The sequence below is a fragment of the Pangasianodon hypophthalmus genome, chromosome 30, assembly GCF_027358585.1.
Source record: "Pangasianodon hypophthalmus isolate fPanHyp1 chromosome 30, fPanHyp1.pri, whole genome shotgun sequence".
Classification (NCBI taxonomy): domain Eukaryota; kingdom Metazoa; phylum Chordata; class Actinopteri; order Siluriformes; family Pangasiidae; genus Pangasianodon; species Pangasianodon hypophthalmus.
This window is the reverse complement of record NC_069739.1, coordinates 9,235,430-9,347,263: the sequence shown is the minus strand read 5'-3', so window position 1 is coordinate 9,347,263 and position 111,834 is coordinate 9,235,430. Positions and strand designations below refer to the sequence as shown.

At 39.3% G+C, this 111,834-nt stretch overlaps 3 protein-coding genes across 6 annotated transcripts in view; 1 reads left to right on the top strand and 2 right to left on the bottom strand.

Annotated features, from left to right (window-relative positions):
* wasf1 (WASP family member 1) overlaps positions 1 to 36,219 on the top strand; it is a 78,956-nt gene extending 42,737 nt beyond the window's left edge. Inside the window, 7 exon segments of the mRNA XM_026917833.3 lie at positions 1,451 to 1,604; positions 11,112 to 11,229; positions 26,869 to 27,035; positions 27,217 to 27,387; positions 31,925 to 32,084; positions 32,086 to 32,473; positions 32,832 to 36,219. Of these exon segments, the coding sequence (XP_026773634.1) occupies positions 1,451 to 1,604; positions 11,112 to 11,229; positions 26,869 to 27,035; positions 27,217 to 27,387; positions 31,925 to 32,084; positions 32,086 to 32,473; positions 32,832 to 32,989 (1,316 nt within the window). The 3' untranslated portion in view covers positions 32,990 to 36,219.
* Positions 36,220 to 45,035: 8,816 nt separating this feature from the next.
* LOC113529322 (G-protein coupled receptor 6) lies at positions 45,036 to 46,933 on the bottom strand. Its single transcript, XM_026918442.3, has 2 exons — positions 46,758 to 46,933; positions 45,036 to 46,410 (listed from the first exon to the last, which is right to left on the bottom strand). The coding sequence occupies exon 2, from the start codon at positions 46,392 to 46,394 to the stop codon at positions 45,390 to 45,392; it is 1,005 nt and encodes a 334-aa protein (XP_026774243.1). The 5' UTR covers positions 46,395 to 46,410; positions 46,758 to 46,933; the 3' UTR covers positions 45,036 to 45,389.
* A 6,074-nt stretch (positions 46,934 to 53,007) lies between these two features.
* On the bottom strand, positions 53,008 to 110,994 carry fig4a (FIG4 phosphoinositide 5-phosphatase a). Of its 4 annotated transcripts, none has more exons than XM_034302043.2 (25): positions 110,870 to 110,994; positions 108,109 to 108,271; positions 103,931 to 104,043; positions 102,320 to 102,418; positions 99,920 to 100,043; positions 97,503 to 97,659; positions 95,215 to 95,265; positions 93,267 to 93,418; positions 92,294 to 92,422; positions 90,349 to 90,449; positions 89,228 to 89,390; positions 86,034 to 86,131; positions 82,108 to 82,241; positions 81,566 to 81,682; positions 80,501 to 80,546; positions 80,139 to 80,287; positions 79,020 to 79,186; positions 72,573 to 72,711; positions 70,661 to 70,719; positions 70,164 to 70,311; positions 69,977 to 70,060; positions 67,314 to 67,509; positions 60,679 to 60,764; positions 58,616 to 58,705; positions 53,008 to 53,792 (listed from the first exon to the last, which is right to left on the bottom strand). In XM_034302043.2, the coding sequence occupies exons 3-25, from the start codon at positions 103,991 to 103,993 to the stop codon at positions 53,615 to 53,617; spliced, it is 2,730 nt and encodes a 909-aa protein (XP_034157934.2). In that variant the 5' UTR covers positions 103,994 to 104,043; positions 108,109 to 108,271; positions 110,870 to 110,994; the 3' UTR covers positions 53,008 to 53,614. The 4 variants fall into 4 exon arrangements, with proteins under 4 accessions (XP_034157934.2, XP_034157935.2, XP_026773134.2 ...); XM_034302044.2 differs by having other exon boundaries at positions 103,931 to 104,040; XM_026917333.3 differs by lacking the exons at positions 108,109 to 108,271; positions 110,870 to 110,994 and adding an exon at positions 104,430 to 104,587.
* Between the last annotated feature and the right edge of the window lie 840 nt (positions 110,995 to 111,834).

Sequence of the window (111,834 nt, the reverse complement as noted above, 5' to 3'; positions counted from 1 at the left end):
TTATTTCATTTATTTTACATTCATCATATATTTCCTGAAATTCCAAGGCATGTTATCCACAGTTATAACTGACATAGTATACACTGTAAAAAAAAACTTCCCAGATTGAACAGTAACAATATTAAGAGAAGAACATTTTTAGATACTAATCATGAATATGACAAGTGTGATGATAATTAGGATAATAACAAGTACTAAGTTGATGTTGATTGGCTTGAATCCTTGTTTCTATTCTGTCCCAAGCCAAACAAGTGAATAATTGTAGCTCTCTGTTTCTATCCTGTCAAATCCATTGTCATTAGCTGTCCATCAAAGGGAGATAGAGGAAAAGAATGAGAGTGAGGGATTGTGTAAATGTCAAGGAACTCAGAATAAACGAGAGAGAAGTTAGTATGAAGTTTTTTTCTGGCAAAAGGATGAAATGGAAGAATTAAAGAAAAGATTTAGTTCAAGGGGGGCTCTATTGCCTTGCATCTCCAGGGTTGTGTGTGTGTGTGTAGTTTACATGTTCTCCCCGTGTTTTGGGGGTTTCTTCTGAGTACTCTGGTTTCCTCCCCCGTTCCAATGACATGTGTTGTAGGCTGGTTGGCATTTCCAAATTGTCCGTAGTGTGTGAATGTGTGTGTGATTGTGCACTGCGATGGGTTGGCAGCTTGTCCAGGGTGTCCCCTGCCTTTTGCCCCAAGTCTCCTGCGCTAGGCTCCAGGCTTCCCGTGACCCTGTGTAGGATAAGTGATATAGAGAAAGGATGGATGGATTTAGTTCAGCCGACCCTGGCTGGAGTCCTGTGTATGACATTGGAGTATATTTAGTTCTTACAAACTTCCCTGTCCCTTTTGTTTTGTCACAAATCCGCTCAGTGCATGGCATTCCCAGCACAGCGAGCACTGCTCTAATTTGTGTTGAATTCGTGACGCACTTTTATGTCTCCGCCCTTGTCCCTCATTGGTGTGCACCTGGTTCCTGTTTTTACTTTATTACTCAGTGTGCTTACTCAGTTCATTCACTCATGCTCATTGCCAGGGTTTGACTTTGTTTTCAATTGCAATTCTTAGCATTTTTTTCTGATTGTTTTTCTTGGATTTTGACCACTGTTTGTTTTTCTTTTCTGTATTTTGACTCTGCTTTGCATAGTTCTGTTTGCTCGTTTTTGACAAATATTGTGTCAGATTTAAAAATTTAATTTAAATTTATTAGATTTAATGATTTAATTTAATTTAAAAACTTAATAATTTGGATTATTAAGATTAATAAGATTTTACTCACACTTGCATCCTCCCTGCCTTGGAATTCGTGACATAAACAAATACACATAATTTATAGAAACAAGTTTATGGATGAATCACTATGGTTTAAAGCAGTCCAATAAATACACTCCGTAAATTCACAGCATGAAAGAGGCAGAAAAAGAATGACCCATTTTTTATTCTTTTGTTTTTCTGTATCTCAGTATCTCTGCAGGACATCACCATGAGGAAAGCATTTCGCAGCTCCACCATTCAAGACCAGCAGCTATTTGATCGTGAGTCTCTACCCATCCCGATGCAGGAGACGTTCGACCTCTGTGAACAGCCTCCACCACTCAACATTCTTACACCCTATAGGTCAGTATTTTTGGATCCTGGTCTCTAACTGGTTTTTCGCTAGGAAAAATTCTATAAAGCATCATTTCCTAAAAACCTAAATAGTTTACTAAAAACGGAAATGTAAATAAAGCAGAGAGCTGATAGATAAATTATTTTTCCATCTAAACGAAGGGCAGAGCTTGGAGGAGCTTTTGAGGTCTCCAGTGAGGGCAGGATACCTGTAAGACAGAGGCTGCAACCCCACGTTGGGTCACTTGACTTACAAATTGAGAGGGACTCACAATCTCCTCTTTCATTTTATTTTATTAATTACTATTATGAAAAGCACTTTGTCTGTGAAGTTTACATTTACGGCATTTGGCAGACACCCTTATCCAGAGTGACTTACAGTTATCTCATTTATACAACCGAGCAGTCAAGGGTTAAGGGCCTTGCTCAAGGGCCCAGCAGAGGTAGCTTGGTGGTGCTGGGATTTGAACTCTCAACCGTCCAATCAGAAGTCCAACATCTTAACCACTGAGCTACCACTTCCCTGGATTCTGGATTCTGGATTCTGGATTCTGGATTTTGGATTTTGTGTGCTACTATTTTGGGAGTCACATTTAAACAAGCATATAAATTAAGAGTGAGCACACTATTTTATTCTTTTTCACTATCCTGACATGCTGTACTACCATAAGAGTTCAGCAGTAAAAATTTGCCTGTCTGTCTACCTGTGCTTGCTCCTCCACATTCAATTAAATTTTATTTGTGTAGTGCCTTTAACAATGTCACAAAGCAGCTTTACAGAAATATATAAATTCAGGATAGAAATATTAAATTTAGAAATTTATCCCTAATGAGCAAGCCAGAGGCAACTGTGGCAAGGAAAAACTCCCCAAGACGATATGAGGAAGAAACCTTGAGAGGAACCAGACTCAAAACGGAACCCATCCTCATCTGGCTGACACCGGATAGTGCAATTACAAATAATTCCCTTCTATAATTGTGTTCATGGTCAAATAGTGCTTTTGTGTAACCAGGAAATTCATTGCAGTTTTCACATGAAGTCTATTGACTCTGACTCAGTGAAACAACAGAAGTCAAGAACAAACACGAAATTGTGCTGAAATGTGTAAATAACAAGGAGAAACCAAAATGTCTTGTGTGGAGAACTTTTGGTACACTGCAAAAAAGTTCCCCGATTTCTCTGCATAGACTGAAAATAATGGCCCCCTTTACAGTGCTGGATTCAGCACTATTGTCTGCATTAAAAAGTATAGTTTGAAGTTGGATGTGACAGTTGCACCATTTCGAAAACACTGCCTGACACTGCTTTACTCACTAACTGGTAAATCAGTGCAAGGAATATTCTTTTGTTTTTTAGTTATCACTTATTCACACATTATTTTACCAAGGCAGCACATTTACTCTTGGTCCTTAACGAGATTATGCCCACAACAGGACATGGACATGGATCCTTGCAGCACTCCAAGCTCTGTGGATCTCTCTGGGCCTGTTAATGCAAATGAGATGGTAAATTTGGTTGCCTTAAAAAAAAAATCACTGCCAGAGCGCGGAAAAAACACTCTGCACCACCTGCCACTAGACCCAGGAAGCGTGAGATGATCACCCACTTCTGAAATGCCAACTAAAGACTAAAGACAGCAGGATACCTTTAAGAGCCCTTGTCTGCTGTCACATTATTCTTGTGAATTTGGGCTTCAGAAAAACACAACGGCGGATGGAAGGAGTTACACAAGAGTATAACACGGGCCACATTTGTTCACAACGACAGCCCAGAAGACAAAGGTGGTTTTGTGCCAGAGCGGAGCATGACTAAACGTCGAAGGCATGATTTGCTGAAAGTCCTGGGGGATCAAGCAATTCTTAAAAAATGCAGTTGGTAATGGGCTGGTTTTCACCTCTTCAGCTGAAGCATTTGGGTCTGATAACATTAGATCAGTGACTATTGATTGCACTGTCCCCAGAATATTGTTTACAGTTTCATCATTGGCCACCCCCAAACACAAAGATCCACTCCACTGAGGTGAGAAACCCAAGTCAGTTGGCTGTCTTGATTGCAGAAGTGGAGTCATTGCTAAGAAAATATGGAAATAGTGATTAGTACATGGACCAGAGTTCCTGACTGGGTCCCTTTCAAGATATTTTCTGATTCCAAAAAAAGGAATATACCTAGTTTTGTATACAAGAGTCTTAAAATGACTGCTTTTTCATATACTTTATATACATGTGATGGAGGAGTAGACAAACATGATTGGCTTATGTCCATAGATCTGAAAGATGCATATTTTCCTTGTCCAGTGACCCCTACGCTCTCACGTAAGCTGGGTGATGTACCAGGTCAGATTGCTTCCATTTAGGTTAGCTCTAGTACTCAGAGTGTTCACAAAGTGTGTGCAAGCTGCCTTGCAATGCCATGCTCTGTGTGTACTCCCTTATCTGACTGATTGGCTGCTATGTGGACAGTCACAACAGCAGGTGCAGAGACAGACCAAGCTCCTGATCTCACATGTGGAAACTCTGCAACTAAAAGTCAATCCCAAGAATCTCATTTGATTCCTGCAGAGACTGTGCAGTTCATTGGCACGAAGCGTGACTCATGTATCAAACGAGCCTTCTTGATAGAAGACAGAGTCTGATGGACACAGTCAGGAAATTGCAAATGACCACACACTGCCTGGCTGCCTGGGATGTTGGTGGCAGAAACCCCAGTAGTAAAACTGGGAATGCTGCACCTATTTCAGCGTTGGCTGAATGCTTAATGCATGCCAGCTAAATTACAAAGGCTTATGTCAATAGTACTGATAGAGACTTGTGTACATGCTGTAAGGTGTTGGTCCAGGGCATGTTTTCTCCTTCGATGCTCTGTGTTATGATCCCGAGATGAGCCCAGGGGTGACTCAGGAACAGAAATGGGTGGTTTACAAATGTGAAAAGGAATTACCTAGCTAGGTTTGTAGGCTTGTAGGAGGTGATGGATGAACACACCATCCAATGAGTAGTCTTCACAATTTCTAAAAAGGTTTTTCAGAGAAAAATATGTGCCCTTGCATGTAACACCTGCCCTTAGAGGTGTTCTTCAGGAGAAAAGGAAGTAGTAATGACAGATGGATCACAGCAAGGCTGAGGGGCATGTGGAAAAACTTGACAGTGAAAAGAAGATGGAAAAACAAGGCTTGATCTCAACCTATCAACATCCTCGAAATGCGAGCTGTGTGGCTAGTGCTGCAACATTTGCAGGAACGCAATGGCATTGTTTGACATCAACCAACAAGGAAGCACAACATCTCAAACAATGTTAAGGGGACCAAACAATGGGCCACCGAACAATAGTAATGGGCCATTGAAATCAGACAGCTAATGTCTTGCAGCCTGTGAACTGTCTTGCAGCCTGTGCGATTGGTGGTACAGGTGATTTGGAACACTTGTGATAAATGATCTGTTTGTGACCAGCTGCCTGTGTGTATTGCCGAGCACCATAGAGAGGCTCTGCTGTGTAAAGAAAGGCTAGCCCATTGGCTAAATGAAGTGATTGTACAGGCATACTTGAACGCAGGTCAAGAGGCACGTTCTTCCTTTAAATGCCATTATACATACTCTATAGCAGGGATGATGAACCCGCAGCTGACGAGCCACATGTGGCTTTTCAATCTATCCATGTGTTCTCTATTTATAATCATGATTTACTTAATTAACCAATTAATTAATTAATTATTAAACATTATTATTTAACTAATTTTGAAATAAATAGAAATGCAATTAAATGCATTTGCCAAATTTGCCAAATCTAATTTTGATTATTTAAAATTTATTTTTTATTATTATCATTGTTATTTTTTATTTTTTATTTTTTTGTAAGCTAGCCTATTGGCTAACAAGAGCTAAGGCTACCTGGTTGACTTGTGAAGTTCGTTAGTGTGAATCATCATGGCAGAGTCAGGGAAAGCGTACACCTATGGGCAAATATGAAGATGAGCACAGAACATTTTTATCTGAATGAGAAGATTTCTATATTTTTGTTGAAAGGAATGGAAAACCATTCTGCTTGATATGCCAGACGTCAATGACGCATTTTAAGGCTTCAAATCTTGAGCGCCATTTCACCTCACTCCATCCTAACGTGGGCCGAGAATTTCCCAAAGGCACTGAACTTCGCAAGCACAAGGTAAACACATTGAAACGTCAGTCAGAGAAGCAAACTCAGCTTTTTGGAAAAATTTACCAAGCATTCAGAGACAGTAACATTAGTATCATATCAGCTGGCATGGAACATTGCTCATGCTAAAAAGCCATACAGTAAAGGGGAATTTGTTAAAAAGTGCTTCAGTGATGATATTGCTGTCCTGTCTGAAAAATGAAAATTTGAGACGTTCAGTAACAGACCTTCATCTGTCATGGTACACCGTTGAACAGAGAATATCAGACATTAGATCAGATCTTCAGATCTTGAGAAGTGCCGGTATTTCAGCATTGCTTTGGATGAGTATTGCGACGTTCAAGACAAGCCACAGTCAGCAATATTTGTACGGTCTGTGTCAGAAGAATGCACAATTAAGGAAGAGCTGCTTGACATTGTATCGTTTAAAGATAGGACCCGTGGCATCAAGCTGAACGAGGCACTGATGACTGTTGTTGAGAAAGCCAATCTGCAATTATCAAAGCTAACAGCAATAGCCACAGACAGAGCGCCAGCCATGTTGGGATCTGCGAATGAGCTTGTAGGGCTGTATAAAGCTGACGACCATTTTCCAGATTATTGCACATTTCACTGTATTATCCATCAAGAGCACTTGGTGTCTAAAAGGCTGAACTTGGACCACATCATGAAACCTGTGCTGGAAATTGTCAATTTTATATACACAAATGCTCTCAATCACAGACAGATCAAAATTCTCATAGCTGAACTTAATGAAGATCTTCCAACTGATCTGCCCTGTGAGATGGCTTTCAAGAGTTGATGTGCTGTGCTCTCCTGTTTTTTTTGAGCTTTTGAATCCTGTGAAACTGTTCCTCGCAGAGAAACATAAGGATTATCCTCAGCTACATGACCCCCAGTGGATTTTGGATTTGGCATTTTTGGTCAACATGTTGCATTATCTGAACGTGAAACGTGGATCTGTAAGGGAAGTTAAAGATGCTGCCTCACCTGGTTTGTCAACAAACTCAATCTGTTCAAGACACATCTACAAAAAAGAGAGCTCACCCATTTTCCCTACGTGTTGAAGGGAGGAGGAGGACAAGCAGCAGAGGTTGTAAAATGGAGAACTCCACGGTATGCAATACTGCTTGAAAATCTCCAGCAGAATCTTGAGGACAGATTCTGCAACCTACGGCAAAAAAGGCCACAGATTACATTTCTCATCAACCCTTTCACTGCTGAATCAGACTGTTTAAAAGCCCCTTTATTGGAAGATGAAGCAGCGTCTCAGCTGGAAATGATTGAACTTTTGGAGGATGACGGACTTGTATGTGCTCTGAGGGAAGGAACCGTGGCGTTTTGGAAGATTGTGCTGATGGAGAGATATCCCATGTCAAATGGGTTGCATTCAAACTATTGTCAATGTTTGGGTCAACCTACGTCTATGAAACATCAACTTATGTTCACTGAAACAAGTGAAATCAAAGCATCACTCTGTTCTTACTGACACACATGTGAAAGAGTTATTTCGAGTAGCCACAACTGAATACAAGCCTGACCTGAAAAGGATTGTGGAAACCAAGGACTGCCAGGTGTCCTTCTGAGTCTAGTAAAAGGAGATAGACTGATACAAAAGTTCAAATCCATGAAAACTATTGCATGCTATGTAATTAGGCCTATGAGCTATTGTAAGACACTGTTGGTTGCATATCTTTTGTGTGGCTCTTTGCAGTGATAAGGTTTTTTTTTTAGCTCATCATGCTGAACAGGTTCGCCACCCCTGCTCTGTAGCTACGTATTTCCTTGAGGGGACTAAAAGGAGTATTTGTGAAGTGGTGACTACCTGCCACTGGCTACATCCACCAGATTTTGGAGATTGATGTTGCAAAGCACAATATCAGGACTTCCAGTGATTCTTATTGAATATGTGAATTGTGAACAATTTTAATCCTCAGCAAAGAACAATGTTAGCATTATTTATGAGTGCTGCCTGCTCTTGTCTGACATGGTGTGCTATACCGTCTCCAGTTCTGAAGGAAACCGCTCTGGCTATCTGGATCATCAGGAAGTAGAATGGAAGGGTACATATTTAGCTGTGGTCCTAGCTGTGGTTCTAAACTGCGAGCGTAGCAGGTTTGGGGTTTTGTGATTACACTCAAATCATTGCTCTTGCGTAGAAAAGTTGAAAAAAATTAAATAGCCTCAAGAGCAATTAAATTTTTCTGTTTCTTTGGGTATTTTATCCTCATGTTAGTCATGTGTTTCTCTCTGCAGATGGCTTTCAGGGCCTGCAGATGTATGAATAGGGTCACATAAAAATATTAGCTCTGTTTGTGTATGTGTGTGTGTGTGTGTGTGTGTGTGTGTGTGTGCCTTACCCCATCTAATCTATTAAGGATTATTGAGCCAGCCTGACAGCTATGTGTCTCCATTTTTGGCAATTGGATGCTCTTTTCGGCATCTTGACCTTGAAGGAGAATGCAGACAAACAAATCCTATTCAGTGGCTGTAAATTTAAGAGGTATGTCTTAAGTTGTATGTCCCTGAGACAGCCACTGAATAGGATGTGCAGCATTGTATGGGTTACTCTGATGCAGTTTCATTGTAATTTTTATTAAATGTTTCTATATCACTGTGGCAGAAGTGTTTCTATACCTGTAATAATTGCAAATAGACCTTGTAAATAAAACCTGAACTTAAACAGAGGGGGGTAGGGTCAATTAGGGCAGTGGTTCTCGAAGTGGGGTTCGGGAGGCATAGTGACTGTGACTTTTTTCTTTTTTTTTTTTTGACTTTGTTACAGTAGTGGAAATCACAGCCCACATCAGCAATAATGCATGCATATACGCATACACACACACACACAAACACACACACACACACACACACACACACACACACATATAATATTTGTTGAATTTAGGGGCCCAAGCACCAAAATCAACTCAGACCTATGGCTCTATAACTCCAAAAAATATTATTTAAAAAAATTAATATTCATGAAATAAATCCATACTGAGGGGGTCTGTGGAATTTATTTTACAGTTGAAGGGATCACTGCATACAAAATCTTTGAGAAATCCCTCGGTTAGGGGGAAAAGGAAGGTTTGTCAGGATACAAACTGCTCCTTTAACACTGGTTATTAATGCGTCTCATATCCCATTCATCTAAATTTATACCCATAGATCTACACTGATTGTGGTTTTGAATTAAGCATGCTTCATAAACATGGAATGTATTAAAGTTTCATCATGCCTCAAAATGTTTTCTCACATTCCCTCACATTCTCACATTCTCTCACATTCCCTCATTACTTCGGGAGAACTTCAGCACCTGCGGCTGCTTCTAGATGTGACAGCTGCTCCATCCATCACTCCCTCTCACACTCGTCTTTCCTTCAGCAAATTCTCCTTCCTCTTCTCACTATTGTTTATTTTCTCCCATCTCACTCCCTGGCTGCTGTTATTTCCTCCGGCTCCTCTCTCATTTTTCCAATGTTGCACTGTTTCAGTTGTTTTTTCAGTCCTGTTCTTACAACAGTGCTTGAGTTAGATCCTAAATGGACCACAGTGCACTACAGCATTTTGGGATATCGTACTGTATTTGTCAGTAGTGTGATTAAAAAAATAACTGCCACTGGCCAGCCTTAAAATCTCATGTAATCCAAATTCATGAGGATTTCTATAAGGTTAATGCTGATCCTGTGGGCAAATAATATGCATGTAGAAAAAAATATACACAATAATGGCTGACTTTCCAATGGCTTAGTCGCCAGAATGTCTTCCTTTTAAATACGAATTTGCAGTTCTTATTTTGGGTAAATGTAATGCTGCTGGTCTCTCTCTTGTTTGAAAGTTCTCTTTAAACCTTAACAAACGAACTACTGCAAGTTACTTACCTACAAAGAAAGGGCAGAATGCACAAGCTGTTACTGCTGCTTTATCTCAGTCAAAAATGTAGTGATGATTCTATAATTCATTAGGTTTTTTCATTCGTTGAATGTTTAATATAACACTCAAGCTTGGTATCATACAGGTACTTAATATTTTACAGCATGTTCCCTGAGATTTCACATCTACATATTTCTCCATCTCTCTTTTCGCTCCATCTGTACGCTGCAAATGTTTGAGCTGTACTTCTGAGGATCAAAAAAGGTCTGATACTAAACTAGTAATAATGTGTAATTGTTTACGTCAGAGCTGCAGTGCTTCAGTGTGTCCCATTTCTGTTTCCTACATATAGGACACAAAGCTCACCATTCCGCTTAACTCTTAAATGCCGCCCAAATGTAACACTTTTTTTTCAGAAATGCATTTTAATGGACAACACATACAGACAGATACTATTTAGTCACAGAAAACCATGTTTCTTCAGCACTAATAGTAAGAACATTAACAATAGTGGAAAAGCAAGAACAAATGACTATAGCAGCGTAAAATCGAGAACCATTCAGATATGATGGGTTTTTTTCTCCATTTTTGAATTTTAAGAAATTTTCTTATTTTTAGTTATTTCTTATATTTTTTATATTTATATGCTTTACTTTATTTGCTTCTATTTTTCTGCTCCCAAATTTTAATGGTGTTCGGGGTACGAACTACTCCCTTAATCACATTATACGTGTACAACACACCCCAGTGTGCCGTCATTTACATCTAATTTACATGACACATACAGGTCATGCAGTTGCTTGCATAAATAAAAATGTTTCTTTTGGTATCCTTATAAATAGCATAAAGGGTGCATATAAAATTAAAAATTGAACTAAATTAAAAACCCCCAGTTTTAACAAAGAAAAGGATTGTTCAAGAGGTTTGTCTTTGCAATCCTTTCTTTTTACTGATATTAATGGTATGATATAGGCATACATAGCTAGACAGTTACGGAAGTGTGCTCTTTTATTTTATTATTATTATTTTTTTTTTTTTTTAGAAAAAGGTGTAAGCTCTCCTACTCAGTGTTGTGCCAAGCCTTGCAAAAGGCTTTCTTTGGAAATAAATGTAGTTAGCTGATGTTATATACTTATTTACTGATGATTAAATCAGATACACATCGATGGGCTCTATTTCACATTAATGAATTTAAAAATCTTCATTTCCCGTGACTTCAGAAAGCAAGAGCGCCACTTTCTGAATACAGTGTATAAAGGTGAAAACTTACTTGCAGCTCAAGTGAAGAGTTCCTTTGTGCTGTCTGTCATAACTGACAGAATAAATATATTCCTGCATAAAACAGTAGACGGAATGGCTTGTATAGATGACCAGAGCTGCACCCTTAGGAAAGAACACGTGCTAAACCGTGCCATGAATTGTAACAGGTTGCTACCTGTCCTACTATTCTGATAGAAAAAGAGTTATATATCAGCATGTGTTCTTTTCTGTAGGGATGACGGGAAGCAGGCTCTGAAGTTCTACACTAACCCGTCCTACTTCTTTGACCTGTGGAGGGAGAAGATGCTGCAGGACACAGAGGACAAGAGGAAGGAAAAAAGGAAGCAAAAGGTACTGAGAGGGAGGAAAAGGATGAAGTGTGGCAGTTAAAGAAAGCACTACTATCTACTGTGTATGTATAATGATCAGAGGGCAGAATGTGTGGTCTGCACAGTTAAGGATGATTTCATAAATTCATTCATTCACTCAGTTTACTTCAGTAACCCCTTTATCCTGGCAAGTGTCTTGGAGTCCCGGCATTGCAGGACACCGTGCACACTCGCATTCGCACACTTGTTTACTTATTTCATACATTGCTTGTTTTCCAGCCCACGTTTTGCAATGTTTATTGCTTATGATGTTTAAATCCCTTGGTATAGCACTGGCATTTCTTCCTAAACTCCTATAGTAATGTGGCAGAATCAGACACACGGATGGAGATCCATGTGCAGAAGATATAATAGTACAGAGAGAAAACACAGTCCAGAAATCAGAGTGAAAACTGGGCAGAGGTCATCAATATTTCATAAGTTTCAAGGCCAAAGTAAACAAAGAGTCAACAAGGGTCAAGGATCACATTGGCAAACACAAAGGACACGGCCGAGAACTTAGGATTTCAAGGCATAGTGATTGGCAAGGCTTCGCGCTGAATTAGTGTTTAAGAACGGCTAGACTTCAGGTTTTGATTAAGAAATGTCCTGGGTCCTTGTTATACTCCGCCAATGGAGATTTTTTTTGTGTCAATAACATTGCAACATTTCCAGAAAACATTGCGAATGCCAGCTCTATAGGTTGACGTGGCTATCTCGGGACTTTTATCATACTAAATATACTTTTCTTGATTAAAGTCACATCATGCAGCATTTTTGCAAAGCACAGAGACCCACAAGCTTTTTAGCTGATAATTTTGAGTGTGTAGCTATTAACATTGTATCCTTCTTGAACGACTGGTTTACGACAGGATTCCAAGAAGGAAATTTATTTTATTGACGGTTATGTAAATTACTTGAGCTGTTACCATGGCAACAGAATGATGATGACCAGCAGCATTTTCAGTGCTTAACCCAAGAACAGGCTCTTTTGAGGTGGAAATGGTTGGAACGATAGATCTATTAGACAATTAGACACCAGCACTGGCGGCTTGTTGATGGAAAAGCACTGTGAGGGCATGCTGTGAATCACTCTTCTCTACGGATCCGAGGAAACGTGTCTGGATGTATGACTGCAGGGTACATAAAAGATTGGGCCAGAGAGTGTGTGTGTGTGTGTGTGAGAGAGAGAGAGAGAGAGAGAGAGAGATGCAGTGTCGGTGGTGTGTATACATGGGTGGATGTTTTCCGTGATTAACAGTTTGGTCTGACCCGCCCCCACCATCCCCATCGTTAGAGACCACCCCAGCTAACACAGATTGGAAGCCCTCACGTTGACTGCTTCTAAATTACAGACTCTCTCTCTCACACAGACACACACACACACACAATGTAGACCTCCCTCACACCACCACCACCAGAGGCTAATCAGTAGCTAATCAGAAGCAGATTGTGTTTCTATGCATGAAGGCAGTTTCTTTCTCTCTTTCTCTCCTCCTCCTCATCCATCACCACCATTGTTTCCCTCCCTCTCTCTCATACTGGCCCCTGTAGCAGCATTTCAAAGAAAAGAGTGTGTGTGTTTGTTTGTGTGTGTGTGTGTGTGTGTGTATGTTTTATCATTTATGGGTATTATAATAAAAGGACAGGCAGGAGATCCCCTGGATAACGATGGGCTGCCATGACCCCACCACTCGATAATTGAAGGGAACAATGTGACACGGGTGAGAAGTGTGTGCGAAGCGTGTAATGCATCCTTTTGCAGTGGATGACATTCCTGCAGCACATAATAATACCCTAACATCAAGAGCTCCCATGATTGCCCGTAACAATAGAGGCTAAGCCCTTCATTCCGAATATAAATGGCTCCTGTCAATCAATGTTCTGGCATACAAATACAAATTCCACTAAACAAACAAGAGTCATAAAAAATGGAGGTGTTCAGTGATCTAAGAAAGCAATACAGTTAAGGAAATAGGTTGTTCAAAAATGAAAGCGTGGCCAACCTAAAGGAATAACAGAATTTGCTCAGATAGTCATCGATCATATAATAAAGAGTGTTTAATGATGTTTAATCAGCGGTCAATTGGTGTTTTAATGATTACCCACCAAAACTAACAGCAAAATTACTGCATAGAATATGCACAAAACTACGACGGCATTTTAGGGCTGCTGTTTAAAAAATAAAAATACAAGCTTTTGAGAATAAAGTCATAATATTTGAAAAAATGTGATATATTGAGAATAAAGTCATAAAATTACAAGAAAAAAATGATAAAATATGTTGTTTTGAGAAAAAAGTAATATATTGAGAATAAAGTCATAACATCTGATATTACGAGAATAAAGTCATGATATATTGAGAATAAAGTCATAATATATTGACTTGGTGGTTAGCATCTTTTCCTTCTACCTCTGGGGTTGGGGGTTCAATTCCCACCTCCGCACTGTGTGCGCCGAGTTTGTTCTCCCTGTGCTTCGGGGGTTTCCTCTTGGTACTCCAGTTTCCTCCCCCAGTCCAAAGACATGCATTGGTAGGCTGTATGCATTGTAGGACGCATCTCTCAATTGTCCTGTGTGAATGTGTGCGATTGTGCCCTGCGATGGGTTGGCACCCCGTCCCCGTCCACCCCGCCGAGTCCCATGGGATAGGCTCCAGGCTCCCCACGACCCTGTGTAGGATAAGCGGTACAGAAAATGGATGGATGGATATATAGAGAATAAAGTCGTAATATTTTGAGAATAAAGTCGTAGTCTACATTGAGAATAAATTCATAATCTCTATTGAGAATAAAGTAGTAATATTTCAAGAATAAAGTCATAATATATTGAGAAAAAAGTCATAATATATTGAGAATAAAGTTGTAATATATATTAAAAAAAATCACAATATTTTGAGAATAAAGTTATAATACTATGAGTGAATGGTGCACATGAGAGCAACAAAAATAAAGAAATACTTCACAAAGAAAGAAATTCTGGCACATCAGCACCAGATTATTAGTATGAACTCTTTTGTTGAAGGACAACTCGCTGTCGTACAAAACACACCAGTAATCTACTGCTTTTTTCACTGCGATGGTTAAAGAAGCACTTGTTCATTTGTAGATCCTGTGAGACAAATTGCTATTAACACAACTTTCATGTTCCCCAACTCCGCTGCTCCCTAGTGTCACGCTGGTTTAATAAAATAATATCCTAAATTTATACACTGATGTGCATTTTAAGAATTTTCCGTACCAGATGTCTGTAGAAACTTTTACATTAGCCAACTAGCCAGCTGCAATTTAGCCATCTAGCTAAGAATAAAACAAAGATAAACTTGTGTTTCCTGTTAAATTCATATTTAATTTTTTGTCTTTTCTACAATAATTTGCTCTGTGTAGTGTTACATTAGAATATGTTTAGCTAACATTTAGGCTAGCTAACTGATGGCAACCTAGCGAACCTACTTTAGCTTACTCACTTTGTAGCAGTACTGAAGGCAGGTGTGTTAGAATAGCACTGGTGCTCTCACCATACCCCTAATGCGCTAGTCATTTACACATAAACTAGCCTACATCTTTCATAGAGCGTGACATGATGGCAGCCAGCAACATTCAGTCAATCTCTGTGCAGAGAGAGAAGCAGGGGAAAGCTATTCGTTCTCATTAGATTAGCTGTGTGTGTGGGAGAAGCAGGCCTTGTATTAGACAGCATTACATTAGAGTGGAGTAGATTAGGTTAGCACATGAGTAATGGGACGCAGTGCTGGTGAAAGTGCTGGAGCAGCGGTCACATCCACTCTGTCCTCACTCCTCATCCTCGCATATATTAATGCTGACACACTGTCTGGGGGTTTCTATTCTTCTCTCTCACACACAAATACACACAGTTACACTTTTGAGTAAAATGGCTATGAGTATAAATCTGAATAATTCAATTTTGCATCTGTGCTATTATCAAAGAAGATAACCTACTAAGGGATATACACTAACCTGTACACCTGTTTTTCAATTATCTAATTATTGCACAATGTACAAAATCATGCAGATACAGATCAAGAGCTAAAGTTGTGTGCATCAAATTATAATCTCTGTGATTTTGAATGGTATGAATGTTGGTGCCGGATGAGCTGGTTTGAGTATTTCAGAAACTGCTGATCTCCTGGGATTTTCACACACAACAGTCTCTAGAGTTCTTACAGAATGGTGCAAAAAGCATTTACATTTATGGCATTTGGCAGACGCCCTTATCCAGAGCGACTTACAGAAGTGCTTTGAAGTCTCTATCAATAAATACATTTTTGGCTCAATTAACCACTCTTTACAAACATGGTGAGCAGAAAAGCATCTCAGGATGCACATAATGTCAAATCTTGATGCAGGTGAGCTAAGAGCAGAAGACCACATCAGGTTCCACTCCTGTCAGCCAAGAACAAGAATCTGAGGATACAGTGGGCACAGGCTCACCAAAACTGGACAGTCAAAGACTGGAAAAACACTGATTTATTTATTTTTTCTCTTATTTCCAGCTGCAGAGTAATGGTGAGCCTCTGCATCATTACTTGGATGATTTGATAATTGCATGATCGTTTAGGTGTACAGGAGTTTCTATTAGTTGTCAGTGAGTGTATTTCGAACATTTTTATTTTGGCATTTGATTGCCGGTGATTGATGATGAATTTGTTTTTAATTAACCAGCGAAATTTTAAATTGTGGAGCATATTAGGCAAACTTTAATAGCTTGTTAAACATTTCCAATTGTGTTAACATATTGTGCACACTTTTTTTTCCTTCTTAAAAGGAAAATGGCTAAACAGGCTGAGTTAAAACAGATTGTGTTTAAAAGGAGATTTTATAAACACATTTGTGTTCAGTGAAGGATAAAACACTTTGCAAATATACAGTATCTCGAGCTGTTTGGAAGGGTTGCTGAAAGAAGCCTTTGCTGAGACTTCACCATTGGCACTAGAAATGTTGTTATAGTAAGCGAATTTTTTTTTCATGAACACCACCAAGTTTGGTAGGAAATGGAATGAATACAAGGAAGCTCCATATCTACTATTATACTGATGCATTTGCCGCTAGTGGCTCTTTGTAATTATTTTAAAGATTAATAGTGTCATGCATTGGATGTTTTAGCCCAAAGCTTTCAACATCATGATTCCAAAAAAACAGGCCTTTTAGTGAAGTTGTGTAAATGTTTGGGTAAGCTAAACTGAAATAAATTTCCTACCGGATTTACAAAAGTTTTGGAAAGATTTTCTTCATACTCTCGTCTATATGTTGATCATGCGTAAAGTGCAAAGCACGTTCCCGACACGGCTCATTTGCATTTAGTGACGCCCTCAAAACTCCAAAAAAGGTCAAATGTAAGACAGCTGGGAGCACGAAATGAACGATCAGGGTGAAGGCTGAATTCTCAATTTTGACTCACTTCTGTGCCAGTAAAAATATTTATTATTATTAATAATAATAATAATAATAATAATAATGATAATAATAATAATAATAATAATGATAATAATATGCAAGTGCTAAATCTTTCGTCAGCTGAGGTGTTTGTTTATAGCTTACGGCTCTGCGCAGTAAGCTATAAACAAACCGGACCAGCCTTAGTTTATATGGCACCATATCTTTTAACTGATTGATTTGTTTAATTTCTCTTAATTTATGAATTTGTGTTGGCTCGCTTTATTTTTTAATATTCTTTAATTAATGCCAATAATATAAAATGACTAGTTTTCACAAAATGACCTCGATGATGTTCTTAGTCCCTGGCCTAGTGAACTAGCATGAGGATGTGTTTTTGATTGAGACTCCAAAGCACTTCAATAAGTCGCTCTAGATAAGGGCATCTGCTAAATGTTGTAAACGTAATAAAAATAAGCAATTTAACCTCGACAGTATATTACACATATAAAGGTGCAAATGATATGATTTAAACACAAGCATTTACACGAGGAATTCAGCTTGATATCCAGCTTGATCAGTCAGGCCCATTGTAGAATGTAGAAACACAAAATCATTTTTATCAAAGGCCATTACGTGTCTCCACATGTGCAAAACCGAAGAATAAAAAAGGATTTTAAAATGCTCCTCATGAAGAAGTGGACCAAGATCTCACTAGAAGTGTCTCCAACTGTTATTCTTTCCAGGGCATGCATCACCAAATATTAATTATGGGGTACCAATAATTTTGAGAGAAAAGATTGCACAACCTTTTATATGGACCATCTTTAATTTGACTATGTTTCAAACTACCCACTTATATTTTTCTAAAGTCTGTATTCTGTGTGTTTGTGTGCATGTGCATGGCAGTAGGAGCCCTAAAGCTTAATTGCCTTTGTATTTCCTGGTGTAAACCCTGAATGATAGATCACGCTGATTTTACTTATTTTTCGCTAGAATGAGTATCTACTGACTGTTACATTGATGAAACTGACAACAGGGCATTTTGTGTGTGTGTGTGTCTATGTTTTATTGTCCCTGTTACTCTTGAATTGCTAGAATTGCTCATACACACACACACACACACACACCAGTCTATTCTTTCACCTCAATTATGTATTGTTTAGGGCATCATCAAGGTGGGAACAAAAGCAATTCTTTTTCCTCAAGAATTGTTCAACCCTTATCCGTCCTCACACACACCCCAAGTGTGTCACACATACATATATTCCAAGAATCACATGATCAACTCGCCCCCAGCCTGAAATCAGCCATTAACACTTAGCAAGTCTGTGCCCCTGCCATCGTGCACCAGTTACACTGCATGACTAACAGCCCCGGCCCACTCCCCACCCACAGTTACCATGGCGATTTCACCTCTAATTCAGTTGGATTACATTTAAGGGTCGTATCAACATCTGAGCCTATTACAGTCTAATCGAAACTCTATATCTACATTTCAGTGTGGATTCATGATCAGACTCACGAACCATATTCTTGCCTAGAATCACCAAATATAGTTACATTATTTTAATACAAACCAGTAATTTTTGCACAAAGTCTTTCATAAAGAAAACAAAAGCAGGCAGATTTTCTATTTTATTTTCTATTTTTTAATTTTGAAATGTTTGCAGATGGCAATGGAGATGATCAGCAATATTTTACAAATATTCAGATAAGGATTTGTATAACTTCATATAATTAGATGATATTACATGATTCTGGTAATGTTTTACATTAATGTTCCCTTTAGTACCATTATTTACTGCATTAGTGAAAAAAAAAACAGCCATCCATCCATCCATCCATTCTCTGTACCGCTTATCCTACACAGGGTCGCAGGGAAACCTGGAGCCTATCCCAGGGGACTCGGGGCACAAGGCAGGGGTCACTCTGGACGGGGTGCCAACCCATTGCAGGGCACAATCACACACACTCACACACCCATTCACACACAAAAAACAACCTTCAACATTAATTTATGATGAGTAATGCTAGTCACAGTAAAGTGTCATGTACTAACTGATGCTTGTTTAAATGTTGACTAAATGCACCTGTTTTGACTAATGTTTATTCAATCCATGACTGAAAAATACAGTCCAAATAAATTTGCAAAAAATGAAACTACAGGAAGTTGATAGAAAGAAATGTTGATAATGTACTGAAATCGGGTCTTAGGTTGTAAAATATTTAGATTAAATATTTGGATTGAACGTAAAAATACAATTAATACAACCTTTAGCTACTTTGTTAACGTGTTGTTTTCTTATTTTAACTAATGCAGTTAGTAATGTCTGTTAGACATTTGAGCACATTAGAAGAGCAGTTTCTTGTAGTTTCACATGGCTGTAGTTGTATTTGGCTGTTGCTAACTGTGGAGATTAGCTTAGATATGTGATTAGAAATTGTCCAGTAGTAATCAGTTGTTTGGATATTCTGTTTGTTCACTGAAAACATTCAAAACATTGCATTATTCTCACACTAGCAAGTGGCCAGGCGCTCTTTATGTGTAGAGACTATTATTGCTGTTGCTTGTTGGCTCTGTCTAGCATTATTTTATTTAGCTCCATGAGAAACGGTAGCAACGAAAATGCATAGCCTACGCCCCACTTCATGAGTTACATACACCCCTTTTGTTTAAAGTGTATTTAAGTTTGATTTACATGTTGCATGCTAGGCTTTGTACTAGCTCTGTTTATTGCATCTGTACTGCAGATTAGCAAACAGAGACACCCGTGATGCCTGCTACTTCCTTCCAAGCTTTATTTTTCTTCAAAATGTCTCTATACACATTTAATAAGAGATTGTGTATGACAGGATAAGATGAAATCACGGGTTGTAAGTTTCTTCATTTCCACACGCACCATAGGATTGATCTGAGGAATCTTTTGGATTTGTCGCTTTACAGCCTCATACCTAATTTGCATAGAATTGAGGAAATCTCAGTTCAGACAGCGCTGTCGCTTTAATGTTTGCTGGTGGTGCTGTAGTCGTGGCTCTGTGTCAGACACGTACATAGAAAATAAATGGTAGAGTGAAGTTTGGATTTTTTTTTTGTTTGTGTGTGTGTGTGTGTGTGTGTGTGTGCATGAGAGAATCAACACAAGTGAGTTTTTCCCACTGATTTTTTTCCCCCTAATTTAGTCTTGGCCATTTCCCACGCACCAGCCAGCTCTCCCCTATAATACAACAGCTACCAATTCAGGAGGGAGAAGGCTAGCATGTGCTTCCTCTGAGACACATGAAGCCATCTAACTGCATCTTTTTCGGACTGCTGCTCATGTTGAGGCATAACACACTCGGAGGAGAGCACTATCTCTGGACAATAGGGCGAACGTTTTTCTGTTGGCGTCACTTGATCAACACTATTGCTGATTCAGTACAGTCCCAGTATAGATGTTTTAGGTGTGTGTGTGTGTGTGTGTGTGTGTGTGTGTGTGTGGTGCTGAGAGCCTGGAAACAGCCACCTGTAGAGGAGAATCATTTTCATTTTATTTTCATTTCATTTTTATTTAACTCCAATGTGACTACACTCCTGTATTGAAGCTGTCTCTGTTATTGTAGCATAGGGTTGGTATGAAAAGATCTCTACAGCACAAATGAACTACCCTAATATTCTTTTTCCTCTCTACTGTCTGGCTCTCTTGCGATTCCATGTAGCGCTGTGTTCTCTTCTGCTTCTGTACATCTGATCTCTCCCTGTGTCTTCTTCTCTGTGTTCTCTCTCTGAGTCTGAACAGCTTGAGGTGCCTTATCTAACTTTTCTGCAGGGTTTTATGGGTAGCCCCCATGAGCCCCTTCCTTTCATGCCTGAGGTAAGACCGTAAACAAACAGCTTGGACACAAGGAACAACAGATTCTGCAAGCCTGCTGCCCAACTCCCACTAAAATCCTAATCCCTGAACCCATTAACCTGCACTATAGCAACCACCCACTGCAACATGCGCTTCTTCACTCATTCTGTCCAGTTAGGAATATCTCAGGCATATCTTATTTGTAGGGGTGTAACGATACACAAAATTCGAATATGGTGATGTCATGACACGATACATTTTTGATACAGTTCTCTTTTCAATTGATTAAAACATTCAACATTATAAATGGGCAATAATTAAAATGAAATAATGGCACAGTGTTTGCGTGATCTATTGAAACTCCGAGTAGTAAATAACGAAACAAAAGCTGTGCATTCAAATGTAAGAAAATTAAACATGGCTAGCTTTCATTGGTGCGACTCGGGTTGTCTTGCCTTAGCTAGCTGTGCTGTCAGAGTCACGTAGCTCTCTGTAGCCCTAGACATGTTTTTGAATCCTGCGTTCTTCACTACTAACTTCCCAATCGCTGCGCCGATCATTTTATAGCCCGGAATGAATCAGTGAGGAAAGACATCCTGAATGTAGTGTGTTTGTGTGTATTCGCACTGGTGTATACATGTATTTGATGGATTTGGCACACGGCAACATTTCAGCCCACCACTCACTGGCCTTCAGCGCCATAACTTACCAGGAAGCTGAAGTCCTCCCATACACCAGACCTTAAAGATTTGAAGGAGTCTTCCAGTTCCTGCTTGCTGAAGAATGTAACCATTGCTAGCTAATATGCTAGTACATTGTTATGCTAGTGTATTGGCTTGGGAAAACCGCTTGTTTAAGAGAAATGTGTTTTTTGTATAAACCTCTGTAGCCTCTTTTGATTCAAGACAAAGAGGCAGTTACCTATTTCAAAGGCAGGAGCTGTATTATAAGACAAATAACCTACTCTGTTACGCAGCGTGTCAAATGTATTGAATCAAGAGTCTCGTATCGCATGAAACGATACACTGTATTGTAACACCCCTACAAATTTGTTATCTATCCAGATGTAGCAAAGGCTATGCAACTAAGTGCTATTTCATGTTAGTGCTGTTGTGTAGTGTATTGTAACTCAAAACCCAGAGAAGTATAATAGTCAAAATGTTATGCTCTTTTCTTCTGAATTTTGCAGACGTGATGTGAGCCAGTAAATTTGGCAAGGACTGCATTAGCCCGGGCCAAATGGGAATGGCTGGTTAAAAAAAAAAAAAAAAAAAAAGTGAGCATGGGTTTATTTGGAAGAAGACGTGCCTGTGAAGTGAAGTGATTCTAAATGGGTTGGCTCATAATACTGGTATAATGGTGTCACAACCCAATATTTAATGAGGTGTTTGCATGTGCTTACTGTAACTGTTTTGATTTTAAAGAGACTCCTAAAAGAGGAAGCTGAAATATGTTTCACATGCATAATTATGTGTCAAGTGTAATGCTGATTTAAGGCAGTGAGTCATATAGCAAAACTGTTTTTGCTCTATGAGGTATTTGCATTGATAACATCCTGCAGTTTGTTCTTTTAGATAAAAAATTTGCATATTCATTAAGGCAAAGAAGCAAAACAGGCAAGACTTCCTATTTTGCTCATCTTAGAGGTTATTAAACATCTTGCAGGTTTAGGTGTATTTCCACACACGCAAGTGTGACCTTTCACACTTTCTGTTAATGAAAATCTCAGACTTTGTAACAAACATCAAATGTATATAGTGTGTCTGTCGTAGCCATGTAGTGCACTTCAGTGGAAAGCATTTGGGATTCAGTCAAAGGAACATTATTGTTGTATGACAATAAACACAAAATAACTTAGTCTTACTACATTCCTATTGCATATGATCCCGAAACACTGTATTCCACTTTATCAGTGTACTGTAGATGTAAAGAAAAAAATGCACTTGTTGTAACTGTGAATTTGGCTAGGTTCATACAGCAGGCAAAAGTGGCCCAAATCCGATTTCCTGACCAAATCTGATTTTTTTTTAGGCTGTTCACACTGTTTTCAGTGTGGCCTATATCTGACATAAGTCTGAACAGATCACGCTCCTAAACCGACCTGCATATGCAAAGGAACAGTCATGTGATGCGTTCAAGCTCGCTGTAAAAAGGGCATGTTATTCGGCCACTTCTTTGGTTCGCGTTTTTGGTGTACTTAAATTTTGCTTTTAAACTTTAAACTTTTCTTTGGCACTGCAGCCAGGTTCTCCTATGGCCACGTTCGGCCACTTCTTTTGAGATTTCTCCTTAAACACGGAGCGGTTGCGATATATGCCTTCTAATTTTGCTTGTAGACCAGCATGACCCCAAATGTTTATGAGGTCTGTTACCTAACTATCACAACACTGAAATCCTCCTTCACTGTTATCCCCCATCTTTCCTTCCTGGTAGTGCAAAATTATGACAAATCCCAATTTGGATTGACATAAAAGTCGCATGAATTCTGATCTGGCTGTTCAGACAGAGGTCACACTGCCACGTACTGGGCCACATATGAAAGTGGCCCAAATAGGAATTCAGTGTGTTTTTTGCTGTTCACACAGCCATTGAAGTAACAAATCTGGGTCACATTTGAAGAAAAAGATCAGATTTGGGCCACTTTTGCTGCTGTATGAATGTAGCCTTTGTGATTGAAGACAACTACCATATAGTCATAACGCAAGTCAATTCTGCACGTATTTGACTGTTTTCATGGCTTTGATATCAATCTATATTAACTTTCTAGTGCTTTTAATGCTAAATAGTCTTTTAAGCTAGATAAGCTAAATATACTAATGTTAATACACAGTAGAATAAATAATCAACTAAAAAATAAACATAATTTGTGAAGCTTTGATATTTTACATAATTCATCTCAGACATGGACTGAGGTGTTACCGTGACAGTGGAGATGATGGAGAACTTAAACACATCTGTGGTAGCTGTAGCAGCAGACATAGGGTTCTGAAGTTAGATTCGTGTCATTAGAAATCTTAACTGGAATGAAAGTGTTAATGCTACTTACATGTCAGTCAGCATTATTGATGTTACATAACAGAACACAGCAGAGAACAGGTTACACGATAAGAAGGAGTGAAAACATTGATCTACTGTAGGCTACTGTCTAAAGTTTAATGACTGGGAGTTATATCACATAACAACAGCATCTCGGCCACACAGCTAGATCAATAAACAATTCAGTACTAGCGAGTAATTCCTGGGTATCTTAATCTTTTAAATTTTATCGCAGGACAAGATAAATATTCTTCACTAATGTTCCTGCATGCTGTCTATTCCCTATTAGTTACCCTAAAGTTACTGAATGTTTCAAAGTAGCTAATGAATAGTATGCTTTAAAATAAATAACTGAAAAAATAAGACCTCCACATCTTCCAAAGAAAAATATGGAAGTATGTGTATGAATGTGTGGATCCATCAAAATGCGGATCTGTGTGTGTGTGTGTGTGTGTGTGTGTTTAAACAATCTGCTTAACTTTTGTTTCATTTATATTCCCTTGATAACATACGTGCGATGGACAGAAAGTGCATCAACAGACACACCAAACATATTACATCATTTGTGATCCTTCATACAAATAGAAGAAATGAGGAACACGGTGCATTAGCACTTAACAACGAGCACAAGTGTGTTCGAGAGTGTCACTATAATTCATCACTCATCTCTGGCGCAGTGCTCTTCCCTCCAAACTGTTATGTGCATGCCACATTACTAATGTACTAAAATACCAGCTAATATACACTTAAACACATTTTGTAAATGTGCAGAAATATTGCAGCATGTGGCCTTTCAACTACTCCAAATCAATATAATTACATGAATGAGCCCTTATTAAAATAATCAACCAAAAAAATTCTGCTAGATGGTGGATTAGTCAAATGCCTGTTCACAGTTGTTTTAATTTTATTCCATGCATGCAACATACTCTCACCAAGCAGTTTATTAGGAACCTGTCCGCCTGTGTCTCATGCGGTTATCCAATCAGCCAATCATGTGGCAGCAGTGCAATTAAGAAAATCAACACACAATGCAGATACAGGTCATGAGCTTCAGTTAATGTTCACATCAAACATCAGCATGGAGAGAAAATGTGATCTCGGTGACATTAACCATGGCATGATCGTTGGTTGTTGGTGCCAGATGGGCTGGTTTGAGTATTTCCAAAAATAATGATGTCTTTGGATTTACACACACAGGGTTTACACAGAATGGTGTGAAAAAGAAAAAACCTATAGTGAGCAGCAGTTCTGCAGTGATGAGAGAGGTCAGAGGAGAATGGCCAGACTGGTTCAAGCTGAGAGTAAGACTACGGTAACTCAAATAGCCACTCTTTACAGCCATGGTAAGCAGAAAAGCAATTCAGAGCACAAATCATGCCGAATCTTGAGGCACAAGTGGAACCTGGTGTGGCATCCATCTGAAGGTTTGACTTGTTGTGATCTGAGATGCTTATCTGCTCACCGTAGCAGTATAGTGGCTATTTTAATTACTGTAGACTTCCTGTCAGCTCAAAACAGTCTGCCCATTCTCCTCCGACCTTTCTCATCAACGAAGCATTTTCCACCCACAGAACTGCTGCTTACTGGATGTTTTTTTTTGGTTTTTCTAACAGTTTTGTGTAAACTATAGAGACTGTTGTGTGTGAAACTCTCAAGAGATCAGCAGTTTCTGAAATATTCAAACCACCTGGCACCAGCAACCATGCCACAGTCGGAGTCACTGCGACACACACACACACACCCACCCCCCCACCATTCTGATGTTTGATTTGAACATTAACTGAAACTCTTGACCTGTATCAGCATGATTAGATGCAGATGCTGCCACATGAATGAGCAGCTATACATTTGTGCATTCGTGTCATCTGTATCATAATCACATACACGCATGCATTCACTTTTCATTATTACTGTATTCTGTAAACTACTTTGCATTTGTGTTGTGTTAAACATTTCTGCTATTCTTTCTTACTTTATGTTCAATCTCTGGAGTTGCAAATTATTTTTTGTTTCACCCAAAAATGTAAAATTTTAAATCTATCCATTTTTTTCATTGTTTATGTTGTGGAGTACTATCACTCATCTTTTATCTGTTTTTTCTTTTTCTATAATGTTCACGCTAGACATTTTGTACACATGTTTAAGCATGATGCTTTTATAAACAGTGTTTTAGTGTTTATTTTGTGCTTGGTCCCATGGCACACTGTTAAACATTACAATTATGCATGTGGTTCTTTTCTTTTTAATTTGTTCTTGTAGTTACAGGATCCTCGCTTGTATGATCAGGTCTATAAGTATTTAGACCTCCCAGGGCAGGTATGTGAATTAGAGAACGTACAATAAATGTGTAGACTTTTATAACTAGCCAGTAAGGCATTTCATTACAGGGAACAAAGGAATCTATGGCTGTTTTCTCCACTTTACATAGGATTCAATCCATATTTTCAGGTAAATTAATTACCAGATTAGGGTGATATATTTGAAGTCTTTTTTCTGCACGAGAAACTGAGACTGCTGCTATGCATAAAGCATTGTGTCAGGCATTACATCAGTGATTTTAATAGGTCTTTATAATGGATTGTAAGTGCCAAAAATCATCCCGAGTGAATTATAATAATTTAAGCAGTCAGGATATGACCATTTAACAGTGAAGAGAGGGGAAAAAAACTGTTTTCTTCCTGAATGTCCTAAACAGACTCATAGAAGCCATATAGATTTATTTGTTTCCTGTGTGTTCCTCTGTGTGTCATTATTAAGCTGTGGCATATTCTGCAGTGTGTGAGTGTGTGTTTTTCTGCGGTGATGGCTGCACAACTGACATTGCTTTATCTCCTAATGTATGAGGGACTTTGCTCTTACTTTGCATGTGTGTGCATCAATCTTTCAGTATTCTGAATTTGAGCTGAAAGGACAGTATCAGAACACTGAGTAACAAATGTGTGTGTATGTGTGTGTGTGTATGCATATATACGTACAAATGCACGAGAAGAAATGTAATTTTAGTTATACACAATTTGATGTGTGTGTGTGTTTGCATAAATTTTACACATCCACTAGAGGAAGTGTATTTTAATTATACACAAATTGGCGTGAAAGGTTAGGAGTGCAGAAGTGTAGATTTACTTTGACATTGCACATGCAGATAAACTGTGGATATGAATGTCCCATTCTTTCTTCTTTCTTTAGCTAGATGCGCTTTTTTTGTTCCCTTTGAATTCTCCTTTTTTTGCTCTCTACATTTAAGACTAAGACTAAATGCCCAACCCCACCCCACCCCAACCCCCTCATTTGCAGGATTATATGTCTTTTTGTCCATTTTGTGATAATAAAATTCACACTCTGTGTCTCTTCACCCAGCTAAAGAACATCGATCGTCCTGCAGAACCAGAGAAGGTACCACGAGCTCCTCATGATCGCAAAAAGGAGTGGCAGAAACTGGCTTTGGGGGCAGAGCTGGCAGAAGATGACACTGACGATAAACACAAAGACACTAGCAATGGCTTGGCACCCTACCATGACCCCAGGTGTGTGTGTGAGTGTGTGTGTGTGTGTGTGTGTGTGTGTGTGTGTGTGTGTGAGAGAGAGAGAGAGAGAGACAGAGAGTATTTGTGTATTCGTATATGATACAAGTGTTTTGTGTGTGTGAACTTGAATACTTTAATAAAATGAGCAACTGGTAACCCTGCTTTTTTTCACCAATTTCAGGCAAATGTATATGGATCATTTGGATGGTTCGTTCTCTCTGGCTGCTTTGCCATATTCTCAGATGAGCGAGCTGCTCAACCGCACAGGAGAGCGCATGTATGGCCGACCTCACGAGCCTCCACCCCCTCCACCTTCACACCCTGCAGACATCAAGCCTGCCTCCGCCATCAGGTACACACACACATCAGACACACACATCACGAAATAAACAAGTCTTATCTCAGCTATATATAAGAGCAAACACACACACACACACACACACACACTCACTCCCTCACACCTTAGACTTTTCTGTCACATTTCCAGCTGATACCTTCCACAAGTATTTATATATACAATATTCAATGACACTGTCTTTTCTTCCCAAACAATTTCCCCACCTATTGGAAATCACCTATCTTAGCATTTCAGTCATGTGATATTTCTGTTTTGGGACCGAATTTCTGGCTTCACTGCACAACAAGAATGTAACTAGAGGTGAAAGGTGGCTAAAATTACTCACCTTACTTCGGAACAGAAGAAACAGTGCTTTGTCAAAACCAATAAAATAGATTGTGATTCTTATGTACTTTCCCCCAAACTGCTGATTCCACTTAAACTAGCAGAAAACTTACCAAATTAGACTTTTACTTATACTGTCTCCTGGTTTTAACTCTTTTCGCTTTTTTCATTTAACCCAAATGTCCTGTTTCTCTGTGTACAAAAGGAGCCTTTCATGGCCACCATGTTGAGATTTACAAATGTTTCTGTTGACAGAAATCTTTTCGAAGGACTGGAAGGCTAGGGTTCTTCTCCAGTAATTACACAGTACTAATGTATACTAGCTGCACTGTAGAGACGGATCAACTAGCTAGCATAGGTGTGCAAAATATTAAACTTGCTGACATGCTAACATGGCATCATAGGTATATGCAGTGGTCGATGCATATACACTATATAGCCAAAAGTTTACAGACACCTGACCATCACACCCATATGTCTTTCTTCCCCAAACTGGTGCCACAAATTCGGAAGCACACAATTGTATAGATGGAAGTACATGATTGTATAGAATGCCTTTGTAGGCTATAACATTACAATTTCCCTTCACTGGAACTAAGGGGCACAAACCTGTTCCAGCATGACAGTGTCCCTGTGCACATTGTCATTATCACAAGAAGACATGTTTTGCCAAGGTTGGAGTGGTAGAACTCGAGTGGCCTGTAAAGAGCCCTGACCTCTGAACACATTTGGGATGAACTGGAATGGTGACTGCCCCACAGGCCTCCTCCCAACATCAGTACCTGGCCTCACTAATGTTCTTGTGGCTCAATGGGCAAATCCCCACAGCCACGCTCCAAAATGTAGTGGAAAGCCTTCCCAGAGGAGTGGAGGATAACAGCAAATTGGTACTAAATCTCGAATGGGATGTTCAACAACCACATGCTGTATGAATATTATGGTCAGGTGTCTGCAAACTTTTGGCCATATGGTGTAAGTAAAAATATCCTGGGTTCAAAATGAGTGCAATGTAAATGGTTTGGTTGTGCAAAAAAAAAAAAAAAAGAGAGAGAGAGCCACTTGAACGTTTTTGAAGATGGGACAAATGTTGGCAGTGTTGGAGTGATTTGGAGAAGAAGAAGCTGTTAGAGAGTCCGTAGTAATGGCTTAGATGCTATGGTTTTTAGACAGCAGGGGGGTGAAAAGTGTCCATGAGAATACTGGTGGCTTTGCAGATGCAGCATTTATTGTAAATGCCCTCAATGGAGGGAAGAGAGACCATGGTGATGTTCTCAGCTATTTTCACTACCCACAGCAGGATCTTGTGGGCTGAGACTCTGCAATTGCCAAACCAAACAGCAATCCTGCTGCTTAGAATGCTCTCTGAGGTCTCTTGGGAAAAAAAGGAGGAGTGGGAGGCTTGCTCTTCTCAGTCCCCGCAGGAAACAGAGATTTTTACCTAGAGAGGAGATTCAGCTGAGGTCATCTCACTGTGCACAGCACGAACATCTTGACTCTTGACTTTCTCCGTGGTGGATTACTGCATGGTGTGCACAGCTTTCTCAAATATCTCAGTATCCTCTGATGTCAGGCATACACACCTGGGGGTTTTATGGGGGTTAAACACAATACAATACAAAGTCTTGATTGTTTAAATACAGAAGTTGTTTGAATGCAATTTTTCTTTGCTCAAGAATGTACAGTATGAACAGATGTTATATAGATAGATAAATATAGCTTTTACTGTAACTAAAGTGCATACGTGACATAGGGACAGAAGCCTGAGTCAACAACATGCTGATTTTATACAAAATAGAAGTTTTGTGTGAACTAAAACAACCAAGTTAATAATTAGTTATTAGGTTTGAGCTTAAGCTTAGTTGTATGTTTGGGTTTAGGTGTAGACATGGTAGTGTTTGGCTATTGTAATGTACATGTAAGGCACACAACACAATTACAGGAAAATAATCAAGGACAGGGTGGTGTGATGCGAAGTGCAAGAACTGTTACCACCTCGAAGTTGATTATTTTCCTATAACAGCATGTCTTAGAGTGTTTTATTCCTTGTATACCATAGCAAAATGCCAACATTTACAATTTTTTTTTAATTTATTGATGAATCACACGTCGTACTTTTTATCTGTTTATAGTTACATTTACTGTTGTGGAATGTCCGCAAGACAAGTTAGTTCCTGTTATCACTTGCATTATAACAGCTATAAGTTAATTTCTGTAACTTGAAGTCAATAAGACAAAAAACATTTGTGTTTTTCTTCTATCCTGAAGAACCGTGGCAAAAAAATAACTGTTACAAAGTACTGACACTAGACACTCCTTCCATAAATGTTAAATGAACATTTCCTTACACAAAGTTTCACCACTGGCTTGTGTGAGAAAATGATTTTATTGTCTGTAAAAACACTCAAAAATACATCAAAAGCTCAGTTTTATTCTCCACAATGAAACAGGAGATTAAGCAGTCAGTATATATGGAATGAGCTGCACAGGTGTGTTTCGATCTCTCTGATATTAACAGACATCACCTGGAAGCTCCGCCCCTCCCCACCCTCCCCCATCTTACATGCTCAAGACTGAACTTGCGCAGACTCCCTCGCTTTCTATTAAGATAAATGGAGAGCGAGTTCATTAATGTGAAATAAAATCTATCACTATATGTGCAGTATGAGCTAACATTAGACAAATATATAATTTATCATCAGTTAACTGTTATATTACACTTATATTTATGTTGTATTGATTAGGGAGGTCACCAGAAAAATTTAGCCCAAAATGGTTAAAAAAAAAAAAAAAGCATTAAATAGATTAAACAGGCCTACAACGAAGTGTCAGATCTAAATCTGATTAAATACGCTGTTTTGTGTAAAGCTCCAAAGAGCACCGGTCAAAAAAAAAAAAAAAGACTGCAGACTCATTTAGACAGCAGTTGAATATGAGAAAATGTCAGCCATGAGGACATTAGACAACCGATTTGTAACCAGTTATTTGCTATTTACTGTGCATTACTGCCAAAACATTTAAAAATCCACCATCCAGCTGAGTTTTTGCGATTGGTGCCCTGCTAGCAAGCAGTTCCCCACTGCACAGTTGATGATTTTACACCCTCCCCTTTTCTCCTTAAACCTGAAGTGGTGGAAATTGCTTGTTTTCCTGTCTCTTTTAAGGCTACCTGTTCTGGATGATTGAAATTGTTTATCACGATTTTGTTTAAAATAGGAAGTTGCAAAAAGGGAAAAATCAGTATCGCACAAGCCTACATCGCCATATCAACAATTATATATTTTTCTTGTTAAATACCAAATTTTTAAAACGTTTATTTTTAGACATAGATGGTGTGGAACGTCTGGCATACAAGTACCTGTGAATTAGTTGTTACTATAGTAAAGATAATGTATTAGAACAAGCGCTTTAAAAAAGTGCTTTTAAATATAGCCAGAACTACTGTCAGAGCTGCTGTTATGGAAGATGAATCAATAAATTTTGAACAAACAGATTTGAGAATTGAACCGTGCTGTAGTAGAAAAACCCTAATAATGATCAAAACACAGAAGTATTTATTTTTAAAGATGGCAGTTTGTCTATGCACTGTAACTCAGCTGCACCTTTCTCTTCACACATTTTTCTATCTTGGCTTTGTAGCAAGGTGTGACCCAGTTTAAAACATGATTTATACCTTCAACTCTCCTCCCTCTTGCAGTCTTGCTCTCTTTCTCGTTGTCTCACTGGGTGTGTTTTTCTTTTATTTAAGACAATAAAATGAGAACAAAACTCTCAGAGCAATACAAGCTGAGACATTGGGTTTCCTTCATCTCTCACACTGTTTCACCGCTCTCATGGTGATCTGTTTTGCTTTAACACATGGAAACTTCAAGAACACTAAATGTTGTGAAAAAGGAACCACAGCTTGGTGAAAATTCAGTGTTAATCTTCAGATCCTAGCCAGTATGATCATTCTGGATAATATTTCCATGCTCTGACAGATTATCTGATAAATGTCAGTAATGTTGTTTTACAGTTAGTGACTTGTTATTTCATTAGTTGTATTAGTTGTTTGAAATGCTATCAATTGAATATTTTTGGTATTTATGTAAAAAATAATCCAACTGAACATAAAGTAATCAATTGGTTAATCAATCATCAGAATTGTAGTTGTAGCCCTACTTCTCTCTCAAAAGAGCATGACCTTTATTGTTTTTTATTTCTCTTTCAGCTCCAGTTCAGGTTTCTCCGACAGTCGTCCTCAGTCTCCGGCCCGCACTCCTGTCTTCTTGAACCCCAATGCTCCACCCCCTCCTCCTCCCCCACTTCCCCCACCCCCTCCTCCTCTCCCATCCGCCCTATCAGGTTCAAGCATGCGCAGCACACCGCCACCCCCCAATCCCACCATTACCTTCCCAGCAACCCCTTGCTATCCCCCCTCCTCCTGCACCCCTTCAGATTGCCCCTGGTGTATTACACCCCGCCCCTCCTCCTGTGGCTCCACCTCTTCATTCTTCTCCAGCCCGACTACAGCAGGACAAAGTCTTGCTCCCTGGCATGGGAGACGGCTCTGTCTTACCTCCTCCTCCCCCGCCTCCTCCTCTGCCCCACCCAGGGGCCCGAAGCTCCCCCCCTTGTCAGCCTCCAGGTCCGCCCCCTGTGCCTTCATTCCCGGTTTCGTCCCCGCCCACTCACTTGGGTCACGAAGTCAAGAGACATCCATCAAACCTGCCGCCAATCAGCGACGCGCGCAGTGTCCTATTAGAAGCCATTCGTAAAGGTAATAGGAAATTTGGAGCATATTCGTTTAATCTTTTTTTTTTTTTTTTTTTTTTTTGCAAACTCAGTAGATTATTTAGTCTGCTTTTGTAATATTCAAACTGTTCAGGCTTTTTTTCAGGCATATTTAGTGCATTTTAAGCATATTAAGTAGGCTGTTTAGTCTTTTTGGGCATATTTAGTAGATTGTTTATTATTTTTGCATATTCTCAGTAGCTTGATTAGTCTGTTTAGGGAATATGCAAGAGACCATTTAGTCTGTTATGGGCATATTTATAAATTGTGTAGAACTTGTAAGAATGCTTAATAAATAGATTAGTCCCTTTGAGCAAATCTAGAGTGATTTGTTTTTCTCTCAGGTATCCAGCTGAGGAAGGTTGAGGAGCAAAGGGAACAGGAGGCTAAGCATGAGCGTGTGGGCAATGACGTAGCCACTATCTTGTCCCGACGCATTGCTGTGGAGTACAGCGACTCAGAAGATGACTCTGAGTTTGATGAGGTTGACTGGATGGAGTGAGAGAAAAGAAGAAGGGAGAGACAAGCTGAATATTTAGGAGGGAATGATTAAGAAATTACCATTTTAAGAAAAAAAATTGTGTCTGTTTTCTCTCTGTCCTGCTTCCACGGTTCTCCATGTGGTATGTTTCAGGAAACTTTGTGTCTCCAGTTGTCTTTTTCAGGATGTTTGCTCTCATGTTTTTTATACAACATAATTCAACTTATGTTGATGTTCTCAAGGTTTTTTAACACTTCTATTTTACAATTAATAGAAGTAACTCAGATGTTGTAGCTCATTTCAAGGAGGGACCACAAAGATCCGCTGTTTAGTGTTATGTAAAGGGGCGATGCGTCTTTAGCATCTTATTAAATTCTAAGGCAATGCTGCCATCATCTGGTTTATTATTTTTTTAACTTCATTTTATTTTACATGTATAAGGAAGACATTTCACATTTTAAATAGGCCAGTAAATGCCTATGTGAAATGAGGGCATGGTCCATTAAAAAAAATGATCTCATTACAATAATTTTACATATCTCTGAGCAATATGTACTGTCATTGTATGATTTTAATAAGAAAGAAAAAATGTGGTTACGATGCTCGTTTTCTGTAAAGATGTGAAAATTCGTAAAAAAAAAAACCAAACAAAAAAAACAATATAAGGGGTTTAAATGGTGCCGAGAGATTAAGGCAAGATGTTATGTTTTATCAGGTTCTAGCATTCAGAGGGCTCTACATGGTGTGTTTAAATCAATAAGGAGTCAGACCACTACAGTATCAACTGACTGTCTTTTGACAGAAAAGACCTGGCCATACATTTCTCCTTCTCCTGCCTTATGGTTTGTATAGACGTGTTGTTAAGTTGATGAATGTATTGTGCCGTTACTACTTTTTGCCTGCATTTCTAAACATTAGCTGTTTCTATGTTCCAGACAGGAAAATAAAAGAAGAAGAAACAAACAAACAAACAAAAAAAATGAATATAATTTTAAGGTGTACACCTTGTAACTTATGTAACTGTTTAATGTAACAGTTCGCTTGAATTAATAAAAGCTAATGTTATGTTAAATGTTCCATGACAGTCATATGTCTTCAGATGTATGCATGTTTGACATAATAGTGTTTTGTAGAATATGTGTTTATTATTCCTGCTTACATCATGGAGGAATAGCAGTGCTGTCTTCTGTTCACAGTGGAGAGTGTAAATGTTGCACTTTGCCAGATGATGGCGCCACAAAATCAGCCTAATGCTGCAGGTTTTCAGCTGTGTTGTTTTTTAAACTTCTTAGATTCAGTGTGAAATATTTCAGCCAATTATTCGATGAATCCAGCCATGAATCAATAATTTCAGCTAGAAAAATAGTTACTGACAAATGTATCCACTCTGTTACTGTGTTCCATGAGCATAAATGTGTATTGATGTGTATCGATTTAGGACATTAGGATTATTATTGTTACTAGTAGTAGTAGTAGTAGTAGTAGTAGTAGCGATCCAAGCATATAGTGCTGAAACTAGGGGTGTAACGATGCATCACAGTGCAAAAATGTGACTATGTGCATCATGTGAATTTGTAATTCACATTGTGGGAATCAGCATTCTCTTAATTATGCAGCCGGTGCAATTGTACTTTTTGACCACCAGAGGTCCTGGGCATTTTAGCCGACTTTGGAGCTCTATTTCCAATTAAAAAGTTACCTCAGGTGCTGTACAGAGCTCATTATGTTTCAACTGATAATTTTACCTGGATCAGAGACTTTGTTTCAATCAAATTGTTGGGAGAATTTATAAATTTATTTATTTATTTTAAAGATATGGTGAACCTGTAGTACAGTTTCTTCACAATATTAAACGTCTGTTCGTAGCAATTTTTAAAAAAAAATTATTTAGTTTTTTTTATAATAACAAAAAAAGCTCACTGTTTTGCATTGTTTTTGACTGAGAAATAATAAAAAGGAATCTTTTCAGTCATTTTTCCTTATTCAAATCTTGTTCAAAATATTCTAAGAATCGAATTAAATAGAATTGTGTCATGAATCAAATCGTGACTATCGTTACACCCCTAGCTGAAACCCTATTCTCCTCTAAACCAGGTCAGCAGGTAGTACTCCATCTTGGCAATCAGGTAATTGGCCTGAAGCGGACAGCATAGCAATTTAAAATTTTGGCCCATAAAAGATTTTGGCCCATGAGTACTAGAAAATAAATAAATGGTTCTGCAGATTCCTTGGCTTAACAACAACAACAGCAAAAACCTTTAAGAACCCATGAGCTGCAGCCCATTTGAGCTTGCCCTAATGTGCATAATCTATAAATGTTTATTGTACAGATTTTGTTAATCTGTAAATGAACTTCTAATAATGACTTGATTAATAAAAAAAAAACAAAAAAAACATTGACACCATCAACTTAGCTTTCGGCAGGCCTTTGACAGGGTTAATACTAATCTATCATAACAAAACTTGAATTGTGTGTCCATCTAGGCACCATCTGATACCATGCAACGTTACACAAATTGGCCACTGGAGGGCACTACTCATGTTTTCTAAATCAAAAACAGGCATATCTCTTGGAAAATATTGTGTACACTCAAAATTTTTTTTTCTTCTAGAATAGTTGCCCATAAAAAGCTGGCTTTTGGACCATTTAGCCCCTCTCACTCAAATTTAACACAATTAGCATCATACTAATATGCAACCCTACATTTGAGAAGTACTCCTAGGATTACTTTTAATCAATTGAAATTGTGAAAATAAAAGTACAAGAAAGAATCACAAATGGAAAAAAGAAGTATGTACTTCAAATCATATTGATTTTAGTTAATAAATCTAAATTAGCAAGCTTCTCACTATGGAAGGTGAGCAAATATTAACTAACGCAAACTATTGGTTGCTAGTTGCTCTGATGATATAAAATAGCTTACATGCTAATAGCTAGCTGTATTTATTGGCTAAGTAAAGACAAAATGTAGCTAATACCAGATATTTGTTCTGACAGATCAATTCAGTCATGTGTTAAATTCTTGAACAACAAGAGTTTCTATTTCGGGGGATATTTTAGGGAGGTGGGTGGAAACTGGAGAACCCAGAGGAAATCCATGCATCCAAGAGGAGAACATTATATTAGCCTAAGCTCAGGAATTGGGGACCTTGGAGCTGTGAGGCAGCAATGCTATCTGCTGGGCCACCACGCTGTCTCTTGAATAAGTATGTAAATGTAATTAAATAAAGCTCATTTAAAAGGCATATTTTTTGGTAAAAGCATCTTGCACATTTTGGCTCAAAGCATCTGTGTTTATGTGGTGTTCTTCATTTATGCATGTTCCTTTCATTGTTTCTTTGTTTTTTTTTTTTTTAATCTTTCCAGTGTATTGGTCTGTGGAGTAGATCATACGTTTGTTTGTAAGCTGGTTCTAGTTGCATGTGTATCCATTGTAGCTGGGATTAAGGATCTGCACCTGCGACAGAAGAGCCAGGGGCTCACATACTTGATGAGTGTTTCAGCAGCAGAAGGAGCAGCACTGCTGCCAGTGTCCACACTCTTTAACTAATGGATACTTGAAAAAGAGCCTTAACTTCTAGTGTCTTCCAAGAGGCTAAGCCTCTGTGTGTACAGTTTGGGCCAAAAGTTTACATACACCTAGGTTAAAGATATTCAGTCTCAGTTTTTCACAATTCCACATATTTCATGTTACCATACATTTCTTTTGGCAACTAAATTAGGGCATCTACTTTGTTCACATCAGAGGTTATTTTAAAACGATCAATTAGAGACAGATCAGTATGGCCAATGTCATGGAAACAAGAAGCCACTACTCCAAGACCAGAATAAAAAAGCCATACTGAAGAGTGATGAGCTCATTGTAGGTGATGACCAGCTTTTTGGAAGAGTGTTCTTTAGTCAGAGGAAACAAAAATTGAACTGTTTGGTCATAATGATCAGCACTATGTATGGAGGAAAAAGTCTGAGGTTTTTAATCCAAAGAACACCATCCTAACTGTGAAGCATGGGGATGGCAGCATCATGTTGTGAAAGTTAAAATTTGGTTGCAAATGGGTTAGGACAATGATCCTAAGCATACCTCCAAAGCTTTAACAAAATGACTTAAAGACAAGAAAGTGAAAGTATTGGAGTGGCTAAGACAAAGCTCTGACCTGAATCTCAGAAAATTTGTGGACTGAACTGAAAAAGCTATTCAAGTTCAATGAATGACAATGTGTATGTAAACTTACATAACACAGGAAATTTATGGAGTTGTAAGAAATTGAGTTTGAATGTCTTTCGTATGTAATGTCTTTAGTAAGTGTATGTAATCTTATGGGCTCAACTGTGCGTTTGATAACTTGGATAGAGATCAAATAGTTTGTAAAGATATTAAATATCATAGCATGATATCACCGATGAATGAGACCAAATTAATAGCCTCATCTGAGGACAGCATACTTTTGAATCTATTCATATGCTCATTTTCAATTAGCTTAAAATGTTCACCAGCTGCACATACCCACTATAGTGAAAAAAAATGCAGCAAAAAAAAAAAACATTTCACAACAGGCCATTTTCTATGTTTTCACAATGTACTCTCTCAACTCTATGTGAGAGGAGAAGAATAAAGTGTTTTACTGAGCACTTGCATCCAGGCCTGCCTATGTTTCCAGGAAGAGGGGTGGTTAATCATCATACACACATGCACACACACACATCTGTGCATGCACTATAAACTGCACTAGGCACTATGGATACATTAAGTGAGTGGTGCTAAAAAAGGAAAAAAATGCAGATATACCTAATCACTGACTTTCGTTTGTGCTTGCCTGCTGATTTAGATTGTTCAAGCGTACATAATAGATCTTATATTTTATAGACAGTAATATATATATATATATATATATATATATATATATATATATATATATATATATGTGTGTGTGTGTGTGTGTGTGTGTGTGTGTGTGTGTGCGTGTCTGTGTATGTGTGTGAGACAGTGGTCACTGTATTCAATGTTCTGCAGAATTTTCTCTGAAAAAAAAAAGTCAGAATGAATTTGGTAATTAGTCAACTTCTTTAAAAGCCTAAGCACATTTCTCTACATTTATGAAATGCCACGTAAAACAAATAAATGCCTCTCTTCTTCTATCTGCACTTTTCTAAGGGCTGCCTTGGCAAAGCTGTTAAATAATATACATAGTCAAGAAGAGCGTGGGTTGAAATAAGCTCTCATGACCGGAAGGTTCACAGAAAATACCTCCACTAAAATCTTTTTGTCCTGTCAGTTTCTTAGAAGCCATGGAGCTTTAGGGTTAAAAATTAATAAAAATGTAGGGGTTCTTTACAAAAAATATACAAGGAACAAAATATATGCTAGATGTGTGAGTGTAGTGAAAGGCACAAAGTGTTAAAGGAGCATTGGTTTTATTATATAACAAGTCGTAGGGTTTTTTGAAGCTCTCGTATCAGATAATAGAAGTATTTGGTTCATTTTCAGTACTGGGTCAGAAGCATCATTGATGACGTTTCCCTGTGCATTCTAGGATGTACCTTCTCATCAGCGCTCAATGATAACCAAAAATAGTGGGGAGACAGGGGCAGGAAGTGGTAGCAGCTCAAACCGCATCTTCTGTGAGGAAGAACCCACACTCTTTATGGATGTACCTATCAAATTATACCCCAGGGGGGCCCAAGAAGGAGGGAGAATGAGCTCCCCACTGTCTGCACTAGGACAGACCTAATAACCCACACAAAGGGATAATCAACTAGAAGCTCAAGATGTATGAAGGACTGCAAAACCCATATGGCCTCAGGATCCACCAGGCCAAAGGCTACTTCATTATTGCACATGGATTCCAACTGATCAAGTGGCCTTCACAGTGATTGGCACCACTTTGAGAAAGATGCAATCTGAATTATAGAAGCAACAGCTTGGTGTGACTCTGAAATCTGACTCCAGGAGGAGTGGCCAAGCAGAGGAGAGAAATGTCAAAGGTTTATAGCAAACCTGTTTAGTTTTAACAAAGCGCTGCCTGGGTAGAAGCACAGCAGATGCCTTACAAGTGGTAAAGAAGAAATTGACTGATTCCTTGAGTTTCTCAGCAAGGCAGCATATGAGTTAGGACATCATAAGTCCCTAACCTATAAGCCTACTGGAAGAAGGTTCAAGAGGTGGTTAAAACAGCCAGAGTTAATTCTGCCATAGAACCCAGCATAGTATATTACAAAGTTTAAGAGGATGATGATGAAGATTTACATTATAGTACATTGAAATTCTTTTCTTCACATATCCCAGTTTGTTAGGTAGCTGGGTTATATACCATGACCAGGGGTCCTCCAGTTGCTCTGGATGTTCTTGAGAGTCATCTGGCACAAGGGGAGAGGTGCCAGTGAGTGGATGTATGCAGAGGGCATATGGATCCCAAGAAGGAGAACTCTGAGATTATTGAGCAGTTTAGAGGTTTAGAGCCATCTCAGTGCTCAGAGGGGAGGGCATGTGTCAGGTACTTCTCCCTCCTGCCTAGCACCAAGTGCAAAAGCACTCAGCACTCTTAAGCAACGAGCAGCGCACGCTTAAGCAACCAACAGCACACGCTTCCGGGTTATGTCTTTGTGTTGCCATTTGTGCTTTTGTTTTGTTTTCTGTCCTGTCTCTGCCCCCATATTGTTATTGGATGTTTCCCCTCGCATGTCATGATCAAGCTAACCTGTTCCCAATTTGCCCTTGATTAGTTTGTGTACTTATACCCCCATGTGTCTTTGTTCTTTGCACTGAATTGTTCACTGTTTCACCACTTGACTTTACCTAGCCGTTTTGTTTTGTGTGATCCCTCCAGTTTTTGACTTCCTGCCTGTTTCATGATTCTCATGTTTGTTTTGCCTAGTTATGCCTGTTTGCAGATCGCCTGACCCTATGCCTATTTTTCACTACGTTTGCTCTTTGTTTTTAGATTTGTCTGCCTGCCTCTCAATAAATGCTTTATACTGCAATTGCATCTGTCTGCACTCGCATTATGTGACAGAATACTGAACCTACAACATGGATGCAGCAGGAAGGCGAGAGGGGAGCTATGCAGGGATCACCATGCAATTCAGTCCACTTTTTCTAGTGGACTTTCATGTATCCCCCAGACCCCTTCAACAGCTCTGAAGACCTTTTCTAAAGGATTCCTGCGGCAGAACCAATTATATTTTGCCAGCCTGTTGAACCCCAAGCCCAAAGAGAAACAGTGGCTCATATTCTTGCTGTCCTGGTTCATCGGTGGGGCCCCGTCAGTGGGCAGAGCTTCTGGTCGTCATGGGAACTGTGGGCCTAGGAAGCATGGCTGAGTTTGTTTGTTTAATGAGCGTGATTTATGGGAAGGGGGACTTTTGCTTTGATCTTGAAAATTTTTTGGGGAGGGCCAGCCTGTCAAACAAATCCATTCAGCCGTTCACCAGCTACTATGAAGAGACTAACAAGGTGGTCACCCCTGCCGAGCTCCAGCCAGAGGCCGAAGTGGTGGTCTCAGCTCCAGAGCTCCAGCCTGAGAACAATGAGGTGATCTCCCCTGCTGAGCTTCAGTCCAGCCTGAGACCAGCAAAGTGGTCTCCCCTGCCATGCTCCTGCCAGAGGCTGACGGTGCGGCCTCGCAAGTCCTGCTCATGCCCAAGGCCAACGGTGTGGCCTCCCATGCCCTGCTCACACTTGAGGCCAAAGGCGCGGCCTCCCATTTCTGTTCTCACCCGAGGCCGACGGCACAGCCACCTGACCCCTGGCTGCAGCCTGTTGTTGACCCCTTGCCTGCTTCCTGCCAATATGCCCCATGTCTGCTTCTCAGCTCCTCTGGGAGAGTCCAACAGGAGAGGCAATGCCTGCCTTGGGACCTTGGGGCTTTGGTGGACATTTTGCCCAGAGGGGCAGGACCACCACGGGAGAGCTTTTGTAGGTGCCTCGGGGGGATCTGTCAGGTATTTCCCCCTCATGCCAAGCACAAAGCAAAGCAAATGCCTGTTTGCTGATCGCCTGACCCTGTGCCTGTTTTTCACTATGTGTTTTCTCTTCATTTTTTGATTTGTCTGCCTGCCTCTCAATAACTGTTTTATACTGCAATTGCATTCATCTGCACTCGCTTTACGTGACAGAGGGTGCTTAACTGTGCTGAGCACTTTTGCACTTGGCGCTCAGTGCAAGGGGGAAATAGCTGACAGCAAGATTTTTCAGCATTTTGTCTAATGGCTAAGAAAGTTTCTCCTCCAATATAACTATATTGACACAGCAGTGCAGAAGGGGAGAATTCCAGGCATGCCAGGCAGCTTGGAGCACATGACTGGCTTCAGACAGCTGGTCAGCGAAGCACAAGAGGGAAAAAAGAGTGGTTTACCTGGAAGGTTCAAGGCTTACCAACATGGTGTCCTCTGTCCAATCCTCTGGCTGCTACTGGTCTGATACCTATGACAATGTTTGAGGCCTTGGTGAGGAAAATATCTAGTTATCTCCACAGGTGGCTGGGTCTGCTATGCAGCCTAAGCAGAGCAGCTCTATATGGGAGGAGCAGCAAACAGCAGCTTCCATTTAACAGCACCACTGAGGAGTTCTTGGTGTCACTTACAAGAGAAGTGCTGCAGTACAATGACTCCAGAGACCCTAAGGTCTTGATGACAAGCATCAAGATTCAGACAGGAAAGAGGTAGAGGGACTGCAATGAGTTATAGGAGGTCGGGCTGAGGCAAAGGGGAATAGTGGGGGTTTTGGCTAGTGGATGAAGCTCACCAAGACCCAATGGGACAAGACCCAGGACAAAGACAGATGGAGACAAGTACAGAAAGAGGTGCAAGCGGGCATGGAGAAGCATGTGCCTGCAAGGCAGTAGGTTTACAGCAGCAGGAAGCCTGGACAAGGTGGGACAGCACACTGTAATGGAAGATCACCTGAACAGACATCTGGCAGGCAGACCCCCAGAGCACAAAGTTCTTGATCCAGGTCATCTAAAATCTCCATATTTGGGGAAGGAGTAAGGCACCATCACACACCATTTTTGCCCTGGAAGAAGGGTCTCTAGAACATATCTTTAGCAAATACCCAAAAGCCCTGGGAGATGGTTGCTACCACTGGTACCATAACTAGGTGCTTAAGGCAGTGGCAGAAAGCACCTGTAATGGGAGTATTTATATCAATGACAGTATTGGCCAGTCCTTAGTGTCTGATAGTTTAGTGTTCAGTGACTATATTTGTGTCTTGATACACCAACAATCAAAAGGTTTCAAGGATTTGATACATGATGTCAAAAGAAAAGCCATGCCCATTACTTTAAGCTTAACCTAACCATAATCTAACATTTTCCCCTTACCCCAAATGCAAAGGCATGTTTGGTGTCCTTGCTTACATGCTAGCAACATTGTTCTCATGTAATCATAAAAAGCAGCACCTTTGATTATATTTGGGCCAACTGAGTAAAAGGATCAATCTTTTGGCTAGCTATTCCATTTCAAGTTGTCATATAAACTGGCTGGCTGGTTGAAAAGTGGTTCTGACATCTCTGTTGAGATATTAATATATCCTGGTTGTGATTGTAGTAATAAAAAATGTTGCTGAAGCTGTATGATGATAAGGAGAACAGTGAAGATCCTGACTGATGCCAAGCCTGTGTGTAATGTTTCCCAGTGAGACTGACAGCCACAATCCCTCTCCTGCTCACTCTGTATGAGAGATGGAGCAGGATGTATGGGTGCAGCATCAATGAATAAAGCATCAAATAAATAAAGAGAAAGGGAAAAGGAGCAAGACATGCAATGACAGCCAGCCAAGCCAATGAAAACTTACAGTGGTGAAGAAATTGTTTGAAAAACCCCATAGTAACACTTTATAGCATTATATAACTGTACTAAGCTATTTACTATGGTAATAATTTCTTACAACTATCTTTATAAACTTAAATAATGCCTCATGAAGCTCTAATATGCTAGAAGTAATTCCTTAATAACTTATAATCATGTGGTAATGAAAGTGTCATTATTCATTATAATGCCATGTATTGTACTCAACACAACCTCCTATTGTGTCTGTATAAAGCTACACATTTCTGAAAGTGACTTATTACATGTATAATAATCATTTTGTCATGTTTGAATGTCTCACTTCAATATGCAACCCAGCTACTATCACTGCTATTAATTAAAAAAATAAAAGTTGTCGCTGTGTGATTATGAATTAATGTGCCACAGTCGACCTTTTTCACAAATGACCATGGAACTATAGCAACCACAGCAGATGCATTTTAAAATGAGCCTCTACTTTTAGGCCCATCGGGCCTTCGTGAATGTTTGGTGATGTCACTTTTATGGAAGTCAATAAAACTCAAGCATCTGTAAGAATCCTGTCTCTTCAGTCAGAGTGACAACATTGACTACATACAAACGCTAGACCACACGTCATTCAGCTCTCATGAACCAGAACACACTGTCACCACACACTCCCAGTACACGCTCTCACTCAAGCTTGCTTGTAAAAATGTGTGATGTGCGTCCCTGCACCCACAACTCTCTCACAGCTAACTGGAGTGACAGAGATAAATAAAAATACAACTGTAAATCAAATCTGTGTTACTAGGAACGTCAAGGGATAGTAGCCACAAGCATTTATAATGCAGCTCTCCCTGGCCTTCCCTGCCTGAAACAGATGTCCTTATGAATCTCTAACACATCTGCATTTTGTGCTAAAACACAGGGCAAGTGATTTGCTATTATTATCTTACTACTGGGTCAAATTTACCAGTTTTACCAACTGATCCATTTAAATTTTTAGATTTCACTCCTTGGAATCCTGTGAAACACAGAGGCACTGGAGTGATATATTACAATCTGTGCAATTTTAATTTGATTAATAATTACTGTCCTTTTAGAACCTTCTGAAATCCATAAATTTTGCATTGGAATCAGGTCTGGGCTTTGTGAGGACCACTCCAGTACCTTCACTTTGTTGTGTTTAATCAATTTTGTTGCAGCTTTGGAGGTATACTAAGGATCATTGTCCTACTGGAAGACCCATTTGTGACTAAGTTTTAATTTTCTGGCTGATGTCTTGAGGTTTTGCTTCAGTATTTCTAAAGTGCACCAATCCTTTTTCCAGCAAAAAAACCCCACAACATGATGCTGCCACCCCCATGCTTCACACAATTTTTTCCCCCAAGGTCTTGGCTGAATTTCTTGGATTTTCTCATGGTATCAAGGGCGTAAATGGTACTGGCTCTAAAATACAGCCTCAGGTGCACTCCCAATTAACTCCTAATTATGACAATGGGTCAATCAGAAGCTTCTAAAAATCATTACATTAATTTTTGGAATTTTCCAGACTGTTTAAAGAGATGGCTTATGTGACCGGTCTCTGTGATCTCTATCTGTTAAAACTGTTTCACTAAAGATATTCAATCTCAAGTGAAACAGTTTTAACAGATAGAGATCACAGAGAGCGGTCACATGAGCCATGAGCTTACTGCATGGAAGAGTGTCCAAGATTCCTCTACAAATGTTCTCCAGACTTGTTAGACATTACAGAAAGAAACTCTGTGCTGTTAATTTCAGAACACATTACCCTAGTTTAGAAAACCTAGTTTAGAAAACCTTTTATTCCTGAACAAATACTGTGTTAAAACAATTCAGTGTTCCCAGCTAATCGAGCTAACTGAATAAATAACCACTCTTCACAAGCATGGTGAGCAGAAAAGCATTTCAGAATGCACTCATTGAACAGACTTTTAGACCATGTCAGTGTATGAGATTTGTTACACACTGTTACACATTTTTTGTAGTGTTGACTCTGCACCACATGACTTCGTCTGAATAAAACCTTTTTTTTTTTTTTTTTTTAAGTGAATATGGTGAGCTATTGTCGTCTATGTCAGGTCAGCCACTACTAGAATATTCTGTGTGTGTACAGTTGGCTTTGTAACTGTCTTGTCAGCTGTGGAAGAAAACTAATATTTAGGGAATGTGTCTATTCTTTTTTTATCTGGCATTTGGGACAAAAGATCTATCAGCCTGTAATAATGTTAAGTGTGCAATTTACCCGAGACAAAATTACAGATACACATTTAATTCCTTTTCTTTTCCATATAAAAACATATTCAGAGACAATTTTACAAGATAAAAAAATCCATCACATAAATCACAGAACTCACAGAGCTATACAATACTGCTTTGGCATTTAAAATCTTCATATAAAGTGCTGTTTTTGTTTTTTGTTTTTTACTTTAAATAGTTCAGATACATTCTTAACGTGAGGTTGTTGCTTTGTCACCAAAGTCCGTTGTTCACAGCATTAAGACCGACTCATGGCTGGCTCGAGTCTTAGTAAAGTGCAATTGCATGACTGAGTAACTTTGATTTCATACTTTCGTTTTAGCAAATGCAGTCAGGGTGAAGTGAGTTTTAAGGAGGAGAAGACCTAAGGAGGATCTAGACCTCGCTCGGTGATCTGGAACGATAGGACACGTCGGTGCGCGCGCTGCCGCAAAAAAGCACGTAGAGCGAGCGCTGGATCTCGGTGTTGCGGTACGCGTAGATGATCGGGTTGATCATGGAGTTGTAGGTGGCCGGAAGTAACGTGGCGTACGTGTACACGGCCGGGTCCTCGCGCTCGCCCACCAAGCAGTAGATGGCGAAGGGCAGCCAGCTCGCGCCAAACGTGCCCAGGACGATGGCGAGCGTGGAGACACCTTTCTTGGTGGCGGCGTAGTGCGACGGCGCGAGGAAGTGGCGCTGAAGCGCTATCTGGTGCGCGTGGCGGCACACGATCTTGCAGATCTTGCAGTAGAGGCCGAGCATGAGGACGAAAATGGTGAAGAAGGCCACGGCGAGCAGTGCCACGTTGGTGCGCGTGAGAGGCGGCACGACGCTGCAGGAGGCCGTGTCATGCATGCAGTTCCAGCCGAGCACGGGCAGCATGCCGAGACCCAGCGACGCTCCCCACGCGCCCAGCAGCATCAAGTGCACGCAGTGCAACGTTCTCTCCGAAAGGTACGTGAGCGCGTTGTACAGAGAGAAGTAGCGGTCCACGGTGATGGCCAGCAGGCTGCTGATCGAGGCTGTGAACGAGGCCACGAGGAAACCGACCGTGATCAGGCTGACCGTCTCCGACGAGATCAAGTACTGGAACGCAAAGTTCAAGATCAGTCCCACTCCCGCGAGCAGGTCGGCAGTCGCAAGGCTACCGATCAGCACGAACATCGGGGTGCGCAGAGTCGGCGTGTAAAAGATGATCGCCACCACGATGGCGTTCTCACATGCGATCACAGTGCCGGAGAGGCACAGCATAATGTCCCATGGGTTTATGGGAAAGTCGAAGAGCAAGGAGGATGAGGAGAGCGCCAGGCTGCTGTTTCTGCTGAAGGCTCCGGCTTCCACCCACGAGGCCACGGGAAATCCCGCCACGCTCTCGTTCGCTGGTGCGCTCTCATTCATCTTTACACTGATCGCCCTGAAGAGAGACAGCTGCATATTACTTAACAGATCAAGAGAAAGTCCAAAACTTTGAATGCAACATGAAGCCAAAGGTTTTAGACGTGGAGGATTTCCACTCCATAAACAAGGGCTCGCTCATGCATTTTATGAAACTGTTGAATCGATATATTGGACCAGTACAAATGAAACAAACAGTAGCGGAAACATTGTATCGGCTAATAAACTATGGTGCTCTCCATGGTGCTGAAACGAAACTCTTCCCCACTACAGCAAAGTTGCGCGTCTATGGAAGTCAAACGCGAGAGAGGGAAAATAAGAAGTGAAGAACGCAAGAGAGAAAATCAGCCGATCTGCCCCACGTACCTTTTTCTTCACATTAAGGAAAACTGGGATCCTCGTGCTCCGTGTGAAACGTCCTGTAAAAGCTTCTTGTCTTGGGGAAAACAGAGGCTTTCCACGAACATGAAGGTTTGAGGCAAAGCATTGACCATACAGATCTGAAGACAGCTCGAGAAGAGTGTGTTTGTGGAAACCGTGTAGACCACTAAAAACAGGAATGACGTCAAGACCCCCCCTCCTCTCTTCCTCTCTCTCTCATCCTCTCCCTCAACCTCTCTCGTTCTCATCCTCTCTCTCTCTCGCTCCCTCTCTCACTCTCTCTCATCCTCTCTCTCTCTCTCTCTCTCTCTCTCTCATCCTCTCTTTCGCTCCCTCTCCCTCTATCTCTCTCCCTCTTTCTCTCTCTCACTTTCTCAGGGAGTGCATGCGTATCAAGAAATGAAGCACATTAACTGTCTTTAATCTCAGGACACCAATACCATACTATTACAAACATTATAATGAAGACACGCCTAAATATGAATATATTACACAACCGGATTCCTGGATCACTTTGTAGCACATATTAGTAGCACAAATTAATGTTAATCAGTAGGATATGAGTCAACCGAGGGAGCTGTGTGTAAGTAACGTGACCTGTCCATTGTGAGTAAAAACAAAAACAACACGTTTTTTTTTTTTGCAATTTCAGTGCAAACAGACCAACGAAAGTTAGGAATCATGGGTTCATGGGTACATTTTCTAGAATTGCCTGTTCCCTATATAACAAATCCAGCTAATTATCACACAGGTATGTACTGTACATTAGGAATTGGATCAGTTCCTCCCGATCACCTGTTACAGAAACAGACTGTCCTCTATACTACTTGTGAACAATCATAGTAATGCAAAGAACCACAATTTGCACCATTTTTTTATCCTGTATAGAAGACTGGTGAGATAGCAGCCTGTTTTTTTTTTTTAACTTGGCCATTCACATGTAACACCAGACCATGCTGATCGCACCAGTGTGATAAGCCTACTTAACTGGTGAACATCTTATATTACAAACCAGATGAACAGCTTATTACATAAGGTGACACACAGACACTGCTTTTGTGAGAACAAAAGGACTATGAAAAAGTGGTATTTTTCCTCTTCAGGGATCAGAAGAACTGCAAGAAAAGAATTTTTATATGCATTATTATTCTCTTACATTCTCATTTAACATTCAAGGGATTTTGATGTTCACAGTATAATAATCAGGTCTGAGTTCACTATATACTTCACTGCATTTGTTTAAGGGAAAGTTAAAATACAAAATGCAACTCAAAACTATGTTTTTCTTCTTTTTCTAGTAATGGTTCCAAGGCATGTTAGGATTTCTCAGTAAAAAGAGCCTAAATGCTGCTGCCAATGTCACGGTCCTGCATAACGTGCAAAAAGACATTTTCTTTTTTCTTTAACATTGAATCTGTGTAGGTGTGATAACAGAGCACTCCATCTAGGGCCATCCTTCTCTCTCCACACACACTCTCCAGCTCTCTTTTATCCTTGCACCCAGAATGTGCGAGCAATTATCTGGTCAGTTAATTCACAAGGCATTTGCATCAGATGACATTCAAGCAGGGTTTAAATGCATGTGCATCGACCACAATTTGTACCTCATTAGATGCTTCAGTCTCTTAAACATGGCATTAAAACTCAATGCAATAATTATGACTTGCAAAGCAACATCTAAGACAAGTGTTAATATCTGGTAATAATTAGGGTTTATCATGAATTAATTATAAATGATTTAAAGAATATGACCCTTTTATCCATCCTGTTACCCACAATTACAAGTGGATTACTGTGATTCTCGCTATCTAGCATTAGTTTGATGTTATTGTTAGTCGTGGGCAACAACAATTAATAATTAATAATGACTCAATCATTAATTTGAGAATCAACATTTGAACTGGCCAGCTTTGCACAACAATCTGCAAAGGCCATTATATTATCCTACTTTGAATAGAATGTATTTAGCCATTTTATTTTGCCACTTGCACTTTGCTAAGAGACCAACATTTTTGTATCAAGGTTTGTGTATGTATGATTAGTTTCCTATATAGAAAATCTTCTGGATGTTCTCTTGGCTCCATGAAAATGATCCAAGGATTGTTAGACTGTTTCCTGTATTGTTAGATCACAGTCCTCATTTAGTGATTCCACCCAAAGGACAGCCCATAGACAGGTGCTCTGGCCACCAGAGTGTTAAAACAAGCAGCAGTGGTAACCAAGGTCTTGCCAACCTTCTTGGGGCCACACGCAGGAAGAATCAGGGGTAGAGGAGGAAAAGCATATAAACAATGTGGTCATTCGTGGGCCAGGGCATTCTCTCCCAGCAAGCTGTCTGGTTCTACCAATGAGAACCAATGTGTGGACTTCATACTATCAAAGATGTCCACTGTACCACCCCTAGATCTGGGCTACCACTCCCCTGGACTCCTGCACCATGTCAACAGTGAATCCCTGACACCACTCTACAGCCCCAGCAGATGAGTTGCACTCAGTGAGGCCAGTCATGGATGGACCCATCTGAGGAGATTCTATGTAAGGTGAAGAGTGCTGTCTTGATGGTTGATAGCTGACTGTCTGTGTGGTCCAGCATGTGGAGACATATTAGAACTGGCCAGATGGACCACCCTCAATTCCAGTTCTGTGTTCTGTCCTTACTCTAGAATCCACAAGCCCCTAGTACCCCCAGGGCACAACAATGCTCAACAGCCTGTAAGGGAGGTGTCCATGGTGATTATCTCTCTTTTATGAGGCACTGCTCCCAACCATCTTAGGAATGCTTTGAATCACCAGTAAACCACTGTTTGGGCTCCCTTCAAGTCCATGTTTCCTGTCTGTGGCATTAAAGGTCCAGCCTTAGCTGATAACCCACATCTGGAAAGATTTCGGCTTCAACAAGCCTACGTGGATGACCAAATGCAGTTGCTGTCCTCACTTCTAGCATCCTTAACAGACCCCATTGCCACAATTGATGGCCTGACTGAATTTGATTGGCAAGCACATTAATCCACCACATATTGCGGTGATGGCTAGCATTTAGTGAATCTAGCCCCATGCCAATGAACTGTGACCTGTTGCTGTTTTAAGAAGCTCCTCTGTAAGTTCACCATGATACTGAGCATGGGTGGATGTGTTTCTTGCGGGGCACACAGCAGGCAGTTTTCCAAATACAGCAAATATCCTGTTTCCAGTGGCTACTGGGGGGACAAGGTCGCCTGCATATGTCTCAAACACCTGTGGTGCTAGGGAGAAACCAAAAGGCAGAAGTGAATGGGAATGTCTGTCCTTGAACGGTAAACCTTAAGAAGTGTCTCAGTTAAGTGGAACTTGAAAATAAGTATTGCACTGGTCCACTGCACTGGTTATGTAACTTGGACAACATTTGCTACACTTAGCATAAAAAAGGAGGCCTTTAGTCCCAAAAAGCTGGGGTAACTGCAGTTTGTATGCCTGTGACACTGCCAGCAGGACCCACATGAGGGTGCAGAATATATATATTTTTTTCAACCCACTGATGTTCCCGGAAGTTTTTTTCTTTAGAAGCTTTGACACAAAGCCTTGCTACCTGTCCTGCGAACTGTATCTCTGTGTATCCTGGCAACCACATGAGCTTCATGCACTTAAGCAGGGTGCAAAAAAAGAGTGATCTGAGTAAACAGCAGATGAGAAAGAGACACAGAGAAAGAGTGAGAGAGAGAGAGAGAATAAAACATGAAAATGTAGAACAAGTTCAAGTGGGTGGATGGGTGTGGGTGAAAGAAAGAAAGCAAGCAAGAAAGATATATCTGAGTATTCAAACATTGCAAATATGCACATGATAAAATATATACCACAAAATCTTTATTGCATAAAACAACAAACGCAAACCATGGATATCAATAATGCCTTATGCCTGCAAGTTCTACATTCTTCCTTTGATGACACCAGGTGAAAGAAGACAAAACAACAAGAGAAAAGTGCAAAAGTGCATAAACCTATATATAGGGTGTCCTTATTCTGCATGAACACACACATGCACATGACTCGACAGATCTCTGTACTGAGCAGCACACCACAGGAGGATGAAGCAGAGACAGGAACTGAAAGAAAGAAAGGCAGAGATGTAGAAAATTGCTGAGCTTAGACAGCACAGCAAAGCAGCTTGAATGAAATAAAAATACATGTAGCAATTACATGAGATACAAAACGGAGTGAGGTGCATGAAGGCAAATACAAGGGGAGAAAAAAAAACAAACCAAGAGGAAGAAGACTATGGCTCTGTAAACAAGAGAAAAAAATAACGATGTGAAGCAGTAATATCCAAAAGTCAGGAAAAAGAGGCATCTCTAGTTGCCTGTCAGCCATGTCAATTCCTGTCAATTCATTAATATCCCTAAAGCCAAGCTAAAATTGATCTAATAATAATATTAAAAAACATGCTAATGACAATAGATAATGAAATAAGTGTGAATCTTTATGTCCAGACTCACAAAAATTGAAAAGTTAAAGTTTGGAAAAAGACCAGGAGACAAGCTTCTGTCCAGTTTTAGTGAGCCTGTGCCTTAGGTTCCTGTTCCTGGCTGGCAGATGTGGAACCTGTTGTAGACCATCCTCCTCAAAATTTGTCATGCCGTGTGTAGGAGAAGCTTTTCTTCTCACCACGGTTGTAACGAGTGGTTATTTGAGTTAGTGTAGCCTTCCTGTCAGAACCAGTCTGGCCATTCTCCTCTGACCTCTCACATCAACAATTTGTTTCTGCCCACACAAGCACTGCTCACTGGATTTTTTTTCCTCACTACTCTGTATAAACTCGAGAGAGTGTCGTGAGTGAAAATTCAAGGAGATCAGCAGATTCAAACCAACCCATCTGGCACCAACACCCAGGCCATGGTCAAAGTCTCCAAGAGCACATTTTCCCCCATTCTCACGTTTGATGTGAATATGCTAAGTGCATGAATGTTTCAGTGTACAGGTGTTCCTAAAACGTGACCAGTGAGTGTATACCTGCAGTTATGAGATAAATTACACAATAGGAGCTTGCAAAAAATGAACAATCAAACTGTGACAGTGACAGAGCCAGTGGATCACAGTCCAGGATAGCACAGAAAAACAAGAAGAAAGTATATAAGTTTATTATGTAAAATATCATCTAGTAAATATTATCTACCTACTTAGGCTAAAATTTTCTAGTGTTGCCTAGCTTTACCCCCAGTTTAAACTTGCTAGAATAATTGATTCTTTTTTAATCAAAACAGGGTGACAATATAATTTAAGAAATGAAAAATAAAAACACACTAGCCAGATGAGGTTCATTTACTCCTTCACATAACCCACCATTATCAAAGTTATTATATTTATTACTAAGTTTCCAGATATGAGTGTGATGGTCAGGTGTCCACATACTTTTGGCCATATATTATAGGTGGATTATGTTCATATCAGTGCCAATTTATTTATTTTATATATAAACTCGATTTTCACTTTCAAAATCTTCAGCCAGCTTTCACCACAATCTTCACCTTTAACAGGCACTGGAACACACAGTTAGACAAAACTCTCAGTCAGATCACTGATTATCATGCCTTCTCTGGCTCCTAATCCTGTTCCTTTAAAACAATGAACTCATTTTCATGGATTACAAATAAAAGACAATCATCATCACTATTAGTTTTGTGAAAATATCAGATGACGCTATTAAAGAAAAAAAGGATTTCTCTCACTTATAGTAAATATCACGTTTGGGCCTTTTTTTAGTCAGTGCACGAGTCCAACATGTGTGCAAACACACTCAGCCTCACATCTTTCAGTCTCACAGAAATGTGAAATGCTGAAAAAACCTATTTGAATCATGTTTTTCTTCTTGTCAGGATTATTATTACCTAACATATTTTTTAATAAGTGCTAATAGCTGCACCTCATCCATATGTGATGAGCCCGAAGCAGTAAAGTGTGTGTTTGTGTGTGTAAATGTTGAAACAGGGTTTGAAAGTGTGTGTGTGTGTGTGTGTGTGTGTGTGTTCAAATGAATGTGCGTGCATGTGTCCACCTGTGTATTTTTGTGAGATTGCCATGTCATTTGTGCACCGAGCCACGTGACCCTCCCATGCTGCCGTTTCTATGGCTTGCCGGCTGCTCTGGAGTCACGAGGCTCATGGGCAAAACAGACTCAGGGAGAGACGGCTGAACAAAGACAAAGAGAAACAATGAGAGCCAATGGACCGACCAGAACAAATGAAAATAGTGCACAATGTTGTGAGAAACAAAGTAAAAATTAGTAGGCAGACAGAAGTTTAATAAATACACAAACATAACATTTTTAAATGATTTACAGAAGCTCATTCACATACACTTTAAACACAATCATGGCACAATATAAATAATTAAGTTCAATTAAAAACGCCAAAAAAAAACCAAACTAAGACGCACAAGGCACAATAGCAGTCCAGCTTGTACAACTTGTATAATCTGTGAAATCAATACTCTCATAAAAGCAATGAATATACAGAGGAAATTCTAAAGTACTGGAAATAAAACCTAAAGGATCAGTGGAATATCCAGTCGTTGTGGTATAACTGCAAATAAAATAAGATCAAGTGAAATAAAATTCTCTGTCTGTCATATTCTTTCAATCTCAAAACAGAGCATAATTCCAAAATGTGGTGATGTGAAAAAGGAGTCCAAGGGATCAGAGAGCAGACCTTCTACTGAAATGTGTGAGATCTGAGATGATTTTTTATGAGGAAGGTCAATTGAAGAAATTTTTTTTTTTTTCAAACAAGACCTTCCAATGTTTAGTTGCTGGAAGGTCTTCTTTCAGGCTTGCTGAAATGCCTTTATAAGTGATAGAACATGTGACTAACATGTCACATGTATCTATTTTTCACATATTCGCGGTAAATGACTATGTCTTCTCTGCACATTGTTTTGATCAGACTCAGGCCTGCTTGGATGTGTGCACGGAAAATGTTCTGGGTCTCCAAGTCAACCCGCGGAGCCGACACCTCATAAATACTGTCGCCACTGAACAAGGACACTGGAACTCTGAAAAAGAAAGAGATCAATAAATTAATTCAGTTCAATTCACTGTTATTTGTATAGCGCTTTTAACAAGAGATACTGTCACAAATCAATGAGCCTGAGACTCCCTGAGAAGACCTGAGGAAGAAACCTTGAGGAACCAGACGTGAATGGTAACCTCTTCTGGGTGAATAGTGAGATTATAAATCATTACGATATACAGGTTTTGAAAAGTCAAGTCAAACAGTACCAAGTGTGATGAACGTATGAGCGTACTGTAAATAAGAGTCACAGGAACGTCTTTATGATTACAGCAGGGACAAATCAACAGTTCAGGTGTAATTATCCACTGAAGCAAGGATGAAACTGTTTTTGGGAAATAAAAACTTGACGTATTCCATGTGGGACTACATTGGAATTACTTTGGAATGAATCAAGACTAATCTGATTGGAGAAGCAGCGTTCCAAAAGGGCCGATACTGAAAACAGCACTGGTACATGTCACTGTTTTTATTACTCCACTTGTCTCTACATAAAGTTCTAACTGTAGGAATAGCTTGTTGGATTGAAACCGTTCCTACAATTACTACACAGACTGTCAGTCAGTCTGTGCGTTGGCATGGCAACATGCAATGCTCTCTCCAGCTGTGGTGTCGTTGGAAGCTATTTTCATTGATGGAGCAAAAATAACAATATTTGGCCAAATTATGTCTGAAATGTCAGTTACTTGATATTAATTTCTCGTAGAACTGTTGTATTAAAAAAAAAGAAGAAAAAAAGATCCTCACAATTGTGCTGTTATACTGAATATCGTACTGATTCGGCTGTAATCACAGCTGTGCTGATATTCACTACAACAGCATTGGATATTGCTTTTATAGCACTCTTGTTCATGTGATATTTGATGCTTAATTATTCTACAGTATACTTAATAAAATGTGAATGCAATATTTTTTCTACCTAAGCACACAGGTGACTGAGCAGCATGCTCACTGCACAGGTGTTCAGTATTATTTGGGACAATACAAGACCTCTCGGAATTGTGTAGTTTTGTTCAGTAGTTTTGTGGAACTGTTCCACTGGCATGCTTGCTGCCAGGGATATCCACCAGAGCAGCTGCATGAGTCATGGATGTCAAATTATCTACCGTAAACCACCTCCAATGCCTTCCAAAGCTTTTCAAAGCTGGCAATACGACCAACTGGCCTCACACGTGTTACCATGCCAGCCCAGGACCCCCATAACAGGCTACTACAGCTACAGAATCTTCTGAGACCAGCCACACAGACATTTGGTTTGCATAATCAATGAATTTCTGCACAAATAGTCAGATTTTGTCTCAGGGAAGATCATCTACATGCTTAACATCCCTCTGTTTTAGAAGTGACTATGAGCGAATAAGGATTTTATGAATTAGAACGACAAAAAGAACTGGACAAGAAGCACGCAATGTGAAAGCTCGGTCTTGTAAAGATACAGCATTTCAGGAATGCAATGCTCATGTGAACTCACATTGCATAGTTAACATCAGGTCATTTTGCTAAAGTTTTTGCAAAGTTTGGTGTCAATATGGGAAAGAATGGTTGAGAAATGGCCTCTCGACTTTGCCATCAAATCCGTTTGCATGTTATTGTTTCGTTATTGTGAGTTTTGTTCTGGTTGGTGGTCCAAATTTCATGATAATTAGATAATATGTGTAGAAGAAGAAGTGAAGAAACCAAGAGAAAGAAGAATCAAGATTTGATATGTCACACCTCTACTGATATATACCCTCACTTCCTGTTTGGTGACATCGCTGTCAAATTTGTCTGCGCATTACGAGCGAAATGTCCTGCATAACAAAAATCAGAGAAAAAGGTTTTGTTCTAGCTGGTCTCACTATGCTGTGATCCAAAATTCTGCGATCCAATATTTGTGATGACTGGACAAAATTTGTAGGAGAAGAAGCTAAAAGTGTTTTTTGAAAAATTCAAAATGGCTGAAGTTTAAATCATGGTATATGTTGAACTCAGCATGATCTAAAGAATCAAAGAATTCTATGATGGTGTGTTGAGTAGTAGTTATTGCGAACATATGTCCAATTTCGCCCTGTTGGTAATGCTACAGCACTTAAACACGTCCATAATGCGCAAATGAATTTGACGCAAAGTCACACAACAAGATGTGAGGCCTACTAAATATATATTTAATCAACTAAATTAGTGCACATATAAATTACACATTCAAGCAAGGAATCTTGGTGTGATTTCTGATTCCGATTTAAAAATTAATAGGCAGATAAATTCTGTGGTAAGAGATGGCTTCTTTCAGCTAAGGGCTATTGCAAAATTGAAACCTGTTTTTGTCTTTTAAGGATTTGGAGGTTGTTATACATGCTTTTATTTCTTCCTGGATTACTGTAACTCATTGTATTCCTCATGCCTCATTATTATGCCTTCAGTTAGTGTAAAATGCTGTGGCTAGGCTTTTGACTGGGACTAGGAAACGTGTTAGCATATCACCTGTAATGGCATCTCTCCACAGGCTCCCAGGTAATTCAGAATTCAATACAAGATTTTATTATTTGTTTTTAAGGGCTTAAATAGCTTGGCAACTGCCTACACTGTGGAGCTCCTTCAGCATTATACGTCTTCTAGACCTTTAAGATCACCGCAGAGTTTTTATTTAATTATTCCTAAGTCTCGCTTAATATCGAAAGGAGATAGTGCCTTCTCTGTCACAGCTCCTCGTCTTTGGAATATTCTGCCTCTCCACATCAGAGCCTGTACTACCCCTGATACCCTTTGAAGACTCATCTCTTTTCTCTTGCTTTTGACTGTTGTATTAGGTTTTGTATTGCTAGGTCCTTGGTATGTAAAGCACATTTGTTAACAAGTGTTGTTTTTAAATGTGCTATATAAATAAATGTCTTGTCTTTGTTGTTGTCATGATTTGACAACATGATTTGATCATGTATTTTAAAAAGCCTGAAAGGCCAGGTGCTCTCACCTGAACTGAGGATATTGTTATAGTTCCCATCAGTGCCAACATCCTTGCGAAATTTCATGATGTAATTGGTTTACATTAATTCTATGAGAATTAATCATGCTCACTCTACAAAATAGTAATTAGAAACTTGTTAAAATTATGTTTAGTATAAGCAATACGTTTTGATGAGAAACCTGATATTTTTATGTAAACTATACGTGATATGTTCTCTTAAATCTAACTGACCATATATTCCATTTTTTCAGTGTAGGCAGGCAAAAAAACATGAACCTCTGTGTTTAATAGTGTATGTGGTTGGAAAAATGGAGAACAGTCAATTCTAATGCATATTCACTCCACCTACAGCTAGAAATAAGTCAAACACTGGTCAGAGCTCAAGACAGGAGCTTCAATTTTCAGTTGGCTTTATTTCTTTTAAGTAAATCGCAGGACTATCAACCCTATCCCTAACATAACTCATTAGTGATGACCTCTTCAAATCAATCGCTTTGACTGTATGCAAGAAACATTTGGTGTCAATAACTGACAACACATATACCTGGTACCTTCACTGCAACTGCAAGTTTGATCTGTGTTATTTTTCTCAACTCTTTTCTCTTCTAAACACCCAACTATGGAGACTAAATCATGTCTAGTTCTGCACAATGTTTCAAACATTGTAGAACCATATGCTAAGTATTTCAGTCAACACAGTGCAGCATACATTCCAACATGAAATGCCATAAATGTCCAACCCAAAGTCTCCTGCACACAATGGAGCAAAAAAATTTACGTAAAGACACATAGGCACTGTCATGATCATCCATATCCAAAATTCTGAAAATCAGTTTTTCACTTTTACCAAACAAATAGTTCCCTAACATGCAAAATGAGGTGTTACGTTTGCAAACACATGCTCATCTCTGAACTAGGTTATCGGGTGTAGTGGGTGTTCTACATTATCATTATATAACTTTACTGAAGCACACAATCATGAAATGGTGACTATCTCGGCGTACATGAGCAGGTCGTGATGGAAGCAGAGTGGACCGAGCTGACCTCGAATATAAAATGGCTTTTAAGGTATTACATATTACTCTATAGTGTTCCACTCTTGGGTTGCTGTTATGGGTCAGACCTGTAATTACAGCAATTACGGCATTTACAGTGTAGATTGGAAAATAAAAACACAGTGATAGAAACAGAGACCAAAATTGATGTGAGAAAGAGACCAAAATTATCTGGACAATAAGTTGCTTACTTGTTAATTGGCCAGTGTACGTACTGTGTCGTTTATGTACAAAGCCATGAAGAACATCTCGAGAAGGTGTGTATCAAAATGGGAAAACAATCAAATCAACATAAAATAGTATAAAATACTAGATAAAAATTAGAAGTTACCAAAAGCAGATTAAACTGCATTTCAAGGTGGACAATTCAATGCCTCAAAACTCACTAGACAGGACTCTAGCTTATAGCAGGACAATTAACAGGACAATGTTAAACCAATGTTTATTTTTCAACTACAAAATATGTTGCAAAGGATTTAAATAATTTTTTTGTATGTAAAATTACATTACATGTGTGATTTATGCAATTAATTTATGCAATTAATTTCAGTACTGTAAAATGGCGGAATACGGAAAAATAACACTGTGGTTCCTTTATGGTTCATGCATGTTATATCCATATGTAAAAGCCCTTTTGTATTTGATCCCTACAGTTTTTTTGCCAGTTAAGGTAAAGGTGCAGTATTTAATATGGTTTCGTTAAGTTGTATGCACTGTCAGTGTGTGATATAAAAAATAAAATGCTAAATAATAGGATGTGCTGGATCAAGTGCTATTTTACAAACGTAAGTGTATATGTGTGAAACTTACAGATTGATGACATTTTCCAGAAATTTTTTGGTGTCCATCAACTGCTCATTCCTTTCCACTTTGTGTTGGTTTCGGCCAAGGTGAGAAAATCTGTACAAACAGTAAACCACCATCACATCATTGCATTATATTTAACACATGCACCACACACACTGGACGCATAATAAGCTTTATGCACACAGAGTGTATAATGAAAGTTACATAATTAAGAACCTGCCTAATCATCCACAATGACTCATTTCAATACAGAATATGAAATGTGTGACTGAAGCAAATATTGCCAATTGACGTAACGCACATAATAGGAATGGAGAGCTATTCTAACCTCGCAAATACACTGTGCCCAGAAGAGGTGCACATGGGCAGCCTTGCATACACGTGACACAAGCTTTTTAAGACAGGGGAAAAGAAGATGTTAACCAGTCATTATTGAGCTCACGTTGAGATAACATCCATTAATCAGCAAGTCAGAAATGTGATCTCTTCTGAGGAAAGTAGGTGAAGATAGGGAAATAGAGGTGCTCTGTATTCTACATCTCTGGAGGCTTCAGTAGCAATTCTTAATGGCATGGTTTCCACAAGCCGTGATATTCTGTCTATGTTTACATGCTTATACCACATAATTGCTGCAAATGTGTCAGCTGCGCATTCATCCTGTGAATCTCCCCTTCCACCACATGCCAAATTTGATTCAGGTCTGGAGACTGTGGAGGCCACTGAAGTACACTTGAACCCACGGTCATGTTCATGAAACCAGTTTGAGATGACTTGTGTGCTGTGACATGGCGCATTATCATGCAGGAAGTAGCCATTATAATGGGTAAATGGTAACCATAAAGGGATGCACATGGTCAGCATCCAATCTCAGACAGGCTATGGCATTCAAATGATGCTTGATTGGTATTATCAATGTGTGCCAAGAAAATATTCCCTACACCATTATACCACCGCAGGTTGGGCCCATGGAGTCATGCTGTTGATGCCAAATTCTGACCCTAGCATCTTCATGTTGCAGAGATTCATCAGACCAGGCAAATTCTTCAACTGTCCAGTTTCAATGAACCTGTTTGTGGCTGACAGAAATAGAACTTGATGTGGTCTTCTGCTGTTGTAGCACATCTCCCTCAAGCATTGATGTGCTGTGTGTTCTGAGATGCTTTTTTGCTCACCACGGTTGTAAAAGTGGTTGTCTGAGTCGATCCCAAAACAGTCTGGCCATTCTTGGATAATTGGATGAATTGCATGAATGGGCAGGTATACAGGTGTTCCTATTAAAGTGGCTGATGAGTGTATATCAAAATAAACGCAGAAGAAGCATCTTCTGAAGAAACATTTATTGGCGTACTGTAAACAACAGCTACAAATTCAAGTGTAAAAGTAAAATTAGTTATGATGAGCAGACTGTCAGAGTATAGAGACAGATTTTTCTGAGATGTAGCTGTGTAAGGGAAAAATAAAAGTGTGTAAGCATGTGTTTTTTGTTTTTTTTTCCAAAAATTACTTTGTATTTAAATGCCTTTAGAAGCGGTGCCCTCCAGAGGTATTGGCACCCTTCATAAAATAAGGAAACATTAATAATATTGTGGCAGAGGGGGCGTGGTCGAGTGCCGGATTGGGAATGGAGGGCGGAGTCAGGAGAATGTGTCGTAAGGAAAGTGCATGTGCCTATGGGTGATTAATGAACAAGTGTTTTGTGTTTCAGGATAAAGGAGGAGATGAGAGCACGCCGGGGTTTCTGAGTGGCACAGAAGCCGAGCAGCGTGAGCTCAGCTGAACTGTGTGTGTGTGTGTGTGTGTGTGTGTGTGTGTGTGTATGCTACCATAGCACTGAACAGTGCTCACTAGAAAAGAATAAAGAACCTTGCTGCTTTGTCCCAAACCTGCCTCCTGTTTCCTCATTCCCCTCCAAACCCACAAAGTGCTACAAATATACATACACATAATGTGACTGATTTTACAATCTCTGTAACATATTTCAAAGTATACACCATAATGGTACACCCCCACACTCGTACACCGCCCCACCCCTAATTCACCCATAATTCACTTCTAGCAAATCTGACCTGTGATATATGCAAAGGTCCTCCTCCCTGGGCAAAGCGGACAGGTTCAACCCATATGGCTCCCTTGCAGGCTGCTGTTGTTGCTCCTGAAGGGAAAAAAGACAAACAGCAGAGTTTACTAAGGGTGAAGTTAAGAGCTTTAGATCCAAAGTAAGACTAATAAATGGACATTAATATTTACAGGTCAACATTCATTAGGCAAATAACTGGTCCTTGTCTGGTCCTTGTCTAAAATAGTAAAGGAAAAAATGATTTTGATTATTGTATATTCAGTTAATAAGGTGCTCCTCTTATTAAGCACATTTTATACCAGACTGTAGCACAGCATGCTGTCATGTTAATTACAGTGGCCTTTACAGTGGATATTAAAAAAGAATATTTTTGTGTGGTTTCTAGCTAGAAACAATACAAAATACAAGACTCATGCTATATTTTGCAAAGTGTCTCCACAATCTAAACAGCACATGGGCGATATTTCAGTTCTGCTGCACTGTAGCAGCATATGCCCTCTGGATTGATTAAAATCCAAACTTCATGAAAGTTCAAACTGCTACAGTAAAAATCTCATTGGATTAACAAACTTCATGTGATCATATACAGCAGTAACGCATGACCTGACCTTTCCTCACCTATTAACAATATGATTTGCACGTTATATTTACTAAACCAGCTCCACGTCCCGATGTATGTGATGCGTTTGGTGTAAAATTGGCTTTACAATCATTACATGCAAATGCAATACCAAAACTCGACTAAACCAACAAACCTAAAAACTGTTTGCTTGAACACAGGAATACATTTCAACTACATCTCCTGACTTAAATAAGCTGCAGGCTGACACACAATCCCAGTCCCCTCATTACACACAGAGAGTGCAGAGTGCCTGCAGTTGTGAGCTTTTAAACACAATGACTCATAAAATCCTCATTACAATATGCAAAAAAAAAAAAAAAAAATATATATATATATATATATATATATATATATATATATATATATATATATATATATATATGTATATATATATATATATAAATAAATAAAAAAAAACCACAGGTGCTGTCTTTTCCCTTGTAAATATGTTAAATATGATATTCAATATGTTTTAATATTTTTATATGCTTTTTTATACTAATTTGATAATTGTTAACTATTACAAATGCATATTTATTATTATATTTATTTAAATGCACCTTTCAATACTATATGCCTAAAATTTTCTGATCCCTAACATAGGCAATCATACTCTATCCAGCAGCTGAAAAGATGTACATATGAAGTCAGTGTAGAAGTCAGCAAATGATCCTGAGGTTTAAATATTTTATCAGTTCTGAATTTCTTCCTGTAACTCATGCTGAGGTGATCCATTTTATATGGCTTCCAGATGAAGCATATGAGCCGATACACTCTTCATAATCGCAACCATGAAAAATAAGGCCATGCCTTATTTCATATAGAAGAGAAAGAAAATAAATGCACTAATCTGATGCACAATGACTGAGAGTAAGATATTACTCTTATGGACCTGCAAGGAAGAATGTTTTGGGAGAAGAAGAAGAATTGTTTCTCAATTTGAAACAGCAGTGAAGAACAGGATATTGGGAAAAATTCTTGATGATAAATGATAAGTTGTTATAGACGTTCACAATGACTGATAAGTACAGGAAGATGGGTACATAGATAAAAAAAAAAGAACAAGCTAGATGTCTAGATTTTATATCTCATAACACAGGAAGTGAAAAAAACGTTTGTTTCATCAATACATAGCAATGAATGTAATAAGGTGCTCATAACTGAATTGGGTAAAATGACTAACCAGCCAAATTGATAATGCACGCTTTGGCATTTGACTGGATATTGTGCAGTACTTTACAGAGAAAACAATTCAAAACAGTACAATCTTTTTACACGTTACATATAATGTGGTTTTATATGGAATTTTGATTTCGATTTATACTCATTATTTTGTTGTCACACAGTTATTGTCATATTTATTATTCCTTCCAAAAAAAAATATTGGAAAACATTGGCCTAAATGTGCTGAAAATGAACAAACATGGTGTTAAATGAATGAATAGTCTACAAGACGAACATTTTCTCACTTCAAAACAATGTCATGAAGCATGTGCAGTGTTGGGAAGCAAGTCAGTGAATTCAAATATTCAATCAACTGTTTGTTTTTTTTGACCCAGTAGCATTAATAAATGCTTCAGTGCTTAATTTCTTTTTCAAGTTATCTTGAGTGTCAAGTCATCAAGTCACCATCCTGCTTTCGGTTCACATCAATGTCGATCCCAAAAAGAGTCAATTCACTGGCTCCAGACATCGAAAACTAAGATTCAGCCCCAAAGCTTTGGTGCTGATGCTACAATGCTACACACTATAAATGATTCCTCGTGCATGCACACACAGAAGAGAATTATTTTGCATTTATTTATTTCGATTTTGTCTGGGCAGGAATTGAACAAATTAGGGTTTGAAATGCAGGTAAAACATATAGCTGTATAGAAATGTGTGCAGTAAAAAATGTACAGAATACCTTCACCTTGCGTTAGTTTGTGTGTCTCATTTAGTTGAGAAAAGCACTTGATAATATTCTCTAGTTGCGGAAACAAAACACAGAAAAGGCATTTTCTGACTGTGTGGATATAAGTAATGCCAAATAAGTCACCGTATCTTTGATAACCACCAAGGCAACTGGGCAACAGTGACTGTGACACACACTCCCCCTCTCCATGGAAACGTCTCAGAGCCCAAAAAAAAAAAACCACAAAAAAAATCTGCCTTTTTTAGAGGCAGATTGTAGCTGAAGCTTTTACTGAATTTGCTCTGCGTCAGCTCCAGTGTCAGAGAGCCTGAGGATCAGCTGCTACATCATAAGTCTTTGATATTTTAATATGTCCCGGGCCTGTACACACACAAGATGCTCCCGGGAACTAGTACGAACTAGTATCAAGTGTAGATGCTTTCTCTCGAGCACACTCAGCAGGAAAATACAAAAGATACAAACACAAATAGGGTGCCATGTTATTAGTAAAAATGTGATCAGGATATGGAGCTTTATCTGAAATCAGAGGCTTTTGTTGGCCAAAGTGATGTAAAGATGCAGCGTAAAGTCGAAGGATTACCAAAATTTTAAAAAATAATAAACATAAAATAAAATAGTGCATTAATAAGAGGGAAAAATAAAAGATTAAAGATTAAAAGGGGGAAAGGGACAAACAGTATATAACATCCAAAGCTGCAGAAAATGAAAAAACAAGGGGAGAAGGAAAAAAAAGAGAAAAAAAAAAAGTGGTCTGGAGAACAGCGGCAGGCAGACATGTCAGCGTACACTCACACTGAAACAGAACGTGAAAAAAATATTTTTCCATCTGCAAATATTTTTCTTTGCCCAGGTATTTTGCAAGTTATTAGTCCAAAAAAAAACAAAAAAAAAAAACATCTGGATTAATATGGATAAAAAAATCAATGGAAAAAATGTCTTCGTGACCTTACTGTGTGTGGGGGAATAAGTTCCTAGAGAATAAGTATATCACAGCCAGAGAGAGAGATGCAAACTTCTAGAGGGAAAGGGAGATGCAAACCGATACCATTTTGATGTTTTTTCAACATTAATACTTTAATATACACCATGTGTGTTACTTGTGCAAATCAAAAAAAAGTTCTAAAACTTAACAGAGTAAACATCTTATTGGCTAGGAAAGTTCCAAATCGATATTCCAGAGGTCCGGTCTAAAAGCGTTCCGAAACGTGCTCCGGCTTGGAAAAACACGGATGCCCTGAGCAAGTTCATATTTGTATGCATAGTCTCTGAATTTGATAAACATATTAATAATATCTACATGAATGATGTCTGCGAGATTAATGAACAGAAATGTAATATTGTACTGATATCAGCAGAATTACGTTACAAATCGAAACTTACGAAGCTGTTAAAAAAACGTTTCACAACAGAAAAGTAAAATTAAGTTTTATCAAGTAGAAACTTGACTGTGTAAAGAGGTAGATGTTGCCTAAGTTACCAATTTGGAATTTCGAGTTGAATGACAGTTCCTTTGCACTTTTCCATGTCAGAGGTCGTAGTTCTGAGTACAATGGATTGCAGCATTTTGCAAATTTTTGCACTCAAACTGAAACATAACTGTAAATTTTATGAAAAATTAAGTGATTTAAGCATAACCAACTTTAACCCTAACTGGATTTGAGCAAAGCCAATAACGTAGAATATAAAATCCTGTCCTCTTTCTCAGCTGCATGTGCAAAATCCATTCAGGGTGAGATGATCAGGGAGACAGATTAAAACAGATAAACAAATTCAAACAATTCCTACACATCCACTGTGACACACTAAAACAGAAATCCTATTCACTTCATTAGTGTGCAGTAACACTACACAAGTGTCATGACGGCACATTTATTAATAATTACCAAAGAGTTCATGTCAAGTTTACTTTTCATGCTCTTTTAACAGCAAACTTTGTCATGGCTTTACAGAAATTCGGATGCAGATCTAGAGCCATAATGAGCAAGCCAGGCGACAGTGGCAAGGAAAAACTCCCTGAGAGGACATGAGGAAGGAAGAATCAAAATGGAACCCAGTCTTTATGAGTACAGCAGCAGTTCTTAGGTGCAAATCTACAGTACTGAGATGAGATGATCCACTGAAACAAGAGACTGAGTGTTTTATGAGTCTGAGAACATGCCTGCCACTGCACTCCCTCAAGACCTTTCCACTAAATCATGTACATGTGGCATTTTGTAAATGAAGTCTTGTAGATGAGCTGTATCAGATGCAGTAATTGTACTTGATATAAATGTGTCGTAATGAAAGGCAGAGAGGGAGGTTGAGTGGGTTCAGCTACAGCGTGGAGACTCTAATGAGTGTGTCATCAATTCCAAGTCCGTGAGCTGTATGAACAAAGCCCTGAGACTGCGGATCCAACAGAACACTCACATGCCGGAAGGTTGGAAAAAAAAAAAAAAAAAAAAACAGACACGTGCCCACACACTGGGTGCACTCTAAAGCTGGTGTGCTGGTGGAAAAAAGATATCTTCTTACATCGGTTAAACATAATCTGATCTACAAATCAGTCAAACTAAGATTTTTGTGATTAGTAATAACCGCAATAAAGAATTTAACACAACAACAGGAGGAATGCAAGAGGAGAGGTACACAAAGAGAAAACGATCATTAATTGGAATCTGATAAAGAAATCCTCATACTTTCTCTCTATTCCCCTCCTCTCTGTCCTTCCATGAAAACAAATATACAGCCAGACAACCTTGTTGGTATGGCAACATGACAAAAAAGCTTGAGTCACCCGTGTGGGATGTGTGCTCGCAGAGAGAACGCGAAAAAGAGAAACACAGGGAGAAAGAGAAGGCATGTGCATGTGTCAATGTCTTTCCATGATGGTAACACTGTAAATAAAAAAAATATGCTGTCCATTCTTTCAACCACTAATGTGTTAATTCAGCACTCAAGCGTTTAGAACGCTATACTATGTTTAATGAAGTGTTAACAAAGTGAAGTGTTTTCCCAAGAACTGCAATTTAGCTTCAGCAGAGAGCACTAACATCTTTGCCCGGATTTCTAAAGCTGCTTCTATCTACGGAGAAGATTCCGTGCCAAAACAAAAAGCAGTCACAACATGAAAAAACATGACCTGCAGAACACAAATGACATTGCGTTTTACTGATGAAGTGGAAAATGTGCCACACTGAAAAGAAACCTTCACTGCATTGCTCTTACAAACAATATTCAGATTTGGTGATTCTGCGCACACTGTAGCCTCAGATACCTGCTTTTGACTGACAGGAATGGAACCTGAAGTGGTCAGGATTTGAAATGCTCATCACACTTGTAAAGAGTGCTTATTTGAGCTACCAGAACACTTCCTGTCAGCTCTGACCTCTCTCCTCTCTCTGATTGGATAACTGCATGAATGAATAGATGTACAAGTGTTCCTATTAAAGTGGCCAGTGAGCGTATGTGTATGTATGAGCGTATACATGTCTTTTTTTTTTTTTTTTTTTTTTTTTACACTTCTTTGCATTTTTGTTGGTCTGGCTATGAAACTTAACCTTTAATGTCTACTGATAAAACCATTGTACAAATCATTTTAATAGAATAAAAAATACAGTATGTCAGGATATTATAGCACCATATATGGCATTGTTACAGCAATATCATTCTCAGGAGGTTAGTAAAGATAAGTTGGGGATAGTATGCTGAATATCAGTGTTTAGTAGAATTAAGAGAGAGAGAGAGAAAGAGAGAGAGAAAGAAAGAAAGAGAGAGAGAGAGAGAGAGAGAGAGAGCCTACTATCCACTAGATATCTATCAAATGGCATTGATTTACTCAGAGATTTAAATCTGCAATTAAGTGCAGAATTTGAGTGCATAAAAACACCAGAGAGAGAGAGAGAGAGAGAGAAAGAGAGAGAGATAGAGAGTGATAATATAAAGTGAATGCTGAACGTGTAAGTGAAATGGCTTCCATGGAAACAGAGATGTAGCTTAGGGAGAAACTAGGGCTGGTTCACTGACACTCTCCGAGGAGGCGTGTAGTTGCTCTCCGAGTGACACTCGTTCATATGAAGTAACAGGTGAACAAAGGGAAGGCCCCTACCTCTTGAGCATGGACGTTGTCTCTGGACTCAGCGAGTTTGATTGGTGTGTAGCGCTGAGAAGCAGTGGCCTCGTCCTCCCGATCTTCCTCCGAGTCATCCTCAGAGCTGCTGGAGATCTGCTCTTCACTGGGTGGAGGAGGAGCGCTAGCTGCTGTCTTACGCTGCAGCACGGCCTCCTCCTTACTAGACTTATTACTATGGAGGGGAAGAAACGTGCAATGTTGAATGGCATTCAATGTTCAAAGACTACTAAAAAAATCAGAAAGGATACATAGCTAAAGTGCTCTCAAAAGTGCTCGAGTTTGTAAATCATGGTCATTAATTTAACAAATGAACATTTGACTATTAGTGTTACGGTTAGATAATCTGACATTCTGTCCCATTTAGTGCATGAGTCAGTGATCCTAGAGCTGCTAATGAGCTGAGACCATGTGCTACTGTTTCACACCTGAAAAACAACAGTCAGGTTAAATATTCACACACTTCAAAACATGAGTAAAGCACCTCCTGTGTGTGTGTGTGTGTGTGTGTGTGTGTGTGTAGTATTGTTTTCTTGGTTAACTGGCACTGAAGGTCAATGACTGTTTTGTGTGTATGTATTTGTGTGACACAATAAGTGGGTTAGCGCTGATAATAAATGACACGAACAGGTGTTAAGAGACCATCAAAACAAAAGCAGTAATTTTTCATATCAAGTCAAGATGGATGTTTTTTTCCTTCAAACAGCACTGTTAACATGGGTAACAGCTTTTCAAGAATCAAAGGAATCAAATATAAACACAGGAAATAATCTGATCTACGTAATAATCTGATCTCGCACTCACTGTTCATTTATGCGTGAATATTATCAATTTTATCATTTTATTAAAGACACCAGCCTGAGAAACTATCTGCACTGTTTGAGAAAGCGTTTTTCATTTGTTTCTCTCAGGCCGCTTATATAAGCTGTGTAAGATTTTTAATAGAAGCATGTGCACTTCCTCAGATTATTGAAGGCACTGAGTACTAGATGCGATGAGGGAAATTTTATTGTTTACACTTTCCTGTTTAAAATTGTATTGTTTACTCTTGAGATGTATTTGGAACAATACGTCAGCGCATCAGCTGTAATGAAGTTACATGCAGAAGAAGCACTTGGTGGTTACCGTAAAACCCCTTATATACGCACTATACAATCTGACCACACTGTTTGAACGTGTCTTGTTTAACACATCTTGTTTAGACCTATAAAATCTTTTTCTTCCTCAGAGTCAAAATATTCAGCCTTTTTTCTGTTTCAAGTGCCAGAGAACCAACACTATTTAAGTCTTTCAGGCAAAAAGGTGCTGTTTTTTCACTGAAATTTTCGGTCCCCAATAAATCCTAAATACCCTGAAGCCCATACTGAACATCCTTTCAGCATAATGTTTGACTACAGAGCACATAATTGTGGAAAAGTAACCATTTATAATCCGACTATCCAGTGTCACTCTTTTGAGTCTGGATCCTCGCAAGTTTTCTTCCTCATGTGGTCTCAGGGAGTTTTTCCTTGACAATGTCTATTGTTAAAAGCACTATCTGAATTGATATATAGTTAACCGATGTTAACTATACATTTGTCTAAAGTTAACTAAGTGAAATATAGGCTTATATATTTTATTTCACATTAATGAACTCAAAACTTTCTCCATTTGCCTTTCAAGTGAGAAAATGGAGTCATTAAGAGCGATTATTAAAGTGAGATAGAGAACAGGAAGCAGGTCTTCCAGTGAGTGTCAGTTAATATCAGAGAGTTCAATACACCTACACAACCGTTAACCATTCCAGATTCTGAGGGTCTCATCTGTCGTTTTTATTAAGGGGGACTTAAGCACTTAAGCAGGTCTGCAATCTCATGGATCACGTAGAAGCAGACGGTTATTCTCACGTGAGCAGGAGTGGTCACTCCAATATAAAGCTTAATGTAAAGCTTGATGAAGAAGAGAGATTGCACATTCCCAAACCTTTTTTAAAATAACAACATCAGCACTGGAGAAAGTCATGTGACTTCTGTGGATTTCTTAGATGAATCATCTATGCTGATGAAGAAATAAAGGGCAAAAGATGATTTCTAGTATTCTTAGGTCTAAGGTTGGTGTAACACAAAATTATGTTTAACGCTGACATTCTGAACTGAAGCTTATTTCAATATCATCTTTGAGAGTCATAGCATTTTGGTTTAAATGTATTTTTCTGACGTTGGTCAGTGTTTTTTTTAATTCTTGGCTGGTTGTATAAACTTTCAGTCCCCATTTTAGTGAAGGCGCATTAATAAATATCCTTCTTCAACTCCGGCATCTTAATTCATCAGTAAATAATCTAGAGATCAAGGCACTTAGAACCAATTAATGGCATCAAGCTTTAGCCACTTAGATACAAGTTGCATTTTATTTTCATACTGATTTTTTTTCACCGTCTTTCATTGATGTTTCACTTTTCAAACCACTGAAAACTTCCAAAGCTCTGGAAAAGGTCAGAACCCCAGAGCACTTTAGGACTGGGTGCCTTGTTTAAACAAACAACAACAGTCAGAGGAAACAATGCCTGGAGCTTTAGCTGTCCTATGAGGGCTGAACAACTCTGCAAAGTTCATTTTAATGAAATTAAAAAATGAATACTGAAGTAAAGTGAAGTATATACTCACCCCAGCACTGATTTGCCGGTTTCTTCTGGTTTACGCACGGTGAAAGGGCTAGGATCCAGGCCAACACTCTTTGGCATAAACTCCCTAAGACAAACCAAACAAAAATTGTTGTAACAGAGGGATGAGATTTGTGCCTTACTTGGCTTGTCAAAGGAAATAAAAGCTAGCATTTGTTAACTGAGCTCACCTTGCCGAGTTGGTCATGGCGATACAGAATGTATCGTCAAAAGAGGTGAGTTCATAAGGTTTGAAAAACTCTGTGTACATGTCTGTGCTCTCATCGTACCGATTCACTCGTTTCACCACCACCTTCTTCCTGTTCTTCTCACAGGGGACTGAAGAAATATTTCACAGAAGAAATATTATATTACAATATACTATATTTTTTGGAAAAAAAGCCAGATGATGCAACATGACAGGCTTTTTTTAAAAATTCTGGCTCCTTGTTTTTCTTGTATACAATATCATTATTACTGTCATTATTGCTATTATTGCATCTAACATACGATATATAGACCATACAGACTTTTTTAGTTTTACTTTTTAAGGTCTATATGTTATTTATATCACTTTTTTTTAAAGATTTTATTTTACCAGGCCATTATGTACATCAGATGGGCAACTACAACAAATTATGTGATTAGCAAAGTAACCTTTTTAATGACATAAAAAAAAGTCAAATACCTTCATCATAAGGTACAGGAAGGTAGGACAACACACCGTCTGCCCACCAGTAGGTATAACTGTGTGAATAAAACAAAGAAACAATAAAACATTTTCCTAGTAATTCACAACTTGGATCATTTCAGTGAATATTATAACATGGTCCCCACAGAAAAGCCAACATAAGTGACTCAGTATGGAATTGAAGCCACCAGGAGCCACAGAATAGCTTCAATACAATTTCTGGAACTGTACTGGAGCGATGAACACCATTCTTCCAAAAGATATTGACATAGTTTTGTGTTTTCATGATCATGCTAGTGAGCACATCGCTCCAAAATGTCCCATCGATGTTGAATTGAGTTCAAATCTGGTGACTGTGAAAGCCACAGCATAAGATTTACATCATTAATTTTATACTCATCAAACCATTCAGTGGGCCAACATGCCCTGTGGATGAGGGCAGGGTCACTGGAAGAGACCACACCCACCGGGGGGGGAGAACTGTTTCATCAAACAGAAGAACATTGTACTGATTTGCAATGACCCTTCCATCTTAGCAGAAAAGTGGATCCAAATCTTGCCAGAAAAATGCCTCCTACAGCATAACAGAGCCACCAATTTTTCCTTCAAATTGTCACCACTCTGTAGAACATGATAAAACCCTTCCCTCTGGTCCCGCTGTTACTGAACAAAAAAAAATGGGCTTTTATTCAATTTATTTGAATTTGCAGTAATATGTCAGCACGTGACATGTTACATGAGAAATAGGTTACATTCCTTCCGTTCCCTTTTTTAACTTAGTAAAAACTGACCTATATATCTGAGGCTTAATCAATAAAATTCTCTGTGCACTAAGGCTCCACTAAGCAAGCTCTTAAATAACATGGCCCACGCAGCCAAGCACAGCTTAGGTTTGGTGAAATAAAAATGGGTCAGCATGTTAAGCCCTAGAATTCTACTACTTCTCTCTACTGTCCACTACTGAGCACCCAAAATAATGGTAGAAATAAAACACAGAAAAATTAAATTGTAGAATCAGCAAAAACTGAATCTTCAGGAGATTACGAGTTTGAATCCTGACGGCACCACAGCCATCCATGGCTGTGCTCTCTGGGTGGGGGCCATGGCATACTCTCGCCCTTGCCAATCCATAGTAACACTAGCCAATCTCACCGAGCTCATGTATGCGAAAGAAGGAAGGTAGTGCTTTCCACATGGTGTGTTATGGCACCCTGTGACGCAGCATGAGCAGCTGGCTTTATGTGTCTCGGAGGAAGTACATGTTAGCCTTCACCTTCCCCAGCTGGTAGCTGTCATATGATAGTGGATAGCTGGCTGGTGGTAAAACTTTCTACATCATCTCGTCCGCTGGAATTATTGGCACCATCTAGAGAATAGGCCGAAATGTGGTTTTACGGAAAAGTCCTACACACAAAGATTCACACGCCACTCCAACAATCAGAAGCACAACTTAAAAATCTTTCCCTTAAGCAAGGCTGCATTAAGCCAATGGGGCTATAACCCAGGGCCACAGCCCTCAGGGTGGTCATAGCCCCCAGGGTGGCCACAGCCCACCAATTTTTGAAAGTGCAGCCAAAAAAAAAAAAAAGTGACCTGACCCAAAACACTTATCAGTTCTGTCATGAAGTCATCAAGAGGGACATCTGTAATAAAATGTCTCTTCTATGAATAAAACTCTTGCTCAAAAATAAATTAAGATATGAATAATTGACCAAACAAATATATCTTTAAAAAATAGAAACAAATTGTTGTTGACCTGCACAGGTCAGGTAATGGAACAAATGAAAATCGATCCCTGTCCCAAAACTGCACTACTTAAGAAAACAACTCCAAGAAGGGCACCAATATTTTTGGAGTTGACTGCATACACTTGCTTAAACTTGTTTCACATTAACTCATACACACCCACCTGCGTCTGTCTTGGGGCAGAGCCATGGTGTTGCTCTGATGGAGGTAAAAGTCAGTAGGCAGTTCCCACAAATGCGGCTTGGACTCTGAAGGCTGGTATACCTGGAGAAAAAGGTTTATGGCATCCTGTCTGTCGGCATCTTAGAAGGAAGGGATGGGGGTTGGAGAGAAAAACAGAGACATGATGATAATAAAGCTATGAGAAAAGGAAGCTCTGATGTTGTGCATTTTTGACTGCTGGAAAACAAGAGATTAAGGCTTTAGTACTAAGAGTAGTAGTATGTGCACCAATGGATACAGGTGTCACAGTCCATCATTGTATACATCTCTCATGTTTTCTATCTCTGTCATTTCTCTGTATAGCCACCTGCAGTGCTAACTGCTTCGGGCTGTAATTACGAGTTAAATTAGGGTGCATGACAGCAAATAATTTCCTTGTTTCACGTCTCTCCCTCTCTTTATAGCTCTAATCCCTCAAGGCAACTCCAGCATCTTGTATATTCAATAAAGCTGAGATAATCATCAATGCTAAATACATGACCACGTGTGTACATGCACAGCCATAGCCATGAACATGCACACTATCTCAGGCACCAGTGCTGGTCAGATGGATATGTACTGACGCAAGTGAACGGACATGTGTTTCTGTCCATATATGATATATCACATGCTGGGGGGATAAGACGTGCAAGATCCAATGTACTCTGACTGAGTAGGCTGCTTGTATACACAACCTAACAAAGCATCCATGGTCAAAACCTGCTCGTATACACAACCATTCAAAGTCATCCATCAAATTTTCTATGGATAGCTTTGTATACAAGCTCATTAAATTTATATGCAGTGAACTGCATAACCAGTCAATCTGTACTGCTTGTATAGTAAGACCCATCTACATTCCACCTGAATCATTCAGAATGAACAAGACAAACATCATCCTAACAAACAAAGCCCTCAAACAGAGATGTCTTGTACTTAGCACAGTGCTATTAGTTTAATAGCAAAGATCTATTTTGGACCTGAAACACTTCAGGAGCCTGGCTTTTTAACTCACTCTATCCCTCGTGTTTAGCATTCTGACAAAACATGGAAAGGACAAAGAAAGGATGAAAGAAAGAAAGACCTTTAGCATATATGGGGACTTAACGTCTAGCAGTATCTAAGAAGCAGAAAGTTACTAATATGGGAATTGGACAATGCACAGGATGCAACCTATGGGTTGCCAAATCTCTCTATAGATTTTGGACAGTAAATCTGCTCAAGCAGGAAGTTGCTAGTGTGTAGTAGTGGAACTACTAGGTACTTGTACTAGGATCTACAAGGTCTTGCTGGCCATCTCGATTTTCGAATTCTGCACAATGTTGGAGAATCAGAGGGAAAAGTGTAGATGGGGAGGCCAGTTGTGGACCAGCACATTCTGTCCCATGATGAGATGTCCTCTTTAAGTCTGGCCATAGATAAGACACCTCAGCTTCACAGAGCCCTGATGGTTGGCGTAATTGAAAGAGCCTTGATGGTAAGAGGGACTGCCCTCAATTCCAGCTAGTTGATGTTCCTGATTTTACATCAGGGGCTTGTGATGCCTGGCATCCAACTGAGAGGTAAATAACCCACTTCTAAAAGGTTTGTAGTTCCAGCAAATACTAATACAGCAAGTACAGGAGTACAAACTCTGTCTGTCACATGTTGGGGTGAAAGGGTGTCTATCGGTCTAGCTTCTTGAAAAACTCCTGTTATGCTAAGGAGATGTTAAAGTGCAGAACTTGAATTGTGCAAACCTTAAAAAGGATCTGCATGCCAGGGCTATAGGGACAGGAAAATAGGCATTATGCAGGTCCACCAGTGTGAACCAGTCCTGTGGTTGCATGGCAGGGATGACCTTAGCATACAGAAAGATAGTGTCTTTAGGAACCTGTTCACTCACTCAACTCTATAACTGGACAGAAAACACCCTCTTTTATCTGAATACAAAATTATGTTGGTAGATGCCTTGTTTGACTTTAATCATGTCTCAAGCAACAGACTAGCAACTTTGTTGGGGTTTGACAGCAGTGAGGCCAGGATGAAGTAACTTCCCAGTGGGTGATGTTTTCAACTGTAAAGCTTCCAGTCAAATCCTCATGCCCTTCATGGGAGTGTTCCGCAAGGCTTTTTAATGGTAGTGGCAGTGAGGGCACTATTTAGGTTCCAGCCCATGAGATGGACCATACCCTGAGAGAGGGGTACTCTAGGGCCCTGCTGGGGCCTGAGGGCAAGACTCTCCCTGCCTATTGCTTGTGCAAGGTGAGGTGGAACCTTTGTGGGCACTGGAGCAGTGACTGGAGAATTTGGTGCTGTAGGTTGTCTAGCATCTGATTGCACAGCTGATCTCACCACTATTTTAAAAGTAGCTGCCATGACTAGTTTTGAGCCTGTCAATGGCACCTATAAGCTAAAGTCATTCATAGGCTTAGCTGAGATCAGAGTTATATATTCTGTTGTGCCCATCTTCAGCTTCCAGGGTATTAAGAAACTGGCTGCACAAGTGTGAGTCTTGGAGTCTTTTAACCCCTCAGTGACTCATTACTTAGAGGGAAACCTAACTCCAGCCAGCTGAGTATTAACAGCTAATATAGTAATACATTTAATGACTAGCTTATGACTAATCTATGACTAATCTAGCTTATGACTAGACTTGAAAAATCACACTAATGCTCTTAGAAATATTAATAAACAATTATTTGCTGCTCTCCGATGACAACTGAGTTCGTGGTATGACAAGGAAGAACTACTTGATCACAGGCCTGCTGGTTGGCTAGATGCCAGGGGATGTGGAACCAGTTAACTGAGCAGAATCAGAATAAGCAGTATGTGGTATGGCATGGAAAAACCACTCAATCATGATCAGCTATATGACAGGAAATGAACAATACTCAAAGGAGATGTCACTGAGGAAAAAATGTGTAGAACATACACTCACCACAGCAGAACAGATGAAAGAAGGCTATTGCTACTCTATATGGCCAAAAGTTTGTGGAAACCTTATCATCACAGCCATATGTGGTTCTTCCCCAAACTGTTGCCACAAAGTTGGAAGCACACAACTGTATAGAATGTCTTTGTATGCTGTAGCATTAAGATATCTTTTGACTAGAGCTAAGAGGCTCAAACCTGTTCCAGCCAGACGATGCCCCTGTGCACAAAGCGAGCTCCATGAAGACATGGTGTGGTAAGGCTGGAGTGGAAGAACTCGAGTGTCCTGCACAGAGACCTGACCTCAACCCCACTGAACACCTTTGGGATGAACTGGAACACTGACTGAATCCCAGACCTCCTCACCAACACTGACCTCACTAATGCACTTGTTTCTGAATGAGCACAAATCTCCACACCTATGCACCAACATCTAGAGGAAAGCCTTCCCAGAAGAGTGGAGGATATTATAACAGCAAAGGGGGAATAAATCTGGAATGGGATGTTCAAAAAGGATGTATGGATGTGATAGTCAGGTGTCCATATACTTTTGGCCATATAGTGTAGCTTTGGAGGACAGGTTACCTGTAGCTGCAACCACAGTAGCAAGCTGCAACACAGACAGCTCCATGTGGTGTGCATGTTGTCTGACATGTACTAGGTTAGTAGAACAAAGGGGAAGATGGCCGTATGACAGAGATATTTATTGTAAATACTTCGTCATACGTCACACATAATGTCGCTGCTTCTGGTTATTCTGCAGAATAAACTCCGTGCTAATTTCAATTTCAAAAGGATTTTGGACACGAAATCTGCACAGTCATAAAATAATTCTGCCTGAATAAGCTGACTCAGCAGCAAAATCCATATTCCACACTCCTGAGGAGAAGAGAAAAGCAAATAAGGTTGAGTGTGAAAGGAAAATGGGGTGAATTAGCAGTCAAGCACATGTTTGGAAAAAAGTAATGAAAGGAAAGTAGGTGAAGATGCTCCGGTTACAATGACAGAAGACAGACTATGTTGTCTGGGTGGTTAGACACATACAATATATTAGTTTTACTATTGTTTTTTTGTTTGTGTTTTCAAAATTTGAGAGGACAAGGCACGTTTCGTGTCCAAACAATAGTACAGTACCTGTAAAGCTAAATAAGCACACCATGTACCAAGTAGGTGCTCGTTTAAAAAGCAGATACAGTAACTGGCTCCCTTTATCATTTAAAAACATAGTGTTTTAGCCATCACAGAAACATTCACTAAAATTGGTTTTCACTGATCTTGGTGTGTTTACCCGAAGTGGGATGCCACATGGGCTCACAGAAAGCCATGAACTTTTTCTAGCTGTTTGTTGCTATCATTACCTTTTTGATATCATTACTAAAGGAGCCTTTTTAATTGTGAGAGCAAATAGTTTTACCATTTCACTGAAACAGTGCTAATTTCTAGCTTATGACTAGACTAGAAAAATCACACTAATGCTAATATTAATATTTGCTGCTCTTTGATGACAATTCTCCTAATGTTTCATTATTAACCGGTTTCATATTCATAAAAATGTTTTCCACTAACTGTTTATGCATGCGCTTGTCAAGCAAAGACATAATTTTATAGTGCTCACTAATTGAAACTTGGAGGGAAAAAAAACTGACTCATCTCAGTTATGTTGTTTTCTGCTATCCTCTAATTAGATAAGACAGATAGTCAGTGATGCCCAGGAAGAAGGAGTTGAAACCCACTAAAACCATTATTATTTATTACTTATTATGTTATTACTTGATGCCAAGTGGCATTCTGCGGCATATGCTGTGGCATTCTGCACGTTCAAAATGGGGTATAAAACAGAGGAAATGAGATTTGCATTAAACCATCGTGTCTCCACAGACAAGCAGGAAGACTGATATGACGAATTGTTGCTTGGTGAGAACTCTTATTACTTTCTTGATTGAGCTGAAGGGCAAAGCTGTATTTTAATATGGGGTTTAAGGAGTGCCAAAGAGCTCTGTAACCATGGAGAACAGACATGGGTTTGTTTCCATGGGAAACAAGAATGGCGCACAATAACCACAAGAGGCCATATTTAAGAGGGCCAGTCAGATTAGGCAGAATATTACCCACTAACGATTGAGTAGGTCCAATAAAATGGGGACAATTAGAACAATTGTATAATTCTTTGGCTCAAAATTCAGTTTTACTCATCATTATGTTTATAAATGGTCCAGACTAATGATTTTAGGTAAAAATGAACTCTTCTTAACACTTCCCTGATTGTTGCAAAACCTTTGTAAGACATTTATTTAAACATGTATTTCATCTGTTATGTGTGTAGTAGACTTGGGCAATATTGATTTTTCCCTGCTCTCAATTTGTCAAAAAAAAAAAAAAAAAAAATCACAATAAACAATTTCATCACCCAGGACCAATAAAAAAGACACAGGAAAACAAGCGTTTCCATCATTCCAGGTTTAAGGAGAGTAGAGGAGGGTGTAATAATATTATAAGCTGGGCCGTTAGAACTGTTTGCTGGCAGCTACAATTGTGAAAACTCTGGCCCTGAAGATTCCACAGTAATGCACACTAAACAGCAAGACATGACATGACAGTACATTATTTTCAATATAATCCTTTTTACAAATCAATTGTATAATGTCCACTTGTCAAGAGCAGGTGAGATGGTGGCAGGGAGCGGAGCTTCCAGGCAGTGTCAGTTAATATCAGATAGTTCAAAACACCTGCACAAATCATTCCATATTCACATGTCAACTGGCTCATCTCCCATTTTTTTGGGCATATTTTCACTGATAAAACTCACTAGTGTACTCCGAAGTTATACTGCAGTGCTCCCACTCAAACTGCTTACATGCTTGACAGGTCTGATAATATAATATAATTTAATTGGAGTAAATGTCACTTGGCGTCATAAGAATGTGTAGGGACCATTAAATCGTAACATGTAACATGTCAAAGATGTCAACAAACATTTCCAAACCATACTAAAAGTGTCCTGCAGATTTCCACTCTTATTTGTTCAGTGTGCAAGTAGTATGGTAATTCTTCCAAGCCGTAACATATATAGTATCTGTTAGAAACCTTTCTCACCATAACCACAGATTCCTTATTTTAAAAAATGGGGAAAACTGTATCACTGCTTTCATGCCTAATTTTATTAGCTCATATTTTGCAAAGTAGCCTGGATGAATAATATATTCTATTATGAATAATTAATGAGAGTGAAAAATGTAAGTCCACAGCAATCAGCTGATTACTCATGCTACATGTAAAACTATAACACTCCTCTGGTTTAGTAATAAATTCTGATACCTTTTTAATAATACTCAGTGAGTGCCTGACAAAGAGAACCATCTATATACGCTTATGGAGTGAATATTATGTGCAACATGGCTTCTAAATCATCCATAAGCTCTACGACAAGGCTTTAATATACAGTATGTATGCATTAAGTGTGTGACAGTAGAATTGTGCAAGTCTTTTCTTGTGGTACCTGAGAAAGCATTGCTGTAATAACGAGACAGCGTCTGCATGATGTCTTTGGAATGTTGTGTCCATGGCGCAATCTTGCGGTAGGTCTTGACTCTGTGGACTAGCTGAGAGCCGCCATACTGCAGCGACAGCGTGTCTCCATGATCTTCATACAGCTCCTCAAACAACCTGTTCACCAAATTCAAACTAAATTTATCTCAGCCTACCATATGCACTCAGACTGTTCTCTTCATTCCCAAGAACTATTTTTAATTATGCTAATTATGTCCTTTATTTTTCATTTGTTTCGATTCCAGATTCTATAATATAGGTGCAAGCAGCGATTAAGGGGCCAAGCACTTTTAGCCAAACCCTTTAGTTATGGAGGAAGCAAAGAAGCCATTCAGACTTTGGCACTTTTCCCAAAGAAAATATACAAAATTTGATGGCAATTCATCGAGCTTTTGCATGTTTATCGCCCCCAAACTCATTTGCGTGTTATGGATGAAGCATCCCACATATCAAACATCCAAGAAAGTAGTATAGAAAAAAATTTTTTTTAATTTTTAAAAATCCAATATGGTGGAAGTTAACACCGCGGTATATTTTAAACTTGGCATGACCCAAAGAATAAGAGGAACCATGTTTCTACAACATTGTTTTCCCTGTTGATGGCACTTGAGCACTAGATGTAAGCCAAAAATGTTGTCTAGGTAGCTAAGACTATCCTTCATCATTGTGCCAAACATCATACACAGCATACAAAGCGTAGTATGGGCTGCCAAAGACTCCACTGTGGAAGTATAATCTACATAGTCAACAAGCCATTTATAGATTGCCATCATCTGAATCTCAGCATGTCATATGTTGATTCTACAATGTATATGGGGTGCCATTTATGTCTCACTGATATTACAGGTACAAATATGTCAATGTGTATTATAACTTTACCCATGAATATGATCATTAAAATAGTTCAAAAAACATATTTTTTTAAACATGTGAGTCAATCTCATGCTTGGAACATCCTTTTCATTAGCGCACCACTAAAATCTACATTCACAAGCCACTGATGAATATATCTAAATTGAAAAAACAAATAAACTAAAACTAAAAAAAAAAAACCTGGCCTAAGATTTACCTGACGCAGTCGGTGTCAAACTGTAACTTTGGTTTGTCAATCATCCCGAGGGCATAAAGCTGATAGGCCAGAGCACATTTTCCCACCATGAACTGGGCGGTGTTAGTGCGATCCAAGCAGTCCACACAGTTAGTCCTCAAAACTCCAGTCTGCAAAGGAAGCAAAACTACAGACATTTCTGTTCTTTAAAAGGAACTGAATCCAACTGTGCAAACATTTTACTTAAAATATACAGAAAACTACTAGAGAGGTTTTTAGCTTTATTAAATTTTTTTTAAAGGATAGCATATAGAAATGCTTGTTCCAATCCATGGCACACAGTTAAGAGTTGTGTGTATGTAAACTTCAATTTACTAACTTACCTGAATTCTACCAGGAGCAGTAACCAGTCCTCCCAAATCACCCCATCTGTGCACAGAGGAAATAATATGTTTTCAATAATACAAATTTTGCTAATCCACTCAACAAATTAGATTCACAGGAATTGTTAAAGGAAATATACACATAGTTTTAAATATATTATATTAAATTTCAAACATAATATAATTACACATTATGCTGTCAGTTAACCCTTTCATGCATAAAATATTCATATGCATATCCAGATTCTTTTTTAAAAACTTAAAATTGCATGATATATTAATTTTGATTCTGTCTAAATGTCAAATATTTCAAACGCAAATGGATAGTCCATGAGCAGGGCTGAAACGCCATAAAATAAATAAATCTTCTAATGCCCCAAATTTTTAACATTCAGGTCTAAAATATGTAATGCTGAAGACAAAAGGTTTAGAAAATATCATTTCTGAACATACAGAATTTATCCAGTTTAGGACAAAAACAAAAACAACAACAAAAATTACTAGTTTTAGGTAGAGTCTGGACAAAAAACATTCTTTACTTTAATTTTTTAAGTAGAAAGTTAAAGATTGAGAATAACAAATAGTCTAGAGAGCTGCAGAGGTTTACATTAATTTTCAATAATGCTCTCAAGTGATATGGAGGTGATTTTCATTGTATATTTTCCTAAAATATAAAAAGGCACTTTAAATTGACTGCCCATGAGTGTGGACACTATGCATGAAAGGGTTAAAATGACTTAAGTTAAACAGTGCTATTCAGAAACCAGGTCATATCATGCATGGTGAAAGCCTAGCACGCTCTTTTATATTCCATTCTCTTTCATATGTCACTTTCAAAGCTCTTAGAGACCCGTGGCCTTGCTGCTGTGAAGCAGATTATGCATTCATAAGAAAGGACTTGTCCCTAGCTATAAGACGGTCAGAAAAGGTAAAAAAAATAAATAAATAACACCTTTCTTTCAGATACTTTACATCATCTGCAATTTGACCAAAACCTCACCCACAACACAAAAATACAGAGGAATAAAACTACAGTGCATGGATTTAAGCATTTCTTGTCCCTACCTATCATCAGGCCGTAGCATGTGACAGTGGAAATCAGGTCGGTTGACAAAGAAGCCAGTCCTCTTCACTACATTCTCAGCAATCATACTCAACCGGTCCAACACATTACAAAGTTTACTGCATGTGGAGAGGAGAAAGTTACTCACAGAACCACAGAACAAAGGAATATTCACAGTAAGCAAACATTACAATAAAACAGTGGCAAACAATCTGCATTTTAAAATGTACTGTTGAGTGGAAAAAGTTTCCTCAATGGTCTGAATGGGGGTGAAGAAAAAGTATTTTTATTTCCAAGACGTTAAAAATGAAATATCAGCGTGTCCTGCAATCCAAAATATAATTCAAAATAAACAGTACCTTTTTACCATGATTTATTTTATATTGTGATAAAGCAACATCTGCAAAACCTTACATTAAACTCTTTGTTTTTCATTTTTTTTTAAATTTTGTCCGAAGGGTATCAAAATTCATATGTACTTGCATGAATATTCTCTCGTAAACCCAACACACAGATGCAGAGATAAAATGAAGCAACAACACACCTCTTGGTGTAACGAGCCATGTCCCAGGCAATGTAATCGATGCAGTGCTCCGGGGGGAGAAACTGATTGAGGTTGATGATGGCTGGGTAGAGCTCCTCACTCAGGATTTTTTCATGTTTCCTCTTTTCTCGTTTCTGCGTAATTTCAATTACAGATTATCAGCATGATCACATGGATTAAGAACCATTCAAAAACATTAATTCTTTCCAAATAAGTGGCATCATTCAGTTAGTGTAACACACTACAAGTCCAGTAGTATAATCTCAATCACAGATAGAAACAACTCTTCTGAGCATAATAATTCCATATAACACAATTCAACATGACATTTCCAAAAAAGAAGAAAGCACCAGCAACATTTCAACACTTGATGGACACTGTCCTGAAGCCACACAACCAGTTCACAGCCGCCTACCTCGACAACGTCATCATTCACTCCTCTACCTGGTCTGATCACTTGTATCACCTCGGGGAGGTCCTGGGGGAGCTCTGGAAGGCTGGGCTGATGGCCAACCCAAAGAAGTGTCATCTGGGGCTGACCGAGGCACAGTACCTGGGCTACCACATCAGTTGGGGCTTAGTGAAGCCACAAAAAAAGAAGAAAGAGGCAGTAAAGGAGTACCCCCAGCCCACTTCAAAGAAACAGGTATGTGCCTTTCTGGGGTTGGCAGGGTATTACAGAAGGTTCATTCCCAATTTCTCCTAGTTCTAGCCTCCCCCCTCTCAGAGCAGTGTGCAGTGGACCGATGAAACAGAGCAGGTGTCCCGTCAAGCAGACCCTCGCCAGCTCTCCTGTACTGTGGAACCCCGGACTTCGACCGTCCCTTCATGGTCCACACAGATGCTTCCAAGGGCGCCGTCCTGTCCCAGACCTTCGAAGGAGAAGAGCACCTGGGCTTATAAGTCAGCCAAAAGCTATCCCCCGCCAAGCAGAAGCAACTGTGGAAAGAGAAGCTCTTGCAATAAAGTGGGCCATAGTGGAGCAACATTACTACCTGGCAGGCCGGCACTTTATATTGGTGACCGACCATGCTCCTCTCCAGTGGATGGCCAGGGTGAAGGACACCAATGCTAGGATAACAAGGTGGTTCCTATCATTGCAGGACTTCTGTTATCAGGTGTAGCACCGAGCGGGAACCCAGAACCGAGCGTCCTCACAGAAGCTGATGTCAGCGAGGAAGACAAAGCTCCCCGGCAACGCTGCGCCGTGAGCCTGCGCCCTGCTTCAGCTCCAAGCTCCCTGGGTCCCACCTCGGCGCTGCTCCAGCATGCTCACCAAGCTGGGACGACTGTGGCGACATCCATCAGCACTAAGACTCTTCACTCCCTCGCCATCCCTTTCCCCATGCTCATTTAAATGAAAGAGCATTTATTTCCCCTACTTCTGCCTCCTGTGTGTCTGTGTTCCTCCCTAGCCTTGAGTAGCTACAGTGGTGAAAAATGCAGGCAGGAACACAGACTCAGGCCACAACCCATTCATGAATCCGGTGCTACAACATCTCCTGCAGCAGGCAGTAACCCAGGAGCTGACCCAGAGCCTCCTGCTGGATCTCAAGAAGCCCCACTCCGCTGCAGCTGTCCCTCTCCCCAACCCCTGCCGAGATGCCCAGCGCCTCTTTACCAAACTAAGCAGCGAGGACAACATCAAAGCTTACCTGCAAACCTTTCAGCGAGTCACCCTCCACAAAGAATGGGACGAAGAGGACTGGGCTCACATACTCGCCCCTTTTTTCTCAGGGTAGGCTCAGCTGGCCAATTATGAGGTACTTAAAAGCGAAATCCTGGTTCGCTGCGGCCTGTGACCTGCCAATGCAGTGGCAGAATTCCGCTGATGGACCTACAGCCCCCGGAGCGACCCCTCGGACCCAAAAGGACAGCGCGCTCCACACTGCTAGGAGGTGGCTTCAACCCGAAAAGCTCACCATAACCGAGGTCATCGAGAAGGTGGTGATGGACCGTTTTCTGCGGGTTTTGCCACCCAAAGCCCTCAACTGTGCTCTAGAGTGAGCCCTAGCCACCCTAGAAGGGGAGAGCGATGAGACGTCCACCCAAACCCATGCCACCCCCAACTCCCTCGTTGCCCAGAAACGGACCTCCTTGGGAACTCCCCAGGACAAACCCATGCATACCGAGCCAGAGCCTTCAGCCTCACAAAGAGCCCTCGCTGGCCGGGTGTGATCTCCACATTCTGACCCCGCCCAGTGCACCCACCGTACCTGTTGAAGTGTACGGCAAGCCAGTCTCAGCCCTCCTGGAGTCTGGGAGCACAATCACCCTGGCCCGACCAGCCATCCTGACACACCCTGCCAAAGAGATTGGGACCCTCTCCGTCTCCACAGGATTCATCCCTTTCGAGCTCCTCTTCAAACGGGGACCTCGAGTACTGTTGGATGTAGCCCATGAAGCCTGGGAAGAAGAGCCCTCGCCGTTCTGCTCCCTCATCAAGTATGTACAGAACATGCAAGAGCGGATCAACTGAGTGGCTTAGATCGTCCAGTAACACATGGAGGCCACTCAAAGAGAAGGTGGTCCTCGAGAAGGTGGTCCCTTACATCTTATATATATAATAAAAGAGGACTTATTTCTCCCATTTCTGCCTCCTGCGTGTCTGTGTTAGCCCGCCGCAGCCTTGAGTAGCTATCCAGAAGGTTCCACACAGTGTCAGGTTCTGGAGTTGAATAAAGTAATGTTGCAAATTGCTATTTGTTGTTATAATTTACAAACGAAAATGACTTCCTTTTCTTCCCAGCAGTCCTGTTGCTGTTTCCAGAGAAGGGTTATAGGGTTTACATATTTAATAAAAATAATAATAATTAAAAACCCTTTCAATCTAGGCCATACCCACTTGTGGTTTAAATCTAAATACAAAACAGATGTAAATATATTGAGCGCTAAAAAGAGCCAGATACAGATACAGGCATTGCGTTATACCCCTAATATACACGACACTGTGGAAGATAAACAGCCCTCCACCACAGCAACATCTAACAATCTCTCCACAGATATCTTTCCAGCTGCTCACGAGTGAACCTGTGGAGATCCATGTGACTCCCCTGCACATACATGCTCAGGGCCAACATATGTTTCTGCCGCACTACTAATACACACTTAGAATTCAGCTCGAAACCTCTACCAGCGCACCTCAATGCATGTCCTCCAGCAGCCCACACCGCTGCAGTGCACCATCTTTGCCCTTGTTTTTATTGGTTCAATAAAGGCTATCCCTGGAACTTACAATGCTCCACAGTAGATCAAAGCACTGACTTTAAAACACACACACACACACACACACACACACGTGTTAATATCTTTGAGGAGCAGTCTCCACTGAACTGTTACTGTGAGGACACTTTATGTCCACCAAAGACAAACATACAAGTCAGGAAATATCTCACAGCACCGCACCCCAGCATGTACAAACACAATAAAAGAAAAGACACATGCTATTTTTGGCCATGTGCTTTCATTTTAAACACACACACTCACAATCACAAGCAAAAGGAGTTTGTCCACCAGGGATACTCATCAGCGGCACATGGCCAGCATGTGAACGTGAACATGTGTGTGTGTGGACAGCAGCAATTATACCTCTGTTCCCTCAACCTTGTGAGTTACAACATGAGATATGACAAATCCAGGAAGCGGTTTGACACCAAAGTGCGAACGTCTGTTTGAATATCACTGTCTGACAGGCTGATCCTATAAACGTATGTGTGTCTGTGTGACTCAATTACTCTACACCATAAATAGTCCATTAATGGAAGAGAGATGTACAGCACTTCAAATGGTATTATATAAGCCTTGAACAGTCAAAACAGAAATAGGAAGAAAACGAAAGAACTGAAGAAAGCACACACAAGCAGGTATGAGTGCAAGCTTATAAAATAATAAAATTGAAAATGGTTTGATTTGGAAAATTTGCACACCTTAACAAGGTTGAGGATAATGATTGGAGAACCAAACCGCTGCAGCATCTGATCAAAATGAAGCGCCGCAACCTGGGCATATGGGTCGGCCTGGTCCACTGGAAGAGATCGAAATAAGTAAAGAGAAAATAGCTCAGAGCAGATGAAAGTCATACAATTTTACCATTTCACCATGGATCAATTGATTCAAATATGGCTTAAGATATGGCACCAGGTTCAGGACCTACACTGGAGGCTCTACCTTTCAAATAATGTATCTAGCATAACCTTTTAAGAAAGATAGAATCATTAAGCATGAAAAAAAAAAACTGTTTTCTATGTTAATATCACTCTATAACAACTCAGTTGTATTTTACAGAGGAGATGAGAACATGCTTGAAGTCATGCCATTAAAGGAGAAACATAGAAAAGAAAAGAAAAGAAAAGAAAGGCAAAAAAGGGCAAGAAGCCCAAAATTGACAAAGGAAATGCGAAAGGTAGGACCAAGATCACATGGTTTCTGAGAGAGGTACCTTATGCAAATCAATTAAGCTTCATTAATTATGCTTTCAAATCCTGTTCTCTAGCACTAGGTCAATCATAAGTCTTTAAAAACGTAAATAATAATTTGTTTTTATTAATAATTTCTTCATAGTGAATGAATTGTGTGAATGAATATTTAAGGGTACCACCACCATCAGCTACATCTAGACAAGCTTGTGTAAATGTTTGTCTCAATGCACAGTCGTGTTTGTGTTTATAACTTATTATCATAAATGTGTGGCGGTTTAGGAAAACCCATCCTTACATCGCTGAAAGCCAAAGAAGAAAAATCTGGGTTTGTTCAAAATTGTGTTTTTCTTGCCTACCTCAACTTTAAGAAACAATAAATATATTTCACAAAATGTTTTTATTCACTTATTAATCTTGCCTTGGCTATCTTCCTGTAAAGATCATGTTGGGCTGCCAGTTTAACAACAAGAACAACAACAAAAAAATCACCGCACAAATATCACAAGATCTAGTGAGTACATCTGTCAGACATGCATTTATCGAACTGTTTCAGCAAGAGAAATAATGTGAATGATTATTTCTTGAAAGAGTTCCCTCATCACAAAGCATGTCAGACGGCCTCATTTGACATTTTTCTCCTTTATATTATCCATTGATGGCCTATAATAAGAGCATAATCAAAAGAAAGGAAGTCTGGATTATCAGCGAAGGAGAAAGAGGTATTAGAGGCCTTTTCTGCTGTCATATCAGGCAAGCACACACCAGGAGGCGAGCAGCTAGTGTGGTGGGTTTGGGGACATGCTGTGTGCTGGTGTGTAAATGCATACAAAATGTCACTCTGCTCAGGAGAGAAGATGGAAATGGGGAGGAAGGGATAAGAGGATTACTGGTGGCAAATCTCAACACCTATACCACACACACTTACACAACCAATAAAAAGTCGAAGAAGAAAAAATCAGATGAGGCCAGATAAACTATTTTCAACAGAAGAGGTAATATCATTAACTGTTCGGTCCGCTGTCCATCCCCCAGTCATAATCAAAAGCTTTATAAAGCGAATATGATTTCTGCCCCAGCAGGCCTCGATTAGCGCTTGTTCCCATTTTTGACCACTAGGTGCAATAATAATGCTACTAAGCTAAATGGGGCACTGAACGACTAGCAAGTCAATGGCTGTTTACATGCACATTAATATTCCAATATTAATCTGAATTTGCCAAAATTCTAATTAGTATTGACTCATGCAAACACCGCAATCCGATTGCCTGATTCAGATTAAGACAATATTCTGATTAACCAAATTCCGATTCCCACCCCTGGGATATTCCTGTTTTAATCAGAAATTTGTTGCCTGTAAACACCTTATTCAGAAAATCCACTGAAAGGAGATATATACGCATGCTCAGTCCGCAAAGAATTGTGGGTGCTAACAGATGTTTAGCTGTAGGCTAGGTATTTAGGAATGGCAACTCAGGCCTACTTACAACAACCACGTGTACAGGAATATTCCGAAGCCTGTACGCATATAAACATCGTATTTGGAATATGGCTGCAACCTGAATACAGACCTTAAACAGAATCTGATGTGCATGTAAACATAGTCAATGAAACGTCGGCTCATAGTTGTCAAATCGCAACATTTTTAAATTTTAGAAGTAAACAAAGTCCATATTTGGTGTGACAGACCTTTTTTAATAATTAGTAGTATCAGGTACACTTTGTGCAGTTTTAAAAGGAAATTATCTGTTTTTATCTGAAATTCTAAGTTTTACTGAACATCTTGGAGAATCTGCCACAGCTCTTCTGGAGACTTTGTCGCACTTGCTTCTTTTTTTGCAGCAAAACCCATAAGCTTTCATTACGTTTTTTTTCCCATGAAGAGTGGTCTGTTATGTAATATGTTGCTTTCTTTAAACATTTTTCTGTAACATTTAATCATTTGTCAGAAAAGTATAGGAAATATAAAATGTTTTTGGGCTGACTCAATAATACAGAAGTCATAAAATAAACATCTGTAACAAAATTTGTACTAAAAAAATAAGGGACTATATATTAATGAAGACTTTTGCACTTTACTCTATGTGGTTGGCAAAAACGTTAAAAACGTTAACCATTTTAACAATTAGACGTTTTTTTTTTAATCCGCTGTAAAAGCCTGTCTAAGCTGTTAGTACAGAAACGCTAATGTATTAGAACGAGCGCATTAATATAAACCTGCTGTTATTTATCAACAACTTCCAAGATACATGTAAACATTTTCACTATACACAGTATATATCAGGATATTTAAGAAAAAAAGTGGAGCCATATGTTTGTTTTTAACTTTTCACTGGTATTAAATATGGGAAGACTCATTACTAGAGTCCCACAAGGCTCAGCACTCGGCCCTCTTCTTTCTTCATCTCACATGGCTTCTCATACCATTGCTTTGCAGAGGACACACACCTAATCCTCTCCTTCCCTCCCTCACTCATGCTTTGACATGTATCTCAGCTGTAGGACCCAACAATGTAGATGATACTCAGAAAAGTGTATGTTGATAATGTTTAATATACTGTGATATCAATATCATATTATGACTATGGTCTAGCAAATGCAGTAGGTATCCTAATGAGTGTATGGGAAAGCTTGCGGAAAAAACAATAGCCAATAGTGTATTGTATAATACTAAACCACATACAGATACTGTGTGATGCTCTTACGTCGTATGGGTGGTTTGGGCATCATGGTGGAGATGTCCTGAGACCAGTAGAGAGGCACCGAGCCTCGCACCTGCACATAAGAGGAGTAGCTGCCTGCTGTAAACGACATTACTGAGGCATCATGGATGATCTGCTCAGTCTCCACTTCGTTTGCCACGTCGCCCTTCAAACAGACGCGCACACACACACACACACACACACACACACACACACACAACACTGTGCTAGGTAACTGCTTCAGAATTATGCTTAATAAATGACCAGTTCTGCTGGTAAAAGATTCTAGGAAAGTTGTTCTCAGCTCTGAAATCTGGGAACTGGGTTCATATTGAGGACGGTAGCACGGTATCCCAGATTACAGAGGTTAATTAAAAAAAAAAAAAAAAAAGCCTGAAAACATCAAAGCCTTTGTATCACTGCACCAAATACAGTCAATTCCAAAATTATTTGCACCCTTCTTGAAAACGAGTTATTAATACAAACAAAATTTTGAGCTTAAAACATAAGCCAAGTTTAACTTTTTTTTTTGTTTGTTTGTTTTTTTACCACAATTGTTCAGCCGATTTTAAAACCACTGGCAACCCTATATAGTTTCTTTATAATGTACTATAACGACTCTAATTCTCTCCCTATATATAATGTCTAACAAGTTTGACGACCACTTGCAGATTAACCTTTCATTCAGGCAGGTCATTTCAATCAACTTAAGATTCTTAGCATTTCACAATAATAGAATGCCCTCTTCAATCCAGGTTTTCAGCAGTGTTCAAGTCATAACCTCCTGGCAGATTCAACCTGATATTCAAGTCAAAAAATACAGTGGTGAGTTTCATGATTCTATCAATCTCCACAAGAGGATCACTCCAAATCCGGCAACATTCCAGACCCCTGTTGATGGTGTTCTTGAACCAAAGAAAAAAAAAACATCTTCTGAAGAAGGCAGAAAGGCTTTTAAAAATGTCTCAAGGATTTTTAGGAGTGTATATATACATAAATTTGTTAAATATATAAATGTGCTAAATATATAAAAAATGCTATCATTATTAAGAAAGAACACTTTATCGGATCTCTATTCTCTTAAAGAGTGCCAGTAATTCCTGAGTTGACTGTAAAATGTGTACCTCACAGTTGGCTCCCCTCTTCAGGAAGCGGGTCCCAGCAAAACGGCTGGAACGTCGAGCAATCAGAGTGACATAAACCGGCCGTCCGTAGATCAACAATTCTGAAACTTAGAGTTAAGGACACACTTGCATATAGACATTAAACATATATAAAGCCTGGGAAACAGCAGATCTAGCTCAACCTTCACTCCTTTATAACCTTCTCCAGGGACAGTCAACAGTACAAATTACATTTTAGGGTCATGTCAAATGAACAAAATAAGGAGTTTTATTTTTTTATTTTATGGCACAGAGGACAGAGCTGCAGTTGACCAAATCTAGTACTGATCTAGTACCAATTTGGTCACTTGCCAATTTCTATCCACCAACCAGGTTTCCCTGTACAACAGCTACCAACCTGGGAGAGTAAAAGCTCCATGTGCTTCCTCTGAGACACGTGAAGCCACCCAACCACATTGTTCCAAACTGCTGCTCATGCTGCATCACAGGGCAGCGTAACACACTCGGAGGAAAGCGCCATCTGCCCCCTTCCACATACACGAGCTCACAGACGCCCATGATTGGCTAGTGTCACTGTGATTGACATGGGAGAGAGAGTAAGCCTTTTTTTTTTTAATCGGCTCTGAACAATTCAATCCTTTTTGGCAATATTTTAAAATGAAAACTCCATATTGCACAAGCTTAATGAGCACAGATATTGTCAGACAGTATTTTTTGACAGATTGTATCTGCATATGGTTGAGATGACTAATTTTACTTCACATAATGAGTTCAGAATTTTTTTCACAGGCAGGCGTTAGCAAAGATGGTGGTACTTTTCAGGTGTACGCAAAGGGACAAAGAATGAGGATCTCGATCCCTTATCACTAAAAGCAAAACTGTTTTGCTTAAAAAAACACACACACACACATTTCTTTTCAATCCTGGCTCTGTAATCAGCACTCTTATTCCTCTAAACATAATATCAGAGCATCTGCAGGGAAAAAGAAAAAAAACACCTAGAGGCCCCCTGATCACCTTCAACCTTGGCCCCGGTCCACTGTGTTACGCCACTGAGAACATGCATACACATACGCACATGAGTACACTAGAATATTCAAAAAGCAAAATGAATAAACAATAAAAACATTGTGGAAATTGTGTTTTGGCATGGTTTCACGTGGAGGCTTTTAATCTCTTTAGAGGAGCTAAGCCAAAGGACACATTATGTTTATTTCACGATGTTCGACTCACTCTGTACATCCAACAAGCACATGAAAATGACGGTGAGAAAGAGAAAATAGAATTTAAGAGCAGACCTAAGAAAATTTGACATTTTACTGTAAAGTGTTAGTGTTGGTCAAAGGAGTCCCAAATCTACACAGTCGCATTTCGTTTTCAAATCATATATATGAAAGCATGTGCAGCGTTTCAACTTCACGCCAAAGGTGGCCCAACTGTTCCGTATCATGCCAGAGACATGACGTCTACAAGGTTTAGTCATGGCTGTGCTGGCAGCCAGGTGCATACTACATATCAACAAAAACAAGAGTAAAAAGTGTCGCCACTGAAGCCTTGGAGGCTCACCGTGGACCTCACGTGTCTACAGGAAGCTGAACGCACCTCCCACAGGGACAGACAGAAAGAGATAGCGTGAGGAAAGAGGCTCAGACTAGAATAGTTTGCACAAAAACTACCAAGGACTGAGAGAGAAAAAAAGAAGTAATGCACTGATACAGCTCATAAAACAAGCAAAGAGACAGTCAGAGTGACAAAAAGGAAAGGAAAGAAAAGGAAAGGTCAAAGGCAGCTTTGTAAAGGCTGAGTAATAGTAACTAAAATTAAAAATCTAATTTGATTCATTCAAGAATTCCACATCACAAATGGACAGGTGAATCAGGTAAACATACACGTGTGCGCACACACACACACACACACACACACACACACACACGTGCAAGGATACTAGACTGGCCGCAGAAGCCATGGATGATGTACAGGAGCCAGTCTGGATGCACCGTATCCTTAACTTTCTCCAACAGACGACTGTTCCACACATATTTCGCGTAGGGCTCATTCCTCAAGGCGTGAACCACTGGAATAAAAACAGATACCCAATCAGATTCACACACAAAATGTGCACTCATACCATATGTATGTTATAACTTTACACATGGAAAAGCAAGTTGAAGTTGAATTCTCAAATTTGAATTCTCTGATTAGTTTTCTAAAACAGCAGCTCGGACAATAGTGCAAACCACAGGTTTAGGTTAATGCGATAGTTCTAGTGCGTTATCGATTCTATAGTAACGGACGTGTATGGTGGAAGCTCCAAATAATCTATGACTAATAATAAAAAGATAGCATGTTGTTATTTAACAAAGTGAAGGAGATGTTTAGTGTTTTGGAAAGGAGTCTCTAGCGTCAGTGCTTTGTAACAATCAAGCTGTCCCTTTTTCTGCCACAGGAAGTTCTTCAGGACAGAGCACATTGCTCTTGCTTTCTCGATAACAAGCTGCATTTTGTTCATGCCTTATTAACCTTAAGAGAAAGCGAGGGAACGATGGCTATAACACAAATGATAAAAGGAGTTAACTGGTTTCACGGATGTTCCCTAACATTAAACGTAACTATAAATGAATAAAAAAATAAAAAGGTGTTTTATTTCTCACTAAAACAAGACAAACATAACGGCAGAACGAACAAAGGCAAAATAAGAGACACAGGAGAGACATGAAGAGACACGTGGATAGAAAGATAAGTGAAAAAAGCAGAGAAACAGAGATAAACACATATATGCAGATACAGATGGAGTAACAAAGACAAAAGTCTGAGAAATGAGAAAAAGAAACGCAAGCATACAAGAAATACATACACAGAGACAGACAGACATACAGACAGACAGACAGACAGACAGACAGACAGACAGACAGACAGACCTTGCGTAGGATGGCCTTCATCCTCAAAGATGTCGAAACTGTCCTGTTTGCTGTTGCTACTGGTGTGGACCTCCTCATTTTCTCCATGATCAGAGGGTGTTTGGAGAAGAGTCATGTTATACTGCAGAGAGCGGCTCAGGTCATAGCTGTAACTACAGGTCAAAAAAATCCAAACGTCATAGGAGACACATCACTAGCAATGATTAAGTGATTTGCCATTCACGCAAAAAGTAAATGCAATCAAACAGTCTGCTTTGTCTACAACCAGGCTTTAAATAAATCAGATAAATTAGATTGTGTGTATCGTTAACTCCAGAAGTCCGGGCAAACTTCAGGAAAATGGGCAAAAGTGAATCGAACAAATAAAAAATACATGCAATGAATGAGCTTAAACATATTTTATTGTACCACCTTTATTTTTTTTGTTGTTAAAAACACAGGGCTGCACAATATGGCCAAAATGTGATATGTGATAAGCAAGTTTTTGAATATTGCAACGACGAAGTGAGAAAAAATTAAACACTGTGTCAATGACGAAAATTAAACATAATAAGGTTAATCAAAATAAGGTTGCTTCTTATTCTTCTTATTCTTCTTCTTCTTCTTCGTTTAAATGAATGTGTATGTTTTTGTTTTAGTATGGGCTCTCTTCTGTTTCTGGTCATTTTTGCAAAAACTAACTAGCACTCTATTACAATCAACTCGATTATATACCTGGTTTGTACACTTGTAAGTCACTTCGATCAACTAAATCGATGTTAAACTAACTTAAAATATTATGCAGAGTTTTTTCATTGTCACTAAGACTAATTAAGCGAAAAAGCAAACATTTGTTGGTTGATAAATATTCAGTGCTACCACCACCTTGCTTCACCGCAGGGGGATGGTGTTCTCAGAGTCAGGAGTACTGTTGGTTTTGACACAGAGAACCCTTTCCTACACATTTGTTCAGTCTCCAATGTGGCTATCTGGCAAACTGAAAATGGCCCAGCATTGTGGAAAGTGTGCCCAGGCTATGGTTATCCTGCAAACAGCTTCTCCCATCTGAGCTGTGGATCTCTCTAGCTCCTTCTGAGTTACCCATGGCTTCTTGGTTGCTACTGATTTTGGTAGACGGCCTCCTCTAGGCACAGTCACGTTTGTGCCAATTCCATTTCTTAATAATAGAGCCAGCCGTACTTGACATTTATATGTCACTCTCATGCTATTACACACCTCGGTGTAAAACACTACACAGCCCTACTTCAAATTTATCTGGGGTCAGGAGTGCTGCAAACAAAGCCCATAACCAGTGAAGCGCCATTTTCCTTCCTATAAAGTCTTAATATGCAAAGAATCATTGAAGTGTAATATCTTTTTTTTTTTTTTAAAGCAGGCTACATAGCCCATGTATAATATATACCGTACTGTTTTAATTAGAATGTACATGTAGAAATTAATAAGTAAAGAATGATGAGTATTTTAAGACTGTATACACAAAATTCACATTCAAAACAAATGGAAACGATTTACATTAGCGTCACGTCTTTGCTCACGCACGCACTTCTTACAAGAACACGTACAGACCAAATTAGAGCTAGACACAAACGTGAGCCAAAAACCCAAGGTCCATTCAAAATACAGCATATCCTGTACTCCTTATAATACGCACACACACAAAAACCGGAGACAAGGACAAGTGAACACAGCTACACACATAAGCCGAGTGTCAGAAAGGAAACCCAAGATCATCAAGGATCTACTACGTATCACAGGCTGACCTGCCCCATACTCGTTATACTGTTACAGGATCAAATCTGATCTCAGGTGCTGCTAAATTAAGACCCAATCATACCCTGTGTTCTGAACAGGACGTACTTAAACACACACACACACACACACACACACACACCACAGCAGGACATGTGACATCTTAGTTGCTCTGCGGGGAACGTCTGAGCACACTTACCTGAAATAGAAGTTACTGGACAGGTCCACATTTTGGAACATCCTCACATATCTGTAGAAATACAATGATGGTTATAGAAAGTAAAAGCAGTAAACTGTTAATGGGAACAGCAAATGTGGTTCGGTGCACACTTACGTAAAATGAGACATTAAAATAATATCAGACGTGTGATCTGTTCTCGGGACAGCACTCCCAAGTTGCTCCTTTTCAGTTAATTATGTCACATAAGAACAGATAAACCATGTACTATTCCTCCTTTAGTGTCTGTAGGGTCTCACTCTCACTTCAACTTAATAAACTGAATGGGTAATAATCATTATTAAGAGTTCTGAAAGTAAGGCTATGCAAACTAAGTGGAGTAATACCCATACAGTATAACAATAAACTCTCAGCTGAAGATCAATTATCGCAGACGTCCATATTTACCTGGAGGATAGCTCAGATCATTTGTTCATTTCAAGAGCTTCAGTTAATGCTCAAATAAACATCAGAATGGGGAAAAAATGTGATCTCTGTGACTTTAATCGTCGCACGGTTGTTGGTGCCAGATGAGCTGGTTTGAGCATTTCAGAAACTGCTGATCTGCTGAGATCAGATCTGCTTTTCACACACACAACAGTCTCTAGAATTTATACAGAATGGTGCAAAAAAACAAAAACCATCCAGTGGGGAGCAGTTCTGTGGGTGGAAACACCTTGCTGATGAGAGAGGTCAGAAGAGAATGGCCAGACTGGATTCAGCTGACAGAAAAGCCACAGTAACTCAATTAATCACTCTTTACAACTGTGGTGAGCAGAAAAGCATCTCAGAATGCACAACTCAGCGAAACCTGAGGTGGATGAGCTACAACAGTAGAAGAGCACATCAGGTTCTGCTCCTGTCAGCCAAGAACAAGAATCTGAGGCTACAGTGGGTGCAGACTCACCTAAACTGCAGTTGAAAATTGGAAAAAGACCAGGTGATGTTTTCCCATTTGTTGACGGTGGAGTGGCTGGCTGCTTTATGTCTCAGGGCGCCCTCATGTCTGTGTCACCTTCTGGCTCTCCCTTTCAGTTATGCTGTCACAGCTAGTCTTGCTGGAGTCCCTGTTTGCACTCTGCATTGTCCTTAACCATTACGGGACAATAAGCATAGCTAATAATCTCTCCCTCTCTCTCTGTATGTCTCTCTCTCTCTCTCTCTCTCTCTGTCTCTTGTTAAAAGCACTATACAAATAAAAATGAACGGTCCAGTTTCTGTGAATCTGTGCCTGGGTGTTGTTTTTTTAAGAGTTGTTTCTATACTCTAGAGACTGTTGGGTGGGAAAATCCCAGAGATCAGCAGTTTCTGAAATACTCACCCCAGCAACAGTCACTGAAATCACTTTTTCCCCCATTCAGATTTTTGATGTGAACATTCACACTTGACCTGTATCTGCATTATTAGATAATTAGAGCATTCAACAATTGCACTGGGTAAAGGTGTTCCTATTAAAGTGGCTGGCACGTGTATACTGTGTGTGTATAAGAAGTAGGTTATTGCAAGAATAAGTTAAAGGTTTGGTCTGCAGCATCTTCCCAAAACGCACAGGGAGAGTGTGAATGTGAGATTGTGAATTACTATTTGAGGTTAGTGTGACACATGCTTACCCAAGACAGCACGAGCCAAATGTGACAGTGACGCTGACACAAAGGGTCAGATGTACTAAGCTGTTTGTCCCTGTTTTTATGTGCAATTACCAAAAAACCTTGCGTTTTGTGTATGAAACTGACGTACAAACCTAAACACTCTAAGCACAGGTCATGTGACAACACACAAACATGCACTTCAAACTTATACTTTGCATTTGTGGGAAGATCATGCAAAAGTAGGGCAAAAGGATAGGGATGGAAAGTGCTGCTGATTACATATTCATTTTGATCTACTAATCTTCACGTCACAAAATTTAGAAGCAGTGTTTCCAGGTTCTTGGTTTTTCCACAAAATTGGGTTACTTTTGAACTTGGTTGGGTTTTTTAATGCTCCTAGATGTTTTTATTTAGGACAAAATAGTTAATAATTTTTACTTTAGTGCTGGGTAAAATGGATTATTATTACTCATTAATCTTATTAATTCCCTCCACTTCATCTACCTTCATGAACATATTCGTTTCATTCACTGCATTTCCATTTAGTCCTGAGCTTATTGACAGCTCTGTGGTTGCACCACTTGACAGCGGCTTTTAAACTGCAGTTTGCATCTCGGCGGGTCCTGCAACCTTAGAAAACCGAACGCACTGTAAAAGTATAAAATCTCGACATAAACTAACCTGGCTTCATCAGGATGTGCGACTCTGACTGAGTCATTAGGGATATAAATCATGTTGGTGTCTTCTATCTTATAGATGGAGTGACCCCCAATGTCGGCCATCTTGCGTCGCTTGGTGATCAAAATGATGTAGTAGCCTTCCAGGAAACGGACAAAGCCTACAAGAGGGAGGAGAAAAATCCTACTAAGCAATCATATACAAGACATTTTATACAGCACTGTGGGTGGACACCAATGACAATCTGTATGAGTTTAACAAATTCTCGAACAGAAATCAGCTCTGGCAGAGTTGTATGCAGTTTATGTATAAGCTGTAAAAAGAGCACAGCTGTTAACGTCCTGTCAGAGGTGTGTGACAGATTTGCTAATCATGACTAACCAAAAGGGGTACATTACAGTGTTTACTGCTCACAAGATAAACAAAGCCTCTACAGGATATGTTCCAGGCCAATTATATTATAATGATAAAATGACAAAGTAAAAGTGAAAATGCACACAAAAAGTTTTTTTTTGGCTAGAAATAGGTCAATAATATTATTAGACCAATACAGTATTTCATGCCAAACATTGGACAATACCTGTTATGCGAATGCGTCATTTTAAGCATAAACCCTTTGTCCCCTTCAGACAAGTGTTCAATCAATACCACTGTGTGTTTGCGTAAGACGTAATTATGATCGGAGGAGGGCTGAGGATGAGAGCGCTGTGTAATAGTCTACATAGCACCAACAGTCAACAATGTAATCTATGTAGGTCAGGAATTGAGCAGCAATCAACAGTCTCTGTTGCTCTTAAAAGTCATTCGCAGGAAAAGAGATAAAGATTGCAAAGATGTCATTCGAAAAGAAAATCAAGTCACGGACCATCTTTTTTTTTTTTTTTTTTTTTAGACACAATGTGCTTGATCGATCCATGTTGATTTGTAGAATTTCTTGCTTCGAATTGTCACTGTAAATAATTTCTGTAAATAAAATACTATGTTTAGTAACCAGTATGATCTTTAGACTTGTTTTACAGCAGTGAGAAAATATTTACTGGCAGATTATACTATATCTAAAGACATTGTTATATAGCTACTGCAACACCGCTGTGACTGTATTGTTTAAAAAAAATTAATAAATAGGCACCACACTGAAGCAGCAAAGGATCATCGTCACTACTAGCTATTTCTTTTCAGTTAGCTATTACTTTGTTTTCAGGAATTGAATAAAACAGATCATTTTAATTCTTGGGTAAATACATGCAGGAGTTGCATGAATGCTGTTAGCCTAACTAGATTGTACATTCTGTATCACTAACCTGCTAGTATCAATAGCCTGCTAGTGTAAAATACGTAATCCGTATAGCTAACAGTAGCTACTTGAATATAAATTATGTATAAACAGTACATTTTAACCAAATTTCAATCAAAGCGTGGATGTTGTGACTGATAATGATTGACTATAGTGAGATTCTGCATAATACATTAGGTGAGCTAATAGCTAGCTAGCTAATAACTCCTGCTGACACGAAACAGGCTACTGAAATCAATTGATTGCTTTAAAATACACATTTCTATTCTTTTGCTTTAAAAACCCAGCTAACATACTTCAAACAGTAGCATAACTGTATGTTAATACAGTGTTACCAATATGTCTTGTACAAATACAGATTTTCACGCCATTTAAAAACTGAATACATGACTGTAAACAACCATTACACTTTGAATGAAGCACATCTTAATTACAGTAACTACACAGCAACTCCACTCGCTAGAAAATACTGTAAATATACGGGCTGTTTTACAGTTGCTCAGAAAATGTAACAACCATTTCTGATTTTTGCATGTTGTACACCCATGCACACAATCTCTTCTATTCATACGACTTCATTTCTAATCTTCACTACGTCTGATTGCAGTGACCTCCAAGTTCGACTTGACATTTCCACCCAAAAGAGCAAGAAGACTGAACAAATCAGTGATGAGAACGAGGAGATTTGCCAAAACCTCTCAACTCAGAGAGGTCTGAAAGTGTACTTTGAAAATGCTTAATATAGTAACTTAAGACTTCAGACGCAAAATTAGATAATCAGATCTTGTGCATCCAAAAAAAAACCCCCACAAGCCTCAGCTATTAGAAGGACAACTGGATAACTGACATCACAATGGTGTAAGAGTTTTAAGCACTGTTTCTTGACAAACAGCAGTGAAGTTCAATGTGCTTAATGAATCCTGACAGAGGAACACCCAGCAGACAAAATCCTATACCAAGTCACCATTTCACAGTGTCCATGGCGGCAACTAAAATGAGTAAACCCAGGCAATGCATTTCAGATGAATTTGTTCTGGGATTAGCACATCCTGCCCACATCTTAACCTTGTTAATAACAAAAAAAGAAAACATTATTTTATTTCATTATTTTTGACTAGTATCTTACCTACAATGCCAAAGGCATTCACAGCTCTGGAAAGCCCAGAGGAGCCTTTCTGCCCAATCTTAGTGCGGTTTCCGAGGTCCAACCTTCCCAAAAGCTCCCGAACCTCCTGCTGACTATATACATGCTGAACACATACACAAGAACACACACAACACAACACATGAAAAAAAAGAGGTCAGCTGTATGAAATATACTGCGATATATAGACAAGATACATACTTTATGTAATTATGGACTATGGATAACCACCAAGGACAATGTGAAACACCTGGATACCTGTTCATGGGCAAGTCACACAGTCAGGTATTCTGACCTTGGGCCACCCTAATGATTGACATATCTAATGTGGTGCAAGTGGACTAACATACTGCAATCGATAATAAAAATCTGAAGGTCACTTGAACCAACCCTCAATTCCAGCTGGTTGATTTGCTGTGATGTCACAGCAGGGAAAAATATACCAACTGTGCTGCTGCTACCCAGCATCCGGTGTGACTATCACGTACCACTGGGGCACCAATGGGGCAAGTGGGACTCATTTCATTAGAAAAACCCTGCGCAGGGCTCCTGGGTAGCACACCAGAAAAGCGTTCGCCCAATCATCAGGAGATTGTGAGCTCAAATACAATGATTCCACATCCATGTGTGGTCAATTTTATATATACTTCTGTTTACATACCAGGTTGTCAGAGAATCTGCCCATATCCTGGCCTAGATGTCCCACTTTGTCCCATTACTAGGAGAAAGCTGTCAATCAGCTCCCAAACAGAGGGTTCAACTTATGCAGGTTTTGTGGGATTGTTCAAATGCTAGCGATAAAGCAGCTAACATTCTGTCAATGTGTGCCAAGTGTGATATGTATATATTTGTGGAATTTGCCAGATGCCCTTATCCAGAGCGACTTACATTTATCTCACCTTATACACCTGAGCAGTTGAGGGTTAAGGGTCTTGCTCAAGGGCCTAGCAGTGACAGCTTAGCAGTGCTGGGATTTGAACTCCCGATCTACCAATCAGAAAGCTAATGTCTCATCCACTGAGCTACCACTGCCTGATGCAATAGCACCTTTAAGGCAGCATGCATCCGGATGTAGTGCACTGTCAGGCGAGACCACCAGCAATGCAATAAAAGCATCAATGCCAACCACGTGGCCCAGCCCAATATGCTTGTGTTACATCATACCAGCTAGAACAAATCACGGTGCCTAGGCATGTTTGACCTGTCTGTCCAAATCAACTTTTAAATGCAGGCTACCTTTCAGTGCCGCCTGCAAGCTTGCAGAGGCCAAACCCAAACCCGGTAAAGCTAGGGTCGAATGGACACAGCTGTAGACATAGCAACCTACCGCTCCTCTGCTGAGGAATGAATAGGGTGAATAGTCACCCTAATATAAGGAGGGCTGTGTTGGAGGACACCAGTCCCTGGGTTTTATGGTCTCAGCTCCTAAATCGTTGAATTCAGCTAGGCCGTTAATAGACTAGAAAGAGTCTCAGAAGCATTGTTAAGTTTATTAGTGATCTCCGGACGTGCCTGGGTCAGATTCAGCTCCAAATCAGGGTCTAAATCTGCCAGCCGTGGGGTGCCATGTCTCGCACTCAACAAGATCAGTCCCAGCCAGATTTTGCATCCGCAGTGCTGATGCGGGTGTATGTCTTTGGCTTCCAGGGGATTCAGAAAGGCAATTGTATTGAGCTCAGAGTCTTGTGATAAAAACAAGGGATATGCCACTTTACAGGCTCAGTAGTGAAAGCATAAAGTGTGGCAAGAGAAATCCACACACCCCTGCTAGAATGTGAAATTCTCAAAGGAGAGAACTCGCCCCAGCAGGAAGAATAAGCACTGAGTGTCATTTACTGAGCAACAACACAGAGCACATTTGCAGAGATAACTAGCAAACAGTGTGGCGAGTTCCATGGCATTTCACTAGAAAAGCGCTCCTAACATATAAAAGCATACACTCCCTATGGTGGAAGAGATGAGGGAAGGCCATCGCTAGCATTGGAGGTTACCAATATGGTGTTCACGTGGGATGCGACAGAAAGAAAGGGGAAATAGCAATGTGACTGGAATTTATTGAATAAACTGTATCATAAATCACTTTGTGTCTTTGTAGGAAGGGATTGGCATGTGTGCACATGTGCAACAGAACGTAGCAAAGTGATTCTTTGGAAAGAAAAAAAAAAAAAAAAGATTCTCACCATCCCTGGTGGTAAGATGAGCTAAAAGCTGGACTTACGATAATGACTTTGCTACTGAGTACATCAGAATCATTCAATCTCAGCTTTGAGTGGAGTCTATCTCATAGGGGTGGCTAAGGGGTTGGGGTTGGTATTGGTGTAGATTCAGTGTTGTTCGTCAGGAAAGAATACTTCTCAATACAATAAGCATTAAGAAACTTACCTTGTCATCAATAACGACTAGATCTCGTGGTTCAGTTCGGTCAATCTTCAGGACACGGTGTTTGGTTTGAGCATTATTACTCCCCACCAGAAAATATCTCTGATGACAGGAAGAGAAAAGCCATACATATATATATTTTTTACCACATTATTAACAGTAAATGAATGTATATCATGTGAGTATTTATACTCGTTATGGAAAATGAAGCAATGTGTGGAGAAAAAATGAAAAGATTAATAATATTATAATTATTTTATAATATTATAATTATATTATAAGGTTTGCTTGCCCATGGTGTTTGCAGTTCTCTATCTGAGACAAACTACCATGCTCCTGTTTACTTGCTTGCAATATCATACAAGATAGACATCTCTTTTTTGCCTTGTGCAGAATGTCACTGCAAAGTTTAAATTGTATTTTGTCAATGCAATGTTTTTGGTTCAGGAACAATGGATAATAGCACTGTTATTCTACAGCACTGACTGGCTGACATGTTCCGTACAGCCAGTCCTATTAAATAGTGGCTGTAACACATTTTTCAGCATTAATCTCACACAATGCAGTAATAGACTCAAACAGAACTGTATTGTACTGCACTGTCTGTCTTCCCGACTTGCACAGATACATATTGATAGCTTCTTCTGCATCAGTGGCAAACGTCTGAAAGGGAACAACACCACAAAGCAAGTTTACTGATCCCACTTTGTCCATTTCTCAATACAAGACCAATTTCTGAGTGCTCCGAGTATCAACACCTGATAATGATCGATACTGAGACCTTCGAGTGACCTTATGTAAACTATGGCCAAGTTACGTGAAAGATCACAATCCGAATCCGATACCAATCCAGTGTTTGAGGCCGATATTTACAGTACATTGCTATAAGTAAGAGAGGGGTCAGACTGGTCATGTGCAAGATTCAATATAGAAATGTATTAATAGCCTTCAGAAACAGCTACATAATATGACCAAAAGTTCACGGACACCTGACCATCATACATATGTGCATGCTGAACATCCCATTCCAGAGTTAGTCCCCCTTTGCTATCATAATAACCTCCACTCTTCAGGGAAGGCTTTCCACTAGATTTTGGAGCATGGCTGTGAGGAAGTGTTCAAGACCATTAGGCACTGATGATGGGCGAGAAGGTCTGGCGCACAGTCGGCGTTCCAGTGTATTCCAAGTGTTCAGTGGGGTTGAGGTCAGGGCTCTGTTCTTCCACTCCAACCTCAGCAAACCATGTCTTCAAGGAGCTCACGCTGTCATGCCAGAACAGGTTTAGGTTCGACTCCTTGGTTCCAGCGAAGGGAAACTGAAATTCTACAGCATACAAAGACGTCCTATACAATTGTGTGCTTCAAACTTTGTGGCAGCCGTTTAAGGAAGGCACATGCACATGGGTGTGATGGTCAGGTGTCCACATACTTTTGATCATAAAGTGTATGTAAGTGGAATTAGGGAGGGAAATGAGCAGCTCCACACTGCCATCCAGTGTCACTGGTGTGAAGCAGTCAGGAAGATGGCAGACACGTCAAACACAGACAGATCACATTTTAGATTTCTAAAAAGGAGGGAAGATTTTATCAGATGAAAGTATTAGTGCTACATACAGCCCTTGTCTCGTACAGGACCAGCTTCTGGGCCCCACTGATCACAGCTGCTGTCAGAGGCATGGGGATGATCCTGGAGCAATACAGCAGAACACACTGATCCAAACAAGCTGCTGAAACACAGAAACCCACAGTTCATTTGCTTCCTCATCAACGCTTTCTCTTGTCTCTGGTTTGTTCAGTTCATTTCATTTTATTTGTTTTTTTGATTTTCAGATCACTACTGTATGGAGCTGGAGCTTTATTTCTTTAGTCTCATCAACACTGTATTTTAGGTTTGTGAGCAGACAAATGACTCAGACCAGCAGTATAAATAAACTACAGAAATGAAAGCTAAAATAAGATGTGAAAATGTTTAAGAGTTGAGAATATGTTTAGGAGTTGAGATTAGGAAGACGGCTAGCTTGTATCTATCCCGAGTGCAAACTCCAGGCGTCTAATAACATTAAAAACAACCTGCATACTAGCAATGCGAGCCTGGATATTATATCACACTTACAGAGAGAAGGGTTTTAAAAGAATATTGCTGTTATTATTATTCCATTTTGCACCGAGTGAGAAAGAAACCGTATTAATGTTCCTGCAAACAAATAAAAAAAAAATTACTTCCTGTCAAGTGACAAGAATTCCAGCTGATACGGGAACTCAGCTGGGACAAAAAGCACCTCTGGGAAAAAAAAACGCAAACCGGAAATAGCTATGTCCTGTTGCTAGATATGTAACTAGGTGGTTTTGATTGTTTGTATCTATTTTTTTTATATCCTAATGTTTTTCACTGTAATATTATTATTATTATTATTATTATTATTATTATTATTATTATTATTATTATTTATACGGCAGCACTTTTGAATTCTCGAATCTGATTGGTCAGAAGGTTTGCATTATTTCTGAAAGTAGTTCCGGCTGTAATATGAACAATAGGTTTATATTAATATGCTAATTCTAATAGGTTATTGTTTCTGTAGTAACAGCTCACACACAGGGATTTGTACAGCAGAGGCTAAATGTAATCTAAAACTAATAATAAACAGATTTTTATTTTTTTTAAACTGTTGTTGTTGAAGCAAAGTAAAACATATAATCATGGATGTTGGTGAGGGTTTTTTGTTTGTTTGTTTTCTTTGGTTTGGTTTAGAAGACATTTATTTTACGGAAGGAGTCTCCGTTAGAAGCTCTTTGTAACAGTCAAAGTTTCCCAGTACAGGAAAGTCTTCAGGAAAGAGGAGTTTAAGCTTTCCTTTTTCTCAGAAGAGAGAGAGAGAGAGAGTGAGAGAGAGAGAGGGGCTGGTTAGGAAAGGACTGTTTATTGCAGCTATAACATAAGTGAGAACAGGAACTAATTTGTCTCTCCGATGTTCCACAACATTAAATCTAACTATAAACCATTAAAATGTGTGACAAGTGATTCTTTAATAAATCAAACATTGTAACTGTCAGGAAATCGCTGTGGTATAAGCGGAATAACACACTCCAGACAGTGCCATTATATGAAAATAATGCACTTCCAGAGCCACATCACACCTCCCCCAGCATGCATTAATTTCATGTAACAGCATGGTCAGTCATGTGTTATTCTTTACTTACATATAAGAACCCAGCATTTGGCTCAGTTTTGCTGCTGCAACGTCGCTAAATAAAACACAACGCCACTGAAAATTCTCAACTGACTGACGAGAGGTGAAGGAAAAAGCAAGTTAAATCATCAGCTAGACAGCATCAGTCTGTTTTGTTTTTTGTCCACTAAGACCGGTTAGCTAATCAGGTTAATTGTTTTCTGGCCCCTTATAGCAATGAGCAGCAGTGTTGCAAATGATTGTGAGGTAGCGATGTACTTGAATTTACTCAACTTTTGTTGAGGCTGGCAGCGTTAGAAAGCATAATGTGATGTGCTCACCACCGTCCCTGTCATTGCAATCGAAGACAGTCGATGATAAAGTTCTGGCAGTGTCCGAAATTTTTTTAGGGGAGGTCAATGGAAACCAGAGAACCCAGAGGAAACCCGTAAACCCAGTGGACAGACAGTAACACACACACACACACACACACACACACACACATAGTAAAATTATACAGTCTAAAGGAATGCAAAATACTTTTTCCTAAGTAACTATTAATAAAATTACATTTTAAAAACTGAAAATGCATTTAGTTTTGCTGTTACAAATTAACTGAATTATTATTTAATAAGGGCATTGTAGCAAACTGTAAACTTTGCAAAAGTTATTTAAAGCTTTTCACAAAAGCAAAAGCAAGCTCCTGTTTTTTTTTTTTTCTTTTTTCTTTTTTTTTTTCTTTCTTTTTTTTCTCAATTTTCTAAATGAACTGTATTACAGTTCCTTATCTGGGCTATGAATAGTCATGACTAGGCTGAACAATCCAGAAATGTGGCTGGTTCAAAACGATCTCATTTTCGGGTAGTTAAATCATGGACCCCACTGAGAAGCATGGTTCTGCTGAAATAAATAGTCTACTGTTTCACAGCTATTGCTGTGAAAATTTGTTATGCATGTGGAAAACCTCTAGATGTCATTGTCGATGAAGTCACCAACACCACCAGTAGATGTAGGTTGCTTGTGGTCTTGACCTCAAATAGCAGCACTGGCCATCTTTTAAACACTTAGTTTGAATAAATAGCATCTTAAGAGATTCAACTATATTATCTCAGACTACTTATAATAGCTTGTATCAGTCAGGCTAACGGCAGATCAGTTTACACTCTATACAGTAACGTATTGGAGATAAATTCGCAGAAATACCTCCAATAACCAGTGATTTGCTTGTAAGAGAAACAGGAAAGAGAGAGAAAGAGAGCTAAGGTGGGCAGGCAGAGGCTACTCCAAGGAGGGACACCAAGGAGGTTTTAACCAGTTCCTCACCGCTATGTATCTTGGCTGTTATTTTGACAGCATTATCACTGGTGGAGAGATAAGCTGTCTAAGGAATCGGCATGGCGCCGGCGTGTCCCTCCCCCGGTCAGACAGGCATCCCGGAGTGGAGAGGGGGCTCACAGGGAGCTGGGTTTGTGTTGGCAAGACCTCAGGGTCTGGGAAGCATTGCACTTTCTCCTGTTCAGCCCCCTAAACACCCAAAACTGAGCTCCTCCATTCTACCCACCTTACTCAATCTCCAGCTCCAAATTTTTTCTTTTCTTCACTTGGCCTTCTTCTTGCTCTTCTCTGGCTACACTGATGTCATCGCTGTAGCTAAACCTCTAAAGATCTACCTTTTAATGTCCCGATCAAGGCCGAGACTCTAAAATCATTTGTCATGATGTGAAACAAAGTAAAAAGGAAAAGGGGGAGTGAGTACGTGAATGTGTGTGTGTCTGTGTGTGTATAAGGATGACACAAGCAAGATGCATTGTGATCAGTATTAAAAACCTTAGCCTGGTACTCTTTAAACTTTTGACTCTTTGCACTGTAATGCCTTCAAGATGTTTTTCCTCATATCATGTACCGTAGCAGTTCCTGTTTTCAGGCTAAGTCTGAACCTCTCTGCCTTTTTCTAGACCATTGGTACAACACATGTAGCTGCTCTGGTTGCCAAATATTCTATGAGGGTTTTTTACGGTGAACCTTCCATCAGAGGGAAAAAACGCAGCATGTTGCCATCAGAAGAAGAGTAGTTCAGGATTATTAGTTTAGGATCAAAGCCCTTATATAAGAGACACACCAAGCAGTTTATATCCCTAGAACTGAAGTATCCAGGGTTGGAAGGGAGGGGTGGGATGGAAGATGGAACAAGATTTGTATAAGCACAAATAAGGTCAATGATATAAAGAGGGCAGGGAGGATGAAAGAGGAGAACGTTCATGATGTGTTTTTTTTTTATACTGTGGAAAATTCCAAGGTGTCTTCTTCTTGTGGTGAACCATCTCTAAGTTAATCTTCAGTGTTAGATACGAAGGCCTGAGTGAGCAGATACTGGACGCTTAACCTTGAAATGGTCATCAAAATAATTTCACGCCAACGTCAGTGAGGAAAAGCTTAGACTACTGTCTTAGATAATGTCAAGTACATCGTGGCATGAAATCAAAACAGGCTGAAATGACATTTAGGATGAATCAGAACAAGATATAAGACAATGTTAACAGGCAGCAGGTTAGGCTGGAAATGTCAAAAATCATTGTATCAGAGAGAGGTTGTATCAAAAAGGTGGAGGATATGCGACCATACCTGAAGGCCAGTAGTGATGTGTGTTGTTCTCGTCTGGTGGTCTGAGTGGATTACTGTCTGATATGTCAGCTTAAACACCGATAAATGTGACCAACAAAAGGGTCTTCAGGATGGGTCAACAACTCTAACTCCCACTGATCACTGCTAGACACAGAGACAAAGACTTGGACAAACAAAAAGGGAAAGTTAAACCAAATGTTTCTTGTTCTTTGCTCCTCCATGTTTCTCCAGGATTGCTAGATTTGACTTGACATTTTATTTCAGAAAAAATAATCAAGGATATAAATCACAACACTTCTCCAATGTTCCCAAACCTGCAAAGATCCTTTTGACATATAATAATTCATATGAAATAAATATTTGTACAGACAGAGAGAGGGAAAAAAAAGGATGCTCTTCATCAGTTCTGCAGTGCGGTAAAGTTTAAGCTCTCATATAGCTGTTGTATATGAGCCTTTATCAAACTCACTGTGTGTGCAGCATGTGTGTGCATGTGTGTGTGTGTGTGAGACCAAATGTCCCCAAAAGGATAGGAATATCTGACCTTGTGGAGATTTGGCTGGTCCCCATGATGAGAACTGCTTTTTTTCACTTTTGTAGAAACTGCAGCATTTATTTAAAAAAAATAATAAATCAGGCTGAAAGGATTTTTTTTCTTTTTTCGTCACTGAGTTTGGGTTAGATTTAGCATTAATTAGCTGCATTTATTAATAATGTCAGTGGAAGTTCCTCACAGGTATACTAAGACAAGCGTGTGTGTGTGTGTGTGTGTCTGACTATGTACATGTGTGTGTGCAAGCTATATCAAACTGTTTGCTCTGCTTATCGCAGTGTTGTAACAACACTGAAACCAAGAACCCAGAAAGGTGCAGCTGAGCCAGACCACTGAAAGTAGAAACTCTTTTCAAACAGCCACATGGTGAGTTAAAGGCATAGTATGTCATTTTAATTTTTTGGAAGTTAGCTTCTCAATCTCAACCTCAGCCTCATCCTCATTAGACTATCACAATTAGCTATCAGGTTAAAAACATTATGTCTGTGACTGTTAAAAACTTAACATATGTTAAAAAAGTAAGGTGAAAATAAATGAGTAATGTGAAAAAATCACGTGTGGAAAAACAACCACATGCACAACATGTTGGAAACCTGTTCGAGCAAAATAAAAGATCAGTTAATAATGTTCTTTACATATGATAATCTACTCTGCTTATAGGAAGCCTCAGGTATAAATAAACCAGACTCTGCATTTAACCAGAAACATTTTCAGAGCATCCTTCTACATTACAGTGCGATTTGTTGCTTGCAGAAAATTGGAAAAATACTTTCTATACAAATTTATATCCAGCCCCATCTTCAAAAATTCAGCTATAGCTGCTAGGTAATGTCATCTTCCTGGAGCCAGGTGTGCAGGAAGTGGTGAATTCTGGACTAGAATTTAAGCTTATTGATAAAATGTATAGATTTGGGCTTTACTGTATTTTCTTTAAATGGAACAGAACAAAATTGGAACAGGGAAGAAAAATGTTTTTAACAAGTTATGCGCTTTTTTAAGTTTTCGGTGACATTCAGTGAAAAATTTTGTTCCTTTTCGGTTTTCTTTTTCATTCCCTGTAGTGTTTCTTATCCCTGGCACTTCACGTGAATAATAACATATAAAGTGTGTAAAATCCCAAATTCATGCCTGAATCGTGTGATTATTTGCATGTGAAGGAAAGCACAAACTAAACACAACTAAACAACACTAACTTTCAGCTTTGGGGGTCTTATGGTGTGTGAGGTGATACAGAGACCCTGAGAAGCTTGTAAATAATACACTCAAAAGCTAGAGATGGCACCGATCCAATACTGGGTACCGGTATTAAAAAAAGAAAAACAGTAGATCGGAGAAAACATACCGGATTTCGGATCCTGTAACAAATGACAAAGATTGGAACTGGATTTGCAAAAGAAATTTTGGGACTGGAAATGTCATTTAACGGAAATTACATTTAAAGACACTGTTTTGTCTTTTGTTAGGATTAGGATTGATTTCATTACACTCATTGTATTTACAGTGAAAGTGATTTTTGTGTGAAAGAGTTTAACTGTGAAGTGCTTCAGTTCAAACTAAAATTTTAAAGCTTGGTAGTAAAGTAAACACTATCTAATGGCTACTGATATCGGTTCATACTCAAGGTTCTGGTATCTACATTTGGAAAAGAAAAAATGCTTTTGTGCCATCTCTACCAAAAACAATACTTTCTACAGCATATGAAATAATATCTGAGTGTATTCCCAGTATCTTCATTCCCATGATTTGTAACACACCTCAGGTAGTAACTTTAAATTATTTTATTACGTTTGCAAGCTTTTTACCTTTGCATACCTCTCTCTCTCATTCTTTCTTTCTTTCTCTCTCTCTCAATTTCAGTCACTGTTCACATATTTGCTGAGTTATTTATTGTTCCACAGCCTGAGAATGTGTTCAAAGCTTGAACAGCTAAATGTATAGCTTTTAAAGATCATAGCCATGGAACAAAGTTACTGCCATGGCACCTTTTTTTGTCCTGATTAGTTGGATATCACTGATCCATAATTATGTATAATTATTATATATGTATTATATATATATAATATAATATTTTCTCTTCCATTTACAGACCCTGGTGTGCCACTGAGACCAAAGATTTATCTCTGAGCAGTTATTATTTTCCTGACAGCTCCACAATGGGGAGAACATTAAATTTCAACACTAAATTTAAAATTGTTTTGCTGAGCTCACCTTTAATTCCAGCTCAAAGATCCACACAGTTTAATCCAACAGGCAGAAAATTCACCGAGAAGCGGGAACCAAACAAACAATGAAACAAATTCACACAGAGAAACACACAACGACAAGTTAAATACACACCCAGCAAACAAATATCGTGCACCTCCACTATCTATAACATGAACATCTTCAACATACCATCTTCTTACCAGATAAGATCCTGCTGATTCAAATTGATTTCGGTCGTAGAATTGAGTAGTGAAATGAGATATGTACATTGGAGTATGTGCTAAGACAAAGCGTACCATGCTAACACGGTATAGTTAACATAACTTAAGTGATAGCTAAGTGCGTTATATCTTTCAAAATCCATTATACTAGCAGTGGATCTTGAAAGTGACATAACGTGAAGGCGAACAGTATAACTTTGTTCACATTACCTCTTTATTACAGCTTTATTTAGCTTGGGCTAAAGGGTAATGACTTTATCTATTCTCCAGAAAGGTAAGGAAATGCCTTTAATTTAATTTATTCAAAACACAGATTCATTTCAGGCTAATTGATGTTGAAAGGATGTTAACATTAGTATCATGGACGTAAGGTTAAAAAAAAAGTTAGGGTTAGATTTAGTGGTGTAGCAAGACAAGAAGCCCATCAGAGACCATGATCATGTACTGAAATCCAGGAGTAAATTAATATTTTTATTGAAAATCAACTTTTAGCCTTCAGTTAACTACATTGGAAGGGGAATTAAAATAAAATAAATCTGAGATCCTAATCATCTGGGTACATTTGATAGAAAGAGTAGGAAACATGCTGTAAACAGACTGCTGCTGCAGTAATAATTCACTCAAGTACATTTGAAAGTAATCATCAAGAAAATCATTAATACAAGTAAAAGTATATAAGTCATTTGGTGAAAAATTACTTGAGTAATTACTTTACAAATGACTTTTATATGCCGCACATCTAATCAA

What these genes read in the sequence shown, in the direction of transcription:
- fig4a (XM_034302043.2), bottom strand. Translation starts at nt 103,993, where the DNA reads ATGCCTCTGACAGCAGCTGTGATCAGTGGGGCCCAGAAGCTGGTCCTG. An exon ending in TGGCTTCTGCGGCCAGTCTA is followed by an intron (nt 90,450 to 92,293) that starts GTATCCTTGCAC and finishes TCTAAGTTTCAG; the next exon opens with AATTGTTGATCTACGGACGG. An exon ending in CTGGAAAATGTCATCAATCT is followed by an intron (nt 53,793 to 58,615) that starts GTAAGTTTCACA and finishes TTTCTTTTTCAG; the next exon opens with AGTTCCAGTGTCCTTGTTCA.
- LOC113529322 (XM_026918442.3), bottom strand. Translation starts at nt 46,394, where the DNA reads ATGAATGAGAGCGCACCAGCGAACGAGAGCGTGGCGGGATTTCCCGTG.